At 46.8% G+C, this 122,982-nt stretch overlaps 2 protein-coding genes across 2 annotated transcripts; both read left to right on the top strand.

The window, feature by feature from the left end:
* Window positions 1-3,346: 3,346 nt before the first annotated feature.
* ALMS1 (ALMS1, centrosome and basal body associated protein) lies at window positions 3,347-58,474 on the top strand. The gene is made up of 21 exons (XM_026048855.1): window positions 3,347-3,571; window positions 11,330-11,464; window positions 13,934-14,129; window positions 21,084-21,204; window positions 22,304-22,334; window positions 22,695-22,894; window positions 23,837-24,524; window positions 27,221-27,380; window positions 27,473-28,702; window positions 29,572-29,702; window positions 36,141-37,887; window positions 38,605-38,730; window positions 40,284-40,454; window positions 44,033-45,201; window positions 47,768-47,882; window positions 48,939-49,193; window positions 50,319-50,563; window positions 51,506-51,689; window positions 51,932-51,995; window positions 55,524-55,623; window positions 58,078-58,474. Exons 1-21 carry the CDS (start codon window positions 3,347-3,349, stop codon window positions 58,120-58,122), a joined length of 7,338 nt encoding a protein of 2,445 aa, XP_025904640.1. The 3' UTR covers window positions 58,123-58,474.
* Window positions 58,475-66,976: 8,502 nt separating this feature from the next.
* On the top strand, window positions 66,977-97,477 carry ADAM33 (ADAM metallopeptidase domain 33). The gene is given in 25 exon segments (XM_026048854.1): window positions 66,977-67,072; window positions 68,289-68,412; window positions 69,352-69,509; window positions 76,593-76,669; window positions 79,193-79,268; window positions 80,490-80,566; window positions 81,385-81,571; window positions 82,402-82,467; window positions 82,910-82,981; window positions 83,130-83,296; window positions 83,423-83,507; window positions 83,937-84,079; window positions 85,595-85,772; window positions 86,175-86,264; window positions 86,645-86,840; window positions 87,832-87,940; window positions 88,650-88,854; window positions 89,946-90,023; window positions 90,991-91,099; window positions 91,715-91,862; window positions 93,034-93,124; window positions 94,459-94,704; window positions 95,305-95,468; window positions 95,981-95,998; window positions 96,356-97,477. Coding segments are annotated over 25 exon segments (3,012 nt in total). The 3' UTR covers window positions 96,408-97,477.
* The last annotated feature ends 25,505 nt before the right edge of the window (window positions 97,478-122,982 follow it).

Genomic DNA, 122,982 nt, shown 5'->3' with positions numbered 1-122,982 from the left:
GCGCATGCGCGGCGCGCTGCGAGTCCCTAACGACGGGGCGGGCTTGTGGCCCTGAGGCGGCTGCCGCGCGGAGCGRGGGCCGCCCGCCCGTCCATGGAGCCGGAGGAGGAGCAGGGCCCGGTCCCGGTGAGTGCGGGCAGCGGGGCGGATTGGGCTGGGGGGCGGTAGCCTGAGCCGCCCGCCTCGGCCCCTCCATCTGCTTGCGCGGGAAGGGAGACGGCGACACTGCCCTGCCCCCCCATCCCCCTTTTCCCTCTTGTTTTGCCCCAGGAAGGCGCTGTATCCTGCTCATTCCTCCACATTTCTCCAGTGCCCGGGCAGGGGAAGGTGCAGCCGGCCTGCTTGTCCCGTCCTGGCGAAAGAAGGGCTTTAACTGCCCTCATCACTCTCCTCTCCCTTCTGGCCTGTGAACAGAGGCTATGACTTCCCTGATTTTCCCCCTGGAAAAAGTTGGTGATTCCCCCTGTTCCTGCAGAGGAGGAGGGGGTTGTGCACCCGGACTGGCTYCTCTGCAGCCTTTGAAAGGTGTGGGGTGCCCCAGGCCTGAGCACTGTCTGCCCTGGGCTATTGCAGCTCGTGGAGTTGGTTGGAGTGGCTCCATGGAGCCCTTCATGCCCCATGTGCAGCTCCAYGTGCCCTGCTGTGCTGGTGTTGGAAGGTGGGAGGCCCGGAAGAGGAGATCCCTGGATCAGGGTGTCGCATCTCGTGCAACAACAGCTGCTGCCCCGCGTTTGGGTATTGTGCTGTCCTGAGTACCCCCTTGTTGAGAGCTTTGGGGAGCTGCTTTCTTGGGCTGTGGTCTGACCTGGCCTACTGGGGAGGGAATGGTTTCCAGAAGTGCAAAGGACCTGGAGGACTTGAGCAAGTCCTGACTTTCCCAAACTGATGGGAAGGCATCCTTGTGATGGGAAGGCATCTTTGTGATAGGTACATGAGAAGGTGSTTTTGGAATCTTGGCTCTGGAGGTGCTTATGGATCTTGTGTCCACATTTATGTATTAGGAAGAGTATAGAAGAAAGTATACTAGAAGATACAGAAGAACCATACACAAACAAGAAGTAATAGGCTGCAAGGACCTGGTTGTATTCAGACCTTCTCCCTAGTCCTTGAAGGCATTTGAAGGTGCCACAGGAAAATGGTGACCTGTGGTAGATATCACTGCAGTTTTTACAAAGGATTCCTGGGAAGACCCACAGACTGGTATTATTTTATCAGGAAAAATAATAGTRATAATAAAAATAAAGAATATAAACAGCCAAGTGGATAAATATGGTGTGGTAAAGTTAAGCTTCAACAAGTGTGTGACTAAGGGGCTTCAGATGGCTTTGTCTAATTGGGTTTCYRAAAGCCYTTTGGTGAAGGATCTTTGAAAAGTATTCAGGAAAACTAAGTAGCAGTAGACTAGAAGGGAAGGTACCTGCACAGATGTGTGTTTTATAGAGTTGGGGTTTATCAGCATGTTGATTTAGAGAGACCRTTAAGTTCTGTAGTKAACTTTATGATGCTAAGTTGTATGTGATATTGTAGACTGGTGAACTTGCCTTCAGCTTTGCATCCTTGTGGTGTTTGTTGTAGATCAKTTTATCATACTCTGTTTTGGGGCTTCATTCTTCTCTTGGTTTTCCAGTGCTGCAGCTTGGCTCCCTGCCCTTGTTTTGTACTGTGGTTTAATTGCTGCTCTGACAACCCCAGCATGGATCTGGGAATACCAGGTGGAAATGATCCGAGCTTGTTGCCGGCCTAGTGCCGCCCTTCTGGGGCAAGGGGATGCAGGTGCCTATAGACAGGCCAGATGGCTGCTGCTATACTTCACTTGGGTRTTTCTGTTGCAAGAGATTATTCTCTTGCAATAGTTTCAGTTGATAAAGAGATATTAATGCTGAAAACCTGTATTTGTGTTAGGTGTAGCGTGGAAAGCTGTAGTTTCAAGAGTGCTCCATGAATCAGCAAAATCTTCATCTCCTCTCAGAAGAAATGACCTGTTCTGCTGTGATTTGGTTACTTGTTGATACTTAAGTCTGTTTTTTKGTCAAGTGTTCCAGCACGTATTTCCCCACTGCCAGTGCGATTATGCAGTGAACAAGGGCTAAAGTTGATTTAAAAATCACTCATTCAACTTTTATTCTAAATTTTTGCTCACTGATGTGGGCTAAACTTCATCTTCCTGATCTAGGACCTAAAATAGCAGTGTTTGCTATTTTAAAGATATTATGAGTTTATGGCATCAGGTTGTAACAGCTGGAAGAATTTTTCTACTATAGCAGTGTGGTAATTACTTSCACTGTTTTTAATCCATGAAAATGATTTGTTTCCCCTTTTAGTTTATGTTTGATTATGAAGATGATTTAAGCCCTGTCATGGAAATTTTTGGTTGTATATTTAACCATGTAAATATCTACAGAAAAGATCCTGTAGTCTGTTCCTTTTGGTCCTTATTCTTAGGATAACACTGTGCATTGATGGGTGTGTTCCAGAAGGACCATCATCAATAGAGCTTTTTCTTTCTCTCTCTTTTTTTTTTTTAAAGCTAAACATCAAACTAAGGTACATCTGACAGAGGTAACTTATTTTAATACTAATTTAATGTTGGAAAGATAAAAGGATGAATGTTTGCATACAATTTGGAGGACAGACAGTAGGATACAAGTTACAGATTTTGCAGACATTGAAGAAGTTGACTATCTCATTACATAGAAATATCCCTCTGGGAACTATTATATGTTCATAGTGGATTTAAGATTTGGACAGCAAGGAATTAAAGGATTTTTGCACAAGAATGAAAATAACATGGCTTAGCTACCATGTGTGAAGCAAGCTGTTCTGAAATCTCAGGTGGGTTCTTACAGCATTTTTTTTTTCTTTATCTGGAATAAGTCGAGAAGAGTTTGATTCTCAGACGAAAGTCGATAGCTTTGACTCTCTGTTGTTAGGTTGCTGAAATGATTATAGTAGTATTAGCAGATATTGGGGCTTTACTATGTACTTATAACTAGAAATTCATTTTTTTTTCTCTTAATTCAAAACTAATCATGTTCAGTGCTGAAGACATGGGCTTAGACCGTAGTTTCACGTAAATCTTCTTTGCCTAGTCTCTCTGCATAGGAGYAGAGCTTGAGAGTAAGAGGTGGTGCCTGTGATAGAAGAGGCTCAAGAGACTCAAGATAGTTATTATTCAAGTAAGCTGGACATACAGAAATAGAAAGGACTGGATGGTGTATAACTAAAGGTGGTGAGGGAGCTGTCTGATGATCGATGGATGTCATTTACCCTGAGTTCACTCAGATTGTCTTCATGATCTCCCTTGTTGTCAAAGGGAGGAGACTGGGACTGACTAGGTGGATGCAAGATGATGGAGAATCTAACTGGTGGTGTTCAGGGCTCTGTGGTTGGGCTCATGCTATGTAATGTCACCATTGATGACCCAAGAGATGAACTGGATGCCATCTCATTAAGTTTGTGGATGACACCAGTTTGGATGGAGTGGATGATATACTGGAGGATGGGACTAAATCAGAGGGAACTTGACAAGCTGGAGGAGTTGGCCAAGAGAATTCTCATGGAGTTTAGCAGTGTGAGAAGCAGAGTCCTTCTACCTGAGATAACATCCTTGTGCATCAATACTGTCTGGGGACAGCCAGCCTAGGAAGCAGCCCTTCAAAAAGGAGCCTGAGCACCTCCAGAGATCTCTTCCTACATAAGCTATTGTATGACTGTATGAATAAAACTTCTTTTACAAGCATGAATTGGTGCTGAGATTGCCATAGAGTGACTACATTGAGGCCTGACTATGCACAGAATTGGAAAGTTTGCTTTTTGTCCATCTTGCATGCTCTGTGTCCCTAGGAAACTAGGCAAAGTCTAGGCAGATGTGCTGCAGATCAAAAAAAGATAATTATTCCAACTGTCCTTTTAGGATACTGCATAAAACAATTTCTACTGGAATAACAATGATGTTATAGTATCGATTGTGGAAGCTACTGTTGTTCAGAATCTTTCAGAGATGCAAAGATTCTTGCTCTGCAAGAATGATGCTCAGTCTTTGTGGTGTCAGTGTAAATTGTTTAAGGATATGTGTGTGTGGTGTTTTTTTTTTTTTTTTTTCCCCAAAATACTTCAAGGCCAAACCTGACAAGTTGCTTTGCTGCAAATCTGCTGTGGGTTTATTTGAGATCTATTACACTGGTTCTGATCCCTTATGACTATTAAAGAGCTTGTTGTGCATTGCATAAAGGCAGTGTAAACACTTCAGAAATTACATAGTGGATAATCTTGTTGACTGTAGACTTTGTGCAGTGTGGAGAAAGGAAAAGGAACTGCTAGGACATCAGCACTTTTAAAATATTTATTAAATATTTAAAAAAATTAAATTAAATTTTTTWAAAAATATTTAATCTGTACCTGCTAATACCTGATAGTGCCAAGTCATTGGAAATCATTGTTATGTATGTTTGGATATTTTTTTGAAACCTGAATGACAATAGGCCAGTTCATRAATGATCTTCTGGGGCTGAACCATTTGCAGACAGTAGAAATCTTAAGTTCAGGAGCTGAATGGTTTTACTAATGGTTTTACTATCCTATACTAATGGTTTTAATAAAACTTGTAAGCAGGGACTTTGAGCTTCTAGCCAAAACCCTCCTCCATTTAAGACTTTTTCCTGTGATCAAGTGAGACATTGTTTTCTTACATCGTGTTCTTGAACATCAAACAGTTGATTTTTCACRTAGTAAAACACGTGCTTGTTTCTGTGTTCATTTGCCAGGCAGGGCCCCACAGTTGGAAGGACCTTGTCCTGCAGCAGTGGGTTGCTGACTCCAAGTGGCACAAGTCTTGCACTGCACTGGTGTTACAGGTCACCCCAGAGCTTGGGCCTTCGCTGTCTTCTGCTTGGAAGGTTTCTCAGACTAGGCAGGAAGCCCTGGTAGAGTCTTGAAAGTTCAATTCAGGTGTCAGTTGWGATAAATTTTCACTGACAGCTCTTTAAAGTCACTGTGACATAAAATTTGAACACAAGCTAAATGGAAAATGTGAACAGTGTTTTTTTCTTTTGGTAATTTGTACAGCTCTGAGAATCTTCCAGTGATAGAATTAGTCATATGTGCTTTGGGTCCACCAGTGTGGTAGATGTGCCTGGATTTTACAGAGTGGGACCTTACCTGCATTTAAAAGCTAATTGTGTATACAGATAAATGGTCAAATTCACATTTCTCTGAAATATAAAAGTTCTGTTGATGTGTTCATTAATTGTGTTCTTCTAGTGCATGTTACTTTATCATTTACTAGTAACTAGAAGTACAAAAACTGCAAAATTTAAGGGCAAACTATTTGTAACCACTTCAAATAAATTAAGAAAACACCCCAGTGTGACTTTAAGAACAATTAATTTCAAGCCTATTTAATTATCCTATTTGAGATGGTAGGTTAGCTAGAAGGTAAAGGAGAGGAGGTATAATTGCATCTTGACATGTGTGGGATTTTCAAAATTGGGAATATGCTGATTGGAATAAACTAAGGAAATATGCAGCAAATCTAGACGGCATTTCAGGTACAGTTCTTTGTTTCCTAGCTTGTAGTGGTCGACATTTTCATTGATGGTGGCGAGAATAAGTAAATGAAGTGATGAATTGAGTAATGGTAGAGAAAATAAGTAAATAATGCTAAGCTGGTAAAACTGACAAATGCTGTGGAAGATGGTATTGGAAATTGAGACTGATCTTGACAAAATGGAAGGGGGGAAGGCTGAAACGAGCAGAGTGAAGTCTAAGGAAGATAAGTTTGCAGTGATTAATCTGCACCAAGACTAACTCCTCCAGTTTGGGGGCTCATAAATTAGCAAATCTATGAATTTATAAATCCATTAAATTGGAATATCTCCAATTTGTTGAGAACTTGATGTACTCCCCCCTTGGACTATTAGGAGACTTAGAATATGTTTTATAAGGGAGCATTTGTGTTCTAGTTTATTAAGGAGGGTTTTGGGGAAGAAGAAAGGACATGCACAATGCACAAAAGAATTAAAGGGGAGGGTGAGGTTATTCTCTGATTCATTGTGTTTATGTGGAGGGAAATGGGGCGTCATCACAACAGAACAATTTATCCTGGATGTTGGGAATGTGTGTATCATTTCCTCTATTGGATGCGCCACTGTGTGTGTTTAGGAAAGACATGAAATACAGTGTTTGGGAGAAATTATAGTATTTCTGATGTTTGTTTGYAGTCTGGGAAGTTTTCCTTCCTGTATCTTTAGTTATTTGTTTTTCCTGTGTGGCTGTTGTGTGTTGAGTATTTCAACCAGAATTCTTATAATGTTTCTACTAGAGTATTTTCAGTGATCTGTGGGTCAGAAGAAAGTCTGGAGAGAAAGGTGTATGTGTATATGCAACCTTTCCTACTACCATATTTCCTTCCACGAAATAACTTCTGCTTGGCATTCTTAACTGAGGCTATTACTCTCCACCACAGGACCATTAACTTTACATGGTAGGTATAATCACAGCTGTGCAACTCTATTTTCTTATCTTTTCTTCTCATTATATATTTAGCAGTGARGGCTACCATTTGACTTGTTGAATTTCAGGAGTAAAAGCCTTTAAAAATTTTCTTCATTTGAACTTAAACATGCTGGAGCCCTTGGAGATGATTATACTCATTTAGTAAATCATAATTTATTTTTTACTTGTAGCTGCTGGCACACACAGTGCTAATATGTGGCAGATCTCCTGCACTGTKCTGCTGATGGAGTATTGCTCTGGTATGAGGATTAAAAACAAAATAATGAAACAGAATGTGCTGCTACGAGGAAATTCCTACTTGTGCAGAAAAGTAAATTGACTTCAGCAAGTGATATTTCCTATTTGAGGGTGAAAAGAAGGAGATTTTATGAAATCTATTACTATACCTTTCAATAGAAGAGCTCTGATAACTCTTGATTAAACTGAACGTGGTTCTCATGGTGGTGGGCAGTAGTTAAACTATTCGAATAGTGTTTCTGGAGTGGCTGTGTTTGCTGAGCATTTGCTAGGTGAGCTTCTCTGGAGTTGGGGTGGTGGGATACATCATACACATGTGACATTTTCCCCAAATAAAACTGGCCTAAATTCTGATATAAAATTAATATATTTGGAAAAATAAATGCTAAAGGCATTTTTGGGGAGAATTTTCCACAAAGTGGTGGCTCAGTTGTGGTCTATTCTTCAATAACCTTATTTTATCCATATTTGCATCAAGATGTAAATTATCTCTATAAAGAAGAATCTTGGTGACTTCAGTTGCTTTAGAGTCTTTTTTTGTTATATTTTTTTAACAGAATGAGGGGAAAAAAGGCAGAGATGTAGAACGGCAGGATTCTAGAATGGCAGGATTCTAGAAATGGTTCCTTTTGCCCATCCATGGGCATGGTGAAGGAAGTCGGCGATGCAACAATTTGAATATTAAAAAAAAGGGATTTTATTTCAGTGGCTAGTTGGTCTATGAATAATATAATTTGGAGAGGAATTGCTCACCGTAGGCTAAGGAAGGTCATTCTGAAGGGGAGAATGAAGAATAACATGCACAGCTCAGTTGTTTAATCTTTTGTTCATTGTGCGCATCTTTAATGCTCTCATTACTCATCTATTATAATATCCTCTAGAATATCCACTTAATTAGCTGTGCTTAACGTATCTAAATAATATCAATGCCTGTTTTTTTGGAATTCAGTTTCCTAAGGACAGTATGGGTCTCTTACCAAACACTATTAATTTCCAGTTGGATTAATAAAATTGCCCTTTGCTGAAGATGCATATTGTCAAACCAAATTTTAAATAAAAGACCTTAATTAAATTGCCAAATAGCTGCAGGAATGTTTTGCATTCAGAGCTATTGTCGCATACGCTTCAGTGCTGCTTCTTTTAATGACTTGATTAGTATGAACAAGAAGAGCTAGGGGAATGCACAAGTGATTGGATATGTATTCATGCAGACTAGTGTGGTTACCTGTAGCCCCTCTGCARAGCCCAGGCAAACTGTTTTTGTGTTGGGAGTTAATTTGGAGGAGTGCAGAGCACCTGCTCCTCTTTCCTGGCCTCCATGGGACAGTGAGGGGTTATTAACCAGGACAAGTTCCTTGGTATTTCTGCATCTGGACTAAAAGGAAACTGTGGTGGTGGCTCCACACACCAGTGTGTGCTCAAAGTTGCAACCTTTGCRTTCATTTAGTTGGTTTTACCTTTCTGAGCTTTAGTTTTCTGTGTGTGACTTACAAACGGTCACGTATATTCTGAGAGTTGAGGGGATTTAGGTTCATTCTGTGTTTCTACTTCTTGGTCTGATTTATTTCTCATGTTACAGGTGTTAAGTTGCCCATTAGCAAGACCATTTTACATGCAGCACAGTGATGCTCTTGAGCAATTTCCATCCTTACTGTAGGCATTCAAAGAGGCACAGCGACGTGCAACGCAAATCCTGCTCAACAGTAATAACTTTGTTGAGCGCTGCGGTTTGTTTAAACTTAAAGTTATTCTTGCCATTCAAAACGATTTTCTTTAGAACACTGTTCTGTACCGAAGCAGTAGGTAGCAATGTGTAGGTCTTAAATGACACTTTAAGCCTTCTGCAAGTAATGTGCTGTTCAACTGGCTCCAGTCAACAACTTGGGAATGGCTATATTCAGAGACAGCCCTGTGTTGCACGCCCACGCTTGTTCAGAAGCAAAGGAAGGCTACGTCATGTGTTTATTTCGGTGGCACTATTTTGTGGAAGAGTTGAGCATGGCAAACTGTGCTGAAATTTTGACAATTGTTGTTCTTCCGAGAGCTAAAATTTGTGAGCTTAGTGCTCAGAGCTGGGGATTTGGCAGCACTGGGAAAAGGGCGGAGGTGCGGTCCCGGTGACTTGTCCTGGTTGAAACCAGGCATTTGAACCGCTGACTTTTTTACTTTAAAGGAGCCATTTAAGGGGTGAAAACAATCAGGCAGTCCGAAAGAGTAATCCCCGTCTTAAACTGCAGTTCACTTCACTTTGAGAGGGAAGGAGAGTTAAACATTACCCTTTCTTCAGAGGCAAAATAGGGGTTGACGCTAACCAGAGGCCATGGCTGTTTTGTCAGTGAATCTTGGCATTTCCCTGAGTTAAATACTCTTCAAAGGCAAGAGAAGTTTTCTCTGTCTTCAGCTTTGTGTGCCCCCTAGCTTGGTAAGGATGGAAGTATGTCACTTGCTGGAAGCTTTTATGTAATGAATGTCARGTAAGTGGGAATTAGATGGAAGACCCAAACTCGCAGTATGTACGTCCCAAATTACCCATTGGATGGTATTTTGGTGTTGTTTGAGGTATCTTGACCAAGTGACTTTAAGTTGGAAGGTTCTTCCATAGCTTCTCCCTGCTGTCTTTGTGGCAAAATTGGTAGCTTCTCGGGAATGTACCATATAAGTAAAGATTTATATATAACATTTTTTATGGATAGTTTTAAAATGCTATGTGTTTTATGTTAAAAAAAAAAAATCACGTTCAGCTGAGACTGCATAAGCAGACAAGATTCAGTTCACTCAGGTCCTAATATGTACTGTCAGTCATGTAAATAATAAATACATGAAATAAAAATTCAAGGTTTTATTCACCTCCTTATCAGCTGTTTACAGCATAAGAAGAACGAAATGAAACTTGGGTGTCAATTTAGCTGTTTCTGTAGTAATACTCGCTTCTAAAGCCACAATCCCCGCGTCATGAATTTGGCATGTTTATTTTTACATTGAAGCAAATCTGTGTGCTGGAATTTTWAACTGTATTTATGGCCGCTCTCCTATCCTGGAGTGTAGTCGATGTCTCCAGGAAGGCTCTTGCAGTTTGGTTTTCCTCRTGCACGCTGCGTATCTGATCAGTGTCCATCTGCACTGCTGAGTAGAATTTCCAAATTCGCATTACTCTGGTTTATCAGAAATAACCATAAAAAGAGAACAGTTKTCGCTTCAGGACTTTTTATGGCACACACCTGACTATTATTATTCATATTCGAAGTAGAAGGCTTTGGGGAAGCTGATAAGATAAAACCAACTGATCTGTGACTCTTCTGCYCCTCGCATGTGGCTTGTGCACGTTAAGACCTGTTGTGATTCCTATGGCAGCCGGTACCGCAGGGAGCAGCGATGTGGAGACCTGAGGGATGCGAAGCTTCCTCTGCTCCCTGCCTTGGGCTGCCTCTGTCTGGTCTCCAGACCCYCCTTTTACTGGTGTAATCACTAATGCCAGGGACAATAGGGCTTTTTTGGTTATTACTACGTTAGAACAGGAGGTGCCCTAAGGAAGAGGATGAAAGGAGGGAGGAGGGTGATAAAGATGTGGGGGGATTTTTGACCTGTTTTCTGGTTGAAGCTTCATGTGAAATTGCAGCATTAATATTCGCCRACTCCCTCCAGTGCTGCTGCTGACTAGCATAACACCTTCCTGTGCCTGGAAAGGTTTAGCTTGCCTTTTTTTGCCTTGTTTTCTTATTTTTTTTRTTGTTGTTTAACTTTACAGCCTAGAGCATGTTTGTTTTCTCTGAACCCTGGTATTGCAGAAGTGCCTATTTTTGCACTCGCACATGTTAAGTTTGGAGCCGGCTATCTTGCTTGTTTGAAAAAGGCTGTAGCAGTTGCAGTGACCTCAGGCGTGGGATACATGGAAGAGAAATTTCCTTCTGAATGTAGAAATGCTTTCCCTGGTACCTTGTGGGGGAATAGATGTTACAGCTGCTTTTCTAGGCACATGTRCAATTTACCTTGAATTCACACCCTCAAAGTATGTCAGATATTGCTAAATTATCATGCAGAAATTAACTTTTAGCTGCTTTAAGATGTTTCAGTGGGCTGTCTCTTTATGCTGTTTTTATAACATTGATATAGCTTATTTGTTTTGAAACATAAATATTAAAAAGTAACTAAAATAACTGACTATTAAAAATGTCAACAGCTGTTAATATCCCAGGCAGGACAAATGCCAGGAAGTGATTTTGAGGAGGAAGGTGAGTCTTTCTGGTTCGTGTTCTGCAACTTGCTCAGTGCTCCATGTAAATAGGATGGAAGGAGGTAAGGAATGAGAATTAGATTTCTCACTTTCAAAGTGTGCATGAGTACTGTGTAGAAAATTATCATTACTGTTATTTTATGGTATAAAATAGCAAATGAATCTACATCTTTTAATCAAATGCGTGTCTGGGTGGGATATAGGTCATTGCRGAAGTATATTGAAATAGATGGGTATGCCTGAGTATTATATATACTATGTTGTCCCTTACCTAAATCTATCTATATGTTGAACTATCCAGAGACTTCATCTTCTGCATTAACAACTTGCTTTGTTTGCTTGTTGTAGCCTATTGCCACAACTCCGCCGCATCCGAGCTGGATGGAGGAATTCCTGAGCCAGAGCAGCAGTGGCACCCAGGTGTCGGTCACCAGYGGCGTCTCCCTGGGAGAAGCAATCCGTCAGAAATCTGCCATGAGTGAGGTATTTCCACTGGGCTTTGCTTTTGCTTGCGAGTGCTGAGCAGTAGAAGTCTGTTGCTTTGTGGGTGAAGGTGAATTATGTGGCTTAAAATAAGTCCAAATGCTTTATCCTGCATAATACAGGTCCCCACAGATGAGTYTTGTGTTTCTGTATATTGATGCTGCAGAAAAATAGGTCTTGTTTGGATTCTGACAAGTTACCTAGCCTATTCTTGCTCCAARTTTAACGTGTTTTTGGCATGTGTAATTCAAAACTGAGCACTTAGTAGTTAAGCTGAGAACTTGCCTGGCCTGAGGAGATCAGAGTGAATTTTTTTCTGTCTTCTGGTTCTAAACTTCAACGTATATTCCAGCGTGTAGTCATCTTTGCACCAGCACGTCCTTGATCTGTATTCAGCTCATGCTTTGCTGTAACTGATCCYGTTACTGCCTCTAAATTGCCAGATCTGTCTAGCTCAAAACATCTGATCTGCATGTGAGCAGAGAAGAGCTTTTATTYGTGTGAAATCTGGCTACTTTCAGCCCTTCGCTTTAGTGAAGGGTATTTCATGATATGAATATAATTTTCCTTAATCATGTATGATCCAGTCATGGTAGTTCTGTCAAATGGGTGTGTTGCAAGTTTGTTTATAATTCTAAAAACACTGTATAAACCATAYGTTTTTGAAAAGATCAGAAATTAATTTCTTAATGGTTATAAGAATCTTAGATAAATGTAGTTAATACAGCAAGATCCTGATTTGAAAAGTGACTTTAATACCTTATCAGTGTTTCAGAARGCAGAAGAGCTTGTGTGTATGAACTAGGAATACTATTTTCCTCTTACTGAGTCTCTGGGACATTTTCTTCACTTTGTATTAACATATCTGTAATTGTAAATTATTCATGCTCCTAATACTGGTGCAGTGCATTATCAGCGACGGATATTCTTAATTCTCAGCATTGAAAACTAGCTTGTGCCTTCCTCATAGTTAAAATGTATCCGTTTTAATTACTTTCCCATTAATCCCAGTGCAAAGTCTTYAGTGAATTATTTGAACGAGAAGTGTTGCTTTCTGTTTAAATATGGACTGAAAGTCTTTAAAAAAAATACCAAGAGCTAGTTAAAAGCCTCAGTCATTATCTGTGTGAATTCAGAATTTGTACAGTTAGAAACCTTTTTTTAGGCGAATCAGAAAATACTGTACCTGTTAATCCCCGCTTGTACAGGGCAAACCACCTTTACCAGGCAGTGCCAGGAGCTCTGTTGACCCAGCATCCTGCTGAAGCAGTTCTACTCTTCAGATGCCTTGTTTTTTGTATGATATTTTGTTTGGGTTTAAAAAAGTCTCTTCCTGTAGCAGGATGTCTTGGAGACGCAGTTGAGTTTCACATGAGTGATTAAAGACCAGTGAGCTGAACATACAGTCAGTGATGAGGATTTAGGAAGTAGTGAGAATTGCCTCTGGGCTGCRGATCTTTTGTGGATCAAACTCTTATTTGATTAAAAAAATAGAAAATGTACTTTCAATAATAATTTTAATCTTTTTCTCTTCAAAAATGTGATTTAGTTTTTCTTGATGCTTGAGATCCTACCCACTTCACCCCMCAGATACTTTAAAAACGGTCTGTTCTAGAAGCTGTGCTATAGAAAATCTCTTGGTTTGGGRATATGAACCCCAAAGCTTTCTAAAGAGCAGTGAGTCTGCATGTGTTACAGGTTGTAGGGTTATGTTGGCTGGGGGAGCTGGAGCCAGATGTGCTAAGGAGACTGAAGCGGGGCTCAAAGAGGTCTCTGCCTCTGGGTAGCTCACGGGACTCGCTGCCTCCTCCACTTCTGTCCTCCTTCAGAGCCTTCATTTCAGCAATGGCTGGAGGAAGCAGCAGCTTCTAAAACACTTCTGCTCTCCTGTGACTCATAGGAGAGAAGCTGACTCTTGAGAATACAGAAAACCTGTAGCATGTTAATGTTGAATCTTTAACATTTCATTTGCTTTAAAGGCAATGATTATTGTATCTCATTGGCGAGATCTTTTTATTTTGGAAAAAAGGACTTTTTTGTTCAAATGGCAACAGATTAACGCTGTAATTAGTTGTGGGGTTAGGATATCATGTTGAGACTCTGATGCTCCAGGGCTATTGCTTCCCTGAAAGATTTATTTATTTATTTATTAAAGCAAAGCGGTTTTGGTGATGTGAAAATGTAAAGCAAAGACTACTTAATTCCATAGTATTGCTGAGTCATAATCAAAATAAATAGCTAAATAAGACCCACTTTAATGTGCCTTTATATTTGTGTGCTGTTGTTGCTACCTTTAGTTTTCAGAACTTAATGTGATGGTCGCATTTAATTAGTATGTCAGAGATGAAAGCCAGATGTGTTAGAAGGGTAATCACGTGATGCAAGGAAGTTGTTTAATGTTTGATTTCTTATTTATTTTTTTTCTTCATCACAACACTTAGTGGCATTTTTCTCCCCACSTGCTTTCAGGGAACAGAGCCATGGTATCACCTTCCAGCAGAAGTGGATGTCAGCCGCTTAACTGCTGCCTCGGACTCCAAACTTGGCCTGACGTGGGATAGGAATGACCTGAYGGACTTCCCAACGATGGAGGAGGGAGTGTTGCCTTCGGCAGAAGCCTCCACAAGGCAGTATCCCGGGGACGCAGCACGTGGCTCGCTTCTGGGTATGTTCAAAGCTGCTTTTTGGTACCTATGAAACAATTAGGAGTTTACTTGTAAAGCACTCAGCCTGTATTTGACTTAATATTACTCCAGGTARTATTTGCAAAGTACATTGAATATATTTTATTGTCCAAGGTGCTCTTTAAAATGAGGTAGAGAGTTTCTGTAACTTTCCTGCTTCTTTTATTAGGAAGACTAATTATATTTCATCTGAAGTAAAATTATAGCCTTGTTTGTCTTCAGAATTAACAGTAACCTTGTGTGACATGAAAAATGCCTAAGAAGTTTATAGGTGATCTGATAATTCTGAGCTTAAAGCCTGCTTTATTTGGTCATGAGTCATTCTTTGCTAATTTCGAGATAGTAAAGCAGATTTTATTTTTTGATAGCAAGAAAAACTGCKAGGAGGAAGTGCATGTTTACCCCCTTTCTGATGTATTCAAACTATTTTGTACTTCTACATTACTTCTTAAAATATTTCCCTAATGGACAAAGTTTTCCACAGCTCTCTGCAAAAGCATTTTATAAATGTTCCTGCTCTTTAGTTAGTCATGTATGTATTCCTTTGCAGAAAAGAGAAAACCTGAGGGATTTCAGATATAAGTACTGCATTACTGCAAGCCAGAAACAAATCTCTTCATCTCCATAGCTTTGGTTATTTAGGAAATTAGTGCACTAACTCACAGTGTGAGTAGCATTTGGGCCTCCCACTGCTTTTTCAGGCAGTGTGGGGTGTTCRGGACTGCTAATCGTAGTGCTAAGGTGTGCAAAGCTCTGCACAGTGCTTTGCTGGGTTATGAGCATTACTATTAGCAGTGCAGTTGGCAAAGCAAATGAAGTAACAGCAGGGTGCTAAWGCTAACTGGGTTACTGCTGCGGCTTCAGGTGAATTTAATAATAATGTGATGGCAGTGGATAGTTAGGGTTTCTGCAACACTTCATCATAATGGCTGTTGTTTTTCTACATTAATACGAAGTTTCCTGGCTTGATATTTCTTTATACTTTTATTTCTTGTCCAATTCCTTGTGATTCTTTAAGATTTTTCTCTAATCCCATAGGAGTGTTCTTCCATGTTACATAAYTCTGATTAAACTGATGCAATACGTGAATGGAGCCTGCATATGTTTCATCTACATGCAGGTCATGGTAAATCTTTTTCCGTGGGGTGTTCAACTTTGTGCTGTGATTCCAGTAAGCTGGATACAGGTGAAAAACACACGTGCACCCATTTGCAGTACTGTRTGTGTCAGACTCTGGCTGTATCCTCGTAGGGTAGTAACACGTTTGTTAATACTCCATTTTTCACCACACATTTTAATCTCTATTAATACATCATTGCTGATGCTTCAAGCAATCATATTAGCTATCCAAAGTGTCTGGATTATTTTCAGTAATGCTAGTGGGATTACTTTATTGCATTTCTGCTTTTTTTTATATTCATCCATGTTATGATGTTAAACAGCTGTTCTCCAGACCCCTCAGCCTTGCTTGTTTCTCTTGGTTCCAACACTTAGCCTAAATTAGCAGTTGCTGGGTTTAGCTGTAAATTTCTGCATTTTTTCCCTTCCACTCTTAAAAGAAATTCTGTTTTTAACATCAAATTCAATCAGGCACCGTCACTTTTTACTTTGACTTTCAAASGTAATTTTATTATTAATAATTAGTAATTTATTTAGTAATAAATAATGAGCAATTTTATTGATCATTTTCATTGCTCAAACTTTAATTTTTATGCTTCATGTACTTACACTATAGCCCACTGTAATCCATCAACTACTTACACACTGAAAGCACTTAGTTTCTCTCTTTCAAACGTTTTTTTTTTTTCCTGCTTTTCCTTTTTTTATGTACATTCTTCCTCAGTTCCTTTTATGCATATACTCCCATATTCTTCCTTAGAAACACATTTTTGGAAACACATTCTTGAATTTAAGGACGCTGTTACTAAGCCATTGCATTGAGGATCACTCCACAAAATAAAGCATTACCCCAGCCATTASGTTGTTGTATTGGTGACTCACTTTTCCAAAATTTAAGGGAAAAACTGCTGAATAAAGCAGCTTCTAGGGCTGGGCTGATCTTTCTGGCTACTCAGTACATCAGAGGGCTAGCTTTTTTTCCATGAACAAACAAAATAATTACAGGTAGCACGATTGCTTGTGATATTTTAAACTAAACCTGTGTTGCATTCACTGAACTGCAAGTTCAGTTTGCAGTTCTGCATTCCTGTGTTTCCTTCTGTGATATTCCTTGTGTGCAGACCCCTCTGTTCTCAAGTTAAACAAGCTGTTTAAATGGATGGAATTGTAAGTACCTTGGCAGTAGCTTGATAAGCATAAGCTGCAGCTCTCAAGTTTTATGAGTTCAGCTCTGATTACAATGTGTTCTCCATGCTCCTTATCAGTTTCTGAGATAGTTTTGGATCCATCCTTTGTGAAGAAGCAAATGATGGGAGAGGCAGTCTTGGTGGGTCCAGATCTGGAGGTTCTCATACTGAATCCCTCCAAATCCCAAGCCTTGCTGCCTTCCAGTGTAGCTCTTGCACCATAAACTGCAGCTCTCCCTTGCTGCTCCTGTAAAGCCTTCTTCAAAGGCTGAATCAGTTTTTGGCCACCTAGATAAACTTTCAAGACCAAGAAATGCCTTTGCTCTGCTTGAATTTCTTGTTTTAGTTGCTCAGCCTTGACTAGCTGTTGAGGGGAGAGTCTTCTGTTAACTTTATGGTAGTGAATATACATGGATTTTTGTAAAGAAACTCAAGACAGAAGAGAGCTACTATTTGTAATTTAAAATCTGAGACCAGATTGGCTTTGGCAGTGCTAATCYGCCTGCTGAAAAGTTCTAAAACCCTGTGTGTGATACAAAAGCATGGAGGGAAGGACCAGCATTTTGTTTAGTTTCCTAGAAACTAGGTAATTTATTGCAAGTGCTGGAATTCAACTTCTGCCAAGCCACAATTCATCTGTCAGTCTCGCACTGACCGCTCAGCCCTGTCCCTTGCTGCCTTGACACTTCCCTCCTCTTTCTTTAAACCTCATGGACGTGAGACTAAGTGAGGTGCTACCCCAGCATGGTAAGTAAGGCAGAAAGGCCGGTGCTGCTGAATTAATTTGGAGCTATTTCTGCCTATCCTTTTTCTTTTTCAAGAGGCTTTCTCCCTTCCCAAGTAACAAGCACCCCTAGCGAACTCGTGTTTGGATCTCCAGGCAGTTTTACTGCTAAAGCCTATGTGAGCATCACAGTGAGTTGCCCTCTGAGCAGAGCAGGTTAATATTGAATAAGTAAATTTTTGCCAGGTATGAAATTTCAGTGTAAAATCAGCTGTTCGCAGACTCACATAATAGTTTGGGCTGCTCAAATCCAAGGGCACTATATTTTTCCTTTTTAGTAYGTCTTCTAGTGTTTTGAGCACATCAATACTACTTGCACAGCTGAAAATACTTCATTAAGAAAAATCCTGGTATTTTTTCAGCATTTTTAACTATAACTGGAAATAAAGAGGAAAGAGAAGCTTTCTTAATGTGATACTTGAAGATCTAGGAATATTTTATAGTTCTAGTACTCTACTTATTTAGAAAGTGTGTCAGCAACTACGTTTTTTTGCATACGAGCTTAATTCCCCAAACTTGGGAGGAACGTGAGCGGGAAGAGAGAAGCATAAGCTGTAACCCTGATTATTCATTTTTCTTCTCCAAAAGCGTTTTCAACGTCACTTTGGAGGAAGAAAAAAACAAAAGAAACCATGGCAGTCGTATAGAAGTTGCTCTTGCTGCATTGTGGAGCAGATGACAAAGCCGGAAGGTTTTGTTTTTGTTTTGCCTCCCCCTGCCTCTCCCCSCTGTCTCCCACAAATGGCAGTTGGATTGTGGCGTTCGGAGTTGTCAGCAGGCTGCGAGCTGCAGCAGCAAGCCCCGCTTTGCTTGCTCAGGAAATTCAGCGGTGAGGAAGCGTTTGACCTTCAGAGTGACAGCGGGGAGAATTGCTGTTTTGACACAAGATGCTCTGAGAGTGTCGCACTGACGTCACTGGCTGCTTTAAGCCTCGAGCACCTGCTCCTCTGCCTGCAAAACCTGGGTTATGTCGGAGCCTAATGAGCCCCTAAATCATCGKGAGCAGCCCGGCTATGATGGTGAGGAGCTTTCTGCCTCCTGAAGAAGATAAGTTAGCAAAAACATTTCAGTTTGTGTGGCGTAAGATTAGAAAAGCTTCCATGAAAAGTTGGAGAAGGAAGACCTTTGTAACATTGGTGGGGTTGTATTTTATATCAAAATGAGTTCGGTAGCCCTGGAACACCTGTTAAATGCCACTTATTGATCTCCTGGAGGATGTTGTTAGAGGCTCCTCCATAGGCTCCTGCAGGGAGCAAGAATCAAAGCAAAACTTGTGCCCTTGAAATAATATTGGCGGTACCTAATGATGGAGCCAAGTGCCTTTTGGTGAGAGCCACTTGCACTGRTGCATCGTGTTGATATGTGCAAGAGCGTCATCTCTATAGTATGAACATGCATAAACTTGAGGGTGGAAAAATAATTTAAATTGCCCTGGGCTCATGCCAGCAGTTTCTTTGTCAGGACCCCTGGTTCCCACCTGAGGAGTTGCTTTCCAAGGTGCTCCTTGGCTGTGTTTGAATAGGACAGCGTGCTCTGTCCCAGGCACACTGCAGTTCGTATACAGCCATGTTTTCTTTATATGTGTGTGAATATATATTTAAATAAAACTATTTGTCACCATCTATTTCTAACAGTATTTGACAGCCTTTTTTCAGTTATTTTTGGTTCTCTCCCTCAGTCTTTGTCTGTTTATTCACATACAAAGTTAATGCACGCAATCTTATGTAGAAAAGATATATATATATAATATAAAATATATATCTTAATCATTTCTGATTCTCAGTTTGACTAGGAAGCAGGGTTTCAGCCAAAGTTAGGAAATTAATCTGAAAGCCAAGAAGGTTTCTTTTCCCTTTTTGTAGTAGGAGTAAAAATCAGATGGTAGTTCTGAAAACATGTAGTATATCAGGGTATGAAATGASAAGTTTAATTCAATTACTGCAATTACTATTTCATTTGTTCACTAATATCTTTAGTTCTAAAAATAAAACAAGTTATGGAGAAGAGAAAACCCTGTGCATCTAACAACTAAAGTAGTTTGGTTTCCTAACCTGCTTAATGTTTCTTAAAATTTATATCTTTATCTTCAGTGGAGTTTTGTTTCCAAGCTAGCTCTGACTAATCTATTGCTTCATTTTCAAGCATATTGAGAAGAAACGGAGAAATAGGCAATTAACAAAATAAATATTTGAGTAAATGCATTGTAGATAGTGTGTCCACTTCCAGTTATTGGTTGGGAATAAGAAATTTGAAAGTGGTTCAGAATCGGTGCCAGCCACCAAAAGCAAAGTTTGAAATGAGCACTAAAGATGGGGTGAATTKGGTCACTATCCCCTTTTTGATTTTTACACTGATTCAAATTGTGATTAAAGTGCTGTAATTATGAATCAGTCTGCAGTATTAGACCAGTCTTGACCGGCGCACTGAGGCACCAGGTGAGACATCCCTGACCTTGCTGCTTCCCTCCCTGGATTTTGTTCCCTCCGGGCTTATGCTCCAAGTGTTGAGTTCTCCCCTTTTCTCCTCTGCCACTTTTTCTGAGCTGTGCTGGGACTGTTTTCATYGTGCTGTGCACAGATGTGTACCAGTCTACATACAAGCCTTAAGAATGTCTCCTCTTGTCAAGTTGCTCAAAAGTAGCCATTCATATCTCTCTTTAAGCACATGAACCTTCTGTTTTCCTAGTATTTCTATTTTCCATAGTATTCCTACTTTCCTAGGAAATTATTTTAATTTTTATACTTGTATCATATAGTTATTGACAGCAAAACGAGATGTGCTGGTGACCAGCATCATGTATTTACTTAAGTAATGAGGAAAGTAGAGGTTTAAGGAGGTCGAGGCTGCTAGAAAAGCAAAGGCTCCCCATTTAAATTGCTACAGCGTGTTTGTGCCATCTGTACTACAGATGCTACCGTATTAAAACTGGCTTTCTCTGGGAGACATTAGGGCTGCCATGTGGTGGAGACAGCTGTTGAGATGGAAAGAAATKTTGGGATCCGTGTAGCAATCGTGTTATTGTCGCTGCTGATGAGATGGGACGAGGGGCCATCTGTATTTTGAGCCAGCTTTAGYGTATGAGGGTAGGTACTTCTATCCATGCAATCATACTCTTGCTCTGTAATGGAGTGCTAAGGTAATTAAAATATCATGGTGATTGCAATATCAAATTAAAAATGAATCAGAAATGTTTTGCTCGCGGTCTGGTATCGCTCACGCGGTGATGTAATCCAGGCTATGGAAAGCCTGAGGTTAAAGCTCACATAATGTAAATTTAATTGTCTCTTTTCTTGTCATGGTCGTCCTATCTGATGTGATTTTATGCYTCTGTAAGTGATACAGCATCTAGTTTGAATACTAATAAATATAGTTTAGAATACTAATAAACATAGTTTAAGTAAATGTGAACTCTGGTTCTGAAAGTCAGGTTCTTAGAGACAGCCTTTTTTTTTTTTTAAAGTAAAATTTTAAATCTGTTATTCCATCTATCTAAATATATGATATTATATCTAAATTTATGGTTGTTCTTATTGGCATAACACAATTTCTTTTATGTTTATAAGCAATGAATTAAAAAAGGTAGAAGTGCCCAAAACATCAAAGAATAAAGAAACACGTGATATAAATTAAAATTTACTACTGCAGAAATGSATAATGGTACTTATATCATTATGATGACTAAATTTTATTATTACTTACCCCTTGAAACCATGGAGAAAAATCCTTTGCAGTCTTCACTGTAATCAAAATCTATGAAAAATGGGGTTATAAGCTAAGAGGGGTTATATTGCAAACTTTCATTAYAGTATTATTGCCTTTCAATGTTTTCTTTTTATTTTTAACAGATATTCAGGACAGTCGATTCTCGCCCTGTCTTCCACTGCTGATGACATACTCAACACAGGGTCAAAAAATTTTGGGTGATACACTTTTCCAGCAGTCAGAAGGGGATTTTATTCCTCTAAGGTAGGAGAAAACTACCTATGTTATGACATAACTTCCACCTCCTTCCCGATTGACTTTTTTTTTTAACACTGATTATTTAAATAATTTATAAACATTAAAAATAGGATGAAGTAGTGTTATTTTTTAGAGAGAAGACTTTGTCAGAGTTCTGCTAGTCATTTTACTTTCAAAAGGATTCTGCTCAAGAGAAAACATTTTTCTGGATGTCATTATAGCTGAAGGAAAAGGAAGGTGCGGACTCCACACTCCTAGGGGGCTTCTTAATTTTCTTAGCCTCTGAAGGAAAGTTGATTGAATTTCAGGGACAGAAAATAGATATAGTTTTCATTATATTAATAAATCCATGCACATGTGTATRAAAAACTAGCTTCTGTACATAGACTAGACTAATACCTAATATATAGTATAAAATAGGAATGCATAAATAAACTACTACTTCACTAAAAATATTTGTCTGAACCTTCCTTACCTGTGCAACGGAGGCAAGAAATTCTCTCCCCCTTACTGTCAAGTAATGTTATAAGGAAATGATCATCAAAATAAAATCAGATAGTAATTTAAAAATTCACAATGAAGAAATGGAAGTGTGTAGAAATATATTGTCATTGAACTGTAGGATTCAACTGAGACCTGGTTTGTTTTGTGTCCTTTAAATAAATAGCAGCTATACTATGGCATGGGTGACTGAAGATAACCCAAACACATTCACTTTTGCATGTGTGCATGTAAGCAACATATGTATTTTCTTGTCTCTTTTGCATTTATTTAACTAATAAACATTTGTGAATTAAAAATACTTCAATCCTGAATTGAATTGTTTAAAAAATGTTAACATACTAAATGGAAGTAAGTAATCTTTTCAGACCTTTATTTTGTAGAATAGTAGAATTTATAGAATAGATGTTCTTTGGCCTTTATTTAAATTACTTTACCCTTTGGCCTACTTATATATATATACTTATGTATATATTTATGCATATGTTACACCTTAGTTTTTTGTCTGGGTAAAGTTTTCTTGTGTTTTCTATTTAGGCAGACAACATAGTGGTTGAAATCGAGATATTATTGGAAATTCACTTACTTTTCTTGCCTCTTCTAGAGGAATTCCTGATGTTTCCAGTGCCTCTGAGGTACATTCGAAGCCTCTGCAGAACCACAAAGCTCTGTGGCTGACAGACACAGAAATACCTTCTGATGCACTCGGCGGTGGCCTTGCTGTGTCTCCCTATCCTCTTCCATACAGAAACGCAGATCCTGCTGATGTCAGTCTTGGTGGTAATTTGTCTCAGCAGATGTCTTGTTCTGGACCACTACCTGTGGACAAGACGACAAATGAAGACTGTAGAAGTGATATTAGTGAGAAGGAATTGATCCCTCAAACAGGTGACAGTTTAGCACACTCAACCTCAAGTAAGATGCTAAGCAGGGCAAGTAAACTGAAGCAAACTGAAATTTCTCCTGCAAAGCTGACCTATAATTCTTCCGTGAAGGATGAAGGTTTCTCTCTGGTCAGTAATGTACCAGCTGCTGTTCTTGAGCTTGCAGAGAAAGAAGAAAGGCTATCGAGGCATGATGAGTTCTCCTCATCTTCAGAAAACTCTTGTAGAACTGCACTGTTGAGGACCTCGGAAAAATGCGAAATGGAGAGGCAAATGGAAAAGGGAAAAATGGCAGAGAGTGAGTCAGAAGGGTGGGTAAGACAGACAGAGAAGCTGGAAAAGGAAAGGAAAGTTCCTGGGCTTGGCTTCTCTAATATATTACCTGATGATTTAAGAARAGACAATTGTAAAAATTTGGAAACGCAAGGTATACTTTTGGCAAAGCATTCTGAAATATCCAGGCTGTCAAAGGAACGTGGTATGGATCGGAATGAATCCGGAAGCCTGAAGTTAAAGGAACTGCAGGGAGTTTTCATACCTCACCAGAAACAGCCRTGTTCTGCAATGACATTTGAGAAGGAAGAATTTATTCCTACTGTGTCCACTACCAGTGACTATGTGTCTAAACAAGTAGATACCACCGTGATGAAAGCTCCATCTCCACACGATGAGGAAGAGGGTGCACGAGTGGAAGTAGAACATGGAGGAAGCAGGACTGAATTTACCATATCAGATTTATCCATAGAAAGGGGACATAAAGTTTCAGGTATTTCTCCTTCATTTAATCTCCTTGTGGGTGATGGCTCATTCTCTGCACACTTGGCTCATCCAAAATATCAATCTACACCAGGGATATTTGCAAGCAAAAACTGTAAGACAGATGAGCTGAGTAAAACCCTTCCAAACAAATCAAATATTCGGGCCTCGCTTGCATGCTTAAATGAAGAACCTGTAGGGAGCTCATCTACTAGTTCACCTACTTCTTCTGTTGAGAAGCACCATTCACTCCAGCGTGACGGGGTAGAAAATAATGACCAGTCTGAGCCATTGAAACTGAAATATCCCCACACTGGAAGAATCCAATCTCTCCCATCGCTTAGCTTCATGGAAAAGGTAGGGGCTTGGAATGTAAGCCAACCAGAGAAGCTGTCCAGTTCACTGGCTTTATGCAACTCAAATGGACTTTCTCCTAGAAGGAAAGCCTACAGTGCAATTGCCAGTTCTTCAAACCGTGTTTCCTCAATGCGAAATAGCAACGGAGATCCCAAGGATTATGTTGCTACTTCCATTAGAGAGACGGTGTCGTTGGCAAATTTGCCTTTTCAGGATGAAAACTTGGTGCCCGTCCGCTCCCTTACCGGATCTCAGCGCGATGCCTCAGCGAGTGTCGCCAGCAGGGACCCCTCTCTGACCGAAGCTGTTCAGCCAGCACACTCGACACAGGCAGAGGAAAAAAGTGCTGTTTTAGGAGTGCCTGAAACTAAAGGGAGCAGTAATAGTTCACTAGACTCCGTGTTACAGAAGTTTACGGCCAAGCTTGTTGTCACTGGGTCAAGTGATGAAGATGCTGAGAGTAACAATACAGAACAGAGTTCAGACACAAATCTCATCCTTTCTAGTGAACAAATGGATCAACTCCTTAAAAAGGTTGGAAACTCTCAAGCTGTTGATGAAGAGAGTTTTGGTGGCCTTGAAAACCAAAGACAGTCTCCTAAGCTAGATGCTACTCCTGGCCACGTCACTATGGACCATTTCAGTGATATTTCCCCAGACAGCTTGAATCTTCTTGCTAGTTCTGGGGGAAGCAGCCAGCTGGACTTGGGCCCTTCTCAGGTTTCTAGGCACTTCTTCAGTGCAGAAGAGGGGAACTTCATCCCCTTTCGACTAAGCCCTTTGAAAACTCCAGAGAAAGAAGAGCTAAATATTGAAGAAAGGATCCCAGTAAGTTATTTTTATGATTAATATTTGACTTTGCTTATGAAAAGCTTGGAGTATACCTGTGTGTGTAATAGTGAGTAGGACAGAGGTGCAGAGTTATGGCAGGAATGGTTCTCCAAGCTGGAAGACTGGCCTGTTTTTAGCTCATTTCTGGTATCCAGTCATGTAGGGAACGTGTTGTACAATAAGTGCCCTTTTTGAGATATCAGTCAATATAGATGCTTTATGTTATGGAGCCTAAGAAATCTTAAACCACCCTTTGTAATAATACTTAACACGGGCAAAGTAAGGTTGGATCTGGATTTCTGCCCTTCCCCAGGTATAAAGGATAGTGTCCCACTAAAGAAATGTGAAGGGAAATGTGAAGATTGGTGGCTGCTGATGGCAGAATGTAAAGGGCAAGAGAAAAGAACAGGACATAGTGACAAAAGTGGAATCTTTGTACAAAGACGAGTAAATTAGATGCATATCATTCTGTTAGGGTATTGATAAGTCATTTCTGACCTTCTAGGCTCTTTCAGATGATCAGGTTATCATTTCCCAACCATGTGGTTGAGACTCAAATGCTGACTAAGGAAATGTTAAGCTTCAGAAGAGAGAGCTGAACTTCACACGCCCACGGCTCTTCAATAATAGCAAAACCAACACAGAACTTCTTGGCAAATGAAACCACCTTTTTTTTTCTTATTTCTATAAATATTCCCTTTTTGCTTGTTCACTTCATTCCATTATCTTAGGCATCAATCTCCAGTTCATTATATGTTGCTCATAAGGAATGTTAGAATCCTCTGCATAGCTTTTCCATTACGTCTTATTTGGCTAATGCAGATTTCATTTGTCCCTTCCCCATTTTAGGGTAGTTGGTGAGAACACAGGGCTGATGGTGGCAGCCATGTTAAGTATAATAATAACTATTGAGTGCTTGAGAAAATTAAATGCAGATTTATGTTGATAAACATCAATTATATTCAGAACAAGTAGCTGTTCCTCTTGCAGAATGACTCTTACCATCATTAGGTCTTTGGAACTAGGTATTAGGAGCATTCTCCTGTGAAGTTGTCTCTGAAAATACATATATATAAAAGCAAATAGAAATATTTTAGGGAGAGTATTTTAAATGAAAAACATTATGTACATCATTATGTACATTTAAATGAAAACCATTCTGTACATCAGTTCACTGTTACCTCCCCTTTCATTTCATGACTACAAGTAGACATGTGCTCCAGCCCTAGTTCAGAGGAAATCTGCTCTCATAAATCACTGACAAGATAAAGGAGTTTTGATCACCTATATGGTTATTAATATGTAGCTTTATAATAGAATCATCAGAAATTAAGTTGATTAAGTTCTATAAGGTCATTTATTTTATTTTTTGGTTTTTAGAGCATACAAGTTARAACTACCTTATCCCTGGAATTGATTAAGTAAAGGGGAATTTGCCTGACCACTTCCAATGTCTGCATGCAGAGCAGCATGGGCAAAGGGGAGAAAGGGAATTTGATAGAGATCTTAGGGGCTTCTGCTCCCCAGTGACTCTGCTGTTTATAAGCTGCTCCAACAAGTGCTCCTGAATGTTTATGCTTGCTGCCTTATTAAAAGAAAATGTGAATTTTATGCTTTTTTTTTCTTTTAATATTATGGAATGATTTATTGCTTTAGCTCTGCTTGTAAGCCTAAGCCTTAACTGAACATAGCGTTTGTTTATAGCTTGGGGGTCCGAGGAGTTACAGATATAAAYTAGTGCAGTTGACAGTAGCCAGAAATGGTTTCATAAGCAGGGAGTTTTTGAGTTACTGCTGCAGTATGTTCCTTACATGCAWCATCACTGAGTAAGTGTGCAATTTTTTTATTAACCAGCTGATTTTCTTTATAGAAGTTTAAATATAGGAGACTTGCTCTGTCTCTTGGTCAATACAGATTTATTCCCTGTAGTGATGTGGCAGAAAGCTGGTTCACGTTGTTTTATGTCCACCAGCTTTGACATKATACAGGAAAAGCTTCTAAATCAAAACTGTCTTCTGCTATTAATTGACATTTTAGGTAGGTGAGGCCTAAGCTTTCCCACCTCCTTTGAARTATCAAGTTTGCTTATCGCTTGTGCAATGTATACAATATGTGTATGAATAAAATGACTATTGGTTGTCACAAGAATCAGTTATATGGCCCTCCGTTGCTGGACTTTTCCCCCATTTCAGGGTCCTATGGGAAGAACAAGGCCCTGGATTAACTCTTTTGTTGGTAGCAGACAGTTGCCAAYTGCCATTTTGGCCTCTGGTGAGGGAAAAGGCATGACAAGAAACAGAAATGGTTGGTCAGGTTTGTTTCTGATTTGCTCCCAGATACCAAATAATGAGGAATAGGTTGCAGGAKGTGTGAATTGTCCTGCTGGGCTGCGTGTCACTTGCAAGATGGTGGTTAGGCAGGCCTGTTGTAGTGATTTTAACTAAAAAGGCCTGTTAAACTAAAAAGACCTGTTGCCTGTCCTTCAAAGAGGAAAGATGTTGGAGGTGTCGTGTGACATGTGATTAGTGTTTTGTGCCTGCAAACTGAACATGATTTAGGCTCAGGATCTTGCTTTAGAACAAGTCGTGTGTCTGTTAGGCTGATGGGAGAACAGAACCTGTTGACGTTCTGTTTCTTGACAAGAGTGCCCCATTTTCCCTCACATTTTTCTGCTACTTCTCCTCTCTTGTCAGGTGTATCTTCGCAACCTTGGCATTGACCAGTCCCCTGGATCTATCCTGACTCCGTTTGTGCCCCGAGGACCTATCAGGGAAGTTGAATTTTCCCCCTCAGAGCTTCGAACACTGAAGGACTCCTCCGACTCTCTTAGGAAGACGGCTCAGCGGCTACAAGGTATTGGGAGGGAAGGCCTTGGATTGTGCAGCCTTAGGGGATAATCCTCCATTGAGGATTCAAACTTTTATGGTTCTTCTGTTTCGTTCTAGATGAATTGCTGACTGCAGTTGACGCTCCGCAAACAAGCTTTAACTCTGGCACTTCCACTCGCAGTATGTCTGTCCCAATGGGTTCAGAAGTTGGCTCTGATGTTCTGTTCCCCAGGGAGCTCTCTCCTTGCTTCTCAAGATCTTCTGGAGACAGACCAGTGAGTCAGTGCAGTGTTTCATGCCCCCAACAGGAGCTAACTGCCTCCCATGGTGTTGTAAGCAGAGCAGAGTATTTGTCTGTCTCCAAACTGGCTGATCCAGATCAGCAGCTTCAGATGGTCTCACCTGGCTGCTGTTCTGATGTAGAGACTGCAAAACGTGTTCAAGATCTGCTAGCTAAAAACGAGGCGAAGGATGCAGAGAGCCTGCAGAGGTGGCCTGCAGGTTCTTTGTCTGGAGTTGGACAGGAAATGGGAGTTGAGATAGGATCACAGCCTTCAAGTGTAGGTACTTCTGGTAATGAGAGGAATAAGGATCCAGAAAGCGATTCCTTGATTGGATCTGATACACTGAAAGAAATCCGGAAGCTTTTAGCAAAGGCAGAGGATATAGCTGGCAGCTGGTGCAACCCTGTCGTTTCCAGTGCCTCTTCTAGAGAAACTGTTGACTCTTCTCCAGTGCTAAATAGAGAGGAGGGTGATCTCAAGGATTCCAGGGTAGCGAAAGACAACGTCCCTGAGTTTCAGAGGATGTCGTTGTGGGACGAAGCTGTGACCCAAAGGCGTTCCCAAGAAGAGCGGTCAGTCGTAAAGTGCCGGAATTCTTACCAAGGCAGCTCGAGATGGGGAACTTCTCTTGATGTCAATTTACACAGCAATGAAGAAGTGATGAAAGAGAAGACCAAAGAGTTTAAGACCAGAAAATCTGCAGGAAGGTCCGAGCCAGAAGGCTGCAGTAGTGCAGCAACGGACAGAAATGCGCCTGCTTTTGTGCCTGTTGCACTGAGTAATGCAAGTAGTGAGCTGAGCAGTGGAAAAACTTCAGAGCTCCTGAGTCCTTCTCCAGCAGAGCCTTCAGGCTGCATCACAGATGCCCTGGGAAGCTTGCCCAGGGCCTTGGCTAAAGCTAGTGCAGCTGGCAGCAAGGAGGGAGGAATTCAAGAGAAYGATAACAGTAGCAGTGGAGATTCGCTGGCTGCCCGTGTCAAAACCCTTCTCCGAAAGGGATCGCCTGTGGCACCTGCAAGACAAGATTTCAGAAGTGTGGAGGAAGAGGAGAGGAAAGCACGAGGTAATAAAATGCTTCAGTTGGTTTTGAAAATGTGAAATCTTGATTTGCGTGTACATTTTAGAGATAGCTTTAAGATTTTTTTGAAGTGAAAGGGCATGGGTGTAAAGGGAAACTTTAGGCCATTTGGCTCTGTTTCCCCAATTTTAAAGATATTTGTATCACGTTGATAAGCTTTAATGGAGCTCAGTAAAAATAACTGGATCCCTGAACTTCTTAGGGGAGTTTATTCTAGACCCTTGATGCTTAGAAACCCTTTCTAATTTTCAGTCTCAAGAGGGATTTTGCACACATTTGTCCCTCTGTTAACATTGCGCTTTGGGAAATATCTCTTATCATCTTTGTGCTACTCCTCTGCCATGCTCTTCTCTACTTACATCTTTGAAAAGTGCAATTGTATCTTAGTCTTTGTAAGACATAAAAGATCAATGTCTTTTAAATGTTTTAAGTAGCATATTAGATGAGATATAATTGTTTTACTTTTCCAATTTGGATACTTTGGTGCCTAATATAGCAAAATATTGATAGGAAAATAACACTGTGCAAATCATTGTCCACTCAGTTGTTAAAAATGTGCTAGGTTAAGAAATTGGGGAGGGGATTGTGTGAAAGAGTATTGACTAGGGGACCATAATGATGATTGTCAGAACCAGGTAGTGGCTTCTGGATTCATCTTTCCAAAGACATGTTCAAAAGATCAAATTTGAATGATATTCTCGGTCACCCAGCTCTAGTATTTGACAGTGCATTTCATCCTCAATGATGGTAGTTAGAAATCAACTGCATAATTTTGATTTTAAGTAATAAAACTGCTACATATGATGCAAGAAAATGAAGAGAACTGTTTTCTGGTTTGTCTTCTCTTTATGTAGCTTGGGTGAAGCTAAAACTGGCCAGCCGATCTCTGGAGTCGGTGTCAGACCTGACTGAAGAGGACAGGCRAAGGATAGAGGAGATCAAGGCAGAGCTGCTGCTGAGCGCCAAGAAATCGGGAGCAGCCAAGGTACAGATGTCACAGAGCAGCCTGTCTGGGGACATTTCTTTTAAATGGCAGCTTTTCCCCGCTCCCAGACAGCAACTGGATGTAGGAGAAGAGAGAAATGTGGTCAGAGAGGGAGAACTGCAGRTATTTTGAAGGAATCAAATGTGGTCAATGATGTGAGGAGGAGCTGGTCTTACTGTGACGGGAAGGTGCACACAGGTCACAGTTYCAGTAGCCTTGATTAGTTCTGCTTTTAGAAAACACTTGGCTTGTAAAACCCTCATCCTATGGATTTGGAGGCTGTCCATGTGTCCTAAGATAAAGCACTCCTCATGGAGAATATTTTGAGCAAAAGACACAGACTGCAAGAAATGTGGAGATATTTTTAGAAGAAGATGCAATGGATGAGTGGTGAATTCATGCTGTTCAAGGTAGGAAATCCTGAGTTGGTGGAAGAGAGACCTGATAATTAAGCCAACTTTAGGTTGGGACAGTTTCTGAGTATAGAAAATTTATCTTTTAAAATGCAGTCATCATCTGTCGTTAGTCTGTTTCAGACAAATGATTCTAGCATTAACAGTAACTCCTGCTTTTTCAGTAGTTTGGCTGCATCTTGGCAAAAGCAGTAGAAAAAAAGTCTAGAAAAAAAAATTGTCATAGAAGTAACCCCTTTTGTGTTTACAATTTCTTAGGCCCTAGCTCAGACACTGCTTTTGGCAATACATCAGATCAAACCTTGGAGTTATTCAGGTTTTAAGGTGATCTTCTTGGGGAGCCTAAAAAAAAAACAGTTAAGGTTATTTGCTTTTGGAGATTTAGGCAAAGAATTCCTCTCACTTAACAAATAAACAAAGAAAAACTCAAATGTATCTTCGCTGCAATCTGCTCGTCAAACTACAGGCTTTTTTGTATGTATTTTTTTTCAGCTTGGATTTTGTAGACTAGCTTGAACTCCGTTACTGATTTGTTATGGACTAGGAGCAAACAGTTTTACAATATGCATTGGTTTGGGGGGAGAAACCAGAAAAAAACAAACCAAAACAAGAAAACCTCTAAACTGTTCTTAGTGCTCATGCAAACAATTCTTTTGTTAGAACATCTCTGTTTAGGGCTTCTGCTGCAGTCTCCTTAGGAATGTCCWTTTTAGGAAGTTGAGACTTTGCCTCCTGTTTTTATGGGTAAAAGCTCAAGATGCTGCTTTTTCCAGCAGGAAGCGTGTGAGGGTTTGCYATAAAATAGAAAATGCAGGGAGGGAACAGGATGACTTGGGGGAATTCTTCTCAGGAATCTTAACCTTTACTTCTGAGCACTGCTGCATCTCACTTCTGGGATAGCAGAGTGTTTTTTGATATCTGTTAGTTAATAAACTGTTAATAGTAAACATGTTTTTAAAAAGTGTTATTTCCCAAGCTCCAGTTGATCAGAATGCTTAAGAGTAGGTTTGGGACATAAATTTGTAATCATGCTTCAAGTATTTCTTGAAGTGCTCTGGCTGAATTGTGACTCCCCCAAAAGTAAAACTCAGTAGGAAATYGTTCTCTCCTCTGGAAGATGTAGCCCAAAGAGCACATAATGCTTATGGCTACAACTCAAAAGCAGCATTTTGTTTTCTTTGCATTCTGTTCTGTACAGCTAACAGGTCTTGCACAGTGAGTTTATTTTCTGTACATTTAATCTGGGAGGAGGTGGGTTCMTCTGATTTTTATACCTCTTCCATTACACAAGGTGAGAAATATCCTATGAAAGCACAACTGTGTGAGCAATAAACACTAAAATGTGACAGAGATGCTTAGCAATAAGCAGTGAATATGTAACTTCTGACCTTTTTCTTCTAAATTGCCTCCATTTGATATTGACCCTTCCTAAAGGTCTTTACCTTGATGGTCTGGGAAGGAGCAGGGCCCCTCGAGGAGCATTGCCTGGAATTAGTCTTGTTTTTTATTCCCCAGGATGCAGGGAGGACAGACTTTGTTTTGCATGGGGCTGAATTCCTGATGCTTAATAMACATTGACTGCCACCATATGTGGCCAGTGCTTGTACAACTGAGTTACATTTCAAAGGAGCAGAAGGCAAAGAGTATGGACTTATTAACTGCAAATCTTACAAAAAGTGGCCTAAGAAGTGCTATATTATAGACTGCCAAAAGACAAGTCTCGTGAAATTCAGSTTTAGCTGGTTGCACTTTCCTATAAACTGGCTGTTAGAGCAGTGTGGTAAAGGRGCAGTGGGTGGTTGCCTGTAAATACATTGCTTTCTTTGCATGATATTCCTCATCTGTGGCTGTAGAGGTTTGGTTTTAGCCTAAGCAGGTAAGTTGACAATATTTGTTATTTTGTGGATTTGAGCTGAGTGATGCTTTTTCGGTYTCAGAGAGCCATAGAGCAATAGGAAGTTGTTTGGGTTTGTTAAGAAAAACGTATGAAACATCAGTCTTGGTCTTCAGAAAGCCCCTWGGTCCTCCTCTTCTGCCTAAACTCTTAAGGTCTTTTCAAGGAAAAGGATTTCCAGAGCAAGAAACTGGGGAAAGCCAGGAGATGCTTAGACAGTGGCCTGTTCAGGAGAACCATCTCCCAAAACCAACCTTCTTCCTAGGCTGTCTCTCTGTGTTTATTTTAGTCCCCCAGTTAAGACTGAGGGTTTTCTGGTTGTTGAATGTAAGTGAAGCTTCAACGTGTTTCTCAGACTCTTCAAGTCTCCATCTGAATTGGAGACCCTGTTGCGCTCTGGCCTCATTTGGCTACTTAACACCCCTAAGAAGCTGCACAGGGTGTCCTTGCTCTTCCTGAAGATCGTGCCCCCTCTGCGTGYGGAGTGCCCTGCTCTTCCACCCCTCATGCCGAGGAGTTTTTTCAGGAGGGTKGCCAAGCTGAGGCTGTCAAGCTACAGAATATTCAAGGTTGGAAGGGACCTCTAGAGATCTACCCYGCAGTCTCCCGGGGATCGTGCCCTATAAAGGACTTCTCTTGGATAGACACCGCAGAAGCAGCACAGTAAAGCATGGGGAGGAGTTGGAGATGGGCTTCTGTGCTCACTGCTACTGCAGTCACCTTGTAATTGGATCAGGCAGTGGAGCGAGTGTCTGGATCGTCTTGGGTTGCCTCCTACTCTGGCCCAGGACTGACCCATCTTGCAGCCTTCTCCAGCCCTCGGCCACAGGGGACATGGGAAACCAAGGAGCCTCCTTAACATAGATAAGGGCACGGACGAGTTCTGTTTTGGAAGGCAAATTGAGGCCTCACTGAAATAGTTTGCTGCTAGTGACGTGATGGATGTAGAACGAGGGAAAAAACATTTGTGGATTTTTTTTGATTTGTGAAGTATTTTTAATTTACAGAATATTTGCTTTCAAATAGGTGGTTTACATCAAAACCACTGCATAGTTTGTATTTTTATTACTATAAGTTCATCTGGACCATCTTCCTGGCACTGCATTTATTTCAGATTTGCTTTCTGCACATCAAAGAAAACAAAAGTTTTTAATGAGGCTAAATAAAAGCAAAGAGGTGCAGATACTGGTAAGCTAGTAATACTGATACCCAGGCTTACAAAACCGTCTCTGGGGAAGCCCAGTGGCCTTATAGCTTCATACCCATTAGCAGGAATTGTGATTTTGATGTGMAGTGGGGATGCTGATGGCCCTGTCTGTCTTGTCTGTTTGCAGCGGCCCTGGCAGCGCTTCTGCCRCTGGCCTCACACGCCCGGGGTAGAAGCGATGGGGTGAAACCATGCAAGAGCACGCTGCTGCCGCGTGTCGTGTRAGAAGTGATTGGTATTTTGTGCCAGCAGGGCGGCCAAGAGCCTGATACTCATTTTAGTTGGGGCTTTTCTAAGTGAGTGGATGAATATTGGCTTTCTAGCTTTGCTGCAGCTCCTTTCAGCTGTAGCGGTCCCAGCTGCTTGGTTGCCCTCCACAGCTGAGCGGGGTGGTGGATCAGGTAAGTCCTTGCCCTCATTTGCTTCAGGGCAGAGTCTATCACGGTCTTTTTTTGATCAGTGCTGATGGTGACAAATTACTGGGGATGGTAACGTAAGCTTTTCTAGTCGCACTTGCCAGGTTTTAGCTCTTTGTGCTCGTAGCCTAATCGGTTTTGTGCATGCTGCTGGGAGCATGGCATTTTGTTCAGTTGTTTGCAGTGTGATATTTAATCTGGAGGTGCTTTGCAGTTCTTTCCTTCAAGACTGTCTACTTATGCACCAGTCAGGTAAGATGCTGCAAAATTTAGCTCTATTGGCAGCTTCTGCTGCAAAATATCTGTAAAGATACTGGAAACCAAGGTCGATGCCCACTCTTAGATCTCCCCATATAAGCAGGTGAGCAAAGAAAGCAGAGGCAGAGGCGGGACAGCCAGTCACAGGGAGGATCCCACTTCGGTCATCTGGCTCAGGAAATGCCTGCACACACTTATCCCCAGTCCACGATGGATGTTTCTCATTAGTCTTTGCTATTTGTAATGAGAAATTAAAGGAGAATGTGGAATATTAAAGCTTTCCTAGTGCAGATGTGTTTATTTCTACCTTGCTTGGCAAGTCACCAGAGCTGTTGCTGAACCCTTCAAGCCTTTTAACTCCACCCAACTCATTTAGTGCTTTGTCTGCCAAAGGGGCACAGAGAAATCGGGTTTCATTGGAGGCCCCAGAGGAAGGCGCAGGTCTCTTTAGAGCCAGATCCCTAACGGAGGAGCGGATCCCGGCAGGAATTCTGCCCTCAACTTCAGTGTCACTCGTGTGCCTCATTAACAGGCTGCTGAAAGGCAGGAGCAGTGTGGTTTGTTTTCCTTTGGATCCTGCTGAGGGCCCTAACGTGTCTCTCCAATTGTGTTTACCCACTGAGACAAGCTGTTGGTGGCGGATGGGATTGGTTTTTGATGGTGATGGGGCTTGAGGTAAGCAGGGAAGACCAAGTGGTGACGCCTTGGGGGTACTTGGAGAACAGCGACACTAACATCAAGCAAAGACCCAAGGGTAGAAGTTAGTACCAAAATAAATTAAATAAATTTTGCCCAGATAGGTAATTTAGGGCTCAGCATTATTATTATTTTTTTATATATAAATTTTTACAATTTTCTTACTGTAAAATATATTCCAGAGATGCTTAAATACTGGCAAAAGGAGTTGCTCCTAAATATAGCTGATATTGGGGATGTGTTATAATTATGGGGCAATTTTCATGGTTAGACGAAGGTGTAAATGTAATTTAGCCTAAGATTTCCTGAGCAAAGACAATCACCAGGGTATTTCTGGACTTTAACTCTGTTTGGATTACTGTCTTACCTGTTTCTAGTAAGTCTCTTTTTTTTTCCTTATTCAACAATTTCAGCAGCTTTCCAAAACAAAGAAAAAACTCCCATGGAAAAGATGTTACCTCTCTCATTAGAGGAATGAAAGTAAAATGCATATGAAAATTGGATATTTTCTCAAGTTACTTGTCTTAAAGAATAAATCAAAAATTGGATTATTTTCAGTCATATTTTAATTGTCAGCAGTGGGCAATGACTATAAGAAGACTTGTTCCAGCTCATGCCTGAGTGATACTGGCATACTTGTTTTAATAATATTAATTACAGAGAATTAAAGCGTTTTTTAAGTTAAATATTTTTTTCTCTCTATTTTTTTAAGAACTGGTTGCTTGCTTTTCTTAAACATATATATATTTTTGCATAGCTRTGAAAGGATGCTTTTTATTGGTAATTTAAGGATCACAAGCACTAAGCTGTATATAATACCTCKGTCCTTGGAGATGCTTGAAACTTGACAAAGCTGGGGCTCTCCTTAGCAACCAGTTCTCATTTTGAAGTTAGCCCTGCTCTGAGCATGAAGTTGAACTAGGGACTTCCAGGAGCCTCTTTCAACCTGAATGTTTCTGTGACTATGTGAATAATTGGCTGCTTAATTAAAAAAAAAAAAAAAAAATCTCTGAAGCTACAAAGCTGTTGGGTGGAGAGTGTCTGAATCACTTTGAGCTTAGGTTGGGGGGATAGATTCAGAAGCTATCCAGAAAGCAGTTTCTGCTACAGCAGGAACCAGGTTTATGACAATGTCCAGCTGTGTATGAAGCAAACTGAGGGAAAGGTAAAAAGTTCCAGGCTTGTTTGCCTGTGAGTGGAGTAATATTTTCAAGTATTTACATCTCAATCAGCCTGATGGAGAGCTATTAACGTTTTAGCTCACAAAACATAACTAAAAGATTTTATTATAAATGTCACTGCTGTTTGTTATAGCATCAGAACCGTATTAGCTAATTTGCTGGCACTTAYGACGGTAAGTTTTTAATTAATTGCATTAAAAGATGAGTTTCAGAGAAATTGCATTCTCATTCATAATGGCAGGCTCCTGATTAGTAACAGCGTTGGCCTCTGAATTCTTAAAACCTGATTTTGGTAGAGGTAGAAAAATGTCCTCGTAACCTTTGAGGATTCTTTTTTATTATTTTTATTTTTTATTTTTTATTTTTTTTTTAGGCTCCAGCTTTGGAAACTGCTTCTGAGTACAGCCAGAAGTGGGAACAGGACAGAGAGCCCTCCAGAGCTTCGAGCAACAGAACTTCTCCTGTTGAGAGCCATGCACGAGGGTTCAGGACGGAGGATGTTTGTGAGTCTAGGTCACAGCAAGTCAGGCCAGTGCATGGGGCTGATCCCTCTGACTGTTGCCTCCTGAGGAAGGCACAGTTCAAATCCTCGAGTACTGTTCGAACACCCCAACATCAGGCAGCTGCAACTAGTCATTCTGATGCCAGCACTGGTCTTCACGCTCCCTTGCAGCAGGAATGGGACACCCAGGTAATGAGATTTCCAGCTGCTTCTGATACACAGATGGAGGAAATACGTCTTCCAGCTCAGAAGCTGTCTGTGGAAAAGTCTTCTGAAGAAATGACCAAGCAAATTACTTCTATCACTTTTTCATCCCGAAAACGTTCTCCATCACCACTGAATTGCATGGTACTTGGCAGCAGCCTTACTGGAGATGGTCTTGATGRGGTAATGCCATTGGAGATTGGCTCTGCAGATACTGAGGAGCAGGACCATGGTAAACAACGTTGGGCAAGATCTAAGATCTGTCCTCCCTCAAGTTTTGAAGAAACACTTCAAGAAGCAGTGTTTGCTGGTTCACTGTCTAGTGAGATTGCATTTGCTGCTGACAAAGGCAGGTCTCACCGTGTTCCTGCTGACAAGAGCAGAACTGGGGTGAATCAAGAAGATTTTGTATTGGATCAGGATTCTTTAAGCATCCATAGCCATGAAGAGAAGACATGTACTGCAAAAAAAATTGAGGAAACTCTGCTTGGAGATGCAACCAAATCAGACAGGCGTAGCGCCAGAGTCCAGAGAGCCAACGGCAATGTAAGATTCAGTCAAGACACGAGTGGACTTCATGAACTCCATTCTCTAAAGAGCAGCTCACCCAGACGCATTCAACGTGGTGAGGACACAGAAGGTCCTAGTCCAGCTGTACCAACTGATTTGCTGAAGGACCATGTTAATTTGTTAGAAAAGGAGAAAAATCCTTCAGACACGGTCTCTCTCATTCAAAAAGGGGTTCCTAGAGAGCAAACCAGCATGTCTTGCCATTCGGCTCCAAATCAGCTTTTCTCCACTACATCTGCGTACCCATCATCCCCAACTAAGAAGGTTCTGTCTTGTGTCCATATAACTCTTTCCCCAAAGGGCACTAACTCAGAGCTGTGTGGTGACCTGAACACTGAAAATGAGAAGAGCCTGGGCAATAAGCCTGAAGTTGATCCTCAACGGGTGTGTTCAAAACCAGAAATTTCATTAGATGCTGTTTCTAAATTATCAAGTACTGACCCTATCCTGGCAGATCAAAGATCTAGTTTTCCAGTCCCAGTATCTTCAGCAGATTCCTGCCTTGTGCTTTCCTCTGTTGCAAACACAGCAGGGCAAGAGCTAAAGCCTCTTCTTCAACCAAGCTGTGAGAGACCACAGGCCACTGCTCCGGGCTCAGAGGCATCTCATCTGAACAATAATTTCAGGTCTGTAGTATTGGAAGAAAATGGGAAAACTACCTCTGATGCTGCCACTCAGATAACAACAGAAAGTCCTGAAAAGACAACCTTTTCGTCAGAAATTTATATTAATCCTAAAGACATTGAAAATGCCACCCTGCAGCCATCTCTCCAGAAAGCTCATCAGGTCTCCAGTTGTGCAGCTTCATGCCCGAACAGGATTTCTGCTCWTCCAAGGCAGGGGGGTGAGCAAATTAAAGCATCTTCTATGTATACGTAGTTTTCCATTTWTTCGATTTTTAAGAGACAATTAATAGACAAAAAGGGGAGGTTGAGTGACTTTTTTTTTCTCTTTGAAAGTAACATTCTTGAATTTTCTCAGTGATATTTAAGGTTGCTCATAGAAGCTTTGGGCTTTACAGACTTGTTGGGTAGAAAGCTTGGTCAAAAGCTTGTGGTTCAGTTCAGGTTCATATGGGAGTGAAACTTATGTACAGATCTGGTTTTAAAAAAAAAAAAATCTAATTACTAGATAATTGCATGCAGTTAATTGCTTAGGGGCTACCAAGAGACTTATCTGACTATTTCCTCCATAGTCAAGCTGATTTGTTTGCACAGGTGTTAGGGAGAAAATACGCACACCCGTGTTTTCACTAGAACAAAAATTAAAATATACAGGACTTTCTTTATATCTATTAACTTAATATAAAATGATTAATATAAAACTAGTTACAAGTCGTACTTTTCCAGTATTATGGATGAGTTAAGGTATGATTTCTATCTAGTTGACTGGTGATCAATTTTTTAATGAAGGGGGGAGTGTTCATTAAGTAATTATTAATTATTCTATAAGAAACTTAAATTATATTTCTCTAATCTCCGGGTGTCCTGATCTGTTACCTTTTATCTTTTGTTGATTAAAGCCTTGTTTCTGTTCCCTGCCTTGCCTTCCTCTCCGGCAGGTCAGCCGCTACTGCTGCCCTATAAACCTTCGGGAAGCACTGGGATGTATTATGTTCCTTATCCGAAGGCCGTGCCCCAAATGTCCCCAGTTTCCTCAGAAGTGCCTGCTGAGAGCTCTCGCTCAGGTACTTAAATATCTCTGAATCACAGAATCACAGAATATCTCTGAAATCTCTGAATCTCTGAATCACAGAACAGTGTCTAAATACCTGTGTTTCATATCTGGAATTGTCTTAGCTGAGCTCGGAGCTGTTCTGTCCTGTTAGTTTAGATTAAGTGCGTTGATGTTCACACCACTTGAATATAAAGATCTATGAATCTTTCTATGTTGAAGGTGAGTTTACTCTCATTTCATTGGCAGTAGAGGGAGGGGAAAAATGCATGGCTCAGTGTCTTAGAGCCTGATAACTCTTAATAGTTCCCTGCTTGCTGTTACTTCCTGCCACATTTTTGCTTCCCTATTTGGTAAGCGTGTATTTTGAAGCACTTGCATAATGTAATGTGAGTTTTGGGTAATAGCTTTCCTGGTGCTGAAAATTGCTTTCAGATTTAAACAGTATCATTTGTAACTGTGGTTTGAAATACACATTAACTTCCCCTCACTCCCAATAAAAAGCTTTCCTCATTAAGTGGAGGAGAAGATCATCTCTGATTCTTTCCCCCAGCCTCTCATATTTAGTTCTTTCTCTATATGTAAAGAACATAATGTTGCTTAAGCATTACAGCTCTTATTTTCAGGTTGCTGTCGATCGGGACTTTTTGACATCCACAGTTATCTATAGACAAAACTCATGTTAGAGCCGTCCAGTTCTTGACAAATCTGACCCAGGGATGTAGGTAGACGTAAGTGACAGGAAATGCACAGGTTAGTCATTAYTGCCATAAATTGGGCTTGGAATTATTTATGTGTCTGCCCTCATTACCTTTTCTAGTCTGTCTGTGGTAATAGGGGTAAAATGAGACATGAATGTGATGAGTCTGTGACATTTTGCAGGAACGATGGTGCTAAATGTAAAGGTACAACATATAGATGAGGCAGCTCGAGCTTCTAGAAGATGTACAGCAGAACTGAAACATTGAGGTTTTAAGCTCCCTGCTGCAGCGAGGATTTCACGAGCAGTAGCTGAAGGAAATGGAGACAGGTCTGCTGAATGTAACCAGGTGGTGTTGACAAGGATGCTAAATCAGTTAGGTGCCAGTTTAGGTTTCTAACTCTTAGGAGACAGTTATGATGCTGAGGGAACCCTGCCATTATGGTCTAGGATTCTTCTTCAAGAGTTAAACAGATCTGCTGTAGCCTTGCAGCTTTCTCCATCGCTTGTCTGAGTTCAGAAAAAAGCTGTTTACATCAGTTGATGAAAATGTCTGGAATTTTAATGGAGGGAAGTCTGGACTTAAGTCCTGTGCCTGGCTCCCTAGCTGGTTTGCCTAATGCTCATTTTATTGTCATGTTCTCGTTAGTAGAAATGAGTGCTCATTAGTAGGGAAGGTAAAATTGATGTCTCCTGCTGTTAGTTACTAGAATTTGCTCACTAGTGGTCGTGGTAGTTGGTTGGTGAATATACTGCCACTAACAGCTGAATGCAGAGCTGCCTTCACACACTCTCCCTGTGCAATGTGTGCATTTATCTTGCTTGCCTCCTCTTTTTACCTGTAACTGTTGCTTTCTTTTCTGCAGGATCAAAGGATGCTTTTCCTCCAAGCTTTCCAGCAGATGTACTTGGTTTAGGGGACGAGAATCCTCCAGGCAGTATAGCTGTTAAGCATAAAGCAGGAATCTCTAGTAAAAAGGCCAAGCCCAGRCTAGCCTGGACTGAGAAGCAAATGATGCCACTGGAGGTTGCCTCAGGTAATTAAAGTGTGTGTTCAGCTTTGCATCCATATCCACAAGCATGAAAAAAATAGAGCAGAAGAGCTAGATTTTGGGAACTGTCATTTACAGCCTCGTGATTTGCTGATACTCTGTCTGAAGATACTAAATTTACTTTTTTCTCTCTTCCCCTCCTTTCTGTTTCCCAACCCTAAAATACTTGGGTGTTAGTACTTGCTAGTGTTGCAGTGACCCCGCCACTTAACGGAGCCTTTGTAAGATGCTTTGAGGCACCCAATATTAAGTTTGTGAAGCGCTGAGTTATTTTGGAGTGTAGAAAATGATGCAAATATAGAAAAAGACAGAAATCTCATGATGAACGAAAGCAGATAGGATGGCTGTGTTTATGTGATAGGGCTTGTGTTGTTACCTTGTGATGCCAGTCAGATATTTCTAATGTTGTTTTACCCAAGTCTTGATTTGATTGCCCAAGGTATCTCTTCCCTCCATTAGCCCTGTTGGATGCTGTTTCTGAGGGGGGCAGGTCAGGTTTTATAGCTGCAGTAACCTACTTTAGGGCAACGCTGCTTTTTGCTGTAAAATAAAATTATACTGAGCTAGTTGCTAACTTTGACACTGTAAACCATGGCCTAGCTAAATCTGCATTTGATGGATGTGTTTAAACCCCATTTTGCACCATGGAGTGGCTGATAAATATCCTTTAACGTGAGGAGGAATGAGGATTTTGTTGGGTTCAGTGAGGATTGTATCTGGTCCTTGGGCAGAAGTCACTTTAGTAGGAGACCAGTGAAAGATGTTTAGTGCCCAGTACAGGGTTTGAAGTTTGTGCTGTATTAAACAAAGAGATACTATGCAAGGAGATAATATCCTTATGGCCATTGATGGGAAATGGCACCAGAAAGATCCAAACAGGCTAGAGGATTCTGAATTGGAGGGTTCCCGTCCTGCTATAGGAGTCACATATGCAATTTCCCTGGAGCCCATTTATTTTTGTGAACAYTGCATGAACCTGCTCCATGCAGGGCCCTGTGGGATGCATTTTTGGGGGGTGTTTCAGGACAGTTACTGCTGTCCTTTTTAAGCAGCCAGCACAATATACCTGTAGGTCACTTCCTGGAGCTGCGCTGATGTATCCATAGCAAAACCRTTTGGTGACTTTAAATCTGCACTTTAGAAGGGATTTTTTGAAGCTTTTCASTTCAGAATGAATATGCATTTCTGATATTCCCAGAAGATGATTTAAAATATTTGATAGCCTAAGACAGGCTGAACTTGAGTTAGTTTTACTTTTTCARTACGTGCTTGTGGGCTCAGTAGTTGAGTGTGTGCAACAGTAAAGACAATATTGTCTTAATATGTTTTTTCTTATAGAAGAAATAATTATCTGTGAACATTTATAAAATACAGGGATGCAGAAAGAGAAGAATAGAAAAACATTTTTCGTAATTTGCTCAGGGTAACCAGGACACAGTGTTTRGGTCATGGGGCTAGAGGTGAAGAAAGTGTGGGTATAGGAATGAGCTCTTAAGAAACTGGATCTAGAAATAAAATACCACGTTGGAGCGGATTGATAGATACCTGTCTGAATCCCCTGATATAAATCCAAGGGAATGCAGCTGTTGATGATAAAACTGTCTAGTTGTGTCCTGTAAGCAGAGAGAATCTTCTGTGAGACCAGCCAGCATAGGTGGAAGGTGAAACAAGTGCTCTGAAGAAAGCCTATGTCTAAAATCTTCTCTGACTTCTCCAACTATATTTTTAGCTGGTCTAATAAAAGACTGCTTCTACCCACAGAGCTTGTCTGGAGCTTAAAATTATGCAAGTTATGTATTTTTTTAATGTTTCTTTATAGAAGCTTATTTTGTTTTCCTTTTTTTCCTGTGCTTGCATCTCTTCCAATTTATTGGTAATTTTATTAAAATATGGAAATAGCAACAATTCTGCATAACGTTCCCAAGCCTAGTCTTCCTAGTCAGCAGGATGCAGAGGAATCTTCTCACATGGGTGGGTGAATATTAACCTTGTGCAAGGACCAAGTCAGTAACTGTGAGCCTGGAGGGGCTGTKCGTAATCTTGACAGGACACTAACATTGCCCCTATTGAGAAAGGGAAGGAAAGAGGTGCATAAAATAAAAGGGAAAACAGTTACAAATTAAAAACTAAGTTTTATGAAGCAATGTTAACCAAATTGTCATGATTTTATAGTCCCTGCTTGTATTTATCCTGCATCATGTTTTGCCATTGGGGCCTAGAGGGCTCAGCCTGTGGTTCCTGAGGAGGAGAAGGGTGTTTCTTCCCTGGGGAAGGCAGAGATGTGATTGTGGGACTGCTTGCTGCCCATTTGTAGAATCAACAGCAAAAACTAGCTCTAAAAGAAGAAAAAAAAGTTTCTAGATTGGTYGTTATCGGTAGATCTCAATCCTAGAGCAGAACAAGAGAAGGCTGCTTGAAGGAGAAGAGAGGGGAATATTGCAAAGCTCGGGAAAGAACGATTTGAATGTGGTCCATGCCATTAATGGCACTTGATCAATATGCATTTGCTGATAGCTCCCCATTTCCTAATTGCTGTCACCATTAGTAAATGGGACTGCACTGTTTTGCATTCATTCTTTTATTTAGATTAAGGCTATTAATATTTTCTAATGTATCTTTTGAACTTCCTTGTGGGTAGAGTGGCACAGGAGRAGGAGAGCTTACAATAAGCATAAGAGCTTGCAGTCCTGCTGGCACTAGGAGCTCCAGTTCTGCCTTCAGCATTTACAGATCTTTATACAATTAAGCTAATTTGTTCAAGGAACATGACATGAAACATATATGACCTGTGACAAATGATTTTATGGAATGATTTTACAGCATGCTCCTGCTTGCACATGCTGCATTTACACAGATGAGTTTGTATTTGGGTTTCTATGTGTGGCCCTTGGAAGCTTCAGATAGTAGTATTTTCTGGAAGGWTTTTATTGCTACTTTTGACTAAGCTTTTTTTATATCATGTTAAAAGCAAAGCAGGGTTGGATCTTTCCAATAAGCTATCAGGGATCCTTCTAGGAATGATAGGAGAAGTGGTATTGGTCTTAAATACGTAGTGCTCTTCCCAGGTAGCTSTAAGTAATGTCCTTAGTGTCCTGACGTAGTCCTGGGGTGCTGGTTCTCCCAGGACACGCGAGTGAAGGGGCAAATGGACTTGGCTGCCTGATGCTGACTTGACATCAGTAGAAGTGAAGTAGAAGAACTTCTGTTCTTCTTCTATGAAGAATAGAATATCTTCTAAGAAAAAGAATAGAAGTGAAGACCCCCTCGAACTTGGAACCTGAGTAGTTCCATACAGCGTATCTGGCTCCTCCTGCAGATTCAGAGGGAGCAATATTCTCTTGGATTGTATGCAGCAAGTGATCAAAAATATTATTCATGCAGTGGTGTTAATGCTGAGACTCCATTCAACAATAATTGCATTTTGGGAGAGGGCAACGTGATATCCCTGTTTTTAACCTATTTAARTGGTTGGAGAGTCTTAAGACAAATATCTCCGTGTTTGCTACCTACTTACATGTAAGGGAACAGAAAAATAAATATACAAATATTTTTTTCCTTTCTAGAATGCCTGAATCAATTGAAGCCTGTAAAAGCCAGTCATTCCACGTTCAGGTCGGCGCAGTTCTTCCTGCATCCTCCAATGCCCATGGACGACGGGTACTCGGTGTCGGAGAGTGAGGCCTCGGAGGAGGGCTCTGGCCCAGGACACACTGGACCTTCCTCCATCGCTTTCCAGAACTGGAGAAAGACACAGCCCCATCAGCCAGTTTCCTCTGCTCGTCGTAGGAAGGAGGATGAAAATGAATTCCTTCCCCTAACTGCAGAAGCAGATTACAGCAGGAATGAGGATGTAGCCGTTAGTACATCCATGGGGAAGGAAACTTCAGGGAAGGAGCTATTTCAGCATGCCAGAAGAGAAGCAGAACAGAAAAAGACCAGAATGACTGACTTGAACAAGGATCTGGAGACAGACCTTCCGGTGAAACAGAGAACCCATTCTAGTGGTAGCTTAGATGAACTCTGGACTAAATTTCTGCGGTGCCAGAGGAGACACCAGCACCACYATTTTAGGAGAGCTGGTGAGCTGTCCCTTGTAGAACGCCTTGATCGGCTGGCTAGAGTCCTTCAGAACCCCATTAAGCACACGCTGATACCTACAGAGCCTGGCAGGAATGTTTCTGAAGAGAGAAGGAAGGGAGGAGAGCAGCAGAAAACAAGGCTTCAGGAAAAGAACACGTGTGGAAGTAACTTAGAGCCTAATGCAGCACACGGCGAAGAAAGACCACGTATCAACCACGATAAAAATAGGCTTGCTGAGTTCAGGGAAAATAGGACAAGAGAGAAGACTATATGTCACATGGATAAAATTTTGGAGCACCAGCAGTACTTGGAAACTCCTAGTGAGGTTTCCTCAGAGACGAGGCTTGGCAGAGATCATGGCACTGTGGTCACTTCCACCACCTCCGAGTGGGAGACGATGACCCCCACGGAGATGGAAAGTGCCACGCAGACCGAGAGGAGCAGCTCTGTTTCCACCATCGACACTGCCAGGCTGGTCAGGGCTTTTGGGCATGAAAGGGTGCGGGTGTCCCCACGGCTGTCCCAGCTTTATTGTGCCATCGATCAGCAGAAAAATCGCTCGGAAAAGTGGGATGAGTGGAGCAGCGCCGTGACGGGGGCAGAATATCCTAGGGAGGCTTCTGAGAGACAGGGGAGRAGGAAAGAGATGCAGGTATGATCACAAGACAACTTCTGCTATTCTTTTACACATACACATTGTGTACAGTAGAGTTTTTATTAGGAAAATGCTTAATATTTCCTATTGAGTGTTGTTTATTTGATAGGTTTATGGCTTTGATGCAAGTAACTCAAAAGCAAACCAGGCTCTGCCTTTCCAGGTATAAGGAGGAGATCAAAATCTCTTATGTCATCAACCCGGCGTTCTTTTCCTTGGTTTATATTTTTTCTTTCCCTTTGTTTACATTTTTTTTTCCCTCCTTATTTGTCTGGGAGGTTGTCTTGGAAAGCAGGATCCTGCTGTGTCTGATTGTTGGTTACTTAAAGGCTCTGCTTTTTAGCAATCCTGACAGYGGTAAATGAAAAGTTGATTCCCCAAAAGGGGACCTCAGTATGGAGTTGAGGCTTATAGTAAGTCACAAAGTTTTGGTGTTCTTTACCAGAAATGGGCTGTCATCGTTACTAATGATGACAGTTCTTCACTGAAATAAATTAGTTTTTTAATAGAAACAACTAAAATGCAGTGTTTATGCCAAGTGACTTACTGAAARCTTGCTCAAGGGGAAGAAAACAACAGGCCCTCTCAGTATTGAAATAAAACTGTCATACACTGCCTGCAGCATCAGGACAGTCGGTCAGAACAGTGACCCTCTAAATATGGCCTTTGGGATCCTACATTTCTTTCATGATACTCTTCAGGAGATGATTTTACTTCTTTTTCTACTTCTTACCCCAAACCTTGCAGTATCTTCCTAGGCCTTGGAGAAGCAACCCCTTGTTTTGCATTTTAAAATCACCCATGAGACGACACATCCCTTCTACTAAAATAAAACCTTATTATTCGTAATGCTGGAGGTTGCTTGGAACCTGTTTGCCTCGTAGAAAGCAGCACTTACCTGCTGTGGGTTTTTGTTTGTTTTTAACATGTTAAGAGACACAGGAACCCCCTCAAAAAAGGGTGAGAAAAATTTAGCTACAAACACGCTAGACTTCAACTTAAAATCGACACATTGATAATTTCTCTGCTGTGTAAGAGCAGAAACCCATTTTTTTTTTTTTTTTTTGTATTTGCAAATATCTGTGGATTAAAGAGACACTCACGTGCAGCAGGAGCCCTGCACAAACCCTCCAGGCTGCTCGCGTTGAGTTTTTGCATTTGGTAGCTCAGTTTTTAATGAGAACCTATTGTCAGCTCTGCTCCCAGAAAACGCTATTACAGCTTTTATTTATAGGCGCTGGACCCATCCCAGMAGCGGCTTTAATCTATTCCAGTTTATGTTATTTCTAAAGCACTCTTCACGCTGCCATCTGCTAGCAGGTACAAAGCTAAAGGTTGTGCTATTTAACTACTGAAGGGCTGTGGAAGCCTCGCACGGAATATTCCAGTCCAAATAGAATGTGCTGTCGATATTCGGGAGCCAGGGACTGCTGATAGTTATTTCTGTGAGGCTGCTCATGTGCTTTTTCCTTGCATCCTCTTCAGCCTCCTGGTTCCCGAGTGCATCTATTGAAATTGGCTTTTTTCAGCTCCAAGGTGCATGTCTCCAACGATCTAGTGCCCTGTACCGGAGCTGCAGAGGTTTTAGGAAAGCAAAGACCGGAGGTTTTAGAAAACCAAGACCAATGGCTGGATGTTGGAGGGTCGAAATTGCCCCTCTCTAATGTTGAGATGAAATTGCTTCTCCTTGAAGCAGCAATAGCAGAGGTTCAGTTAGAAGACAAAAAAGAAACCTCTGTTCCTCCCGTTGTTGCTTGCTTTATGGGTTCCTAATAGGATGCTAATTGCTATGATGGGAGGATCAGTTCCATAATTAAAAAGGAAATTGGGCGGTGTTGCAGAACTTGGCCCGGTCSCCGTTGCGCGGCCCCGGTCGCAGCCTGGGGAGCCCCCGCTGTTCAGCGCCGCTCCCGGAGCCCCGCCGCTCTCTGCCCAAAGACAGAGCTCGTGCTCTAGGTGCGTGGCCCTTGCAGACACAATACGTGACGTTTTAAGTGGCTATAAAATTATTGCATCACGGTCACGCTCTGCCACGGGGCTGCCGTTCTCATTATCATTGAGTTTAATTTTCTCTGCCTAGTGCACTTTGCATGCGGAGCATCACCCAGAGCAGGAGCACTGGTTGTGCTTCCAGCACCCTGTGTATTTTCACGGCCATGGTGCAGAACCCGAATTCACGGGGAGCTAACAGAGCAGTGCGAGTCCTTCCAGCCAGGCTCTCCCTGCCATAACCAGCACATTTTAAATGCTTCAGATGTGCCGGTCCCCATTGTCCTGTGCCCCGTAGAGGATGCTCAGCAGCTCCCCAAATCTGATCACACCGGGAAGCTCTGACCTGCAGGAAACAGGCAGCCTCCCTGCTAGGGTTGGGTGCTGCAAGTGAATTAGTGTGTGCTAATGAAGTCCAGGCTGGGTATTGGGTAAGAAACACTGATCAGCCTGTGTTAAATACCTCATCTTGATCTTGCTTGCTATTGGAAACTTACTTTTGGCTCTTTTCMGTTGCATTTTTAGGACTTTCTGGGCTTTTACATGTGTGGGTGTGTTGTTTTGTTTTTCTTAGAAGGCAGCTGCTTTTTCACCCGATTCAGCTTCCACTAGCAGTAGCTCTTGGGGACCAAGCTCTGCTCTTAGCAACAAGAGACGAATACGGATGTTAAACAAAGGTATCCAAGCAGGTGAGTTTTGGGGTTCCAGACCAGACTTGTGTGTATTTTCTTCTGCTTTTCATTTCTTTGGAAATCTTCCTCCAAAGTCTGTTTATTCCTGGTGATGAGCACCAACTATAACCAGTGTTACTACTCTGCTGAAGCYGTGAGCTGGTCCTTGGCCAGTGTAGTCCTGCATTCAGGCTTTTGCTTCTGGTGGCAGTTTTCAATTTCTCCATTCCTTTAATTTGTACCTCAAGTTCCCATCACAGGGCTGAGTAAAACTTTAATTTTATTCATCAGTTTAAAAAAAATGCAGTAATGAATTATTGATATGGGCAAATGAGCTGCAGCAAAAAAAATATTTTCATTATGTGCTTTCAAAGTCACATTACAATTCTTTTAAATATTAGTTAACACCTTGGCTCTATGTTTCTTTGGAGTGTTTTTGGTGTTGTGGACAAACCCTCTGTTTTGGAGATGAAGCTGAGTTTTGGATGAGCATTTCTGGACCTGTCAGAGAAACCTGCAGCCCTACAGCTCCATACTGGCAGTCGTGTAATGGCTGTTTCTTTCAGAAGTTGGATCTTCAGACCTCTGCTTATTTTCCTAGCTTGTTCTTTATTTTCCACACTTGTTTCCAGTTTGGTATCTTCCTCTCCACCCCACGTGCCTGTCTTGTTCAGAGGGAACCAAGTTGACATCCATCCCTTTTTTCACTCAGGTTATCAGAAACTATCTCAAATCACTGTAAAATCGTTTGAATTTGAAGTGAGAATATAAAAAATTTTGTCTTTCTGTATCACGTCCTTGAAAGACACCCTTCACTTCTTGCTTTAAAATTGTCCTCTACATTATTCATGTCACACACGCTGATGTTAAAGTACTTCCAAGGAATGCTTTATTTTTGTCAGATCTCCTAAGGGAAAAAGTGCTGATCGGGGTTGGAGATAAAGGCCTATGGCAGTGGGCATTTTCATTTTGATTAAAAATGAGGAATACATTTTTTTGAGGAAGGAGGGGGTGATTAATATATTGTAACAGCTGCTCCAGAATMAGATGTGACTTCTTCCTTTTAAACTGCAGGAGACTTGGAGATTGTGAGCAGTGCCACTAAAAAGAACACTCGGGATGTTGGTGTGACTTTTCCAACTCCGAGATGCAGCCAGCCGAGTGCACGGCCACAGGAACCCTGGCTCTGTGGCACTGGTGCTTTTGGAGAGTCAGCTGGTGTGGTCACAGATCAGCAGGTACCAGGAGGCCGGGGCAAACAGAAGGGCCAGACGGGCAGTCTTTGTATGGACAAAAAGATGAAAAGGAGCAGGCTGCATTTGCCACAAGGTCAGTGCAAAATGCATTTCTCTATAGACTGGAAAAGATGTGTATCTCAACAGCAACCAGCAAAGCACAAGGTCAAGCTTAGCTAGAACACAGTGGTCTCCACTATTAATGTAGTCGCATTAATCTTAAACACACTTTTTAAATTTTTTTTATAATTAATTTTAAACACACTTCTGTCAAGTAAGGTTCTCTTCGTTCTCCCTTATGGTGTCATTTTCAATCTAGTTTTCGTATGTGACGTAAGCAGTGAAGGTGGTAAATAGGAGGCAATAAATAAGTGAAATCAGATAGATAAAATGGTCATCATGTRGATCTTGTAGCTTGACTTACTGTTTCATGTACTGAGGCTTCACAGAACAAGCATTTTTTAAGCAGTACTGGAGTAAGAAMAAGATGATGGTACTGGAAGAACCCAACTTGATTTACCCTTTTAGCTAGGATTGCTTTTTTCCAGTGATGAAATGTCACTTGTTTTGCTGTATTTCCCTTTATTTATTTATTTATGGATTTTTTCCCTCCATTTCCTCTCCCCCTGCCCAAAGTCACTAATTAAATGTTTTAAAATATTTACCCTTAGTCATCATGCTTGTTAGGGACGAATCATTCTCTCTCATACCAGTTTAATTTAGAAAACTTAGAATATCTCTTCAGAGTACTGGGCGATGTGTTCAAGGCCCATTATATATGTAAACTGTGAGTAATGTGATTCTTGTATACATATTTAACACTCAGAAAATGTGAAGCATTTGCCCTTCAAAAATATCTATAGAGAGTCACAGAGTTTGGGACGTCACTGAGATGCCTTAAATAAGTATTATTGCTGATAGCTGCTGTTCTTGTAAAGAGAGCAGTTTGCAAGCTAAGCCATTTTGTGCCTTTCCAACATTGTGTTTGGTAGAAACCTGGGGGGTTTCTGACACTTGGCAAAGGGACCTTCTTGCACGTGCCAAGGGCATCAGATACAGGGTCCCCCTGGAATCAGTGGCACTGCTGGAATGAGTCTCTTCAGTATTCAGCTATTGCTTGAGCTGAGCTCTTGAGAATGAAGGGATGGAGATGGGGAGGGAAAATAGGAAAATGTGTTGTCTACACAGTCTTCATTTCCTTTTGTTCTGTCTTTAATAGGAGTTTCCTGGCTTGCCCAAGCAGAGGATTTGAAATCCGAATCTAAGAAAGAAAACTGTTCCAGTGCCTCCTCTGGGCCGGGTCCAGCCTGGTTTGAACCACTGAGCAGCACGAAGCCGTGGCGGGAGCCGCTCCGGGAGCGGAACGGGCAGGAGCAGCAGCAGAGCAGCGCCCASCACGCGGCCCTGCCGGGGGGAGGTGCTGAGAACAGGTCCCCACGGCCCTTCGTGAGGCTGACGCTGCAGGTACAGGCTGCTGGCTTTGCTCTGCGATCCTAAGAATCACAGAATCCCAGGATGCTTGAGGTTGGAAGGGACCTCTAGAGATCATCCAGTGCAGCTCCAGCAGGGACACCCAGAGCACAGGGCACCTGGTTGAATCCAGGCAGATTTGGAAGATCTTCAGAGAAGGAGACTCCACAGCCTCCCTGGGCAGCCAATCTCATGGCTCTGTCACCCTCACAGGACAGAAATTCCACTTCATGTGACTGAAGCTTCTGAAAAGAAAATCTTGTCCTTATTTATATTTATTTATTTATTTTTCACCTTTGTTATCATTCAAAGACAACATATTAGAGCCCACTCATATKCAAAAGAAAAAGAAACCGAAACAAAATTATCTATCATATAGTGTACAGCCAGGTTGCCATAAGCAAAGAAGGTAATGTATATGACTTAGTCTAGTACTTTAGGGGCTTGAATCAAATGGCTTCAGGAACTAGAGAGAATTCAGTTTCAAGCTATATTTGCCTCCCTGGTGTAAATAGTGTGTGATTAAAATGGGATTTAATTCATACAGTGCAAGGAGTGTGTGTACTGACACGGCCACTGCCTTACAGTGATGGAGACTGTAACATATTGCAGCATTTTTGCTCTGTGTGCCCAGCTCTATCTCAGCTTTGCTGTGCTTTTCTGAGAAGTTTGTGTTCCCCTGGCTGATTATTTTAGCTGTCCTCTTTTTTCTTTTCTTCCCATCTAGTTACTTTTCAGGTTGTTGACAAATACTTTGATGTTCAGATCCCTGAGCACCTACCCAGCCTTAAAGATGCAAGACTTTGTATTTTACACTGAATGCTTCTTTGAAGTGTTTCCCCCTCCTCCCCAGTGCTTTGATGTTTTGATTAACTTCTTCCAGCCTGAAAGGGAAGTCCTGGCCAATCTAGACTGTTCTGTGTCATCTGGTCTTAGGAGGCTCTTGCGTTGCATCGCCCTGACTTCATCTCCCGCTCTGGAGAGCGTGTAAAGCGCCTGAAGCTGGTCATGGAGGAGAGAAAGATGCAGAGTGTGTTGCAGTGCGAACGAGAACAGCTGTTTAATCCTCCTGAGAAAAGRAAGGGCCACAGGAATGCAAGCTGCCTGCTCGCTGAAAGAGGTACTTCATGGTTATACTGTTTCACGTTCTGTAGGAATTGATGAATTTCCTGTGTATGCTTAAAAATGTATGTTTTTCCAATAAAATTATTTTCATTTACTGAAATGTAATTKTAAATGTAAATTTTCGTTTACATATGGATAAGAATCCATACCTTAAAAAGGAGTAAGTTTGTTGCAATAGTATTCTTTGTGAGAAGTAGACWCATTTACTGTTCTCTTATCTTAAAACCTTGCATTTAGGTTATCTGACCAGACAGAAGAGAAGAACGATTCCAAAGAGTGAAATGGTTCAAAGATCCAAAAAGTAAGGTTAAGAAAATCTTGTTTTGGGTAGTAAGTGACCTCAATAAATGGGCAGAAAAGATGGATGCATCGTATTTGCAAGTAAAACASTGTGCCTTAGGGATAACTCAGCTTTTTCAGGGCATAATGTAGGTGTTTTATCAGAGGAAGAAAGCACGTGCTAAGAAAATTCCAGAAACAAGACTATTAGAAAAAAAGAGTTTCTGTAACTATACCTGGATATTTTGCTGCATGTCTGCAATCCAGACACTACAGCCAACTGTCCAAATTGTGGATCTCAAAGGGAGAGGACAGGATACAGGCCACTAGAGCATGTGTACGGTGTCAAACATAACACACTGTGTTAAACTCCCTGGGTAGTTGGTGTTGGAAGTGAGGTACCATTTCTGCAAGTGCAAGTAGCTTAATGTTTAAAATGGTAGCCCRTGAAGGAATTTGGAGGCTTTTAATTTTGAAGAAAGCTGCCTTGTGCTATCCTTTACCTTACGTTCGATTGAAGCAGTTGTGTATAAAACATGCTGCTTGCTTAAGTGCTGCCTCTGCAGAGATRGTGTATGAAGGTAAAAWAAAAAAAAAAAGGATTTATTGCAACTGGATTATGAAATGATAGAGGAGGCACAAGGAAGAGATTTGGAGRCTTTCTAGTTAGGAAGCAGAATAAATACCAAAATAAAAAAGRTCAGAAGCTTCTGAAACTTGTCTCTGTTGGCTTGTAATGTGAGTTGTTATGTGAAAACAGCAGCGAAGGCCAAGAACGTGYCCTGAGGCAAGGGACGTGTAAGGTTTGGGATGCAGCTTGAGCGTTGGGGCTTTGCTGAGCTGACAGCACGTGGGATGGAAAGGGTTTGTGCAGCACCAAAGGGACACTGCGGTGACCAATAGAGACTTCTCTCGTGGAGTTTGACAGTGACAAATACAGGGTCTTTTCCCAGGACAGGTCAACCTTTTTGTGGGAATTGCACAGAGAAGAGATGCCCCTTCCAGGGAGGGAGAATTCTGACTGGATGCAGGGAAATGGGTTTCTCACAAAGGGGATGGTTAAATGCTGAGTAGGGACTGGTGGAGGTGCTGAAATCTCTGTTTTTGGAGATAGAAGTCGACAGGACGAGGCCTGAGCAACCTGATTTCAGTTTGAAGTTGGTCCTGTTAGAGCAGGAGGTTGGACTAACTGATCTCCAGAGATCCCTTCCCACCAAAATTATTCTGTGATTCTAGAAAATACATGTTAAAATAGGTAATGTATAAAATAAACCCTTTAATATGTATTTATCTGGTAGAAGARTCCAAACAGGACACGATTTCAGCAGTTTTTTGGTGTTTAAGGTTTTTTAGGACATTAATAGGTGACAAAATTGGGGTGTATAGAAATTCTGTGAAGAGTGCCTGTCCACACCTTTTAATTGAAAGGGAAAGATTTTTGATTCAGATCATTTGTAGCGTATGATTGATGTTATCTGAGCTCCCGTGTTTTCAGGACCTCTGATTTCAGAATACCAAAATCAGCAGGATTTCTATGGAGACTGATTCAGGCAGTCACACTCTGTGGCTTTTTTTATGCTGCTGTCATACTCCAGCTCGCAGGTGGAGCTGAGAAGTAATCTATTCTGTACCATCCTTTGACATCCACACGTATGATGAATGCAGGAGCTTTTTTCTTTTTCCTTGGAGTGTATAAATCGAGATTCTCACGGCAAATTAGCTGGCACTAATAAAAATAGGATGGATCAGTGAGTGGATCTTTAACTGAGGGGTGCCCCAGAGTGGTGGAAGCATTTAGAGAATGGTGGGCTGGTACTAAAGCAAATCCTGAAATCTTCAGGTCTTTCTTCCCCCCTCTCACATCCAGTAGCACTTTTGAAGACCTAACACCCTCTGCTGCTATTCCAGCAAATTGAAAGAGAAATAAAATAACATTGAAAATGTGATTTATTTCCTCTTTTCTGTAGAGGTAACGTGGACAGTAACATTTTTAGGAAAGGTGGCCTCCCAAAAGCAGCTGCAGACAGAGTAGGAAAGCAGGGATGCACAGGAAGGTAGGTCACCAAAAAGAGTTCAGATGCTGTATTTTAGGATATAATGGCAATTGTAAGTATAGATGCAGTATTAAAWGGCCTTCTAAAGTGTTTCCTGGTATAAATGTTTGCTCTTGAGGAACAAAAACTGATGAATTCTACAGGGAAGTCAGGACTGGTAAACAAGTGTGGATGGGAAAACTGATTTCCCAGCTAATGCTGGGMAATTAGATTGAAGGTGAAATTGGTTGAGATTTGGGCTTGATTCCTTGCAGGTAGCTCAGCTGCTGAGTTACGTGCAACTTTTCCCTTCCCATTGCTTTCTTTTCCAGCTAATTTCTAGTCCTTCTCTCCTTGAAACGTGAGTGACACCCCACTCGGGTACTGACTAAACAGTCACTCAGGGCAAATGGGCTCCCGTTTGCCTCCCTCGCTTGCCTTGCCGGTTCCACTCGCTTCCCTGCTGGAATTAGCATCGAGACGGCTGTCAAAGCTGCCCTCCTTGCTCCGGGCTGGTGGGCTGTATTGATCTGCAATTTTTGAAGTGGAATGTGTCGAAGCACTTTGATATAATACCAGTTGATGGCATAGATGTGTTTAAACCATTTAAAGTGCCAACAGTAACTGTGCAGTGGATGATACCGGAGTGACAGAAGAACAAAACGGTCTCTTAAAAGATACAGCGCTACGAAGACAGACTCTGCAATAGTTTTTGCTCCCTTTGCTGAATATCAAACCTGTAGGTTGAGAAAGGAGGGTGATCTCTTGAGTGTTCTGGGGCTGAAATTTTTCGACATGATTCACTTTTGCTTCCCCTAAACCAYGGGCTTTTCGAAGCTGTGTGGGTCTTGGTAATGACTGCGACGAAACTAAAAAGCTTTTTGATATTAAAGGAAGCACTAGGAGATATGGGGAAGAGAATGGGAGCACTAGACTGCCAGCCCTCACGTGGTAGCATGTAGAAGGGACTGGCAGTGTGCTAGCTCCCTGCTGAGCACTGCTCACCGTTTATTGAGTTCAAAGCATCTTTTGTTTGGCTCTGCTGTGGGAGCACTTCAGCCATGGGGMAGGCAAAATACTGGCCAAGGTAGAGCAATGTTTGGATATAAAAGATTCTTAAATTAGTTAATTCTTCTGTCAAATGTATTACTATTTATGAATAAACATATTCAAAAACAACACATCCTCTAAACAGTAGGGCTGTTGTGTAGTGATGACATTGAATCTTTATCAGGTAATTAAAGCAGGTTTATGGTCATTTTAATGTCCTAAATGTTGCTTGTAAAAGAGTGCTGCAGTAAGGAAAAGGTGTTACTGGGATGTGAGAATTTCCAGTATCACAACTGTTGTGTATTTCACCCTTCCTCTGTGACAGTTGTAAGCCCCTGGCTAAGTTTTTCTCCATTGTAGTTGGCTAGTATCATTTAACAGAATGTGAACCAAATATAGAATGTTTTTATATTAATAAATTCCTTTCTTCTAAGTCACTATCTTTGACTTTTTGTATTTACCATAAGGATCTATGAGCAGCTGCCAGAAGTGCAGAAGAAGCGAGAGGAAGAGAAGAGAAAATCAGAATACAAGTCATACCGGCTAAAAGCCCAGCTTTATAAAACAGTAAGTACCCTGGCAAGTGTCTTACCCTGGAATATTTTTTTACCTTGTGGTCACATGGAATTGTGAAAAAATTAGGTCTTTGCATATTTCCACCAGTGCTGGAGTAAATGGAGTTAGTCATTTTTTGGGAACAGCAGTAATCGGATCTTAAAGCTGAGTGTTTGTAGCACAAAGTATTAACCAGAGTGTCTGCCTAATTTGACTGTGGGTGCTTGTTGCTGGAATTACTTGGACTTGATACTCTGCAGGGTGTATTTGGAATCCTTGTCACCAGCTTGAAGGTCTCAGGTGCCAGGCCTAGGGAAGGAAAGGCTACTTAGTGGTAGCACAGTCAGCTGGAAGAGAAGGAATCCCATAGGAAGTTTCTTACACTGGTGTGGTTTTGATCTGAAGAGGGATGATGATTCATCGAGGGGAATATTGTCATCTTCTGTCGTCTTTCTTGGTGATACAGAGCAGCTGTAGTGAATAGCTGTGGCTATAGCAAATGTTTTGTGTAGACTTTTGCTCATGTGCTTTTGAGAGCATCGGCTTCTGAGAGGATGATTRTGCAAGCAGAAAATGGACAGATTTTGTGGAGTAGCTCCAGAGATCACAGGGTACTAGGAGAAGGAAGGTGGGTTTGTTTATTTTTGGTTATCGTGGCAAAAGCCAGATTAGCAACGTAGGTGATTTAGGGTCGTTCCCAAACTGCCATTTTTGGTATCATGAATAGTTTCAAAGCTGTTTCAGGCAGGGGTGCAGTCCTTGCAGAGATGGGTCTTGCTGTTGGGGATGGGCACACTTGATACAGAACAGCAGGTCAGTACTCTAGTGCAGACCTTTCTTGAGGGCTTCTTTTGTACCTTTCCCAAACTTAGTAAGGTACAATTCTTTCCCAAATTGTTGGGCATCTGTCTAGATAAAGCCTAATCAGGGGGAGGGAGTGAATTCCCATCACACCAGTGAGGGGTGCCCGTGTCCCAAGTCCCTCACTGAGGCTTTGTCCTTAGCTGTGATTCCTTTGCCATTTTTTGTAAATAGGCAGCATGGGAGAAACCTCCACRAAGGGGTAAGTTGTGTATTTTCCTATACCCTAGAAAAACAAAGTGCTAGCATTCAGGAGCAGTGACCACTTGTAATATTAACATTATTCCTATTATTGCTGAGACATCTTGAGAGAACAAGAGCAAGATGGGCCACTAGGTGTCAGTATCCCAAAGGAAAGAGCACCTGTCTCTGGAGGAAGAAAACTCAATTGCATTTACGTGTGTGTGTGTGTGTGTGTGTGTGTAAATATATTTATTCTATATAGCAGATATACCCAGAGTATGCAACGTGTGTATGTGTGCTCATGTATATATCTATATATGAGCTGCAATATGTCTTCATCTGCTGCTTTTGGGTGATGCAAGAGGCCATATCATTCCCYCCACTATTAATAACAGAGGAGTTGGGTGATGCTGTCACTTTATGTGATACTCTTTAAAAGCCAAGTAATGTGTGTTCTGGGCTGCACAACTTCAGGGCTGGGATATATCGCAACCCGAAATGCTCATGGTGACAAGAACGGGTCACCAGCAGGTGCCTAGGGAGAAACGTGATGCCGGAGCCACAGGGTAGCAGTGCTTTCCTAAAACCCTTCAGGAGTCTCATGTGATTCATGGAGCTGAGACARTTTGAGATATGTTACATTTATATATATAAATATATATATATATTTTTTCTTCCACTTTCAGTGGATTTGTCCATTTGCTCTGTGAAATGTTAACTGATGGTGTTGGCAACGTGATTGAGCAGATCATGCATTTTGCCCAGTTTAACTACAAAAGACTGCAACTGGTCAACCTAAAACTTTTTTTTTTTTTTTTGAAGCTGTTACCAGTTAGTTTTAAGTGATTCCTTTCCCTTTTTTAACTTTTTTTTTAAAGTTGGTGAATCACTTTTCTTTTTCTCCCTTTTCAGACTGTTTATGATTGTGTAGCCCATCATCACTTCCCTTTTAGTCATGCGTTCCCTCTTCATCCACTGCCATGGCAGAGAGTCCTGATTTATTCATTTGATTATTATATAAAACACTTTGATTTTGTCCATCATTCTTGTTACCCTTCTCTGCATCTCTCCTAGTTTTCTTGTATCTTTGTAACTGTATTGGAAGATGGGGAACAGACAGCTCAGGTGAGCTGTCCCCTATCCCGAAGGGGAAGGAAACTTGTGGAACCATCCTGGTTGCCTGGGGAAACAGTCTGTCAACCAAAGTCAAGTTGTCAAGTTATGCTGTGATTCTTTGGGCCAATTTTCTGSTGTCTTTCATACTGAAACAACTTGGGGAAACAACTGGGCCGCGTTACCTGTCCTAGAATGTATAAGCAGTCATTTTTCTTCAGAAAACTCATCAATGATACCTTAATGCTTAATGGTTTTGTTCTTAGAGGATTCCTACTGACATCTTGCCCTTTTGTCTTTACATTACAGAAAATCACCAACCGTGTCTTGGGGAGGAAGGTRCCATGGAACTGATAAGGATCTGGTGCTCAACAAAGACATTTTACGCTCAGTAAATTTAGTGCCTTCCTCTGTGAAGGAGATTGTGAAGCAGATAATGCAGTAAACACTTATGCAACACATGCTCTGTGAAATGYAATAGTGTCATTTTTGTACTAATACAATCAGCCATATTAATAAGTGCTTTAAGGATCAGGATTTTAACGTGAATTGAAGTCTTAAGTAAATGGCTGTTGTTTGTAGTGTTCTGCACTTCTAAGTATACATAGGTTGCAAGTATTTGCATCATAATATATTTATGATTACCTGCTTAGAATAACTTTTATATTTATTATAAATTGTTTTTAACAATGATTTGTTATGGTTTTTATTTCCAATTTCAATGTAGAAACCGGATTTGTTTTGTATTATGAAAAAAATAAATAACATGGAATCAGTTTGTAGCAGCCGTTACAGGAACCATGTTCATTGTTCATATGGACTGCACCTGAAGAAACTGGACGTACTTAAATTCTCTGAGGGAAAGCATAAGAACTCATAAGGTAACTAGTAAGAGCTGTAAAGTTGGACCATGGTAGCACCTGGAAGAGTGGATGGGTTGTGACTTCCATTTGCTGCCCTGCTGTGCTAGCCAGGAGAGGCTAATCAGGACATATTTGTTTTTACTGTGTTGGGAAATGAGATTTCCCCTCTATAGCATAGGCAAAAGGGCWTTTGTTGGTGCTCATACCAACAATACCAGAAAAGATAACAAACTCGTGAATTAAAACAGAAATAAATCAGATGTACCTGTAAAATGCTCCTAGCCCCTCTAGCTGAACAGTGATGGGTTCATAATGGAAATTAAGCCACCAATACAGCTTTCTGTGAGCTGTGCCTTCACTTCATTAGATATTGCATATCTGCATGATATTTAATTATGCAATCAAGTAGCTTCACAGTGGCAAAAGATGAAGCACAGAGATACGACCATGATTCGTGATGATAGAAGTGATGGTTTCATTTGCTCGTCACGACGGAGTGACATTCAGGGTGTATAAACAGGAAAATACACTCGAGGAAAGCTTCGTGTATGCAAGCGGTGTTGTCATGTGTTCATACTGCCAAGTTTTCTGTAGTTCAGATGTCTGTAGCATTTTAATTCCAAGAACAACTCTAATGGTGCATCAGATTGGGCAGGGCAGTTTTGACACTTAGGTTCCTTAGGAATTTCATGGACCTTTTTGTTTCAGTCTGTTGGCTGAGCTCCTCAGTGGTGGCYGTGTCCCAGCTTTGCTGCTTACCCTAAGCATTTCCATGGAATTGTAGTAAATCAGATCTTCAATTCCTGGGAAGTAACGTGTTTCCCTTGGAAGTCAATGGGACTCCACTAAATTACCTGAAACATAATCCCCTTGCAACTGTGCTGCCCTTGTGGTAGCGCATGCTGTTAAAGTAGCTGTTGTGTACTGCCCCAAGAAAGAAGAAAATCACACARGATGACTTTAGAGTAGCATAAAAAGTATTGTTAAAAAAAATTAGAGACATGATCTAATCTATTGGAAGGCTGTATCTGGCCTCAGAAATTTTAGGTTAAAGGAGGGGGTTAAAACGTTACAACAGTGCATGTCTATGATAGATGAGTTTTCATATTTGCTTAGAGCTTTCCACCTTTCAAAATGTGTTTTTAGCTTTATGCCTTGAACTAACGGTTTTTCTTGGGACCGATTTGGATCGAGGTTGCTGCTGTGCCTTCAGGTTGTTCCTTTGGGGCTAGAAACCTGCTTTTATACCTTGCTGAATCAGAGCATGCTAAAGCTTACTGGTACTGAGGTTTGTCATGCCAGTTCCTCTCATATGCATCTGAAAAGACTTGCTTTTTGCATGTGATAAGAAATTCAGCTGTGTTGGAGTCGCTGTGACAAGATCTTGTCTTGCTGAGTGCTCATTTAAAGCCAGTTAGCTTCTTAAAAAGTACATTTAAGCTTTCAACTGATGAAAAACATGCTCCTAAAAAAGCTGAAGGGCTCTGCTGGTGCCTTGGGGTGTGCATGGGAGTCTCACATTCAGATAATGCACGTGACASTTGTTTTTATTTAAGTGTCCGCACTGCCTGTCTGGTGTTCCCTAACAGAAGCATAGAGGTCAGTAATTAAATGCAGTGCAGATAAGGAAAGGTAGAGACTCTCCCCTTAAACTAGTTGGAGTTCCCATCGTCATGTAAGTAGAGATAACTGCAGGCTGTAAAACCTTCATAAACAAATGAAGAGCTGCTGCAAAAGTTTGCTTAATCTTGTTCTCTTTTCCTTTTTTTTAAAAAAAATTAACCAAGTTAAGTAGCAGTCACTGTTCTGTAAGCTGTTAGAGGTTCGCTTGAGAGCTTTAGCAAAAAATAGGCATAATTCCTCATTTGATAACAGTAAATAGCTTTTTTTTTTCCCTTTTCCTAGGGGAGAAGTGGTTTCAATTCAAGTGTACTTGAACTTAATATGTGAGACGGTGTGATCTGAAGGTTGTGGTTGRGTGTTTTACACTGGTCTTGAGCTTGTTTCCCACTAAGTGGGCAGGGGAAGGTAGATCTTGGAGAACTTCGCAAGGTTGTTTTATTTTTCTCCCCAGAGGAGTGAGCACGTGGAATTACAGATGAAATCAGGAGGAGCTGCAGCTTTTCAGAGCCTTCTGAGATCCTTATGGCCACATTATAAGGGAAGAGGCAGGTGGTTTCTTCAGTCCTCTAGCAGCATTTCCACCGATCCTTTGCTTGGTTACTCCATGAAAGATACTAGTGAAGATGACTCACACTCGTTCCACTTTAAAATTCTGAGTTGTCGTCAGGTCAGTTCAGACTCAGCTGGGTGCAGAGCATCCAGTGTTTATAATTCTGTGGAAGGAGACTGTTGAAATTTGAAGTCATTGGTTCCAACACGCAGAACTTCTTTCCAAAGTCGCAGGAAATTATGCTTGTCTTGTGTTGATTCCAGAATGGAGTCATCTTTTAATCCACTGCTATGCAAAGACTTTGAGGGTAAGTTCTGCCAATAATTTAGTGTTTAAAGAGGACAGAATTACTTCTGTGGGACCCTAGAGGAGCGGGCTTTGTGTTCTAGTTCAATTAGCAATGCTCTTTGGTCTGCGTTTGCCATATTCCACCAACTTTTATTATGCAGATGCTGAATATGCTTCTGACTTTTCTCTTTGTTTTTTTAGCATTGTCTCCGGAACCTGAAAGCAGCTTTGATGCAGTTCTCTCATTATTCACTTGCCCTTTCTTCGCTGCAGAGTAAATATAATGACAGGTTTTTGGTTTTGGCCTACCTGTAGATATRTTGTCTGCAGGTTGGGGTTGTGGTAGGAGTCTGGATTGTGGTCAGGTTGACGAGGCAAGAAAACAGTGGAGAAGAGTGGGGTAGAAAGACACTTCGTGCTTTAAAAGTGCTTTAATAAAAGCTTATTCACTGTTCAGACACATTTCTCAGTAACTCTGTCATGATGTTCTCCATTACTTYTACCTTTTGCACTGCAAATGCCATTTTGAAGGACCCTTATATATATATATAAAAATCTGATGCGAATCTTCTGCTTGTTAATGGATGTTTTTGGAGGCCTGACTACGGAGGATGAAAATCAAGGTAGAAATTTGCCTAATCAGGCGGTGAYGGGAGAATGACTGAGGAGTTGGAGCTGTTCCTGTCTGGGACACGTTCTCATCTCTCATTGCTGTTAACTGGAAAGATCACTATGGAAACCAATACGAGGAATGATGTAAAAGGAAAGTGGAAGTGTCTGACTTCTTTGGGAAAAGAACTTTGCTTCCCACAGAACATAGTAGCGTTTACTACAGATCTTTCCAGATACGGCCTGATTCTCAGTGGTCCTCCCTTGGAGGATTGCTTCCCAGAAAGGCTTCTGCTCTCTGCCTCCTTATATGCTAATTTTTTGTTAGATGTGGTGTGATGGCCTGTAGGGGAATGCAGCTGAATGCCTTTGAAGCAGTGGAAACTGAAGAAGGATTTGCCCGCTGCTGAACCAGGTAGGCTAATCGTTTTTGCCCATCTGTAAAAGCATCTTGGTTTTGAAATTCACTTTTGAAATTCACTTCCCCTCTGAAAGGAGAACATAATGAAGAAGAATGGTGCTTCCTGACCRGCTGCTCATTAGTTCAGATGAAAGTTTAGTCCTGTAAAGAGGATTTTAATGCATAGCTTATATTATAATGCTATTTTGCATTGCATTTATTAGCTCACCAGCTGGGGAGCTGTACTACCATAAGGCTTAAGTTGTAACGTAGCCATAAGACATGTTTATTACAGGCTTGACCAACAAACCAGGCAGAAACACAGTAAATGAAAAAGGCATGATTCTTTCACACAAAGAAGGTTTGGAAGTCAAACTTTTATTAATATTTTTCTCCCTACATCAGCAGATAAACTGAGTTCTCCAGGCCAAATTAGACCCTGTGGGAGGGTGAATAACCTTCATATGACAAATGAAATCCATGTTGATTAATATGTTTCTGGAAGGCACTCAGATTCCATGGTTATGAGGACAGTTAGAGGAACACCAATAGAAGAGGGTTTTTTCGTACAGTCTAACTCCATTCACATGCCCTAGGGTGCCACAACCCTGTCACTTCCTATCCATATTGCAAGGAGGGTGACACAAACTTCAGGCTTCTTTTTGTCTCATTTTCCTGTAGCTATGTTGGCTCCTCTACCTGGTTTCAGGTTGCTGCATCTCCTGAGTCGCTGTTGCCATAGGGTGCTTGTTGTGAGTTGCTGCCAGGACTCTCTTGAGTCATCCACAGAGCCCCTCCTTGGCCTTCCTTGGGAGATGGGTAAGTCTCAGACTTGCTGGTTGGATCTGCAGGCCATAACACACCACCTGTGTATCCTGGGCTCCCAAAGGCCATCCACCTGGATGTCTGTGGTTTTGTGTGCAGGTTGAATGGTATTTTTAATGGATGACTTCGTCAGCTTGCATGTGGGAAGACCATTTTTTGGTTTCTACCTCTATATCAAGGCAGAAATTCTTACAACTAGCGTAGGGCCCTAACACTGCACTACAACTGTCTTATCCTTTGCAGAATGAGTTGTTACAATCTAAGACCCTTGGTGGTTGTAATGGCAAGTGAGTGGTGGAAGATCCAAAGGTGGGTGCCTGGGATTGCACTGAGCGCATAACCTGGCCTTGTGAGATCCAGATGTGCTGCTTGCTTCCCTACGTGAGCATGAAGGACACAGGGAAATGTGGGCGTTGAGGACAGGCCAGAGCACAGGATGGATGGAGCATACCAAGGCTGTGAGTTTCCCAGCTGAGGGATCTTTTCACACGTGCTGTTCTTGGCTCAGGTAGCCACGCAGAACCCCCGATCTGATCTAATCTGTGCCACAGCTGCCTGGCCTGCCATCCAGCTGCAGAACCGTGTTGGGTGCCACAGCTCCTCCAGGTCTTGTCAGCAGGGATATCGAGTGATTAAGGCCACAGGCGGGTGCAAGGGCGCCTGTTCCTTTTCACAACAAGCCCTTTTGTAAACTGTGCTGGATAATCACCAGCTGTTGCGGTCTCAAGCTGCATGTAGTGCCATGAACCTCTCCATGGCCTACAGCTACTCCACGTGTCCCTGTGGCATGGGAAGCAGCAAGAGCCTGTGAGTGAGTCTGCACTAATTTTAGATGCTTTTACCAAACCCAGGTTTGCTCCAAGCACTTGAACAGGATAACTGAGAAATGCAATCCAGTCGTTGCACTGGTTGAGCAAGTGGAGAAGGGAGCAGATGGTGACACTCGTGTGCATGGTAATGCTCAGGACACAGATGTGGGGTGATGCAGTGGGCAAATGCACTAGCAGCAAAATGCTTTGGAAGTGGCTAATTTCCTCCACGTTGCCTCTTGGAAGCATGTGGGAGAAAGATGTGGTGTGGGAAGACATTTGGAGTCTATCAGCTGCTGAMTATCAAGCTGCATTAAGGTTTCCCTCTGGCTTATGATCCCTACTGTGTCCCAGTCCCTGGCTCACCCCTCCATGTCATTTGTGACCACAAATGGCCCTTTCTTAGAAGGATATTCGCAGCGCCCTGCGGCTCCACAGAGCCTTGCCCCTCTGCACATTCCTGATGAGGTTTTTCTGAGACTCTTGATTTATAGTTGCTCTGTTGAACTTCCATGGAGCTGTCTGTGTTTCAGATGGGATGATAATGCCTTCCACTTCCCAGCAGTCCCATGACACACAGGTTTATCTTTTAAAGCAACTTTTTTTTTTTATTTTGCAGCGTTTGCTGTTCCTCCTGTCCTCTCGTGGAAAGCATGGGAAATGCACAGCCCACCTTGGTGAGTTTGAGCAGCTTCCAGCTTTAGTGAGTCCTTGGTGCTTTATTACAGAGCTCAACCTAAGGAGGAGAGAGTTGTGGTGAGAATGGGGCACTGCTAAAGGGTCCTGAGAAGTCCTGCATCTCAGGGCCACTTGATGATCTGTTAATGGGGGTACCTGAACTTAGGTAAGATGCTGAGATGGCCTGGAGAGATGGAGCTGTTCGGTGATGAAATCCTGTGCTCGTCCTGAGCTTTAAAACCAGGCCAGCACAAACGTCAGCAGGGTGATGGCTGGGAACAGGCGCGGACCTTGGAGACTGTCTACTGAAGAGGACCTCAAAGTCTATTACATTGTGGGACAGTGTCTGACCATGGTGCTGTGGCACCCAGATGCCTTCCCTGTGCCTGAAGGACAGGCTCCTGGAGCACCTTTTTTAGTACAACTTGCAATTCACCCCTGTTTCAGGTGGGGGAAACAGTAAAAGTGTGGCTCCGGAGTAAATTTCATTGCTAGGATTAATCAATATTTCTATTAGATTTGCGAATTCCTAGGGAATTATCTGAAATATCCTCTGCTTGAATGGGAGCTGATGCTCTCTTACTGGCTCTCCTTTGCACAGGCAGGTTTACCCTCCCAAGCTGATCTTTAACTCAGTGGAATTAATACAGGGAATTAATACAGGGAATTAATATATGTATTCTATGGGGATTATGTATGTATTCTATATACATATAGAATACAGGGAGAAGCTTGAGGGATGTCTAAGGGCCATTGCGGCCCCGAAGCCGCTTTTGCAGCTTGTCTGAAAGGCAGCAGGGCAGAACAAAAGTCTCGCTCTGGAAGAGCGCGCTCAGGATGCGGTGCGGGAGGAAGAGGAGGAGGAGGCAAGGGCAGAACCACGTCCTGGACCCTGGGAACAGCGGCGCAGGCTGAACCCCATGGGGAAGGGCTTGGTGACCCCGGGAAGGAGCTCCAGCTGGCTGCACGGATGGGAGAGGCTGAAGGCACGTAGTGAAGCCGTGGAGCGTGGTTTGGGGGAGACGTTAGATGGGAATCAAGCAGCTCCTCCACCAAGGATCACGGAGGTGTCTGCTCGGTCTTGTCCCAGCCTGGGGTGCTGCAGGGTGGATGGAGATGCTGGAGGGCCCTTCCTTGCTACTCCTCGCATGCAGCATGGCGGCAGCTCCTCGCGGGCAGCCCCTTTGCTGGGAGACAGCGGCCGTGAGGAGAAGCGGGGTGACACCGGGAGAAGAGGCGGCCGTAGAGGGCAGCGGGCCGGGGGGCTGCCGCCTCAGCCCGTCCCGACGGGGGGAGCCTGAGAGCCGCCCGCGCGCCGGCCTGCTTCTCATTAGCCTGCGCGGCCGGGCCAAGAAACACAGCCATAAATAAAGGCGAACAATGCCAGCCCCCTCCCCGCGTGGCCGCCGAGGCCGCCGCGCGGCCGGCCGCCCGAGCCCGGGGGCTCCGGARCGCGCATGGCGGCGGCGGCGGCGGGGGGAAGTGGGACGGGCGCCCGAGCGCATAAGAGGGAAGGCCGCGCCTGAGGCGGCCGGCGAGGCGAGGCGCTGCGGGCGCCGCCACAGCGGGCATGGCGGGGAGAGCCCCCCGGCGGCCCCTCGGCGCCGCGCTCCGGGGGGACCCCGGCCTCCTCCTGGGGCTGCTGCTGCTGCTGCTGCCCGGCCAGGCGGCCGCCGCCGCGCCGCCAGGTAAGAGCGGAGAGCACCGAGCCTCTGGGAAGAGGGGAGCCCTTGGGGAAAGGGAAAGGGGCTTTGGGGGCGCGTGGCGGGGGTGGCACCRCTGGGATGGGCTCTGTTGGACTCAGCCCGGGGCAGGTTTAGGCTTAGCCCTGCCAGGGAAGTGCCCCCGGGCTGCTCCGGCAAAGCCCGTCCCGGACAGCCCGGCTCACGCTATGACTCTATATGGTCCGTTCCCGAGCGGAGCGCCGGGAGCAGCCGGCACCCCCTGGAGAGCCAGGGAAGGCACCTCCTTGCCCCCCGCGGCCACCTCGGTCCCCATCGGAGCCCTGCAGGTCCCTCCGAACAGCAGATACCCCCCGGTCCTCTCCATCCCCTCAGGAACGCGRCGTTCTGGGGACCAGACAGTGTCCCCGCTCCAGCCTGTGGCACCTTGAGGCAAAACTACAAGTAACTCTTTGTCAGAGTGAAACAAAACGCAGTTTTCCCCAATCTTTATCACCTTTCAGATCTGGATGTGTGTTTCTGTCAGTCTGCTGAAAGCCTGGCGGGGTTTTGCCAGCCYGGGTTCAGTCTCTTGTGGTCTCTGTTCTCCATCACTTTTCTTCGGCAACCGCACAAGCTGAGACTGTTTTTTTTCTTTCTTCTTTTTCTGATTTTCTGAGGATTTTTGAGCCATTCTGGACTCTGTTACTGCTTAAAATAAGTTTTCCGGCAACTCTAAGCTTGAGAGGTGTGTATGTGAGGGAGGAATGGAGACTGTGATGGGAGCCAGGAACTTCTGTTTGGATAAGGGGGAGAGGAGAAGCAGYCAGAGAAGCTGCCCGCCCGCTCCGGGGCTCGTTTTGGGGCTTYTACCCCCCTAACCATGGGGCTTTCCATGAGGAATGTCGCTTTGGCCGAGCCCTCAGAGCGCCTGCAATGCAAAAGCAACGCCGTTCCAGAGGAAACATTCCCAGAAAGGGCWGGGAATGAGCGTGCGTGTGAGTTTTCTGGGGGGGAAGAATAACGAGGAAGGGATGGGAAACCCCCTCTGCGGCACATTCTGGTTTATTTGACTTAGATTTGAAAACTCTGTCTCATGCTCTGAGTCTCTCCTATTCCCATCAAAAGTTATAGTCAAAACAGCTCAAAGCTTAATATAATAACCAAGAGGCTTCTCGGACGTGGCCTGAAGCCCAGCCCAGTGATCCCTGCAGAAATGCTGCCCCTCTCGTCCCATCTTCTCCCTGGACAGCGTGGGAGAGAGAAGGGCTGTGCGGGAAGCGAGGAAAGCGAGCGACCCCCGCGCTGTCTCTGAGGGGATTCTGGATGTTTTTCCCAAGGAGCTGAAAACCCTCAATTTAGCCCCCGGCAGATGGGACGGAAAGGTCATTTCTGCCTCCTCATGGTCTGTGTGTTGAAGAGTCGAGAGCTTCTATTTGCCCTTCCTTGCAGGAGCAAATTAAGGAAAAAAAGGTTGTTTTTCCCCTAACTATAATGACAAGGCTGAAAGCCCTGATGGATAACCGTGTGATTGCCAGAGCCGGGCACTTCTGTGCATCTCATGTCCACCCTGCCTTTACCCCACGTGGGTTAAGTCAAGTCGTTTCCCAGCACTGCCTCAGTTTCCCTGCAGCCAAAGAATTATTTATGGCCCTGGGCTCGGAGGCCTCGCTACCGCTTGCGGAGGAGGTGAGGAGAAGGAAACTCGGACCCTGCCGCCACCTTATCTGCAGTTATTCATGGAATCTGATTAAATGCTATATATAATGAAAGCTGATTAAATGCCACCGTGTGCTATCACAGAGGAGTCCTTGGGGGCCCTGCGTGACACCCGTGGCCATGCTTTGGATACCATGGGCATTTTAAACACCCACACTGCAGTCTCCAACCATCAACTTCAGCTTTCTTTCACTAACTTCATCTTTTGCTATTTCCTCCAGCCACATCTCCCCAGGCAATTGCACGAGGAATCCAAACAAGCATGTGAAATGAGGAAGCCGTGAAGCCTATTTTTCTACTCCCTTAGTAAATAACTGGGTCCTGTCTTGGGGAGGGTCCCTGGATCCGAGYGTTCCTTGACAGCGTTTTCCTTGGCAAAGTGGCCCGTCCTTTGCGAGACCTTGTCCCCTTCTCGCAGTGTCTTCAGCAGCACCGCGTTGTTCTTTCTGTTGTTTTCCAGGCTTAAGTCATCAGTAGCTGCCTGTGCTCCTGCAGGCAGATACAGCCACATTGTTTATGAAAAAGAAAAAAAAAAATCTTAGAAAGTCTGCATGGCTCTAACTGAGCCAAGGAATTACTCGTGCTGCTTTGCCCTGGGGAGCTGGGATGTCTCAGAGAAACCCATAATGTGCTGCGATGCTTTTAGCTGCTCTGCTCTTGTTTTTCATGTCCTGCTCTGGCTAGAAGCGAGCAGAAGATTGTGGCTTCTGCTGCATTTCCGAGCGATTGAAGTAAATTTCCTGATATCATAAATTATGAGAATCAGGAGAGTGAAAACATAGATAAACGGGGGCCAAAAAAAAAAAAAATGTTTTTGTAATGTAAGACCTAAATCAGACGTTAGGAAACTTTCAGAATGAGTAGGGAGAGGAGGAGCGCGTGAGATGCAGAGCTGCGTGCTGCTTTCTGAACCTCCGGGTTGTTTTGAAGCTTGGCAGCCTTCTGTGCTTGGCTGCTGGAGGGTGGTTAGGGCAGGGATGGAGCTGAGCTCTACAGCTCGGCTCTGCTAGGCTGGGCCCACCTGCTTGCTGGTAGGAGGCTGGGTGTGTTGACTTATCAGTTTGTGCATCTGAGCCTGGCCTCGCCGCAGCCYTCCTTTGAGCAGGTTCTCTCCTCACCAAGAGCACCTAACAGCAGAGGTGCTAAGAAATACCTGGCCTCAAAACACCTGCGGCGGGGAGCGTTGTGGTTGGCAGCGACCGGGGCGAGGGCAGCGAGCKCGTGGGTTGGTAAATGTGGCATGAGAGGGGAAGACAGCACTAGGTCGTGGTGCTGCCCCTCTCCCCGGGGCGCGCTGCTGCTGTCCGGGTGGATTTTGTGGATGTGGGACCTGAGTGTGCTCCCAGCAGCGCCTGAGAGCGGTGGCATCCCTGGGACGCCTCAAGGAAAAGCGCTGCTTCAGTGATGTGGGGGAAGAAGAGGTGAGTTCTTTGGTTTCAGCAGTGGTTTCTGTCTGGCCCTGACACCAAAAAGGTGCCACCCCCGGGGCTGCTGACACCCTGGGCATCAGCCAGAGTTGTCAGCTTTATCTCTCCCCTCTCTCTCGACCTTGCTGCAGAGAAGCTCTTACTGTCGCTGAGGACAGCGACATTCCTGCTTCCTTCACGTGTTCACTTGACCTCTTCTTTCCTAGGCCCTGTGCCCCAGGGAGAAGTGGTGACCCCGCAGTGGCTCCTCGGAGGACGCAGCAGACGAGCTGCCCGCCTGGACCAGGAGGTGAGCACGGGCACGGCGGGAAGCGGCGCCCAGGCTCGTGCGGAGGTGCTGGGGTTTTGCCCGAGTTGACTCTTTCTGGGTTGTGTGGTGGTTTTTTTTGGGTTTTTTTTTTTTTTTTTGGTTTTCTTTTCTTCTTCTTAACAAACTCTCCGGCCTTTATGGTTCCAGAAATAACCACCTACTTATGTTGCAACCAGATAGGTCCAGGACTGCTACTTCTGCTGCCCCGAGTGGTTTTGATAATGACATCAAGAAGATTTTTAGGTTAGTCATGGCTAGGTTTTTAGGTTAGCCCTGACTAGGTTTTTAGGTTGGCCCTTACTGCAAATGTTCACGGAAACAACAGGTTTCATGGGTGTTGCACACTGCCAAGGGCCGTGTGAGGAGCACTGGGCTGTGCTACCTGGTGACCTTCCTGTTTCGCCCCACAGTAACAAGAAGGGGAGAAGGAGTCTGTTTGGTAAGGGAAAACATCGTGCATTTTCTTTCCAAGGGGGTGATGAGAGTGAAAATCAGGTAGGAAAACCCAGAAAGCAGAAGCTGTCAGCAGGGTTGGTCAGATTAGCATCTAGGCTGGCCCATCTCACCTGCAGAAAGAGCACACTATCATAGTGTGGCTCCCAGCCTCAAACAGGCCTGGGGAAGGCAGAATATTCAGCAGCAARCAAATCAAACATGGCCTGAAGCATCAGGTGGATGGGAGGATGTCCAAGAGCTGCAGGACCTGCGCACAGCGGGGAGTGGAAGGCAGCTGGGCAATTTATAGAGGGGAAATGAAAGGAACTCCTCAGACTGACTGCAAATGGCTTGGCCAGGACACACAGACCGGCCCTGCTAGCTGAGGGGATAGTGCTATAAATTTAAGACCGGTGTCCTTGGAAAATTCTCTTCCCGGAGCTGCTCTGCTGGTCAACAAACCCTCCCCTCTGCCCCCGCCACCTCTAAATCCACTTTGAGATGCGTTTGACCCTTGCCTGTATTTGGCACCTTTCCCAGCTCTRGGGTCAACTTCAGCAGCTGCCCAGGGGCCTCAGCAGCTGCTCCTTATACCCAACAGCTGGGCAGGGTCTGGGTGCTCTGGTCCTCTTGGAGGCAAATTAAATGGGTTTTGGGCAGAACAARCCCTGGTACAAACCCTTGCAGGAAAACCTTCCGCTGGGGGTTGAGTAGACTTCTTGCTGGGAAGATTGAGGTGAATACGATTCTTTTTTGGCCCCTTTGGAGGTATCGGTTTGGATGAGAAGCAGCTTTGGAGCAATCTGCCTGTCCCTGGGTGAGAGCTGTTGTGTTGTCTGTGACTTCTCCTTGCTGCACAAAATAGATGGAGGGGTGACTCAGCTCCCTTTCCTGCTCGTGGGACAGGGGGGAGCTGCAGGGCCGCGCGGGCGGGAAGCAGGAGCAGCCTCTGGTGCCTGCTCCTCAGTACCGGCCGCCGGGAAGGGCGGCCCTCCCGCAGCTCCAGTCCTTGCGGTGCTCCCTGCCCGTGACACCCCCTTGGGTACGGGATCCTGTGGCACTGTCCCCTCCGTTCCAAGTAAATGACAGTCCCAGGGCAGAGCAGTCCAGCCTATATATAGGGCAGTTGGGATGGGGAGTGTGGGACAACAGGAGGTTTATTTATACCCAAGCAAACGTCGCGCTGCCCAGAATTGCACCGGGGAGAGCCCAGACCACACGGTGCAAATGCCCGGGGGCCCCCCGGCTTCTTGCAGCCTGCTCGGGGCCCCCCGTGGTGCTGAAACGGCAGCCCCCGAGCGGGCGGCTGGGCAAGGTCTGCGCTCGCTTCCTGGCATCTGTTCTGCCTCAGCCCGCTGCAGACAGCGCGAAACAAGGAGGCTCCTGTTTCCCCGGGAAGGCRGGGAGAGGAAGGGTGGCCACGGAGAGCGCGGGGTCCCTTTGCAGGGATACCCTTAGGATCTGCGGGGAGCAGCTTGGCCTGCACCGAGCTTGATAGCGCCTCTGGAAAAGCGCTTATTTTTAGGATAAAGCTGTTCTGTCTGTGCCCGCCCTGCTGCCTTGTGCCCTGCAGCAAGGAGGCTGGAAATAAACGTGTGGTTGGGGCTCGCGGTCGCTGTGTGTTGGGACTGGGAGCGGTGGAGACCCGGACACGGCCTGGAGCAGCGGGGAGGAAAGGAGATGCTTTATCCTTGCAGCCTGTGTGGCGGTCAGGCTGCTGCAGGCACATGGGGAGCGGGACGGGTTGGCTTTGGGAATGCCTGTGCCTGTCTGCTCCCATAGGAAGCTCCTGTTCCTTGGGCGCTGTGCGCAGCTGGGGCTGCAGCAGGGCTCGGAAGTGGGGTTTTCTGCAGCAGGTCTTGGTCCTTCCTGCTAAGCACGAGGCTGCAGCGTGGGAAGCTCCTGCCATGAGCAGCTCCCTCTCTCTGGTGGGTTCCCCAAACAGACATCCCAGATTTGTGTGTGCTGTCCTTGGAGGAAACATCAGCMGGGACAGAGGAAAGGCTGAGAAGTCAAGCGTGGCGTGAACAGATTAAATATCCGAGTACGAAGGGAACTGTGGCCACCACTTGCTTTCCATGGGGATCCTAGGGCTCTAGGCCATTCCCTTGTATACCCTGGGGCATGGCGTCCTCCCATGCTGCTGGACTGCTGGTCGGTTCCTCTGTGGCTCAGATGTGGAAGGGTTTGCAAGGAAGCAGCACCTGCTGCTTGAAGGTGTGCAGTGATGCAGGGCTCAGCCCGGAGCCGCCTCCGTCCCGGCTTTCCCGCTCCAAGAGCGGCTTGCGGAGAGCCGGGCGTGCAGGCCGGGGTAGCGGGTTGTTCAGGCCCAGGCAGGCTCGACACGTGCTGGGAAACGAGGCCTGGGGCACAGGGGAGATGGGCCAGGGCTCCCCACGAGCACTGAGGCTGCGCCCAGGCCCGCGGCAGGCAGCGGTACAGACGTGACCCAGGGGGGCAAGAACGGAGGGTGTCAGCGGCCTGCGCCGCTCTCTCTGCAGCGGTTCGTTCAGAGGCCTCGCTCTGCCCTTGCAGGACAAGGCAACCTGCCCCAAACCCTTATTTTTCGCCTCCCATGTGCGGCCCCGCAGGCCGGGCCTGGCCTTGTCCTCCCCTCTTCTCTTTCTTATTGTTGGATTCCCTGTAGGCTCCGTGGCTCCCGGCGCAGATGGAAGCGATTTCCCGGCGCTCGGCAGTGGGGCCTGGGGACTGCAGGGSTCTGAGCAGGAGGTCGTGGGGACCCTGCTTGCCAACAGCTTCCTCTGCTCTCTGGGAACGAGGTCTCATCCCGCAGACTCTGGGATCCTCCTTCCCTCCCAGAGGGGATGGAGTGAAGGCTGCTGTAAGGATGAGSAGGAGGGAGCAACTGCTGGGCTCCTGCATCCTCCCTGTGGCTGGGGGAGCCCCGATCCTGCCTSTGGAGGTTGGGGATGCTCCCACCATGGGCTTGTTTCAGCACTGAGGTCGCCACGCTGTGCACAGCAAGGAGGAAACAGAAGGAGAAGGCAGGGAGATGGGGAATGAGGCAGGCAGCCTGCAGCGGAGCTGCCCCGCGGGCCTTCCCAGCTGCCACGGATGGGTCGTGCCCTGTRTCCGGCCGGGCCACCTCTCCCCGTGCCAAGGTCAGCTCCTGGGCTGGCTCCTGGCACCCTGCACGTGGCTGGGAGCCAGGGGAGCTTCTTGGGATGGACTAGCGGAGATGCCATCCGGGCCGGCCTTGCCACTGTGTTCATTCTGCTGTGCACAGAAGCAAAACTCCAGGGCACGTTCCCAACCCTGGAGTTGCTCTTTGAGCACTTGGTTGATCCCTCTCCAGCTCTTCTGCTTCCTCTGTTGACACCAGATCGGCATCCAGTGACTGCTGCATGAGTATCAAATGCAGATACACTGAGTCACCTGGCCCTCGTCCCACGGGATCACAGTGTCCTGTGTGGCTGGCAGGACAGCCCATCACGCGATGTTGTCCCCTGCGTTTGGCTTTTTGGGCCTGGCCTTCTTTCTTGATCCTCCCTGCGTGGAACTGGGTGTCCTGCTGGTCCTGCGGCTGCTTCCCAGGTCTGTGACTCACTCTGCTAGCTGGTTTGGGTCCSTCGTGCTGGGTGGGACCCCACGGTGCTGGCAGCTCTGCTGCCCCGAGCACACTGCCCGTCCTGCTTGGCGGGGAACCGGAGCTGCCCTGTCCCCTCCRGCACATGGGGAAGTGCTTGGAGCTGGTCCCATGGCCTCGGCAGGGCTGTGACACCTGGTGCCTCTTCTCGCCTTGCGCTGGAGACCTCAGCCCCAAGTGCCTCAGAGGGACAGGAGCTTTCCTGGCTCCGCAGCGCGCCCRGGGGCTGCAGATGGAGCGGCCGCTGGTGTCACGGCCCTGCTGCTGGCACCGCGGGAGCAGGAAGGGTGCAGAAGGGCCGYGGTTTTGGGGCCTCCGCCCTGCAGCAGGTGCGTGGGGCTCTGCCAGGGCTGCCTCGCAATCTGCTTCCTGCAGGGAAGCCCTTTTTCCTCTTCAATACAAGCCAGGGCCGATGGAGCCGCAGCAGGGCTGAGCTGGCTTGGAAACACCCGAGATCAAATCCTGCCAGGACCTGGATTCCCCAGGCAGGGCAGCCCAGCTCCTTAGCTGCTTTTCCAGGGAGCAGCTGGAGCAAGGCAGAGGTTTATCCAGGCATGGTGGAGCTGAACCCCTCTTTGGAGGRAGGCACCTCTGTTAGGGGCTTCTGCAGCTCTATTTGCTTGGCTATGGTGCTGAGGGATCAGATGCATCTCCGGCTTGGTCTGGAGACAAAAATGATGGCTAAAGCCATCCCGATTCCATCTTGAAGTCCCTTGCTGGAGCCAGCTTCAACCTTGGTTACTTCCCAGCCAGCAGCTGAGCTGCAAAATCCATCCATCCAATCTCTGCCAAGCGTTTCCTGGTAAGCTTTGATCCCTGGCGGTGGGATGGGAATTCGCCTTCCATCCTTCCTCCTTGTGTTCAGACTTGTTTTGGAATTGGGGACTTTTGTGGCCTTCCCAAGCAGATGGATGGGCTGTGGCTTCCGTGGAGCCTCTGGATCTTGGTATAACTCTTGATTTCGTGGGCATTTATTTCAGTGTTTCCTGACAGGCTGCGCTCGTGCTCTGCAGCAGAGCTTTGCAGGAGGCAGCACCGAGGAAGATGGCCCGGAGCTCCGGAGAAACAAAGCTCTTTTTCCCGCTCCGAGAAGAGCTTTGGCCTCCGCTCTTCTGCAAACATCTCTTGTGGTTTTTCTGATCAGCAGACTGAGGAAGGAAAATAGACTCGAGCTCTGCCCGCTGGGTGTGCTGGGCTCCTCGCGGGCTGGCCCGGGGCCAGGGCAGATTCATCTCAGCTGCTCTTCCCCCTGCCCCGTTGCTTTGGCTGAGCTGCCTGGATCCGAGTTGGAGCCTTATGYGGAGCTGGTCCTTCCCTGGAGAGCTGTTGTGTGTTGGCCTCCTTAGGACATCAGGAGGGAAGTCCTCCTTGGGCTTACCCTCCTGGGGTAGATGGTGCCTCCCCAGCCCTTCTTCCCTTGCCCTGTTAACCCTCCACATCCTTCCCAGGCTTTTCTATAGCAGGAGAAATCCCTGCACATCTCGGGGTCCTTAGGGCAGTCCTGGGGACTGTGCCTCTCATTTGGCAACAGGGGGAACTGAGCCACGGCTGGGGGATGTGCCACTGTGTCACCCGCTCGCTTGGTGGCCCTGGAGCATCACAGGGGCCCCGGTGCAGCGGGCGCTCGTGTCCCTTTAAGGCAGCAGAAAAGAGCAAAAGAAAAAGAGCGTTTTTGCCAGTAAGGCCCTTGAGTGCGGCAGGGTGTAAGTGCTGGGGAATTTAAGGCCGCCCAGTGCCTGGGAGGAAGGGACCGGCTGGAGGGAGGAGGAGAGGGCCGGGGGAGAGGGTGCTGAGAAGAATCAGAGCTGGGCAGAAACAGCCTGAAATCAGGGAGGGCTGGGGAGGAAGAAGGGAAATGGCAAGAAAAACGATCAGACCATGTTTGGCCAGGCAGCGCTGTTTGGATAAGATCATGTTCTAAAAATACAGCCCGTTCCCACCAGCGCCGAAGGAGAGGAGCCCTCTGCCCCGGCTTCCTCCTCCATCCATCAGCCRCGGCCTGGGGGGGTGCTGGGAACGCGCCGGGCGCCGCTCGCCTTCGCTTGCTGCGGTTTTGCCTTGTTTTTGTTAACGCTGTGTCTGGTCTCCTTTTTTGGAGCTGGGACGATGGTGTCGGAGGGGGCCTGGGCCAGCCCTGACTCCGTCGCCACCGTGGCCTCGTTTGGGCTGGCGTCTCCCTGTCTTGGGACACGCGGGGGGTCCCCTGCGTGCGCYGGGGAGCGGGATCCATCCATTGCTGCCCATCCGCTGGGGAGGAGATGATCCGGTCACTCCAAGCATCCCTGGGCAGGATGCTCGGGTGCAGCAGGGTCCTGATCGCTGCTAATATCACCGTAAAGTAGGTCCTTTTGGTCCATATGGTTGTCCGGCTTCAGGATGTGCTCTTGGTGATGGGTTTCCCTGCGTCGAGCAGTGAGCAGAGGCTGGACTCGCTCTGTCCCTCAGCCTTGGCTGCTTGGCAGATACTTTCTTCTCTTTTGCCTCCTGTGAGTTTGGAAATTCACAGTAAATCAAACAGGAGGGCTTATTTCTCTCCTTCCTCGAGTTCATGGATGGAGTAGGTAGAGCAGAGAGATGGGACCTGAACCGGGCAGCGGAGGGAGATGCTGGGGACAGGGCTGGGCAAAGGAGACAGTGTCCCCCGAGAACAGCCCGGGCTGCCTGGTTGGGCTATAGCTCAACCCAGGGGAGACTGAGCTGCTCGGAGGGGAGAATTTGGGCGACCCAGGATGGCGGGGATGGCAGCACCCACCTCTACCCTTGGGCATGTTTGGGTGTCCCGAACCCGCGGCACTCAGCGCCTGAGGCCAGGCTGGCTCGCAGCATCATGATCCCAAACGGGCCTTGGTGCCCAGAACTGGCTGCGTGGGTTACTGTGGTTGTTGCCACCAGGGCACGTGTCCTCCGGGGCTGTGGATAAGCAGCAGTAGGGACACGTAGCCTACCAGCAGCGACTCTTTTCTCTCTAACTCTTTCCCTCTTTTCTCTCTAACTCTTTCCCTCCTTTGCTTCCTCCTCAGGTGCCGGCGCCTGCGCGAGGCAAAGTGGCTGTGATGGCCGAGGGCAGAGAGCTCATCCTGGTGCTGGAGAGAAACCAGTAAGTGTCGGGGTGCGATGGGAAAGGGAATTCCTGGGATTTCCCTTCCTGCTTCACCCAACACTGGGATGAGGGCTGCTGTAGAGCCTGGCCTTGCCTGCAGGGCTGGCTCAGCTGCTGAAAGGGCCTTCTGGCACCCTGGGCATCGCGGCACAGCCAGGGCTGAGTCAGTGTTAGTCCCGCGCTCAGTCTGGGCCCTGCCCTGGCTCCTGTGCCCTGCAGGGGAAGTGACAGTCCCGTGTGGCTTCCTGACAGCCGGAGCCAGCACTGTGCTTGGCCGTGCCCAGATAGGGCTGAAACACTCACGTTTTTTTCCACTGTTCACAACCGTCTCTCCCTGCCCCTCGCTAGCTCATTCCTGCTCTTTGGCTTTTGGGAGTTACTGCTTCCCGTGCAGAGAACTCGTCTGTCCCCTCGGCAGCTCTGCTGCAGCCTTCGCTCTATGAGCCACCGGGCTCAGAGCTGCTGCCCGTCCCTCAGCTGAGCTGCTTATGCAMGAACTAGTCTAGTCGTGAAGATGAAGGCCTGGTAGGATGGGCACATGGACTCCTGGAAGGCTTTGGAGAGGGGATCTGTTGGGATCCTGGTCGCTCTGACCCGGCTCCATCCGGGTGTTGGCCTGTGCGGAGCAGTGTGTGCAAGGCACGAAGCCCTTCTCCTCACCAGGGGCTTCTGCTTTTGGCTTCTGCTTTTCCTGGTGGTTCCGGGAGGTTCCTGCCCTGTCCAGGGCTGGGGTGGAGCTGGGGAAGGTCCCRGGCGGGCACCGCGTCACTTCTGCACTGTGTCCCTGGCGCTGCCTTGCACTGGCCTTTCATCACACCCGAACCGGAGCACATCTGGCTCCCGAATCCCACCTGAGTGCCCTGGGGAGCAGGGGGGCACAGCGGGACAGAGCCCTCTTCCTGCTGTGGTACACGTCACCCGTGGTGTTGTAGGACAGGCCATGCAGGACGATGGGATGCATGTGGTGGAGCCTCGACCTCCGCCTGGCTCAGCTGTCTTGGGATCTCATGGATTGCTGTCCACTTTTGTGACCCCCTCGTGCATCTCTCGTGATCCCCAGGCCATAAAAGCTTGGGAGCGGAGCCCGTTTGCCGCTGTCCAGGCCGAGGAGGCGCTCAGAGAAGCGCTGAGCTTGGGAGAACGGGGCCGAGGAAAAGGCTGGCGGGGAGCAGGRACCAGCCCTGGAGGGAGGGGAGGCYGGGTGTGTTTGGTAGCAAAACTGGGGAGCCCCAGAGATGCAGCAGTGCACCCGAGAGCCGTGGGTAGGGGTCTTGGTGCTGCTTTGCCCTCACGAAGGGTGAAACATGGCTCTAAGGGGCAAAAAGAGAGGGCTGACAAGAGGCCTGGTGCCTGCAGAGTGTCTGCAGGGCTGGAGGGGTGCAGGGAGGCTGGGCAGGGAAGGAGGCTGAGCTTGGGCTAGGGGGTCTGGGAGCAAACGGGAGCCGAGGACCAAGAGCATCCCTGGTGCCYGTGAGTGTCCGTCCGTAGAGGCTGTGTCTGCTGGGGGGACCGAGGTGGCTGTGACTGTCCCCAGGGCTACCTCGTGCCAGGTCGTGGCCAGGGGCCAGACCTCAAACCTGCTTTGCTCGAGGGACAGACCTCAAACCTGCTTTCCCCAGGGGCTGGGAGAGTCGGCTCTCATCCAGAGCCCATCCTTGGCAGTGCCTTCTAGCAGGACTTTGCCTTGGCAGAAGCAGGAGTYGCCTCATGGGTTCGCGCTCCCTTCTGGGTTGCTGCTGGTGCTGCTGCTGGCTCTGCGCCCACCCTCGGTGGCCTGGGAGCGGGGCAGGAGCCCACAAGGACATTTGTGGGTCAAACCGGTTGCAAAATAGAAACCCAGAAGAGAGAGAGCCTGGGGTTAGGCTGGGGCGGGTGCTCAGCTTATTTGCTTCTAAATAAATTCACTGGGATGGGGCGGAACTGAGGGCCTGGCTGCCACTAAGGATAAACTTAGTCTGCTTTGTTCTTCCTCCAGGATTGGTAATTTGGGGGCCTGAAGTCTGCAGAGATCCGTGTGTGTCTCTGGTTGCACATCTGCTCTCCTGGTGACACCCAGGTGCAGGTCGTGCACCCATTGAGGGGGCATCTGGGCACAGTAGCACAGATGGACGGGGCAGGACTAGTGTCCCTGTTGCATCCGTTCCTGCCAGGATTGTGTTGGGGTTTCTTGGTGCCAAATGCCCTTCCCAGCACTTGTGATTCATATTGAGCTTCTTGAGGTGGGAGCTGCCTTTGGCATCATCCCGCTTGGCAGAGCGGGAATTCCATCCAATTCCCCCTGTTTCCTCACCAGACACCCAGCTCCCGGGCACCTACACTCACCGGATGCCAACGTTGTGTCGTCTTGGTGCTCCCTTTTGCTTCCCAAGTGTCATCCTGGCAGCAGGAAGCGCCTGAGCAGCGGGGCCAGAGCTGTGTCCGGGCAGGACYCTGGGCTGGCCCTGCGGAGCAGCCAAGGGGCTCCGTGCGGCTGGGGACAGCGGGGGGACACGTCCCAGCTCCTCCTTTCTCTCTCCACAGGCTGCTGTCCCCAGGCTACACCGAAACACACTACGCCGAGGACGGGCAGCCCGTGACCGTCGCTCCCAACCACACGGTGGGTGCCAGCAGGCAGCGCTGGGACAGCCTTTACCCCGCGTGTTGTGCTCCCTGCGGCCAGAGCCTGCCTCCTGAAGCCCCTTCCTTCCTCCGCAGCTCCTCAGTTAGGTTTTGGGGGGCCTTGGATGCCCCCTTGTTCCTGGGGTTGGGCACAGATGCTCCAGGAGGTAGCCCAGGTGTTAGAGAGCTGCTGCACTGGACACGAGCTCTGTGTTGGCTTAGGGGTGTCACCTGTGGAGGTGTAAATGAGGAGCTCCACCAAAATCACTGTGAGTTTGGCCATTTACACCTCAGGACCCTTCTCCTCAATCTCAGAGGAGTTTCGAGCTGGCTGCAATGCCACATACTAGGGAAGGGTGCCCTGAGAGGACGGGTGTCTCGCTGGGGAGCCCAACTTTTATCCACACGACTCCCATAGGCACAAGCTCTCTCAAGGTCCTGGTTGTTACCAGGCTGGCGGGCACCACATGGTGTGGTTGCAGAGCTCGGGCACGCTCGGAGCACCCGTGTGGGCTCCCATGCGGCTCAGCAGGGCCTGCTGCATTTCCTGGGCTGGGGCCCAGATGTGCTGCAGCTGCAGGGCTGATGCTGTGGGGCAGGAAGGTGACGAGCTGGGCTGCCGGGGCAGGATCCTGCGGTGGCTCCGTGGCTTCCTCGGGAGGAAGCGGAGGAGGAGACTTGCGTGTTCCCTGTGGCTTCCTTCCCATGGAGCTGCCACATTACGTGGCCAGGGACACTTCTCCCTGCCTGCGTTCTCCCTCCAGCCCCAAAGCTGCTGATCCGCAGMAAGCAGAGCTGCTTTTGCAGGTGGGGTGGACCATCTTCTCCTTCCTTTGCTGACGATGGGGCAGCTCAGGTCCTCCCCCAAAACCACACTCGAGCCTCCCTGTGATGGAAGCTTAAAGCAAGTGACGAAACCAACCACCCCTGGGGTCAGGTTAGTGGCAGCAGCAGCACCCAGGTGTCCTGGCTCTGCACAGGTGACAACCATGGCGGGGACAACCAGGAGTGAGGAGCATCAAGACCTGCTTCATGGCAATGTTGTGGGTAGTAGGGATGGTTCAGCAGACCACACACACGTTGCAGCCCTCCTTTGCCTGTAGGTTTCCCTGCAGCATCCCTGGCTTGTGCCATGGGTACCGCACCTGGGCAAATAAACCTGGAGCACAGGGGCAGCCTGAAGGTTTCTGATGGGTAGTATCTGTTGTCTTTCTCCTAGGAGCATTGCTACTACCATGGACATGTCCAGGGGTACCGGCACTCCTGGGTTGTTCTCAGCACCTGCTCAGGAATAAGGTAGGGGGCAAGTACAGGACAGGGTGGCTGAGGATGGGGAGGCTCTTGGCTGCTGGGCTGCCCTTGTCGTGGGAAGAAGGGAGCGTGTGGTTCTGGGCACGTGGAGGGTTGGATCCAGCAGCCCCTTTCTTCTCAGTTATCCGGCTCTGAAAAATCCCCCGGCACAACAAGTAGAGAGGAAAGTCCTGACAGTTCAGATGAAGGCAGCACATCTGACAAGCTTGACTGCTTCCCTTCGTGCCACTAGGGACTCTCCAGCACTCAGAGTGCTGGATGGTCTGCATGGCTGACGTTCCATGCAAACCCAGTCCTTCGTATCCATCCTGGAGGTCTGGATCCCCGGCTGCTTCCCTTGGGATCCGTTTTGCCCAGGATGGGGTCTCCCTGCACAGAGTTCGGGGTGTTGCTGAGCCAGGAGAACAGAGAAGGGGCCCTTCTCCTGCTGATGTTTCGCTTGCTCCCCAGGGCAGGGTTTGGAAATGCCCCAGGAAGGTCCCTCTGTTCTCGTTGGGCACTGCAGCTCTCCTGCTGCTGCACAGGGGCTGCATTTCCCAGCTCCCTATGGAGAAGGAGAGGGGAAGATGCAGCTGCAATCCGAGCTGGTCAGGGCTACGTGGCATTCGAGCAGTCCAGCCAGCGCGGAGGTTTGGATGCTAAGGGCGTATTTGCTCTTACGTCTGCGTTCACAGGGGCACCTGCCTCCTTTCTGTGCCCCCAKCCTGAGGTGCAGGCAGTTTGTGAGGCCTCAGCGAGGGCTAGAGGAGCAGGAAAGACTGAAAGAGCAACAGGAGCCACTCGGCTTTCTCTCCTCCTCRCAGGGGCCTGATTGTGGTGAGCAGCAACGACAGCTACTACCTGGAACCGCTGGGCGCCCCAGAGCCCGGGCATCACGTCCTCTACCGAGCAGAGCACTTGTCCCTCGGCGGCGGCACCTGCGGCCACGGCGACATCCTTGGCAGCAGCGTAGCCCATGTCGCTCGCTTCTTCACGCCAGCGCGGCCCCGGGTAACCCCTGGGTCCTTCYTCACAGCAGGGACAGAGGGCTGGGGTTGGGTCCCTCTGTGCCCCTGCTAAAGGTCTTCTGCTGCCCTGGGTTGTGTGGGTTGTGCTGGGGCAGGAGATCTCGATGGGAAGTGCTAGAAAAGGCTGGTATGGGCCCAGGGCTGGGTGTTACGGGGTGAGAGCAGAGGTGTTTGAATGCAGCACTGTGGTGAGTCCTGATCAGGGAACTGGCCTTAGGGTCCTGGGGTGAGTTTGGGAATTGCACCTGATAGCCACCCAAATTGATCAGGGGCCTGGAACATCTGCCCTGTGAGGAAAGGCTGAGAGCTGGGCCTGTTYAGCCTGGAGAAGAGAAGGCTGAGGTGGGGATCTGAGTAGTATCTGTAAATACCTCAAGGGAAGGAGCGAGGAGGATGAGGTGACCTCTTCTCCTTGGTGGCCACTAACAGAACTAGAGGAAACTRCCACAAACAGAAGCACCAAAAGTTCYACAGGAACTTAAGGAAAAAATTTTTGACAGTGAGGGTGACAGAACCCTGGAACAGGCTGCCCAGAGAGGCTGTGGAATCTCCTTCTCTGGAAATCTTCCAAACCCACTTGGATGCAGCCTGTGCCACATGCTCTGGGTGACCCTACTGGAGCAGAGGGATTAGACTAGATGATCTCTAGAGGTGCCTTCCAACCTTAAGCATTCTGTGATTCTCATGCCTCAGTTGCTGCCCTTAACCACTCTTCCTGGGCAGGGCTGCCTTGTCTGATGACCAGTGGCCCAGGCCTCTCTGTCCCTGTCTGTCTGCCCCTTCCCTCTTGTGAGCCTTGTGTCTGTCTTGCAGGCCAGGAGAGATGCCTGGAGGACCATGAAGTACATGGAGCTCTTCATCGTTGCTGATTACACCCTGGTGAGCTCCCCAGGGCCAGAAACATGGCCTGTTGCAGATAAGCCAGGGCTCCTCTGTTTCCACTTCCAAGCTTCCTGGGTGCAGCTTGTCTAGGAGATGTGTAGCCCAAGTGAGGGCTGTGGGTGTGCTGGCCCATATTGCCTCCAGGCCTCACTTGGAAGCTGTCTTTTTCACCTGAGATCCTGTATGGTCACRTCCTGAGAGCCCTGGGTGTCCTCCCCTGCTTCCCTCAGGCAGAGATGCTGCAGTTTAAGCTCATCAAGGTCACTAGGGCAATGACAGCTCTGGGGACTTCAGCTCTCCCACTGCGCAGCCCCTGCCAGTCCCTCTTACCCTGTCCTCTGCACCACGGGTCCCCCACAGCCTGACGTGAGAGGCGAAAGGGGGTTGAAAGCATCGAACTCRAGTAACGACCCCCTTCCCTGGGCTCATCTCCTTGCAGTTCAGGAACCAGAATCTCAACCTGGGCCACACCAAGCAGCGCATCGTGGAGATCGCAAACTACGTGGACAAGGTAAGAACGGAGGAGAGGAACCAGCCTGTCCCTTTTGTCACTCCCTGTGAATGGGAAAGCACTTGAGCGCAGGGCTGCACTCAGAGCATGTCCTATGCCACCGATGCTAGGAGTCCCTGTCCCCTCCATCCCTGTCTCCTCCCTGCAGTTCTACAGGTCGCTGAATATCAAGGTAGCCCTGATCGGCCTGGAGGTGTGGACGGAGCGGGACCAGTGCACGGTGACTAGCGATGCCAACGCCACGCTCTGGTCCTTCCTGCAGTGGCGGAAGGCGCTGAGGGCTCGGAAGAAGCACGACAATGCRCAGCTGCTGACGTGAGCGCCCGCGGGCACCCGGGCTTGGCGGGACGGGGGAGCCCCGGCGCCCCCAGGGCTGCTCCCTGCCCCGTCCGGATGCTCTAACTGCCTCTCCGCTCTCCTTTCTGGGATACGCCTGGACAGCGGGAAGACGTTCAGGGGCACCACCATCGGCATGGCCCCACTGGAGGGGATGTGCAGCCCGGACAACTCCGGAGGCGTCAGCGTGGTAAGGGAGACGTGGGAGTCTCCGTAGATCTTCCCAGCTTGGGCACCCYACTATCGCCCCATCTTGTTTGCTGGCATAGAGGAAGAACCATCCCAGTCATTCCAGAGATGCTCCAGGTCCCTTGTTCCTCTCAGGTGTTGGCCACGCAATTAGGGGATGGTAAAGGGCCACTAGGAAGCTCTTGTGCTCTATCTTGAGCCAGCAGCAGTGCCAGGATCTTATACATTGAAGCTGCTCCTGGCCCCGTGTATCGAACTGGTTTTGCTTTTCCTGCTCCCCTGTGAGGTGACACGTCCCTCCCTCCCTCCTGTGCCACCCGAGGTGCTCTGGTCACTCTGCCACCCACTCCCACCGYAGCCCTGTCCCCTCGGGGGACATTTCCATGCTCCGTGGCTGCCCTCCTGAGGCAGCCCCTYGATCCCCTCACAGGACCACTCGGAGCAGCCCATCGGAGCGGCCGCCACCATGGCCCACGAAATCGGCCACAACTTCGGCATGAGCCACGACAGCCAGGGCTGCTGCRTGGAGGCCACTCCGGAGCAGGGCGGCTGCGTCATGGCCGCGGCTACCGGGTAAGACACGGGGCACGGCGGGCAGGGGATGTGGGAAACGTGRCCTCCCGTGATTCCGGATGCCGTTCCCACACGTGCAGCCTGCGGAGCAGAGAGGGAAGACCTGTCCTGTAGATGCTCTTCTGGGCACGTGGCTTCCCAYCGCAAAGGGGAAGCTGGGTGCCTTCCTCCCCGCTTGCTCTGCTTCTGCAGAGGTCAAGGGCAGCAGGCACTTCCCATCCCTCCCTGGCAGGACATGCAGAGAGAAGGATGGCAGCATCTCTGCGGCCTCCTCAGGACCACGCTCGAGGTCTCCAAAAGGCTCCAGAGCAGCTAGGAGAGGATGAGGGAGCACAGAGGAAGGCAGAGCTGGACGCTCCGCTGTTTGTGCAGCGGGATATTGTGCAGCCRGGCACTGCTGGGGAGGCCAGGGCTTTTTCCTGTGCTCAGCTGCACCCTGGTGAACCTATAAATCCCTTTTAATCCTGGAGGATGAAGGGGGACTGAGGTGGGATGAGCTCCTGTTCCCTAAAGCCAGACTCGCTAAGCTGGGATGCAGGAAGGATGCTCCTGAGTAAATAGTTTTCACACTCTCCAGCATTCCCCACCCTCCTCTATACTTTTTTATATATATATAAAGATAAATATATATTAAAAATATTTTTTGGTTCTATTTTTTTTTTTGCTAAAATGTTTTCCCTCACAAGAGTGGGAAATACATTTTGGGCTATCTTTAGTCTGTTCCTATTGGCATGTTCATGTACCTGTTTGTACTTCTTTGCTCTCCGACAGCTTGTAGGCACCTACATTTTTCCCACAGCTCAAGAGATTCCCCCCCGACACAAAATTACCTCAGAAAAAACATTTTGGTTTATATCAAAAACAGGATGTCCTCATCTCAAAGAGAAAAACATCAGCAATATGAGGAAGTGAAAACTACCCTGAAACAGAGAGCAGTGTCTACATTTTTATCATCTGCTTCTTCCTTTTTAATGCATCGTGCGAAAAGCCCAACAAACCTATGCAAAATTAAAGCAGARCTGTTCTCGGAGTATCTCAAATCACTGGTTTCTGTCCAGCTGCTTAGAGGAAAGTTCAGTTGGGCTGTTAGAGAAATGGTCATATACAAAGTGTGTACTGATCTTTATTGTTGCTCAAACGTTGTTAATTAATATAGACATTTTTTTTTGTGTTTTTCTCATTCTTTTCCCTCTTTTTTTTCTTTCTTTTTTTTTTTTAAAAAGAATTTCTGGCTTAGTCTTGGTAGTGGTTAATAGTCACAAATGGATATTTGGCACTACCAGTTCAGTACTAAGACACCTTGGGCAAGTGGTCTCTGTAACATCGAGCCCAGCCTTGTGGTTAGGTTGGAAGGATGTTAAGCAGCATCAACGCACCCGGCCTCTGCTCTGCCATTTGGAGGCATCTGTGCTCTTTTTTTCCTCTCTTTTTCCCTATTTCCAAGCTGTATTTGATTGTTTTTCCCCATCTTCTCCTAGTCCTGATTGCCCCCGTTCCCATCTCTCCCCTGCACAGACATCCCTTCCCTCGCGTGTTCAGCTCCTGCAGCAGGAGGCAGCTGGAGAGCTACTTCCAGAAGGGGGGTGGCATGTGTCTCTTCAACCTGCCCGACACCAAGGACCTGGTGGTTGGCCGGAAATGTGGCAACGGCTTCTTGGAAGAGGGAGAAGATTGCGACTGTGGGGAGGCCGAGGTACGGAGCCGGGCCCTGCGCCTCTTTGCTAAAGGGTCTTTTGCAGCTTGGCGCTGAGCTGCTTGCAGGGAGCCAGGAGTGCATCATGTSCAGAGAGGGTTATTTCCACTGGGAACAGGACCTCAGGGAAGTCCCCACCGGGAACTCCATCCCAGGACCCCTTCCCAGTCCTGCGTTCCTGCATCCTGTTACAGCCTTCYTCTTTTCTTGGCTTTGCCCCATGTGCCTATTTTTTCCTGACCCACCCTGTGCTTCCCTGTCTTCCTGCCCTCTTCCTCATATTCCCCTTGGCAAAGCGAGGGAGATACTGCCGTGCTCGGAGAGGGAGCCTGTGGGCTGGACACGGCTCTGCCAGAGCAGGGATGTCCCTGCTCACTGYGGCGCTCTCTTCTCTCCGTACAGGAATGCACCAACCCCTGCTGCAACGCCCACAACTGCACGCTCAAGACGGGAGCCCAGTGCGCCCACGGTGACTGCTGCCAGGACTGCAGGGTAACTCGGGTCTCCTGTGCCCACCTGCTTGCAAGGTGGACGCTCCTGGGGCCACGGAGGGGGACACGGCCCCCAACGCCCCCCTGGGACTCGTGCTCTGCAAGTCCATCATCGGACTCTGAGTCTGGCATCTCCAGGGATAAATGGGAAGGTTTAGCCATGAAGATGCATCCTCTGGGGATTCTCTCTTGGCTGTTTCTTTGGCTGGGGCCCAGCTCTGGGAATCTGACTTTACATAAACATCTACCCTGTTTGCCCCTTGTGGTCCCACAGCCTCCTCACCTGGGCCATGCTGGGCGGTGGTGCCAACCCTTGCTTGAGACTCCTCAGCTTATTGAACTGCTCTTCGATCCTGACGCTTATGTCTCCTCCTTTGGCAGCTGAAGGTGGCTGGAACCATGTGCAGGGAAGCAGCGGGATCTTGTGACCTCCCCGAGTACTGCACGGGTGCCTCCCCTTACTGCCCGGCCAACGTCTACCTGCTGGACGGCTCCTCCTGCGCCTACGGCGAGGCTTATTGCAGCAACGGCATGTGCATGACCCACCACCAGCAGTGCGTGCAGCTCTGGGGCCCGGGTAAGTGTCACACACCCAGCTCCATGTAGCCCCTCTGTGGGGCAGGAGGCCACACAGGGTCCCAGCGTTGTGTCTGCACAGGGGACAGGTGCTCCATGCCCGTGGAGCAGGGATGGGCTTTGCTGTGCCCATYCCGGGCTGGGAGGTTGTGTCTGTGGGGCTGCCCGGGCTGTGGGCACMGTGTGTGCATGCTCTCAGGTGCCCGTCCATGTTTGCATATGCTCCTTTTGCTGTATACAGCCCATACGCTGCATATGGTCCCAGTGCTTCCTGTGCCTTCCCTGCTGGGTACAGCCACGTGCTGTGTGCAGCTCCCTCGCTGGATGCAGCATGTGTGCCCACAGGTGATGCAGCTCCTGTGCTGCATACAGCCCGTAGGTGATGCAGCTCCTGTGCTGCATGTGGCCACAGTGCTGCATATGACCCGTGAGTGAAGCAGCCCACGTGCTGCATGTGGCCATGGTGCCGCATATGGTGCATAGGTGATGCAGGTCATGTCCTGCACATGGCTGTGGTGCTACATACAGCCTGCAAGTGATGCAGGTCATGTGCTGCATGTGGCCTCCGTGCTGCATACAGCTGCATACAGCTCATATGCCCCCGGCGGGATCCCTCCTTGGCATCCTGCACACGCACATGCCTCTCGCCCCAACCAGTGCACACAGCTCTCGCCAGCCTCATGTCTCATCTGTGCAGTGGTGCTGCCACCTCCTGGGGTCAGGGCTGTGTTAGACCCCTCTGCAGGAGGGCTGCAGCGATGGGGAGGGTCTCCCCCAGACCTGCAGCCCACCACAAGCCCCCATGGCAATGGGGCTCACTCTGTTGTGCTGTTCTCAGCCTCACACCCACAGCGCTGCTGCTCCAGGACCTTGCATGGTGTTTTCTGCATAGGTTTTGAGACACTGTTCCTGCTTTTGGTATTTTTAGCCTCTCCCTCATGGATGCTTTTCTGGACCTCTGCTTACGTTGAATTTTTTTTTCTGCCCTGCAGGTGCCTGGCCAGCCCCTGATGCCTGTTTCCAGGATGTGAACATGGCTGGCAACACCTATGGCAACTGTGGCAAAGACAGCCAAGGGCGCTACGTCAAGTGTGAGAAGAGGTGAGTGCAGCAGACGCTGCAGGTACCCTGGGTGRCAGCACCCTCAGTCCCCAGGGCTCCCTGCACTGGACTGCCCCAGGACTGTACGCAAGGTCCAAGCTTCTGGCCAGCTCCATTTGGAACCTGAGAAAGCAGCCAGCTCCTTCCTGGGCTCAGTCCTTATCGYTGCAGGGAGGTTGTTGTACCAAGCATCACCTGCAACCCCAGCCCAAAGGGAAAGTCAACAAGAGCAGTGACAGTGGGAGACACTATCCAGGGAATGTATCAGCAGCCCTGCCTCCTGTGCTCCCCAGCATCCACAGGGATGTTAGAGGGGACATTCCTGCATGTTCCCTCCACCATCTCTCTGTGCTGAGTTTGTCAAAGCCCTTTATGAACCTGCTGAGACTCTCTCTGTATTCAGAGTCCTTTGTGGTAATAAATTCAGAGGAAAGGGAGCCAGCAGACAGAGGGGCATAGGGTGGCATGGTGGCGATTGTGCAGTGTCCCTTAGCTGTGTGTTGCAAAGCCAGGAGCAGCTTTCCTGGGGCCATATGGAATGTATGAGACCAGGAGTCAGCCACTAGGGATACCAGGAGCCTTGCCAAAAAGCAGCTCCATGTTCCTGGCACCCCCATCTCCTAGTACATCTTCTGTCCTCACCTCGGCCTCACGGGGAGGAGCAGGATGCAGAGGGCAGGCTACATCCTCACAGCTCCATCTCTTCCAGAGACGCAATGTGTGGCAAGATCCAGTGCCAGAGCTCAGCCAAGAAACCCCAGGGGACCAACACGGTCTCCATCGACACCACCATCCGGTTTAACGGGCGGGAGGTGAAGTGCCGGGGCACGTACATGTACACGGCAAAGGATGATGAGGAGGACCTCTCCGACCCCGGGCTGGTGATGACGGGCACGAAATGCGGGGATGGGATGGTGAGTATCTCATCCCAGGGCTGGGGTCTGAGGATGGAGTGGTGGCACAGGGGAAACGGGCTCCTCAGCCTCCTGTTTCATTGCCTGACACCAGGACCAAAGGAGGTGGTTTTACCAACGCTTACAGGCGTCTCCAAGTCAGAGATCCCTTTTGGTAGAAGGACAAGTGCTTTGGGGGAAAGTTCTTGGCAAAGACAGTACAAACACCTGATTTACCAGCTCAACAGGGAATCAAGAAACAATGGTTACCAATAATACCAGTCCTATTTGGATTCAAGCAATTTTTCTTCCTTTTCAAATGGAGTTAAACTTCTTGTTAGTTTTACCTTGTTCACTGCCCTATGGTAAACAGGAATGCCAAAGTCATGGTGGTCTTGTGAGTCTGGGTCCAAAATGTTCCTCTTGCACATAAACTTACCCGTAAATTCTGTGTAACTTATCAATGAATAAACTGCTTCCCAAATGGAAATTTTGTTAGGTATCAATAGGGTATTTCCAAGTAGATGTTGCTAGATAAGCATTAGTTGTTTTTACAGTCCCTGCATCCCTCAATGCCTTATAGAGCAGTCAGTTCATCTGAGAAGTGGCAGAGACTTTGTGGATGACACAGTAGCAGGGATGTAGGCCAAACGGAACTGGCTAAGCAGACCCAGCCTTTGCTATTTGGCATTTTAACTAGGAAATTTTCATCACAGTTTAGGTTGAAAGGCGAAAACATTGACATTTTCATGAGAAAGGGTGCCCCTTTGTGAAGAGCCAAAGTAGGCTTTTTTGGCTTCTGCCAACCTGTTGGGGCAGATGGGAGATGTCTTCTGCAGGAGCTGCCAGGTGGGTTGTCAGGGGATGCAGATGGGAGCTGTGTTGGCTGTTGTCTGGTGGGCTGGCATGGACCAAGAATGGCAGAGGTTTCCTAGGTAGTCCTAAAAATTGGAGTGAAGTCACTGCATTGATCTGGAATAACATAATTTAACCAACCTGCGTTTTCCAGCAGTGTTATTTCAGAAGACTCCTATCTGTGAAGCCAGAAGTTCTCCCTGCTTCCCCTCTAACCTTGGCCTTTCTCTAACCTTGGCGTCTTGGCTCCCTCTTAGGTTTGCAAAGATCGCCGGTGCCAGAATGCCTCCCTTTTTGAGCTGGAAAAATGTGTTTCCCAGTGCAACGGCCATGGGGTGAGTTATTGTCCGAGACCTACAGCAGGGTTCTGAGGTGAGCTCAGATTCTTAAGCGAAACCAAAMATCTCCCCCAGGGATGAGTCTTGCAGTGCAGCAGACACCTGCTTTTCATAACTATCTCATTCATGTCAGCTGTGAATGAGACTGAGCTGAGATCTCTGCTCTCTGTGTCCAAGTTGGAGAAGATTGCTCCTCATGGAAGGAGCACCTGCAAAATTTGAATTGGTGATTTCTCCTAACTGGAGGGTGTACAGAGCTTTGAGCAGGTGCCTGTTCCTTCTGAGAGCAAAACAATAGTCAGAAACACCCCTGGGGCTGCAGGAAAAACAAGGAAGTGGTTCCACAGAATAAAAGGAGTCAGTATTGCCCAAAGCTTAAAGACTACGAAGACTTGACCTCTGCAGACGAGGATTCCGTAGGTCACCAAGTCAAGCTTTGTCATATAAGGCAACAACAAACTGCTGCAGAACATCACAGGGGGATTATATATGAGATCCTAGGTAGGACACCTAAATTTACCCTAGCGTTCTGCTCAGCACTATTGAGGTTTCAGGTTTATATTCTCTGCTTTATGAAAGGTATGGGTTGCTGGGTAAGACTCTAAGGGAAAKACACAAAATCTAACAAACTTCTGGCCTCCTAAGAAGTATTTGAGGTCATTGGGCTTGTTTAGTCAAATAGCATGAAAACAGAAGATCTAAGTACTTGTCTTTAAAGGTTTATGCAAAGAGCATGAAAATAAATGTGTCAACAAAAAAATCTCCATAACTGAGACTCTGAAGGTAACATAGACATGATCCAAGTGATGTCCAAGGGATGGGTATTGGCAGGGATTAAGATCCTTCTGTGTCTCAACCCAAAATGCTTTCATTGGCCATCTCATCTCATCCCCACTGTGTGGATCGTGGTTTCCATAAGAGTTTCCATTGTTCCTCRTGGTCCCCAACCATCCTTTTCCCCTAGGTCTGCAACAGCAACAAGAACTGCCACTGCAATGCTGGCTGGGCTCCCCCGTACTGCGAGAAGCCYGGCTTGGGTGGCAGCGTGGACAGTGGCCCTGTGCAGCGTGACAGTGAGTCCTCGTTTCTCATCCGTGTGCTGCAGGTGGCTGCGGTGGCTGGGGGAGTGTCCTGTGCCTTGCACTGCTGGTGGGAGGGGAGCAGGGCCACAAAGACAGGGAGATGGGGAGATAGWGAGGAAAAACCTGTTGGCWGTGGGGGTGACAGAGCCCTGAATCAGGTTGTACGGGGAGAGGTCATAGAGTCTCCCTCTCTGAAGATGCTCAAAATCTGCCTGGACATGATATGGTGCCACGCAGTCTAGGTTACCCTGCTTGTTCAGGAATGCTGGACGAGCTGATCTCCAGAGGTCCCTTCCACCCTCGACCATTCGGTGATCCTGTGAACAGCTTTGTGTTGGGGCTGGCCAGATCAGACAGACTTGCAGGCTGTGCCCAGCTCYAGTCATTTGGTGGTTATTGGAGGCAGCCTCACAGGGGCCTTACCTTTCCCTTTTCCTGGAGGTGTGTGGTGCTGTCTCTAGTCTAGGTGGCCAGGAGCAGGCAGAAGGGTTGGTTGTTTGCACTGAGCAAAGCTGAACCACGCTCTGAAGTTGTGAAGTGCTGAGGCAAACACTTGGGCCAACAGCCCTCCAAGCCTCGTGCTCATCTTTGTGCTTTCCCTGCTAGATCATGAAGCCATCCTAATAGCCCTTCTGCTCGTCTTCCTCCTCTTCCTCCCGGCCATGGCCCTGAGCATCTACATCTGGTATCGGCGGGAGAACTCACTCCTGAATAAATGGATAAAGGAAATAAGGAGGAGCCATGAGACTTACAGGTGAGTGATACCTCCTTAATATGTCTTCTCTTGAGCACTCAGTGAAACCCTTAAAAACCTGGTTTTCTTGCCTCTTGCAGAATGCGGCTTGATAAGTGGTTATGGGAAAATGAAAGATGTGCCCAGGGCCTCTTTCAGCCTGGTGTGAACTCAGGGAAGTTTCAGACACAGCAATTAGCTCTCCATCCTCTGGGGTTGTGAGATACTTGGGAGAAATGCAAAGTCTTACAGTGCCCAGAACCGGCTTCTGGGAGCTGTCAGAGGAACCTGTGCTCCTGGTATTGCCAGTCCTCGCAGGAAGTACTGCCAAAGCAAGTTACCTTGGGGCCAGGTTAGAGTCCACCTATACCCATGTTTCAGTACCCTGCAAGTGGTGAACTGGCGCAACACACTTGGATTTGGGATCACAGGGGCTGTAGCTGTGCAGTCCTGTCCAAACATCCTTTTCAGCTCGCAGGCTATGCGTCCTGATCTATGGGCCATGATGCAGACTGGCTTGTGTCTGTGGTGTCTGGAGCTGCAGGCTCTGGTGTGAATTTTGCCCTGTTCTGCTTCTGAGTTCCCTTTTCARGGAAAAAATAGGGTTACATCTGAGCACTAACAAATCTGACAGAATTGGTTACTTGCTGACGTCCGGAGTGTGTAGGGAGGAGCTTAGACATGGCTTGAGATCAAAAGAGGTTTTCCCAGCGATGGTTTGAAGCTTTCAGTTCTTGTCATGAGCAGGGGACAGGAATGATCTGTCAGAGCCAGCGTGACCCCAGAGAGATGGTTAAAGTGGCCTGGTGCTGAGGAGCTAGCTTACTATCCATTCCTAGCAGACTGCGAGTGCTGGACTAGCTCTGCATTTAATAAATATTCTCATTATTTCCTTCCCCCCAACCCCTGTCTCCCCAGCACAGGCAGATCTATCTCAAAGCTCCTGCAAACATTTGAGAAAAAGGCTCTGAACCAAACGAGCCCCTCTTTGTCACAAGCAACTTCAAAAATGCCAGGGTACTCTCATTATTTTAAAGTAAATTACAGCTCTCACCAACCTAGCACTGCAAGATATTTGGCTGATCATTAATGGAGACACGGTATCTCTGAAGAGCACTTGCTGGGGAGGCAGTGGTAGAGAGAGAGTTGCTTTATTTTATCATCTGTGGTTTGTGTTTGTGATCCTGGGCAGGAACAAAGGCGCCGGGCGGAAGGCAAACAGTGCTCATTCCAAAGCTGCTTTCACCTTACGGGACATTTCCACCTCCAGCCACACTAATAAAGTAAGTGATAGCTAATAAAGTAAGTGATAACTGCCCCTCCACACTTGCTTTGCCTCTTGTGCACTGATAGCTGTGCTTGATCTCATCTCTAGCAACTGAGCTAGCAGCGTTCTGCTTTGCACATGTCTCTGCTTTAAGGAGAGCCTTTCAGGCCATGTGGCCCTAGGGTCACCACATCTGTGACTGCAGCTCGGGGACAAAATCCGCGTTGCTGGTGGCTTTCAGGGTGACAGAGRCTCCGAAGCTTCATGTTGGGCATAAAGGTCTCCGAGTTGGGTGTGTCTGTATGGAGCTATGAACCTGCAGCCACCTGTGATGCGCAGAATTCAGCTATTTGGGCAGCATTTTGGTCAAAGGACATTTTTCACTTGGATTTCCATTGGGTTGTGACTACAAGGGTGACATGGCAACCTGGACCCYGGGCTGTGTTTCAGAGGTGGCCCTGCTGAGCAGGGTGCTGTGCTGGGCCTGGATAAGCGGCTTTTCCAAGGCAGGATCTGGGCAGTGTTGATGCCAGCTGCACTGCTCGCAGGCTCCGAGCTGCGCTGTGGACGTGCCTGGCTCTGCACATGCAGTGTGGCTGAGTTTGCTCCCAGGTGTTTGTAATTCAGGACAGACAAATCCCACGTGCTTCCAAATGAAGCGCAGAGCCCCTTACAGTGTCACCTTCAGTTCTGGCTTCGGGCTGTAGTGCACGTGCCGACACCTGCCCTGCCTAAGGGGAGTCTTCTGAGCTCTGCCTGCTCAGAAGGACCGTGGGGAAGGGCAGGTTGCTGCTCTGCCAGGAGCCCCTGCAGGGAAATTGCCACGTCCCCATGGCAAAGCTTAGCAGGGACCCTGTGATCTGACTGAAAGCTTTTTGTTGAGTCTCCAGGAAGGCAGATGGTTTGCTCTTGGTTGTTACAGCTCTGGCAGCCTTGGGATAGATAAACAGAGAGCAGAATTTAGGAAGAGAGAGCATTTATTTTTCTTTTTTTGAGTGTAATTGCAGTGGCCAAGGGTAAGGCAGAAAGAGTGACTTCTCCCATTGCAGCAACTGGTCAATGTGGTGGAAATCTGGAATGGTTTAACCAGAGCTGTTCCTGCTCTCCATCTCCTGAGCCCTCCCCTAGTGCCTCGCTTTTCTCTGTGTAAAGAAACTAGGTTCACTTTGGGACAGGATGAGCCACTTCTGTGAGACAGGATGGTGAAAGGTCAGTCCCAGAAGTGGAGTAAAGGTCCTGTCCTCCTCCTGTGACTCTCTAGTGCCCAGACCGTGAAGGAGCTTCTTTCCAGCACCCAGGAAAACTCACCTAATGTTTTTCCCTGTGCTTTTGCGTTTCTTGTTCCCACAGGCAGTGCAGGCCACGTTCCCCCACAAGCCCAGGCCTCACCAGAACGGCTCCCAGCCCGTCAACATCGTCCACCCGCTTCGCCCGCCTCCGCACTCCATCCCTCAGGCTCCCAGAGACCACAAGCCCGCCAGGCCACCTCCTCCGGCCAGCAAATCTCCTGCCATCCCTACCAGAGCGGTCGTGTCTCACGCCAAGCTGCCGCCTCCGAAGAAACCCCTTCCTTGCAGTCCTGTGAGGACCCCACTGGTGAGCGTTGCTGCCTGGCCCTGTCCCCGCTGGGCTCGGAGGACTTGGTTTTGGCTGCCACCAGTCTCCTGCAGAATAACAGCTTGCCACAAATGCAGGGCAATTAAACACGCAGCCAGCACAGCTTGCCTCTTGGTACTCGGATGCGCCACATAACAGCAGAGGATGCTCTGGCCTGTTTCTGATTTTTGTTTTAGCTTCAGCACCAGGAGCCTGTTTTTTTTCTTTCCAGCTGTCCTGGGTGGGATGTCCTTTTAGATGACAGCATTTGGTGGCTTATGGCCCTACAGTGATGAGGGCTTCTTTGTGCACAGAAAGTGTGCATCCCACCCCAGCCTTGCCTCTGGGAACCTTAGAGATGTGAGAGCCCATGGGTCTTCCGTGGAGTTGTTGGGCATTATTGAGGAGCTGTCATGCTACCCTGAGTCCATTGCAATAGTGAAGAAAATCCATTAGTGTGTTAAGGTAGTTTAGGAGTTGACGGTGTGTTGTTTTATGCTTTGAAACATTCCAGCCATGTGTCAGGAGGGAGAGGGTTGTAGGAGGTTATTGGATGTTTCTCTGAGGATGATCTCTCCCCAACGCACTTTACGATCCCAGGTTGTCCCAAAGCACCAGCCTCCCCGTCGGCCGCTGCCTGGATGTCCACTCGTGGCCAAAGAGCTGCCTCCTGCACGTGGAAAGACCCTCCTGGTCATGGTCCCTCCTACCAACTTCAAGGCATCGGGCACGAGCACCGCGAGCCACTCCACGAGGCCACTCAAGTAAGTTGAGGTGTTAACCCCCACTGTGGCTGGGGTTCTGCAGGCAGATGGTGTTGGGGGTGTTGTGGTTGTATCTTGTGTGTTTGGGATGTCCTAAATCCCATCTGGATGCAGTGCTCTGTCCCTTGTTCCCTCAGCCTGTGGTATCTGCAGGGTTACCTGAGCTTCTGCTCCTCTCTGATATGGCTGATGTGCCCAGGCTGGGCTGCCGAGGAGCAAGAGGAATGATCTGGGCTCTGGGGTGTGCTGGGCTGTGCCCTGCTGCCAGGGCTACAGAGGACATCAAAGTCCACCAAGTCCAAGAGAACTGAGAAAAAGGCCTTTAAGGCTCGGTGGATGGTGGTCCTTGCATGAAGCTTTGGGGACCTATGTCTGAGGGTCCGGGGGATCTGAGGGGCTGTAGGTAGTATGATCAAGGTCAGGTAATGACCTTCAGGGCTTGTGGAGTCAGATGTTTGGGAGATGAGTGAAGGAATGGTTGGTGACACCTTGTTTGTCTTTCCTTTCTGCAGGTCAATGCCTCCTCAAAGGTGAGTCCCAGACCCCACGCAGGACATTGCCTATGCCAGGAATGGGATTGCTCTGGGGGAGATGACATCTGGCTAAACACGAGGCTGAGATCAGTGTTATTTATTTTACTGCCTGGAAAAGGGAAATAAGGGAAGCAGGAAGGTATGGGTTTGGAGCCTAGCACCAAGTAATCCAAGTAGGCTGTCAGTGTGATGCTGGAGTGACCTGGGGCAACCTTGGTTGCATCTCCTCTGCTCTGAGGGATAGATGCTTGTCTGCAGTCCTTGAGCTGTGGAAAGATGATCGTACTATGCATGGTGGATACCTGGTCTGTTTATACTCATTATAGGTTATTTTCTTACTCTTTTTGCTTCTAGGCCAGTCCCAACCATCAAAGTCCAATCAGCCTCATTCTCTTTGAAGAAATGACAAACCAAGGACATCCTAAATCTATCCTTCCTGAGCTGGCTCTCCTGATTTGCACTGCTGCTGGCGACAGGGGTCTTTCGTTCCTCTCTTGTTTTGTTTCTATTTTGATACCAGAGGACTATTTTTATAAGACTATCTGTGTATTCAGCACAAAAACAGTAGTGGGGGGTTAGGGAGGGGAGGAGAAGGGAAATTGGTACCATGATGCAAATAAGGGTTGGGGTGGACTGGTGCTGGTGTTACCACAGTGGAGGCCCCACCACCATTCCTGGCGTTGCTTCCTTGCCAGTTTATCCTCCAGCCTTGGTTCCTTATCGATGTTGCACTTGAACTGGGATGGGGTGACTTGGGGTCAAGTGAACCTCCAACATTGACAGAAAAAAGAAAAAGAAAAGATGATGACAGTGCCAGCAGGAGCCATGTAATATCCTACTAGCTACCTCCTCCTTCTCCTCCAGTCCTGGTGAGATCCTCTACCACCTGCTGCCACCAGACTTCAATGCTGGGCATTGTTTTTGGAGCTGTTTGCAATGAGAGAAAAGAAGTGGTTTCCAGTTCGAACTGTGTTAGATGGTGCTGGGTCTTCTGCACAAAGGGCCAAGTTCTCAGGAGCCCCTCAGACTCCTTTGTAACTGAAAAAGAAGAGCGTGGTGGAATCCTGGGACTGTACCTGCAAGGAGCATCCACCTGGGTAATGGTTTAACGTCTGCAGTGCTGGTGGTGGCTGGTTACCAGGCTGCTTTTGAAGGGCTCAGGAGCCCTCCAGAAACATTGTATGTCCCCCGCTCCTGGGACAAGCCCAGCAGTAGCTTTGTGAGCTGCTAACACTCTGCTGTCCAAAAGGAGAAGGAGCCACAAGCCAGGAACAAGAGCAGGAGGACGTCCTGCTCGTGCCGTTGGCTTTCCTGATGGCCTTGACCAAGCCGTTGCATTTCTCTGTGCCTCAGTTCCCCCATCTGTAAAATGGGGGGGTACTACCTACCTCACAGGGGTGTTGTGAGGTTTAACAAACTGGTGTCTTGAAAGGGCTTTGCAATCCTCAGATCAAAGGTGCTGTTGACCTGCACAGGGCTGTACCGTGCCACTTTCCTATGACTTGATGTGCGTCTCCGTCAGGGTCTGAAATGACAACAATGGCTTTGTACTGTCTCTTGTTGCTTGAGCTCTTTTGTTGCTCAGAAGATCCCAAAGCCTTTAGACACCAAGAGCTCCATGTCCTCCAACGCACAAGTGTAAGCAGACACCCCAGAAATCCCTCTCTTAGCCCTTAAAACTGGGTTTGTTTGGTCCAAAAGTGTGTAAACTGTGTTAGATCCCATTTGGCCTAGGATAAAGCTTTCTGAAACACCTCCAGCCTTAGTAAAGTTGCTGTGATAGAGGCCCAGGGATGACCCTCAGGAAACAGTGCAGGGGTTTCTTCAGAGCTGCAAAGCATGCRCATTATTCTGGGGTGAATTCATGCGTCTTAGATGGGCTGGATTTTAGCYATTTAGGCTGGAAAGGAGTTCATGGAAACCCCCATTTCCATTTCTCTGGGGGTCTTGCACAGATCTGTTCCTGGGAGATCTCCTTACATGCACCAGTGGACTATTTTTTGAGGCAGAAAAGCTGCWCTGTAGTGTGGAATAACCAGGCAAATACTCAGGTAGATCGTTAGTGCTGAGTACAGCCCTTCGGGACAAATCCATGCGAGTGGACCAASCCACATCCTCTGGCCTTGAACTACAAGCACATCCATCCTGATGCACCTACGGATGCAGATGTGGCCTGTGCTCCGTGGGTCGGACTTGTTTAGTAAAACTCATGATTTCAGGGAAGGTTTTTGAGAGTTCAGATAACACTAGATGGCAGCAGATAGCCATCAAAGCTGGTGTTCAGCCTTCTCTCTGAACTGCTGCTTTTCTAGCTTTTCTTGAAGAGCTTTTCTTGCTCTTTCCTTGCCCACCTCAGCATCTGCAATCCCATTACAGGCATGAGCTGGTCATGAAAGCTGCTGAGATCCTGGGCTGGCTAGCTGAGCATGAAGGTTGCTCAAATGAAATTCTCCCCTTAATAGAAAGGTCCTGCAGTTTGGGTACCTTTGGAAAATCGTGGTGGAGAATTAAAAGATCACAGCCGTTCTCTGCAGCACCTTCTCCACATCAAAGGCTCCTTCCTGGGCAGGGGAGCCTGTGCTCTGTGAAGGGGACAGGTGAAGGCTCCTGCTGTGTTGGTTCTGGCTCAGTCGTTTCCCTGAAAACCTGGGGCATTGAGATGTGCAGCCATCCCATCTGCTGCCCAAACGTCTTGGAGTCTCCCAAAGGCTTGGAGGTCTGGGGACAACCCGAGTCCGTGATTACRGAGGTGTAAACCTTCCATCTCTGGGGAGCTCTTGAGCCAGGCCTGAGCCCGAGAGACTCGGGCTACTGCTTATTTGCTGCTTTGAACAGTCCTTTAGTATGAGGGTTTCTTGTTATTTGGTGGTATTTGTAGTTGCCACATGGAAGAGTKTGTGCGACCAATGTGAGAAACACAAAAATCTCCCGTCTCCCTCAGGGAAAGCATCAGCATGAAATTCAGGGAATTTTTATGCCCTTTATTCCCAGTCAGGATTTGAAATACAGGATGGGCCCATCCCTTTGGTCCCTGTAGTCTGATACCCCATTTCCAGCAGCAGCCAGATCCAGACCTTTCAGAAGAAAGGTAGAACATACGGAGCAAGCCAAGGTCCCAGCAGGTTTCAACCTCATCCCTAATGGAGACTCAGTTTAAGCTCTTTGCTCTGTCTCGCTATAATTGCCCAAATGTTCTTGGACCTTCTAGTGCTGGAGCGCCCACACTGCTGCGGGAAGCAATCCCAGCAGTACAAACGTTTTTTCTAGCGTTTACCCAGTTTATGGGGATTCCCTCTTGCTCCAGCTTTGAGATAGTCTACGTCCTGTGTAATGGAAGACAAATTAAGCTGGGGTGATTGAGTGAGTCATCTCCAGCAGTGTCTTTTTCTCTGCCTAGCTGCTGTTCCCTTGCTGGTGTCTCGTCTCCATTAAGATTCTTTCCAAGACTTCCAAGAGGTCCCAGTGCACCAGGCGTTTTCCAAGCAGCAGAGCTTGGAGCTGGTGATCCAGCTGCTCTGAAATTAGCTGGGGCCTTTGGGCTTTCGGGATACTTTCACCCTTCCTGATAAGGGGGTGTAGGAGTGTGTGKGGGGTATTTTAATATCTCCCAGACTTTCTTTTAACATGATGGACTTGTTTGAACCAAGGAACCTGGGAATCAGGCAGCTGACTATAGGGAATGAGCTGTGGCAGGATGCAGCTTGCTCTGGTAGTGGTGAAGGAACTACGACAAACTTCTAGTTTCTGTCTTGAGGCTGACTCTGCCTTAGGACCCCTGCTTGTGAAATGTGGTTTCTTCTGCTGTCCCAGCCCTGTCCTGTCCTGCCCAGTTACCGTGAGATGTGGGAGCTGCAGCAAGAGGCCAAATCCTGACCCCGAGAAAGGCCTGAGCTCTCCAGGATGTGAAGGGACACCTGGATCCACCCTGGGGCTTCTGATGTGCCTGGGCTCTGCAGGGGTTACCAGGTGAGCAGGTAACCCCTCACCAGGGCTGTGGATGAAGGGCAGGGTGATGGAAGGGGAGGGTCCCCAAGGCTCAAGTGGCTTTCAGGAGATGTGCAGAATTTGGGGACTTTTCTGGAGCAAACTAGGGCATYTCCTTGAGTCTGGAAGCAAGGACCACAGTGTCCCCCTGGGAGCCCTGCTCGCTGGGTTTGGAGGGACACCAAGTTTGTAGGTAGAGCTGTGCATGTCCTTGCATGTCCTGGCCCTGTAGGTAGGCCCTGTCCTACAGGGTGCAGCACTTGGTGACATTGCCAGGCCACCACTGTCCCTCTGCACCTCCAGGTCCAGCTTTCTGCACGCAGCACCAGGCCTGCTGTGTCCTCTGCTCCTCAGGGCACGTAAATCCCTGGCAAAGATGGTAAAATCATCCTCTTGTCTCATTTAACGTCACATCCCAGGGTGGGAAAGATGAAGGAGACCAAAGTGGGGGCACATGCCCATGGGCAGGCGACACACGGACACCGAGAGCGGCGCGTACATAGAGCCAGGGAGAGAAGGAAAAAAAAATAAAATAAAAAAAAAAGGAAAAAAGGCAGTGAAGCGGTTAATGAAGAGGCTCCTGCAGCCCAGGAAGGTGAACCATTCATCATCTTCTAGCGCCTTTGCTTTCCTTTTACTTTATTTGTCTTTGGCAGAAGACAATTGCTCTCTGCACCCGGTTCTGCTATTCTGGGGGCTGAGAGCTCTCTCCTTGGAGCCACGAGCAGTCCCATTAAAAATGAAAGCAGAAAGCACAGCTTGATTTTAATTCCCTGCATCAACATTTCTCTATATGCAGAGAGCAGGAGAGAATTTTTATATTATACACATGCATACGTGCTRAAGACTGGGGTCCCGTTGAGTGTTGTCACTGAAGTGTTGCCTAAAGCTGATCTCTTATCTCACTAATTCCCAAGTATTTCTTAAAGAAGTGAGTGTCTTTCAAGTCTCAGTGCTGTGAAGCACAAAATGAGCATGGAGATGAAGCACTTTTGTGTTAGGAACGTCAGAGCTCCCTGTCTTCAGCTTCCTTGTCTCGGGAGCAGCTTCTGGGGAACAAGCTAAGGAGGTTTCCTTGTCTCTTTGGGGCCCAGGAACATGCAGAGCTTGAGGGATGTGGACAAGGATGAGAGATATTTTGCCTTGCTGCCTCCTCTGGAGCAGGGCTGCCCTGGGGTCCAAGCTCAGAAGAGGATGAGGAGGCTGAGCTGGTGAGAAGCATTTCTCCTGTCCCTGCTGCAAGGGGCCCACAAGGCTTGACGKGAGGAGTGTGTGAGCATCGCTTAACTGCATGGAGATGGGTTAGCTGGTAAAGCTCCTGCTGCTCGGGTGGAGGAGGGATCGCTGCCCAAATTCACCTCTCCAGCTTCCCGAAGACACGGCATCTTTATGCAGAGAAAATGCTGCTGCTGTCCACTGTGGTTTGAAACCATCTGTGAACCAAGGGAAGCTGTCTRTGGTTATAGAGCATGAGATGTGTCTTTTGGTCCGGGTAATCAAACCAAACCATTCCAAGGCCAGGAGAGGGAGAAACCCACCAAACCCACCACAGTGTGGCTTAAGAACTTATGTATGAGACCCAGGTGGCCAAAAGATAAGAGTCTAAAGTTGAAAAGATAAGATGTCTAAAGGAAAGAGGAGATGTCCTGGCCTAATTCAGCAAGATTACTGACTTGCTGCCTAGATAAACACATCTTTCCGAGTGCTTTATTTCTCTCCTTCCAGGTCCTCAGTAGAACTTACTTCCTCTTGGAGCTTTGGGTCATCTTAAAGTAACCCACACAAGGATGCTCTGCTCTTTGCAGCACTCAGAAGTTCTCTGCGAGGATGGTGTTTTCCCAAGCACGCGTTTTGAGGTGCAGACCCCGTTGCCTGGCCTCTGGGTTAGATGGTGCTTGGTGCCTTGTGTGACACAGTCAGGGGCTGCTCTGCACACAGCTTGACCCACCTTCAGGATACAGGACCATCTTTCCCAGTCAGCAGACCCCTGTTGGAGCCCTTCCCAGGACTGAAGGTGTTTGTTTTCTGGGGGATGATGAGAAGAGCTTTTGTCTCTGATATTTTTTTCTTCCAGACCTTTGAGAGAGCCAAAGGAACCTGTTGCCAAGGAGACTTTGCCAGGGAGCTGTTGGCTCAACAGGTATAAACGGGAYGAGCGTGTGTGGAGTGACAAGAAACCTGAGTGCCAGAGCCTGGGATCCTGGGACGAGACCTGCAGCCCTGGCTTGCGCTGTGAGGGTCCTACAAGGGGCTCGTGCAGTGGGTGTGCTACACCACATTTACCAGATCAGAGCAGATTTATTTCTGCTGCACATGATTGTCATTCTGCAGGCAGATCTCAATGCCCTTGTTTTAGCCAGGGCATTCCTAGGGATTATTCCCAGGGTAAAGTGATGTTCTTAAGAAGGCAAGACTCAAAATACTCCTGGGGCTTAGGGACCCTGGAAAGACTGGACTGGCTTAGGGGGTGGTCCCGCAGTGGTTGTTGATGTGTTGAGCTGCTCACAGGGGCCAGTGATGAGTAGATATGTCCATTAACAAGGCTGCCTGTGTGGTCAGCCCCACTGAGTCCATGCGTTTTCTCCTACAGCTCCACTGGGTTGGGCTGTGGCAAAGCCCTGGAGGAGAGCGAATTGTTCAACCAACTTTCTTACGTGAACAGGGAAAACTGGGAGACTCTGGTATCCTATGTGATTTCTTCTCTGGTTAAAAGAAACAAAAGAAAAGGCTCCGTGTTGCTGTTGAACAGATCTGACATTGCTCTCCCCATCCCAAGCCCAGTCCAGTGCTCTGGACCCTGGTGGTGGCCTTGCTGCTSTTCCTCATGCAAAGGCACAATGACATTTCTGGCATGTCTGACCAGTTTTCTTCCAGCTTCTGCTCTCCAAGCCCTGCTTGCCTCCGCCCTGCATTGGGTTGTCTGTATTTAGGATTGGACTAAATCTCATTTGGGTAGGACTCGCCTGCCATGGACTGCAGAGCTGCTCGGAGAGACCTCCAATGTCCTCCGTGATAGACGGGACGAGCCTGGCTCCTGCCGAGGGTGGTTCCTGTGGCAAGTGTTCGAGGGTGTGAAGCACAAGTGCATTAAGATTGTTGGTCTGTCTCTATAGACTATGGATGGASCCTGGATGAATAGCTTCGTCTAGACACTTAATGTTTAGCTGGTTAAAATTAGCCAAGATGAACCCCTAGATAATAAAATAAAATAGGACAGAGCTGTTTATTGCTAATACTGCCACTTCTTTGGTATCCAAAGGTGCTTTAAAGAAATGGGTATCAGGATGGAATTTGGTCCTAAATGGATCATTCGGTCTTTATTGGGTTTGCATTATAAAAATAAAGCTGTTTCTAGCCAAAGTCACAGTCCAGAGCAGCCTCCTGCGAAGGATGCGTTTTGATCCCAAGGCTCAGCCTGCAAGTGCTAAGCTAAGCTAAGGCTGCAAGTGAAGAGAATGGGCTAGGCTTGGAAGCCAGAGCTGGAGTCAGGCTTTGCATTGGATCCAGAAGAGCAGGATTTTGGAAACACAGGCTGGGACCTGTCCATGGAGAGGCTGGCATAGGAAGCCTCCAACTCCTATGCCCTGCTGTCCCCGTGGCAGCCCCATGAGGGCTTGTCCCCGTTGGGCAAGGGTCTCCAGTGGGAGATGTGGGTGTTGGGGCAGCACCGAGCTGTGGGCGCTCGTCAGGCCGAGCACACGCGTGGGGCAGCAGGTACCGGCCGTGTCTTGTGAGGAGACACTTGTTTTCAGTGGGACTAGAGCAGCTGTTAAACACCTCGGAGTCCTGGAGATGCCTGGAGGACAGAGTCCTGCCTGCAGAGACCTGCGCCTGCCTTTGCTCCCTGCATCCGGCGGGAGCYGCAGTTTGGATAAACGGTCTGATTTAATTCTGGGCATTTAAAAAAAAAAAAAACAGCTGGGGTTTTGATTCTTTCTTTTTTATGTTTCATTCTGCAGGGTTTTCTCCCCCTGCCTGCCCTTTCCAAAAAAGAGAAAGAAAAAAAGGGAAAAAGCAATGACCGCAAGACAAAAGTTTAGTCATTCTCTGCGTCTCACATCGTTCTTGGCAAGGTTTCTCACCACTGGCTCCTCAGCGGTGCTTTTCCTGGGAGGATCTTGCGAGCGCGAGGCTTTTGTGTTGCTGGCGTCTCCGTTCCCGCGGGGCCGAGTCAAGGTGTCGGTGTCAGCTCCCGCGCCCCGGCTCCGCGGGGCTCTGCTCCCGGACACCCAATTAGCATCGCTCTCGCCGTTTGCTCCTTGCCTGTTTTTCGTTTTCATACCAGCGGTGAAAATAGCTCAGTTCCCTTTGATGTTCCCTTGTATGCAGTTGTTTTTTTTTTCTCTTTCTTCCTCTGTTAGAGCAGAAGCAGAAGAAAATCAATTTAAACAAGATGCAGAAAGGTTTCAAAACACAGTCTTAATCAAGTCAGCTTTGCCTCCGATCTTCCTCCGGCGCAGCTCTGAACCAGCCCCCAACCTGGCAGTTAACGACAAAAGAAAATCAACGATGACACACTTTGAAATCCTTGGCATTGAGTGACACGCACAACACTTGAAGAAGCCCACAAAACAATCGGCTGGAGAAGTTTCTCCATTAAACTTCAAAAAAACATTGTTTTTTTCCCTTGTACAGGCAATGGTTGTTCTTCTCCTTTTAGGTTCCATTCCTGTTAGCTACATGCAAGATCCTGTTCTCTAAAGGGAGCTCTGCTTTATTTTTCAGCAGGAGATCGAGTTCTGGTCCAGGGCTTGCAGAGCTGGTACTGGGCTGTTCACAAACATCTTGATGATGCCTCCTGTTTTAGAAGTTTTGCAGGACATTGGAAATGTCTTGTGGCCCCACTTGAAAGCAGAGGAGCACAGGTAAAAGTGACCTAACTGTTCAATGTCCAACACCTTTCAGGCAATAATTTGGTGCCAAAAGAGCTTTGCACTTTGCAGAGAGCAGAGCTGCTTGGAGACCTCTCAAGTGGAGCTTGCAAAGTCAGTCTTAAGGGAGCCACTGTGGGGTTGCTAGCAAATGACCCTAGGAAAAACACTGCCTCTGAAGGAGATCTYTTCAAAAAGAGATCATGTTGTAAAGCTCTTTGGACCTTGGATGGGGCAAGTCTGTCTCTTGGTTTGCTGAATGTGAACTTCATCCATTTCCAAGACTCCCAGAAGTGCTGGTTGGACCTGTGTCCTCTGTGTCCGTGTGGAGTGCCTGTTGAGAGCCCTTGCTCTTCCCCTCTCCAGCTGAAGGGCAGGATTGATGCATTTAGCCCCATCCCCAGGCTGACAGCTGAACCTGCATGTGTGTAGGTTGTACCACCACAACCCAACACAACCCTAACACAACCCAACTTCTTTAGCACTGCAGGCCTCCAAAAGAGGCAAGGACTCTGCTGAGCATGGACTCAGCCCCAAGACCCTGAAGATCAGGCACCCTTGTAGCTTTGCAGCCCTTTATCTCCAAAAGCAAATGATGTTGCAGTCTTCTTGACTCTGGGGCTGATTGAGCTGCTTTTCTTAGYAATTTTCCCTCCTTGCAAAAAATACAACACAGATGACTTTGTTTAGGACCCTGCTTGTTTCGTCTCCCTGGGGAAAGCACATCTCATGGAAGACCTGGGAAACTTTGTGGGAGAGCTGAGGCTGTTTTCTCCTTGATCCCTAGTGACCAGGGAAGCTCAGCCCGCAGTGAAAGCAGGAGACAGATGATTTGCAGCAGAATGCCAATTTTGMTGATTATACACTGCACCGACACACTATCAGAGTAATGGGGGCAGCTGATGGATTTGGTAGCGCCGGGCGCTTAACATTCTGCCTTGTTTTGCCTCCTGTCATTTCGTGGTGTTAATGGCTTCTCCGTGATTTGTTAGATTACATGACCTCAAGGACACCCAACTAYGTCCTTCTTTTCCTTTCTTTTCTTCCCGCGCGTGTGTAACGGGCACCTTTAATGGAAGGCTTTGTTTTAATGGAATCTAAATGACATGTCTCCGGTTTGGATAGAGTTCAGGAAAGCCAATGCAAGGACAGAGAAACTAGGAGCATCCCATGAATGATTTCAGCTCTCCCTTGAGAAGAGGGTGCCCTGTTCCAGCAGTGGTGCTGGGGGCTATGGATTCAGCTGAGGGCAATTGTTCACATTTTTACTGAATTGGCTTGGKTTACAGAGATTACAACTGTTCTCAGGACAAGAAAGAAGAGATGCTGAACTGTTCTGTCTTCCAGGATACCTGGAGGGACTGCGGAGCGAGGAATTATTCTGTGAAAGGTCAAAGTGTCAGATAATGGTTTCCAATTATAGACCTTACTTCATCCTGCAAGGTAGTGGGATGAGAGATGGTTCCTGGACTAGGGAAGCCAAGCTCTTCCTAGATCCTGGGACCAGAAATGCGTCCTATCAAATCTTATGTTCCATATAAGAATAAGACCTGGGCATGCGCTGTGCCACCTCACAGTCCTAGCCTGCTTTCCGAGCAAAGAAAACCCTCGTGCATGGCTCAGAAGGGAGCCCCAGATGAGAAGAGCCTGCAGGAATGGCAGAGGARGGTCTGGAAGGGTAGGTTCCCTCCAAGGATTCAATACGGTCTTTAAACATAGATGTCTGGTGGGGCAGAGGAGAAGTGTTTCAATTTTAAGGCACGTTCAGCCTTGAAAAAAATCACTGCTGTGGGACTGTCGGTCAGGAAACTGCTCACAGGATGTCTGAGGAGATGGTGGAGCCTCCAGGATAGTTCTGGTGGTTGGATGGGCAGGGGTCGAGTGTGGATGAGACCTTGTGGCTGATATAGAGGCTGCAAAGGGAGTAGATTGAGAGCCTGTTGCAGGGCCCTGTCTTGTCTGAGGTGGAAATGTGTTTGGGTGGTAGCTGGGAACAAGCAACAGGTAGAAATGGTCCCACCTGCAGACCTGCCCCATGGCCCGGCATGAAAGTGATGGTGCCTGCCCGGAAAGGTCTGGGTCACCCTCTATCACAGGGTTTTAGTTTATTTATTTTGTTGCCTTTGCAGCAGGATTACCTCCTGCCTTGCTCCCACCCTTGCAAGAGGCATCGTTTGGTGGTAAATAACTGCAGTGTGCTGTTCTCCAGCTCAGTCAACAACAGCTTCAGCACTCAACAGGCCCCTRTGTCATTCCCGCCTGTGTTTTTTTCCCTTTTCTCTTTTGTCTTCGGTTTCCAGATCCCTCTTAAGCTTCAAAACTCAAAGATCCCCGCTCGGCGTCCTTATCTGCAAGGTGAAAGAAGAGCGAAATTGTCTCCTGCCGTTGAAAAGATAAGTCACGTTGGCTCTTCTTCTTTAGGAAACTCTCTAGTGCCATTTATCAATTAATTACTGGGTTGCATTTATGCCCATTAATTCCCGCTGCTGTCTTTCATTTTTGGAAAGGTCTATGTTGCTCGGGATCTAATTGTCCTCCTTGCTTTTGCATTTTCAAGTTAAGTGGATGCCAGTGTCTTCTAAGGCTACGCTTGTACTTTCCTTGCGGATTTCCTTGAACTTCCCCCTTTTCCTGCATCCTGGCCATGTTTGATGCAGATTTGACTGCATTTAGGGGGAGTGGATTAAACTGTGTGTCCTGGGCTTTACCTTCTAATTGTGCTTCTAAAACAATCATTGCTGGAGCCCAGAAAACGTTCTCACCTGCAACCTCTTTCTGAAGATAGTTTCAGGTCACCTGCCACGTGCTCTGGCTTTATCTCAATCTTGGTTCATTACTTGGGTCCAAATAGCCCCAAGAGACAATTCTGAAAATAAAAGCTTCAGTTCATTCCGCTCCTCCCCGAGCAGTTTGGTATCTTCTTTTCAAACAGCATTTCTTTTATTGTTCCTCTTCAACTTAAAACACAAAAGTATTTATTTGAAATGGAAAGAAGGTCCCAAGTAAACAAAACATGCTGATTTTAGCTCAAATGATCTGGAAGAGAAAAACTTAAACATGTACCTTTTGAATAGGTCCAAAGGACTGTTTTTTTTCAATTCAGTCACTTAATCGCAGAGCTTTTCTCACCCCTCCGTGCCGCAGTCGCCATCGACATGTCACAGAGACACGCAGACACGCTGCCATTTAAACCCTGTTTCTGCAGGCAAGGATTTTCTAATCTTTTCCCTGTTAACTATGGCAGCTTTTAGATACCTGAGCAGGGTCAGTCCCCTGGGGCAAGGTGCTCTGTACTCAAGCTCAGCGAAAGAGCTTGGTATTTCGGGATCCGCTTCCCAGGGCGCCCAGTGGATTTTGCAGCACAACCTATTGAAAGCCAATTAGAAGAAAATCTTTTGAAAGTCCCCTGACTTTGGGGAGAAAGAAAAGAGATTTGATTTTTCTAATACACTTAAATCCTGCAGGTTCCTACTGGGGTTCAGATGAGTCTGGTGGGTACAGATATGACTGTGCCATGAGCCAGGGCATTAAGCCAGCCCACTCTGGCTTCTCCTATTGCCCTGTCTCACTGGGCACCAGGAGAAGATCTGTAGCTTGTAATGGAGGATTTTCAGGGTGCTAAACTCCTGGCATGTGGCTTTTGGGCAGATAACTGGGCTGCCCATAAGAGCTGTCCCACCAGCTCAGCTTGTTTGGAGGTGACTGGAGTCTGACCCCCCTGGATTGCAGGGACTACAGGGGAGAGAACCCTGGTCCTCTTGATTTTGTTATATTGATAAGTTCTTCCAAAAGGAGAGGACCCAACATCAGGAAGCAATCTGTGAATCCAAATGCATCTCTCAGATGAGTGTTTGATGTTGGGAAACAGTTTCATCCGATCTTATTCTTCATTAGAATCGCCTGATTAGAATCAGGTAAGCATTGCTGACGTGTAAGCATTGCTGACCCCTTTCTCACTTCAGGTTCACCACAGAAATCGCTCCCAGAGGAAAGCAGAGTGGGAGAGATGAATGCCCTGCRGGATGCTGAGCCAGGTGAACAGCCAAGGTGAGAGGTCTTCCCATGCCAAGGAGAATGTGGCTCCATGGGGACATGCAGTGGGCTCCTCTCTGGAAGACGAAGGGAAATCTGGGAATGAGGAAACTGTTCCTCCTTCATAAGTGTACTGGCATCTCTTGGTCGTAAGGGAGCCAAAGATCAGCAAGAGTTAAATGTTGGTAGGACTAAGAGCTACAAGCACAAATCTCCCAGTCAAAGATGGGAGAGTTTTAAGCCTGGATTTCACAGACTCCACAAAAYTCATTGGTGGCATTTTGGCATTGCTCTGCAGATGGAAAGGAACAGATATTTAAAAATTCACTGTTGGATAGAGTGTAATGTTTGGGCAGGGGTAAGGGGTCCCACTGAGATGGAAACCGGTTGTTAAMTTGGCAGAAGGGAGGTAACAGCGAAATATCCTTGCACCACAAGGCTGGTGCACTTGTTTTGTCTTCAAATTAAGGTTGAAACTGTGCACAGGTCTGTGCTGGCTCTTACCCTGGGGGAGAGTTTCAACTGAAGCGAGTTTAAAAAAAAAAAAAAAATCTCGACAAAGCAGAATTGCAGAGGGGCTTTGAGTTAACTGTCTGCCTAATTAGTGAGCCTCATTCCCCATTTTCCACTGCGCGTCGGTGGCACTTGAAAGCAGCTGCCATTGGTGGTGGCTTTGTGACTGCTGCCTCGGTGTGCAGCCTTCAAGCAGCAGCAACCCAGGGAGAGAAGCAACTAACCTTCCTTTTTTTTCGGCGGCTAATGACAAAATGTGCTGTTTGAAAGCCTTCCCGAAGCCTTGGAGCAGGAGATGGTGGGAGCAGAAAATGCAGCGCTCGTTTCTTAGATCTAATCTCCTGTCCGTAGAGACAGCTTGGCTCACAGTGTTCCCCCTTCAGGAATGGAACTGGAGAAGGAAAACTGCCAGGTGCCGTTAACCCTCGAGATCCTTCATCCATGGCCCAAACTGTCACCTTTGGGGATGTCTGTGTGGTGATTCCCACTTGGATCCTGCTCACAGGGTAGGAGGAGCAGAGAGGTGGGGAAGGCTCCTCGCTCACTAGCCCCATGGCATGGTGCATAAGWGCAAATAATCAATTAATCAGCTTAGAAACAGCGAGATTTAGGAGTTTAGGGGTCTTGTGTCCACCAGAACGTCTTGCCCAGTGTAGATATTTTACCATACGTCAGTTCTACAGGTTCCCCCATCTCACACAGTCAAGGTAATGCATCTTTCTCCCAGGCTTGCTTAACTGCTGTGAAGGTYTATTTGCCTGCATCCCAGCTGGGCTGTATCCAGGCCACGTGCCAGCTTTGGGTTTGGTTTTGGGTTCTGCCCCCACGTGAAAATACGTTGCTTTATGAATGGAGACCCTTGGAGACCCAAAGCCCAGGACATCCCATAAATACAGCCTTAATGCTGCTTTTTATTATGGAAAGGCAGATATGTGATGAAGCCAAAGCTGTCTCTTGCCTCTGTGCCTTCATGCTAAGTGATGGTCATTTTCTCTTTCCAGTTTTTAACCACCTTTCTGTTGTGTTTGTGGAAAATTAGATGAGCTTGAGTAAGAATTGCAAGTGGCTGTGATTGGGAGGATTTACACTCATAAAATAATGTACAGGAAAAAGAAGCAGCTTCTGCCGTGCACTAAACCYAGCAGTACCTTAACAAAGTTCTTGCCCTAGAGGGATGTCAGGGAGCTTAAATACATCACCTGAAAGGCYGGAACGGGTCGGGACTGTGCTCTGCCTTGCTCCAAGAGAGATATTGATGGCACACAAGGGCACCTGGCAGGCGGGCGAGCGCTGTTTACACGGGAGCTCGAGGAGCTCCTTGTCTGCAGACCCGTGGCCGGGCAGGTGGCAGGTCCTGAGCACGCCTCGAGGAGCTCGGCCCCTACGGAAGGTGGGGTGAGGAGATCTGGGCTTGCGCCGTCCTCGGGTGTTTCTAATGTGTGTGCTGGCTGTGGTCTTCTGCAATCGTGCCAGACCCAGAGGGCCAGAGGAAGGTGGAGAGAGACTGTGCAGGGTGGGAATTGTCCTCCCGGGGTCAGGACGGCTGTGCTGACTCCATCTATCCCGCCCCACAGCAACCCTAGCTTTAGGCTGCATGTAGGTCCCAACTTCACTGCCCCCACCCTCAGAACCGCATGTGAGACTGGCCAAAAATGATTCATTTTCTTAGGAAACTGGGGAAAACGGATGTCCCTTTGCCTTGAGTCAGTCTTGCCACCTGGACTCTAGTTTTCTCTTCCAGATCTTCAACCAGTGGCTCCTCCTTTCTCAGCTCCAGGTGGGAAGAGCAGAAAGCAAAATCGGTCCTATGCTCTGGCCCTTTGCCATTTGTATTTTGCAGCAGCAGCTGTTGCCCACTTTCCTGCACAAACCTTTGCTCACCTTCCTCTTCTCCCCGCTCTCACTTCTCTCCACATTGTCCCTGCCCTTCTCCTTCTCCTCCAGTCTTCTGCTGATACCAAGCCAGAAGCCTGACAGCCAAAGGGACCTTGTAATTTCTTCCCTGGCAAGGGAACTACGGAGGTTTGTGTTGCCTGAGGACAAATGCAGCAAAAAAAGGGGAAGGACGGGCCCTGATTTGTGAAGAGGGATGTTCAGAGGGATGTTCAGCCGGCCCGAAGTGCRCTCTACTTTGTGGCATCAACTAGAAAGCAGCAGATTTGGAGATGAGCACTTAGGGTCGTGGTTTAACAAGCATGGTGATGATGGGTTTACAGTTGGACTTGATGATCTTGAAGATCTTCTCAAACCATAATGATTCCTCCTTCTCTGGAGGTCTTCAAAAGCCACCTGGATGCCACCCTGTGCCATGTGCTGTATGTGTCCCTGCTGGAGCAGGGGRGTTGAACTAGGTGATCTCTAGAGGCCCCTTCCAACCTTAATGATAATGATTCTGTGGGGCTTCCTCCTCTTTGACAGAAGAATTGGCCCCCATTTTTGCTGAGTCTTGCATGTGGATGCTGCAGATGCAGTGATGCATCAACCCACACATGATCTTCACAGGGAGACAGTTCAACAAGCCCACAGTGACTTTCGAGATGTGCTTGAGTGCTCCTAGAGAGCTTGTGTCCTCGAAGGAGGACACCAAGAGGCTCCCTTTGCAACCAAGCTGCTCTCAGGCCATGTGCTAATACTGGCACTGAACTGGTCCAGGGCTGGGAGCTGTGGAGCCTCCCGGGAAGGCACAGACTTCCTGTGCACCACCACTCTCGACCTGTCTAGACAAAATGATAATAATCCAGCTTGATGGGTGTCCTTCTCCTCCATTTCATGCAAATGATACTCGCTCTCCTTTAATGCCTGCCTTAAATAACTCGCGGGGCGGGTCTGCAATTTCGACAAAGGTGGAATCCGTGTGTGTGAATGGGGAGAGATGGAGCGAATGTGTAATTGGGCTTAATCTTCCCACACTCAAGGAAGCAACAAAACATCTCTCTCCGTCTATTTAGTCAAAACACGACAACATCATTGCTCTGCTGCTCAGGAACAATAAAGATGCAAATAATGTCAACATCTCCTAGGCTTTTGCCAGGACGGTTACTGGGGAGAATATTATTGCGTCCTGATTACTTCGTATGAAATCCACTATCAGTGCCTGTACGTGGCTTTACTTCTCAAGGATACGGAACTAAATTGGAATGAAAATGAGAACCACTATCTCTGCTGAGGGAGCTGTGGGGCTGAGGAAAGCAGGGTGCCCGAGGAAAGTGGGATTGCATTGCGCCAGCATCAATATCTCTTACTGATATAAATGATTTCATCTCAGGTCTAGGGTGATGGTAGGTCTGGGTGGCCTCTCCATCCTCAGAGGACACGGGAGCTGACAACATGTTATATATGTTGCCTGCCGTATGTTATATACGGTGACTACCAGCTCCTTCCACAAAAGAGTTTATCACCCATCAACAACAGCCACAAACTGCTCATCACTTGTGATGCTGAGGGCTGCGTCATATGACTTTAATTACTGCTGATAGGAGGCAGTGACAGATATTTATCCCCCAAAAAGAATTCCTTGCTCCTGAATGAAATATTCAGCTGAAAAGTGACTGGCATCTCTGACAGAGGAGCTGGGAAATTCAAGAAAAAGAGGTAAAATGATGAATGTTAACCAGATACCTGGTATATGGATAAAGTTCATTTTCTGATATCTAAYGGAGGATATTTTCTTGGTGCCAGCATTCTGTTCTAACCGTGCAGAAGGAATGATTTCCCAGTAGCATGGCCAGGTTAGCAAAACTCTGGTTTCCAAATACTCTCTCCCCTATCCTGTCCCCAGAATAATACTAATACAAAGGAAGAATCAAACTTTAAAGGGAAAGATTTGAATTTTTCTTTTTTTGCCAAGAAACTTGGAAATCTTCTTTTGGATTTTGATTGCTGAATATTTTCTTTTTTGAAAGTATCAAAGGACTCGTATTTGAAATATAAGAATTTTTCGGGATATTTCATCAATTCTCAGCATGCGAATGAGAAAAGATGAGAGATTCTCTTAGAAAATGTAGAATTTCAGGGACATGCTGCTTTTTCAGCCTTGGAATATTTGGATCTGAAACCCTGTCCTACTTTACCAAACTAACAGATACCATGTCTGCCCATTTCCCCCTTTGGCTCAATTCAAGTTTCCCTCTCCATTCTCGGGAGAGGAGTCCTCTGTTTTATATATTTTTTTAATAAATTATATCTCAAACCAATGAGTTTCAAAGGGACCTTTCGGTTGCAGGATTTGTTTCCTTTAGAAGTGTGAGGCTCAAGGCTGCACTGTGGCCGGTACCGCTTTGTTGGAAGTCAGGGAAAAAGGTCTTTAAAATCCAAAGAAAAAAAATAAAGTAGGTTCTTATRTCTATTTTGAAAAGTGATTTAGGTTCCTCAGCTTTTCTGTGCTTTGCCCGGTTCTGCTAACAACATGTAGCCTCTTGCTGCCTCTTTGTTATAAATCACAGCTCCCTCAATGGCCCCTTTGGTGCAGCCCGTTTTGGAGCTCAGCTTGTTTCTCTCTCTGGCATCGCTTTGTTGCCTGTTCTTTAACCAGTTTATTCTCCCATCGGTGCTTTTTCTCCCTTGCTCTCACTCCCCGACACCTTCCCTTCAACCATTTATCTCGCAGCTGAAACCTGAGACGCTCTTGGTGAAAAATGGGAGCTGTAACAGCCGGTGAATTCACTTTCCTTCTGATACCACCACAGCGATGTCTTCAGAGATGTTCAACAAATCATCCAGATGTGATCCCTCATCCCTGCTCTTGCTCTACTACCCTGAGCTAGGACAGGGTTTTCTACGTTTTCCAATGTCCRCGTGGCTTTCGGTGGTGTTGGACTTGCCAAATGTGGCTGAGAGGTGTGAGCTGATAAGGGGTAGATTATCCATCTCACACTTGCTTCCACCAGGTGTGAACATCAGCTCTGGAGGAGTCCAGCAGTGGTTGGACCTTCCCTGCTGGCTGTAGCATTGCCACACACTTTCTGAGGTCTYAATCCCCAGGAAATCTGTCCCTCCAGCTTATTTATCACCTTTCTCAGCTGCAGCCCGTGTTCCTGCAGACCTTGGCTCTTGTGTGTTGTGTGCTCTGTGTCTCTTCCGTGCCTTCTCCCTCCCCAGCCCTATGAGCCCCATTCCCCACTCAGACCATTCAGGTTCCYTTGGATTTCCAAGGCACGTGCCCAGAGGTGGCAGATTTGATGCTTGCCAAGAGGTGACTCATTTGGATGAGAGGCTGGAGGGCGGATGGGACATCCAAGACCCTCTCCAGGATGTCCCATTTGTGGGAATTCAGCTCACTGAAGCTGAAGTCAGTTCACTTTGACTTAGTTACCTAACCTTACTAGACCACAGTACCTTAGTTACTATGGTCTAGTGCTATTGAAACACCCTCAGGTATCCTACTTGGCCTCCAGCTGCCCCATATAAGTGTCCACATGTGCACTAAGTGTTTAAGCTCTTCCTTAAGCTCAAGTAATCACTAGAGATCTACACAGCTCTCCCTAGATTAGACCTTTGTCTCTGGTCAACAGGGGAGGTCCTCCAGGCTCCCTTGGCTGAGTTGACCAGGTCTCCAGAGTCTATAGGGGTGCTCAGACAACTCGTGCACACGTGGACTCATACATGGAGAGGTGTAAATGTGACTAATRGAATCTGTGAATTAAATCCCACCCGTGGTGCCTAGGGATTGATCTGTACTTGACCCGCTTTGTGGCTGAGCCACGCTCCTGTGCTGTGAGTTGGCAATACCTTTGTTGGGCAGGAGGTAAAGAAAGAACCCACCCAGCTTTCATTGCAGGCCAATGGAGCCAGGGATCTTCCAGGAAACTTGGACTTACAGCCACTTGCAATATGATCCAAGGCAGTTGAACTATTAAAGTTCAGTTTAAGGTTAAGTTGAACCTTGAAAATGTTAYCACACATCACCTGAGCAATGAAAACTGCCCATGCCCTTGCACATTTTGATTTGGGGTGTGCTGATTTTAGCCCCTGGAGAGCAGGGGTAATCTGCTCCTGTTGAGTCACGACTTCAGACAGATTTCTCTGCCTATGAACCTTGCGGTGGTTCGAGAACCACCTGGGTGGAGCGTTGCTCCCTTCATTCCCTGTAGAGCTTTCCAGCATAAGGGCAGTGTCCACACAACTGTCCATCCATGTGGCTGGTTGCCCTCCAGCAGAACAGGAGCAAAACAGCCCGGAATGGTTGTTGTTATCTTGTGCTTTTTGTGCACGGAAGGGAATGGATTCCTTGCTGCTAATTGCCGATGCTCCCTGCAATTTGTTGCACATAATTTCGTTTTTGCTTCTCTAATTAATGATTACTTTGTATTTTCTCTGCTTGTTTTGTGGATCTCTCTCTCTTTCCCCAGCTCAGTCTCTTTGTTACGATTTTTTTCCCCTCTGATGCTGTTTCCCCCCCGTCCAACATCTCAAACCATCATCTCTTTGCTCTCCTGGGGGGCTCTTTCCAGCTAAAGCACTTCTGTTTTCAGCACACTACGTGGTTTTTTTTATTTTTTTTTAAAGCTACTTCTCTTGTTGTTGTTGTTGTCCTCTTGATTGCTTTCTCCCCAACTGTTCCTTAAATGCTCCTTGCGTTTCTGCTTTCAGAGTGTGCAGAAATTGTCCAATCTATTCCAATTTGGACTCGGGTTTGCATGTCTAGAAATTGCTCCGGGTTTTCTGGAGCAATTTTTACTGCCATTTCTAGCTGAGAGTGTTTCAGGACAGGAATGGGGCTGGCAAGTCATGAGGAGCTRTGGATGTGTAACGGGAGGGAATCCAGGAAGACTGGAAAACGCCATCCTCATCCAGAAGTGTTGACATCACTAGCTGTGCATGGAGTCTGTGATTCAGAAAGCGCATTGACAACTTGGAAAGCGTTCAGCCAAGTGCCACTGGACAGAGCTGAGTTGTGGGAAACCTGCTTTCTAGGGACAGGCATGGGTGATGTGTCAACACGGATTTCACTGTGCCCATAGTTGGAGCCAAGTGCAAGACAGCTCCGAGGCAGAAATGAAGCCGATCTGGCTGGTGCAACAGCTTTCTTGGGTTATTAAAGCTCAGCAGTGCTCTCACTTAGCTCTGATTTGGGTCAGCTCCTGCCTGGGCAGCTGTGCTACGTATGGATGCTGTGAGCTCAGCTCTGCCTTGGGAAAAACCTGTGGGTGTTTTTTGTGGTGCCGAAAGGAGCCCTGGACAGGGGATTTCTCCCTCCTGACCTCTTTGCTTCCCTCGAGCTGTAGCTCTGCTGTGGCCTGTGGATCCCTTCCTAGCTCCTGCGGATGGGTRTTTTCTTGACCATGACCCAACTCGGTCTCAGGAGGAGTTACTTGCATGGCAGGCTGTTTCCTCGCACCTTTGTTGGTGCCAGGGGAATCCAGATGAGTGGGAAGAAGGACAGACTCRCACAGCAGCCCTCAACTGCAAAGGGGCCCAGGTCTCACCAGCTGTTGTTGTCTTTTGCAGCCTCCTTGAACATAGTCCTGTGGGTACCTGTGCCTCGCTGACTCAGAGGAACCTGCTAATGACTGTTTGATCATGCTCTTCTCCTTGTCTCTTTCCATCTGCTTTCCCAGGTCCTATATATCCGTGCTATTGCCTGCTTGAGAAACAAGGGAACGTGCCCATTCCTGCCCGGGAGCAGCAGCTCTGCCACCCTCTCCTATCTGGCCTCACCATCGGCTTGGACCGACCTGCATCTCCTCTCTCTGCATCCACAATCACCCAGAGATGTAACGGACAAGCAGGTAACCCCCAAAATGTGAGCTGCGAGCTGACGCTGTGAGGCAGGTACAGAAAAGCTTTCAGCGTCAGCTCAGCAGATTGTTCTTGCTTCAAGGGACAAAGTGATGAGTGAGTTACTTGCTCCTGCGCAGGGAAGTTTGCTTGGTTTGCTGGCCAGCTGCGTGCTGAAATGTGAGGATGTAAATGCACAGAGCATAAAGCTTGATTCGCTTTCTGGGTGTATGGCTTTCGCTGTGACATTTTCACAAGTGTACAGATTGAGGCCAGGATGTGYGGTCACGCTGCAGGAATTTGGATAAGCCCATCTTGGTGTCTATGGATTCCCAATCTATTGCCATGTCCCTGGGATGGTTTGTCAGTTTGCAGTGGCACGGATTGACCGCAGGTGATGGGTTGGGAGAGTTGGGAAAGGGCAACTCTGATCACCGCCCATGCAAAACTCAATGCCTTAACCCCTTATTCGCCCATCTTTACAACCTCACTAGAATCTGGTCTTCTCTTCCAGCAGCTCCAGACCTGCTGTGGTCAGCGATGGGCAAAGCTGTTCCTTGCAAGAGAGGATGACCACCCAGTGATGGACCTTTACGTGTGCCTTCCTCCCAGCTCGCCCCAATGGAGGCCACGGGGTACCCTGCCGGGCCGTGGCAGCAACGGTGTGTGGCAATCTAAGCRTTTCCCCAGGTAAATGTTTAGCATTCCCCATCTGCTCCTTTAAAATAATGCAATTTAGCCTAATTTTTGGTGTCAAGGCATTTGGCTGGGGAAATTATACTCTGTCACCAAGGTGTCAGGCTTGTCTGGTTTTTAATAAAATTATGACACCCCGTGCAAGACAGTAAATGAGCAGCTCGCGTGCTCAAGCCCTGCTGCCGAGCAGCGATTCTTTCCTGCAGTCCCGGCGCAAACGCTGGATGACAGTCCTGCAGGAGCAGAGCAAATGCGTTGTGACTCAGAATCACCTGCCACATGGCTGGGAACAGTGGGATACAAATATGTTCCGGCACTGGCAGCAGGTCCCACTTGAGAGGGTTTCTGGGAAGAAGTGGCTGGGCTCGTTTGGAGGCGAATTGTTTTTAACCCGTTCAAGGGAGGAGATTTGTAGGGGGATATCTGAGCTAGGGCTGGTGAAAGGGAAGGTGGTGGGAGCTGCAGTGCAGAGCTGGGCCAGAAGGAAAGGGTGAAGGGGTAAAGTAGAGCCAGCTTCCCAAATCTCCAGTGTGATGCTGAAAAGGAAGTGGAAGGAGCTGGGAATAACCAGAGTCTTGGTTTATGGTGATAACAGGGAGTAAGTGAATTAAGAAATRTCTTGTAAACCCTAGGAAGTGAAGTGTTTAAGAAAGAAACCTGTGGGCCTTCAGACTCGGTTTAAAAATAGGCATCTGGCAACCCATCCTTCCCTTTTTTAAGGACACCTGGATGGAGGAGGTGGACCTTTCCAGCCCTTTACATCCCTGGCTCTCCAGCCACGGGAAGGAGAACTTCTGCAAAACCCCCATCTCCAAACAGAGGGGAAATAATACTTTATATAATGGAGGGGGAAGGAATTTCCTGCACTTGAAATAGATAAATGCAGGGAGTGGAAGTCACACCTCACTGAGATTTTCCCTGGTAACCGGAGGAGAAGGCAAGCCCTATTTGCAAATACGGAGCCRCATCCAGAGCAGGTGCTGAGCCAGGCCTGCCCTCCAGCACCAGGCAGACCCATTGCTGAGCACGGTGTTTACATGCACCTGCTGTTCTCTAAAACCATCCCACTGTGAGCCTTTTCTTTCATAAGCAAACTGTGCCAATGAGGAACATATGTTAAGTAAAATCCKATCACCCAAATGGAGATTTAATGCACTTTTTGATACCGGGCCAGCTCCCCGCTGGCTGCAGATTGGCTTGGTTCCACCGACTTCCCAGTGATGGGTGTTGATGGAGCCACAGTGCTTTACACCAGCGAAGGACCTGGCCCTCGGTTACGCTGAGCCTTGGAGCTGGTGGGTTTTATATCGCAGAGCTGACGGGTTGTCTTTCCTTGAGGGAAAACCCCCAGTTCTGAGGAGCACCTTGGGATAGGATTGATTCTGCAGTAGGGTGCTCAAGGAGGTCAACAGTGCTGGTCTGCTGGACCTCCAAACAAGTGTCCCATTTCTAATCACTTCTGTTATTCCTCTTCTTATGACCTCCTTTTACTCTCTACTTCCCACTGATAGATGCATTGCTGCTTTGGGGGCATACAGAGATGAGCCCAAGATGCAGAGACCAGAGCTGGGATGGAGCGTGGAGAACCCCATGAAATGACTCTGTAAGTTACCRAAAGTGTCTTCCATTTTTTCCTCGTTTCTTCTTTTCCTTATGACTATTTGAATATGGGCCCCTGGAGGAGAAGCARACTAAAGCATATGTACATTACAGGGGCCTGCTGCATTGCTGGTGCTTAGCTTGCTCAATTAACTGGAAAATTCAGAATTYGCACGCAATTTCACCATTGAGGGGGAAAAGCCATCTCTGGCAAGAGACCAATAGTGGTTTAATACTTAGGTCTAAAATAAAATTGGTAAACAAATAGAAGGTGCTTCTGCAAGGGGCTCACGGGGAGGCTTCTTGGAGAGTGGGGAAATGTCCAGTACTATGGGAAAGGAAAGGAAGGGAAAGGGGCTAGTTTGTGGGGATTTATAGGTGAGGCAGCGAAATTCAGTGCTAGCTGGTGAGAATCCACATTCAGAAAGATTTCAGTTGATCCTCATATGTAAAAATCTCCAACATTCAGATGAGGTCTTTATTGAAGCTTTGCAACTAATCCTCGATTTTGACATCTAAAATCCACTACTCTGAATATCGGCTCTGCTAAGTCCAGCCAACTAACTTTCACCTTCTGAGATGGTGATGCCTATCTCCTGAATTTACAAAGTTAGTTTCCAGCCACAGGAGACTCCTGGGCCCTGTGTTAGCTGCTTAGCTTTTATCCCATGCCCAATGTCAGGAATGGACAGTGTGAGCTCCCACGTGCTCATGAATCATCAGTGTTCCCCAAACCCTTGTGCTTCAGCAAAACACTTCAGTTTCAATGAATCAGTATTTTCAGAGGATCTCACAGTCCTGTTGAGTAATGGGAACGCCTGGAGGTGACTGGGTGTCACCATATGTAGATCTGGAGCCACTATTACTGACATCAAGGGTGTGGTGTGCCAGCTAGGAAAATCAGATCTATGTTTTCTGGGGGCTCTCTCTTTGTTAAATGTTATTCCAATTTCTTAGAACGTTATAGAAAAGGCTATTCTTGTTGCTGTATCAGAAGGGAAGTAACTATGTAGCCTCTGTCATAAAACTTTGATGCCAAAAACACTTCAGGAGAGACCCAGCTTCAGATTCAGWCTCTGAGGTTAGCTCTATACTTGCAGATGTCTCCAAGGAGTGAGGGTTATAATTCAGTGGAATTAGTTAATATACTCCAAGGAGTCTGTAGAATAATTCTGCTCACTCTGGAGCAGAGTCTGTCAGCCAAATTGCTTTCAAAATTCTGCTGTGTTTTTAGCAGGGGTTTGATTCAGTTTCCTAAGGACAGGTATCTATTGGCATTTGAGATGTCCAGGGATGTCTGAGACATCCACATGGAGCTTGTAGACCAGCAGACCCCTTCTGCACCCCTTCATGTGCTCTGGGTGTCCCTGCTTGAGCAGGAAGGTTGAACTGGATGATCTCTAGAGATCCCTTCCAACCTCAACCATTCTGTGATTCTAGTGTGGTGGCTGGAGGCACTCTGGAAAGGTAAGTTATCTTTCATGTCATTTGCCACGTTTGAGCTGAGCACCGAGGTCACACAGAGATGCTTGCATTTAGGTGTCTGGATCGGTGAGCGTCGTACCCACTTCCAGCTCATCCTGCAGCCTTGGCATGTGGGGTGGTGCCAGGCACAGACACACTGTGGTCATGGACTGATAGGAGGACTCGGCAGGGAAATCTTGCAGTTCTCTGGCATTTCCACTCGGCATCTTTATTCAGATAAGTGGGGGAAGGCAGGGCCCTGATGGGTAACTGCCCATCAAAGGACTGCAGGGCCCTGATGGGTGACAACCGTAAGGGACCTTTGTGCCTCAGGGAGCAGCTGTGTGCAGCAGCTGCGTGGTGACAAAAGGCCATTTTAGTTCATAGCTGTTCTCATCTAAATGCAAATATTGTCATGTTCTTGGCTAGAGAAGGGAGGGGTGCATCTCCTAGCTCAGTGTTTGGAGCAACCTGGGTCCCCAGTCCTACAACAGCCAGTCCAGGTGGATCCAGAGTGGGAAAGTGGATCATGAGCTATTAACATAGCTGTCATACACGCCTGCCTCGTGTCATATTCTCTATCATTTGTCTTCCCATTTGCTCTTTGGAGAGACTTCTGTAAGCCTAGGCTGTGCTGGGACAAAGTGTTGAGCGGAGACTCAAGGTCCAGGTGGACCAGGTGGTCACACAATTCAGACAGAGAAGCATACAGCCTGAAAAGCTTTCAGCGTGCTCTGGAAAGACAAGAAGCAGGACTCAAAGTCTTCAGCAGTGATTTAGGACCTTACAAGGGCAAGGAGTATGTTGGGTGGTAAAAAGCTCTCAGTAAAACACCGCTTCAGTAACTCACTCGCAGCATCCATTAAACCATTCCAGAATGGTGAGCTCGCAGCTAGACGCGGTTYGTAAAATAAGGCCTTTCCAGAGGAAAGTGTTTGAATTTCCCTTGGCCTTCTCATCCTTGAGGGCAGGAGTGAGGGTAGCTCTGAGGACAGAAACTCCTCTCCATGGGCACATGGGAGCTTTGGGCTTTGCTCTGTTGATTTTCTCTGCAGGGATCCCATATGCCACCAAGTGAATGAGCAGCTCCTTCCCTACCTGGACCACTCTGCCTGGTCATCCTTGTCCTATCCACTCATGGCTTGCTGCCAGTGGTCCTCCAGTGTCATTGCCCTTGAGGAACTGAAGAATGCACTTCTCCCAGTTGGTTATTCTCAGAAGAAAATGATCCTTGGTCTAGCTCCAGAGCTTCACCACTGGTCAGCTACAAATAATTTGTGCTTTGCGAGTCCTTGATTCCCCCAGCTGGGCTACCAGGGCTCCCAACAGCCTTCTGATGTTATGCTTTCTTGCCAGGGTACCAAATACTCGGGTGACGTCTTTGTCCTACACGCGTGAGATTTGCTTGGTAAACACAAGAGCCAAAGCTGGCACTCGAGTTCAGTGGGAGCAGGTTTGTCTTTGTTGTCAGTTTATTTAATAAATGTCTTGTGTTTGAGCTGTGATGCACTTCTTTACACAACCTCTCTTCTCAGCCTGTCAAACCAGCTGAACCTTTCAATCATTCTCCTATCCATGACCACAGTTTGGTCAGGAAGCTTTGAATTATTTTCTTGCRAACAAGGAGACAAAGATAAGACAGTCAAATATCTGTCTTAGTAAACACMCGTTACCTCAGCAGCAAAATTAGCCCTGCAGACAGGACAGGGGACTACTCTAAYAATCCATTGCTAATTCATCAGCATGGTTTCACCTCCATAGGAATAATCAGCAGACTCTAGAAAGGAGTTTATTAGTCAATCAGTCCCAGTGATTGCATTTATCTTCTGAGCACACACACACACATGCACGAAGTTGCTTTTTAATAGGGCTCTTTCAGCCCATGCTGCTAATGGATGAAAATGAAGAAGGATTATGTTGGCACAAAGATGTGACCAGGATTAGTGAGATGGTATCAGGTCAGGGATTTTTTTCTCAGGGGAGTGTTTGGCTTCAGCATCTGCAAGTGTGAGAGAGCAAGTGCCAGAATGGGGCTGTGTGGGATCATCACCACTGCTGGATCCATCACCAACCCAACCACCACCTCCCTTTCCCATTTCTCCACTG

Source organism: Nothoprocta perdicaria, unplaced genomic scaffold (genome assembly GCF_003342845.1).
Source record: "Nothoprocta perdicaria isolate Ctin4 unplaced genomic scaffold, notPer1 scaffold_58, whole genome shotgun sequence".
NCBI lineage: Eukaryota > Metazoa > Chordata > Aves > Tinamiformes > Tinamidae > Nothoprocta > Nothoprocta perdicaria.
Note: the sequence above shows the minus strand (reverse complement) of the source record. Positions and strands in the feature narration are given on the sequence as shown.